Here is a 144,179-nt window from a genome sequence, read left to right on the forward strand (position 1 = left end):
CGAAGAGCATGAGAAGAAGATTAACATTAAACAGGGATGAGAGGTGGGAGGGAAAGGGAGAGAGAAGGGAAAATGCATGGAAATGGAAGGAGACCCTCAGAGTTATACAAAAGTACATACAAGAGGAAGTGAGGGGAAGGGGAAAAATAATACAAGGGGGACAAACGAATGTCAGTAGAGGGGGCAGAGAGAGAAGAGGGGAGGGGAGGGGAGGGGAGGGGGGATAGTAGAGGATAGGAAAGGCAGCAGAATACAACAGACACTAGTATGGCAATATGTAAATCAATGGATGTGTAACTGATGTGATTCTGCAATCTGTATATGGGGTAAAAATGGGAGCTCATAACCCACTTGAATCAAATTGTGAAATATGATATATCAAGAACTATGTAATGTTTTGAACAGCCAACAATAAAAAATTAAAAAAAAAAAAGAAAAAGAAAAAAAAAGTTATAGGTGATGTTTCCAAGAATGTCTCTAGCTGTGTGACCCTGGATGAGTCATTATAATTTTTGGATCTCTATTTATTCTTTGTAAAACAAAGAGGTGATTTTTAACAACTATCAAAGTCTATGATTTCATGTAACAATTTGAAAAGTGACCCCAAATAATTGATTATAATTTCCTTTGAAGGTGTGTCACTCTTGCAAAAAACACCCTTATTATATGACATCCCCTCTGGGATCTTCAATAAAGGCAGGAAACATTACTGCTTTTCTTTGTTTCAGAATAAATTATGAGCTTTGTTATCCATTGGAGCCCCTAAGAATTTTGAGCATTACAAGTTTCTTCACAGTTCTTAGTATTTCTGTCTCACAAGTTTTGTTGCTTTTCTTTGTCAAAAGCCATATGCCTCATCCCCCATCAAAGATAAAGGAAACTCCCCTGCTAAACTGGCCCTAACCTGCTTTTACCTCCAAAGGAAGGGAGCAGCTTGTGTTTCTATCCTTCATATTTGATGACCAGGAAGCCAGGCTCTTGCAACTGATGTATCACAGAGCTTTGAGCAAGGCCTGCTTGAAAAGCAGTATGACCTCTGAGTAGCTTCTTGCTCATATCCTGTCTAGATGATGGCAGCGTTTTCTTGTTTAAATGGGTTTTCCCCTCTTCCTACTATTCTAGAAAAGAAACAAATCAAATTTTCAGAGGACAGGATAGAACAAAGGGGTCAAATAATTAATATTGAAAATCCACCCCTAAATGTGCTTCTATTACCAGTTATTTGAACACTTCCTTTTCTTTTAAGTGGATATAGTCATAGAACCTGCCTGTGTGAGGTTGAAAGGATGATTAAAAGAGAAAAAACAGAACCTGGCAAATAGTAAATGCTGAATAAGTATTACATTATCAGATCATTTTCAAATATAATTAAAAACTTAAGACTACAACAAAAGATTTGTCAGTCTCATACCAGGAAAAGAAAGTTTTATTTAATTTCATCTCTAAAATTGATTATGTTCTATCAGAGAAATTACCTTATTCCCTTGATAATAAATGCATAAATCTTCTGACTCTACTATAGGAGTGAGAAGATTTAGGGAACTGTAAGAAAGGAGCAGTAAGATTTAAAAGCTTAGAATCTGGAAAACTCTAAGAAAGGAGAAGATTAAAGAAAAGGAACTCTTAGCTAAATAACTGGTAACATGATGGAAATATTCATAAAATGAAAAAAGAGAATATTTGAATTTTCAGGATTTAAGATTTTATTAATCTTCAAAGCTTAAGAGATAATGAGTCAAAAAACATGATAAAATGATGCTATGTGCTTCAGAAACTGTTTTCATTTTTCAGTTAACACTCTGATTCCTGTTTCATACCTTTCCTCTAGACTTGTCTGTATTTACCAAAAGGGTCAGAGTCAAGTTTTAATTCCTATTGTATTCCCAGTACCTAGCACTCTCATAGTAAGTGCTCAATAAATACATACGGATTTAAAGCAGAAATATATGAGAGAAGCTAGTAGAGTATTACCTCCCCAGTATTACCATCAAAGGAACTTGTGGATATTGAAGAGTTAACAGAAGGCAGGAATTATAATATAGGAATTAAAATATATTTTAAAACTGAAAAAAAAAATCCTGAAAGCATAGTTACTTATACACTCTATTTTTACATGAGTGTATACTGGGATCCTAATTAGAATAAGATATAATCCATGTTTGTATAAATATGTCTAAATAGACTCTACTGTCATGTACAACTAAAAAGAACAAATTAAAAATATTCATGTGTGATAGCATTCCTAACCAGTATTGAGAAATAAATATTTGCAAATGTAGCCATAGCCCTTTTCTCATGGAGCTTACAATTTTATTTAATTAGGAGAGATAATATTATATATAAATTATATATGTAATTATACATGCACATACATATACATATATGTGCAGATGACAATTCAATGAACTGAGTAAGTATGCTGAAATAGAAGGGCATCGTCTTTGGAATATGTAACCGGGTCAGAAGGGTGGGATAGGGATAATTGGTATCTTTTAAACTGAAAGATGAACGAGGTATTAGTCAGGCAAAACCTGTAGGTGGGGGAATAATTCTAGGCAAAAAAAAAAAAAAGCAGATGTGAAGGTTTTAGGGAAAGAAAGAACTTATCCTGTTCTCAGAAATGAAAGTTTCCAAAGAAGCTGGGACATAGTGGGCAAAAGGAAGCGGTGAACAGTCAGAGGCAATTCATATGGATGTTGGTCAATGGAAAAATACTGAAGGATTTTAAATGGGAAAATCACATAGAGTTACATTTTTAAAAAGCATAATCTAAAAAATGGATAAAAGATGGAGTATATGTAGAGAAACAAAATTTGAGATTATGGTAGTTAATGAAGGTGAATGAACATCATGGCTTGGGTGTAGGTGGAGCCTCTAGAGGGGGAGGCACATGATTCAAGATATATTCAGGAGGTACAATTGATGCCTTGGTGATGGTTTGGATGTTGAAAGGAAAACACAAATAAGTAGAAAGCGATTTTCTGAATTCTGGTTTGAGAAACCAGGGATGTTTTATTGTGAGGGTGAAGGTGGCAAGGAGTACTTGAGGTTGAGATTGGGGTATGGTAAGCTTAGAATCTGAGAGTACGTCCAGCATGGATGTCAAGTGGACAGTTGAACATTTACCTTTGTCTCTGCCAGGAACTTCAATTCTTTCCTACTGAGATGCCTTGTTTCAGTTCAGCCAACTTCACCTCTAAGTGGCCATGGAAAGAGGATGTAGTCTTTCAAGTTAAGAAAGGTGGTACAATATCTTAGAGAGCAACTTTAATACAGAGAATGCTTGCGGCTTTTACTATTATTGATCAATGAGTACAAACCTTGTTATAAGATAAATAAGTACCGAAGACAGCATGAAGACTGTAATTAATAACAATGTTTTGTAGACCTGAAATTTGTGTTGAACAGAGGTCATGTATTCTCACTGTGTTCCCATTTAAAAAAAAAATAGTAATGATGTGAGGCGATGGATATGTTAAATAGTAGGAATATGGTAATCATTTCACAATGTAAAATATAGCAAACATCATGTTTTATGTCCTAAATGTAGACAATTATCGTTATACAATTCTACCTCAAAAAAAAAAAAAAAAAAAAACTGGGAAAAGAAGGTATCACTGAGGAAGATAACAGGGACAGAAGGAGCAATGGAGCCGAAAGGGTAAAAATGGATCATTTGAACATGGAAGAACTTAGCTCATTCACTGTGCTTGTTAACTTTATTATGACTCATTTTGTTTATAGGTGGATTTGGGAAGTACAAATTATTGGGATTAAGAAGGGAAGTGGCTAATACAGGAAGATAGTGCTTTAGACCATTCATTAATTTTACTTTTAGGAATATGGACATGCCTCTAGAAAACTTTCCTCATTCATATCCCTTCCATTTTTTGAAAAATTTTCTTTCTTTTCCTCTACAGTTCTTACTTTTCTTTCTCCTAGTTCAGTACTTTCAAAGGTGGGCCTTTCAAAAGATAATGGAATATTGTGAAGACCATTATGTTAATAAGCTTTTTGTCACACTGATCTCTATAAGAGATCAGTTTGTGTAAAGCTGACCAAACTCATTGAAGTAATACGGAAATGTCCATGGTTAGAGGGTCTATGAGTTTTTTTTTTTTTTTCATTTATGTATTTCACAGCCTTCAAAATTGAGAAGTACTACCTAGTACCTAAACTCTCTGAATGAAATGTCAATCTTATTTTCCTAAAGTCGAACACTCTCAACCAAAAGGACTTGAGCATTTGTTCTCAGAATGATTTTTTGGGCTACTAAAGAAAGATATATAATCATACTCTCTAACTTCCTCTTGTCCAGTCTTAGAGATCTGTAATCATTTATCATTTCATAAAGACAAATTTGTATTTTTTTAAGTCACTCATTATTTTTCTTTAATAGGTTATAAATTCTTTATTTTGGAATAAATCATATATTCTAAACTATCACTGCATTTAGATTATGAATCATCTGAAAAGTCAGAGGTTAGAAAATGTTACCATATCTTTGTAAAACTTTAAGAATGCTTGGAGAAATTTATTTGGAAATCCTGCCATTTATTCACCTAATTTAATCGCTGCAGGTTACCTATGCTGATTTCTCTCAGTTAAGATGATTCATCAAATGAAAATCTTTTACTAATTAACATTGTTGATGTTGTGAAACTTTATAATGCAGAGCAGATGAAAACCTTGCATATAAGTAATGAGTAGACTATTGTTGATTCAGGAGTTTTTGAAATAATTGATGTGATCTTTTTTCCCCTCAATCCTATTACATCAACCCTTCATGGAAAAACCCAGATGAGAATATGTTCACCAACATAATACAAACTGTATTAGTTTGACAAAGTAAACACCTTTATCCATTAGCAAGCTAAAATCTAATTTTCCATTTTTATTATTTAAAGCCACATTTACAAATGTAAATATGTAAACTTTCAAAAAGTAATAATTCTTCTCATTTTGGTGGGAATTCTTCCAAACAATGACACAAACAGAAAGAACATAGGACAGCATCCCTGATGAACATAGATGCAAAAATCTTCAATAAAATAATAGTAAACCAAATCTAGCAGCACATTAAAAAGAGTATTCACCATAATCAAGAGGGATGAAAGACTAGTTCAACATACACAAATCATTAAATGTTAGACACCATGTCAAGAAAATGAAAAACTAAAATCATATGATCATTGTTAGAAGTAGAAAAAAAATAATAAACTTTTAACATCCCTTCATTATAAAAACTCTTAACAAGTTAAATATAGAAAGCATGTACCTCAACATGATAGAAGCCATATATAACAAGCCACCGATGAGCATCAGACTGAATGGGAAAACACTGAAAGCTTTCTAACTACACCAAGACAAGGAAGCCTACATCACCACTTTGACTCAACATAGAGTTAAAAGTCATAGATAGAGGAGTCAGGCAGGAAAAGAAAGAAAGGACATCCAAATTTTAAAGGAGGAAGTCAAATTATCACTGTTTGAAGATGGTGTGATCTCATATATAAAATCAGAAAGACTTTAAAAGATTATTAGAACTGGAGCTTGGAATATAGTTTAGTTGGTAGGGTGCTTGCCTTCCATGCACAAGGTCCTGGGTTCAATCCCTAGCACCACAAAAAAAAAAAAAAAGATTATTAGAACTCAAAGGTATTTGCATTAGTAAAACCTTAGTCCTGTGTATTTTCCCTATTAACTTTTATATAGATGTAAAAGTGAGTTGATTTTATTAACTTCAGAAAACCCGTTGTCATGCTTATTCATAAAACTATGGTGATACTTTGAAAATATTTTTTGTGGTCTCTTTTTTTTTATGACAGCAATAAAATGTTCCTCAGGAAAAAAAAGGAACTAATAAATTTAGTAAAATTTCAGGGTACAATATCAATATACAAAAATCAGTCATACAAACTATTTGAGAAAAGAAAATTCAAAAAGCAACACCATTTATATTAACTACAAATATAGAAAACACCCAGAAATAAATTTAGAAATATGGAAAAATTCCACAATGAAAATACTGATGAGAGAAATTGAAAGGAACACACACATACACACACAAATGGAAAGACATCATGTATTTAAATTAATGTTAAATTGTTAACTAATTGTAAATAAATGTTAAAGTGTCCTTACCACTCAAAGTGATCTATAGATCCCAAGCACTTCCTATCAAAATACCAATGTCATTCTTCACAAAACTAAAACAAATAATGTTAAAATTTATTTAGAACCCCCCCACACCACACACACAACTTTAAATAGGCAAAACCCTCTTAAGCAAAAAGTACAAATCAGGAGGCATCACACTATCTGTCTTGAAGACATATCACAAAGCTATTGCAATTTAAACAGTATGATATTCACATAAAAAAGAAACAGATTTTTGGTATACAATAGAGATCCTAGAAGTAAACCCTCAAATCTAAGGCCAACTGATTTTCAACAAAGGGACTAAGAACGTGCACTGGTGAAAGAAAGATCTCTTCAATAAATGATGCCTGAAAAATTGGATATTCACATGCTAAAGAATAAAACTAGAACTATAGTTCTCTCATGTTACAAAAATAAACTCAAAGTGGATGTAAAACTTAAGCGTAAGACTAGAAACTATGAAATTGCTAGAAGAAAACTTAAAGGAAACACTTCAGGACATTGGGATGGGCATTTTTTTTTTAATTTTGGCTTAGACCTAAATGCATAGTAAACAAGCAAATATAGAAAAATCGGATTGTAACAAACTGAAAAGCTGATTCACAAAGAAAGCAAAAATTGAAGGGAAAAATAATTTACAGAATTGGACAAAATATGTACAAACTATATATCTGACAAAGGGTTAATACCTAAAATATGTAAGGAATTCAAACAACTCTATAGCTAAAAAAAACAAATAACTCAATTTGAAAATGGGCAATAAAAGTAGACATTCCAGAGAAGACATGCAAATGGCCATCATATGTATTTGTGTGTGTATATGTATATAAATATATATATGTGTGTGTGTGTGTGTGTGTGTGTGTGTATAAACATATATATCTAAAGATCAGCATTACTAGTCATCAGGGAAATGTCAAAGTCTCAATGAGTATCATTTTATCCCAATCAGAATGGGTATTATCCCCAACCTCACAAAAATAACAAATGTTGCTGAGGATGTTATAGGCAGGGAACCCTTATACACTGGTGATGGGAATGTGGAATTAGTTCAGTCATTATGGAAGTTTTTCAAATATTAAAAAAAAGAACTATCATATGATTCAGCACTCTCACTACTGAATACATATCCAAAGGAAATGGTATCAGTTATGCCAAAGAGGTATCTGAACTCCCATTTTCATTGTAGCACTTTTCACAGTAACCAAGCAAAACGAAAACAGTGTAAGTCCATCAACTGATGAATGTATAAAGAAAATGTGGTAAACATACACCATAGAATACTATTTAATCAAAAAAAAAAAAAAGAAAGAAAGGAAGGAAGGAAGGAAGGAAGGAAGGAAGGAAGGAAGGAAGAAAGGAAGAAATTATTTGAGACAACATGGAAGGCACTGGACATCACATCATTCTGTTAAGTGAAATTGTCCAGCCACAAAAAGACAAATGCCACATGATTTCACTTAAAAACATTGCCCTCGTAGACACTGAGAGAAGCATGGCGGTTAGCAGGGGGTAGAAGCTTAGATGGAGCGGGATGGAGAACAGTGGTCAGCAGGTACCAAACTGCAGTTAGATGGGAGTAAGAAGTCCTGGTGTGCTGCCTGCACAATAGGGAGACTACAAATAGCGAATATGTACTGTGTATTTCATAAAATTACAGTGTTTTGCCACGAAGAATGCTAAATGTTCAAGGAAGTAGATATGCTTACCTTTATTTTAACATTATAACATATTTGTGAATCAAAACATCATATGGTTTCCATACATGGATGAATTTTATTTATTAATTTAAAATATAGAAAAATAATCTTTTGCCATATATATCCTAATATAGGAGATAAATCATTGAGCCCCAGGTACTAATTCAAGTTAAAATAATGCAGTTAATTATAATCCTCTAAAACTCTCAATCTTGAGAGTTGTACAATTTTTACTCAAAAATTTCTTTTAATAGTAAGCCCTCCAAAATAATTATATAATATTAATTACAAAGTATAGTTGTTACCATTATACCATGAAATACTGTACAAAATAAAAGAATGCACAAATATTAATACCAAGACAATGCTGATATCTCCAAGAAGCACAAACGGAGTGGAATTCACTATACATTAAAAAGTAAAATAAGACAAAACAAACCCAAAGCAGTCACAGGCAGTCTAGTGTGACAAGTGTAAAGGAAGCCCAAGCAAGCACTGCAGAGGCTAATGAAGTGGCGACCTCTGTAGGGATAGAAGGGTGCAGCCTCAGAGGAAATGAAGGGACAGGTAAGGCTTCTAACATGTTGAGGCAATGCTCATGAATACTGGCATGAAGCTTAGATAGGAAGACACACTCAAAACAGTACAAACAAAGTGATGAGCATTGAGGAGTATTGCAGAGTGAAAGGTTCAAAGTTAGTCTGCGCTTAGACTATTTGTCAGATTCATAATTTATGTTGTCTAATTTTTAAAGCATAAACACACATATAGTCCAAAACTTCTTTTGAAATATAGAAAGTAAAAGTGTTTCTTTCTCTTGTCAGTATTTTCTGTCTTGTTAGATGTTCTTTAGGCAATAATATTCTTCATAATACCACAAACTCTGCTCCAATTACTACAATATTCCTTTTATCTTAAGTTAGCTTTAAGTCTCAGCTTTCATAAATAACACATGCAATTGAGACATTTATAAATGTAAAGGACAAAAGGAACTATAGGCAGTTTACGGGAAAACTTCTAATGTTTCTTTTATATGACAGGCTTGTAACTTGGTAAAAGGGATGCAACAATGTCCTGAAGAATTGTGCTAATCAAGAATGGTTCCTACATAGGAGACTGATAAATAGCATGATAATACAACTCCTGGACTCAAACACAAAGGGAATGCAGACCAAGGAATGCACACCAAGGTGACTCAGGACAGTCACAAAGAGTGACTAATTAGAACATTATAATCTAAAACAATAAATAAATGAACTGTATTAGAAAACTAATAGCAATATTTTCCAAGTATTTTTAATCTGATCCCAGATATTTACAAAACTTGCTGTTACACTTCATTAATAACCTGTCCAAATGTCATGTCTTAAAGAGGTTTTCCTGACTATTCTATTTTTTTTGAGTGGGTGGGAGTAACAGAGATTGAACTCAGGGGCACTTAACATTGACCCACACCGCTGACACCCTTTTTTCTATTTTCCTTAAAGAATCTTAGGGCCTCCTTAAGTTGCTGAGGCTGGCTTTGATCTTGGGATCCTCCTACCTCAGCCTCTTGAGGTGCTGGGATTACAGGTGTGCCACCATCACACCTGGCCTGACTATTCTACTTAAAAGAGCAGAATATGTGTTTAGAATGTGATGAAATTCTTCTATAAAAGAATAAAATACAAATTTAGCAAAATCAACAGATACATAGTTTAAATATTCTTACTGATATCACAAACAAGTAAGTATCTTCTGCTTTAGTTACAATCATTTATAGGATCAGATATTTATTATGGGCTATAGAATTAGATACATTAATCATCACTTGAGATCAATATCTATGCCAGAATAATTAGTAGAGCTACCATTTTGGTGGAGAGAAAATATAATTTGGAATAATCAGTTATGGAGCTCTGGTTGGTTAGATCACTGATGATTAATCAATCCAGTTTGTATTAAATGAATCTATTTGATTCATATTTATTCTAAATTTAATAAGCATTTTGAAAGATATCCTCAAATGATTAACTAAATAATTTTAAATCACTTTTTTAATATTGAGTTATATTGGGAATGAAATTAAGTAATCATTCATTATAATATTTTGTATATAGTACCAAAGCACCATTCTAGCAAATATAAAAAATAAAGAATTATATTTTACAATTGGAGAAACCAAAATGCCCCAAGACTGTTTACTGAAGACTATTGATATCACTATGGATAGAGTTGGAATAAAATAGATCTCTTGTCTTAGTTCTATAAACAAGTTATACATTTCTTCCAACAAAGTATATGTAACTATTGTCAAATAAATGTTATTGCTGTTTTCTGCATTAAAGTCTTAGGACAGACACAAATATATATATGCATATAATTATAAAAGAGAAGGGAAGCATTTTGATAAAATATTTTATTATTATTAAGAATAATAATATAATCATGGTTATAAAAATAACGACTTTATTAACTACAGAAACTTTATAATACAAGTCATAACCACAGTGTTCCCTTTTTTGGGTAAGCATCCAGCTATACCACTCAATAGGCAGCTTATCAGTTTCCTATTTACACACAAGACAATCATAATATCCACAGTATTCCATTTTCAGTTTCCTAAAGATAGAAACTTTCTGTGCAAATGGAAATGAACCTACTTAAAAGTTACAATGTCAAGAGTTACAGGGTCCAAAAAATTAAAACGTTTTTTTTAATTAGTAAATTCTTGATTCTAAACTCAGTTGAATATTGAAGATAAATTTTTGGACTTAGTCATGAAAAGTATTTATTCAAAAATTATTTTACAAAGATAAATATGTCTGTTGATACAAATAAATTTTATTTTTCAAATTTGTTTTTCTATGAGACCCAATAATTAAATGCAGTCGTTTTTGAACCTTTGTAAATCAATCTGTTTTTTATTATGAGATCTTATTAAACTCTTTACCTGATAATCTCTATGTTGCAAAAGCTAATATTTCTTTCTAAAGAAAAATATTTGGAAAGAAGAAAATGCCTGACAGCAATTTCCTACTTCTTGACAGTGTTCTTTTCAAGAGAATGCCGTGGCTATAACATTCACTTTGTACAGTACCATTGGTACCAACAAGATATATTCACAGGAATAAGTGAAATACAATTTTGCTATCACATGCCATTATTGTTGTTTTTCTTGCCTTCCAGTGTCTCACCATCCCCATAGTTTGAGACACTAAGATGGCAAGCAAGAGCCTGTTAATACTACAGATTGACTCAATATAAACCATTTTACTGAGGACCTGCCTACAGCAAAGAGGTAAAAGTCATTATATATTTTACAATAAAATTAAAGAAGTATACAAAAGGCTTATCATCCCTTCTGCACGGCAGAGGCATTATGACAAATATTTTAATTTTACATTTCTATTCCTGGTAGACATAAGAAAATGTCTACAAATATAACAGCATATAACCATTACTCAAACAGCCAAAACAAAAATAGCATTGAAAACTTTTAATTTAAAAGGCCCTTTTGTCCATGACACAAAATAAAATGGATTTCTGGATAAGCTGAAATTTATCATTCTCTTTTGTATTTATTCAGAGAAAAACACACAGTAAATAGTATCTTTCACCAGAGAATAATGACATGGTTATCCCCTGTTCTACCACCTAAAATAACATAGATCTTATTCACCTAATTTTCATTGTCAATGCCATCCATTTCCTTCTAGCCAAAGGAAACTTCCAAAGAGAAAATTGCTTTGTATACCATGTTTAATGACTCATTAATGTTATTTTAACCCTTTAATAAAGTGGAAAACACTGAGTACAAAGTCTCTAAAAATGTTAGCTGCATCTTGTATCTAGATAATTTCTACCTCTCTTTCCCTGGAAAATTATAGGAAAGACATTTAAAAAATAGTTTAAAATGTGAGTATTTTAAGTTATAGCAATTGTTTTAAAGTTTTACCAGTATGATTAATATTTGACAATAATTTAGCCAGTTCAGCAAGAAGAAACTATAATAAGTAACTTAATATTTTGACAATATGCCTTGAAATTTCTATGTGTCTTTATTACAGTGGTATATTATATAATGGAAAAAAATACACTCAAGATAATGTGGACTGGTATCTAGTTGGATCTCTCTTTGCTCTTGCTGTTTCTTAATATCAGCACTTATTCTCTCTATATATCCTTAATAGACATAGTTTTCCAATTTTTATAATCATTTTTTGATTTACTGCCCTTATTCTGTGGACTAAGCTCTCCAGTAAATTTAAAATCATTTTACTTCAGATTGAAGAATAAACTCGAAAACTTTTTGGGCATTGTTTCAATCCTTGGCATTAATAAAAATGATTTAACAGAACCAAATTAGAGAAATGGGAATACTGGATTCAAACATCCAAATAATTATTTTTATTATTCTTGTTTAAATAGAGGGAGACTTTGTAAAAATTCAGAGCCTATTCTATTACATTGTTATCCCATTTCTTGACAAATGCAAGATTGTTAGCTAGTCATGGAAACAGAATATTAAATATGATAATTTGGCTTTTATCATACAGAATACAAAATTTAAATGAGTATTTCCCATGGCATTAGGAAAAGGCCATGTAAAATGAAATAAGATAAATTAAATTTATATTAATCAGATAAATTATCTGATTCAGCAGATTCAACTCTAATTGTTAAATATTGTTGAATATAAAAGTTTAGAAAATTAGTTCCTTTCCTTTCTTTTTATATATTGTTTTCCCTTACCTGAATAAAGATTTAGTAGGCTAAAAAGTTACCAGGTTGAGAAAAGTATTTCTCTGCTTTCCTCAAATATGCACTTAATTGCATGATTTAATTAAGAGCTGTAAAGAAAACTTAGGAGACATACGGAAGTTTTTCTCTTAAATAATTTTTAAATATTTAAAGAGAGTGAGTTAGAATCAGTTGGCAGTGGCAATTATTGGAATTAACCTATTTATATACAATTTTAATGACCAAACCACTTTTAAATTTCTTCAATTAGATATGAACTTGAGAAACTAGGAAATGTTTTAGGAAAATAAGCCTGCAAATATCTTACATAAATAAGTGAACCAAAATTTGGAGCAAAGAAATATACAAATATACCTATTACTCTCTCTCCTTTAAGAGTTAGAAACTACATGAAATTACTAGGATAATAAATATATGTAAACATCTAGATTAAGAATTTTGTAACTCTGTGGGTCCTGATCTCATTTTAAATGCCTGTCAGTAGAGGTCATCTGTAGATTATGTACAGAGGATAGTCACTTCTATCTTGTACCTTGCCTTAAAATGTCTACTGATCTTTAGAAATGTTTGCAATATTAGAAATCATGGATACATACTTCCAAAATATTTAGGGATTATACTAGATACACCACTATTTAAACTGTAGTGCATAGCACATGTTTACTCCAACATGTGTAATGGTTATGTGTTTTTATAAAAGTATGTTTTATCCTACCAATATTGTAGGATACACAGTGAGGAGAAATGAATGAACTCTGATATATGGTATATGAAAGGTAATATAATTTTACATAAAGTTACAATTTGACAACACAAGGTATAAATTGTTAGGATGAGGTTAAGATAATTTTTAACTTATGGTTTATTTATCATTAAGAAAATAACCTTGGAAAGCAGCGTAGAGAGATTAATTGATCTTTCCTATTAAATCCTTTATCATCCAGCAATTAAACCTTTGCACTTGTAATCCTTTCAAGTATCTTCAGGAGATATGTTACTGCACTTGCATGTACCTTAATTCACTTCAACATTTACAAAGTAACACTGACAAACAGAACAACAGAAAATACCCATATATATTAATGAGCATCTTAACAAACATGACACTCAAGTAGTTGTTTTAGGATTATTTTAGGGAACATTTTCATTCCACGTTCTCTGAAATCTTCTTGTAAAATCATCACATATTGATGGACGCTTCAGACACACTTCAGCTATAACTGTGTTACCTTATAGGTTAAAATTATTTTGTGTATCCACTTTGCATAATATGCTACGCGGACAAATATACCAGGACGATTTGGGATGGCACATCCACGGCCAGGAACAATGACACCAAGAACCATTCTCATCTTGTGTTGCTCACAAACAAGTGGGCCACCATAATCCCCCTAGAAAGAAGACATGTAACAACAACAAAGTATTATTTTAGAAATTAAATTAATATATATAATTCATTTATATAATCCTTTGCTCATTTGCAATTCTAGGCCACATACACACATAAAAGGAAATAACTGAAACTGGAATGGAATTACATAAAAATTGGCCTGTTATATAACTGATTGTCTTTCTGTTGAATTAAACATGTAAGACTGATTAAGTATAAAGTTCCAATTATTCTGTCATATGCTGTAATCACGTAAGCATGACTTGCTCAGGCTGGGTACAGTTCAGTGACAGAGAGCTTACTTGGCATGTGTGAAGTCCTGAGCACCATCCCCAGCACAGCAACACACACACACACACACACACACACACGAATGACTTGATTTTTTTTTCTAAAATATTCATTCATTTCTTAAAGTTCTCTTTTCCTTTGTTGAATGCCGAAAAACCAAATTCCCATTTATTTAATAAGGTCAATTTTATATTTATTTTGATCTTCTGATAATTCAAATCTTGCAACATAGAAAATTTGGAAAATGTATAAAAATACTAGCACAAGTGAAACCTGTTGTAATCATGTGATTTTAATGCTCAAACTATATTGATATTTTTCTTACTTCTAACGTTTTCTCTCTTCTCTCAACTTGTCTCCAGACAATCATAACAAATTAAATAAAAAGCTCAAAGTTGATAAAATAATTATATTTATTTTTTGGAAGTTGCCTTTCTAGGCAAGTAGTATTCCTTCACTTGTATGGCGATACTAGTGCATCATCAGAGATAGATGAGAGATGAATATAGAAGGATAGATTGATATGGGTGTATGATATATTCATGTATAGGTATGTAATACACAGTCATATGTATATCTATGTTTATATAGCTACATATATTCTTACATATATACATTGCAACTGTGTTCCATCATTTTTCATTTACCATGCAGTCTCCCAAGAATGCATTGACTGAGCATCCTTATATAGAAAAAAGTGTTCAGTACTATCTTAATTTTAAATGTGATATGATGAGATAAAACTAAATCAATGCAAAATGTAACTGTGCAATGAGGGTTAAAAGAAGAGAGCCATCAGTATTCTGTGATGAAGAAAATTGGAGAAATAAAACATCAAATAGAAAAGAAAAGGCTTATTCTAATAGACTTTCTATAAGTTGTGTCTTTGAGGCATTAAAACTGATTTTTAAACAAATGCACCGATGAATCCTAATATGAACTCTTGAAAACAATTCACTTTGAAGACACTGTTGATGCGAGGCTATTGATAACACAAAAATTTAGAGATTCTTTGTTCAAAGTTCTTTTGGTGGTTAAATTACCTTGTTTTAAATTTCAATTATAAATATATTCATTTGTTCATATACATGCATATATACATACACCAACATTCTAGAGGATAAATTTGTTTTTAAGAAGTAACAAAAAACTAAAATCAAGTCTTAGGGATAAAGATAAAAATAGCACATATGAAATAAGGGCTCAATATCAAAATAAGGAAATGAAGACTGTATAGATAACAAATTAGATTTAAGGCTACTTCTGAAGAGCAGATGTCAAGTCATTGTTGGAAATGGCAATAGGCTGTGATAAAATACATGCCTTTCTAGGTGTATCCAAAATTATACCTAGTTGAAAACTTTAGAGCTAATAGGACTATTAAAGCTTTTTAAAAAACAATATTTATTTTTCTCCTACTAGATGTTCCCTTTTACAATTTTTCCTTGTTATTGCAAAATACTCATTTGCTGGAAAGATACCAACTTTGAAATTGTTTATAAGCACATAGTCTGTTTCTACCCATATCACTTCAAAGCAGTTCTAAAAATCTCTTTAACTTAGTAAACATTTCTTCTTAGGAATAAAAATCTTAGAGGAAATCATAAAATACATGAATTTCAATACATGTTTATGTTCCATGCCAAAGTTATACATTTTTAAAATATATCCACCTGCATTTCACTACCACTGAATTCATTCTGTGCTCTAGTACACAGAGTATTCCACAGTGCCACAGCTCTGAGGTTGAAGAACATGCCTCTCACATTCAAAATACATCTAAAATAACAGTTTAACAGCTTGTCTATGTAAAACTGGGATAGGAACCCTGCCAAGTTAAAAGAACAGTTGCCTAACAAATGAAAATGTCCAAGCTCTTAAACTCACAAACTTTGACCTTTAGGTTTTTTTTTTTTTTTAAAGAATTTGTTTACACACACACACACACACACACACACACACACACACACACACCACAGTCTACCCAAAAACATATTTAAAAGTTTAAACCAGGAGTGTATTTCTTAATATTAATGGGGTTCATTTAGGGAGAACTTGGGAGGACCAGCTAAATTGAGAAACATGACAAAAATGTAAGCCATCGTATCAAACAGATTTGGATACTTTTACTTTGCAGTTTTTCCTGAGACTTCTGGCTCTATTCATTTATTTTGAGAGGCAAATGTCATCAATTTGCTATGAATGAAGCATGGGTTGTCTTACTGTTTAATTAACAGAAATGTGTAAAAATAAGACATGGTTATCTTTTGCAGTTTCCTACTCCTGAAACAGGTTGGTATATAATTATTTTGCTTTGTGAAAAGTAAATCATCATAAAACCTGTGAGAAACTATGCTATCAATCATATATTCTCTACTAAAGAACTTCCATTTTACCTCACATGGTCCTGATCCAATCTTTTCAGCCCCAGCACATATTTCGGACTCATTCAGAGTTACCTTCCCTTGGTGATGCTGACTGCATTTCTCATTCCCCATAATATAGAGATGTGCTACCCGTAACAGACCATCAGAGTTGATCACTGGAATGGTGCAAAAATATACAGGTAATGAGCACAGGGTAAAGGAGAAAAGAAGAAGTAAATACAAAATTTTATATGTAAAATAAATATGATATTGCCTCATCTTTTAAAAAGTAGCTTACATCCAGTGTAGCCCCAGCCATAAACACTGCAAGTGGTCTTTTCAGGAATCGTGCATCCATAATTCGGTAAATCAATTGTACTAACGAAATCATCCAAGACAGCAGGCCTGAAGAAAGAAAATATAATGGTAAGTACTATCTTCCTGATTCAACACATTAGCATTTAAAATGTAGTGTTCATATGATGTAATATTTAGGCTGAGGCTTAGGGAATTAAATATTGTTTATTTAAAAACAGAAAAGAAGAATATCTATAAAGAAAAAATTTGTAGTAGATAGATTCATGTTTGAAAATTCTGCAAGTAGTCACACATATACACACGTATCTACATATGGCATATAGGAAATAATAAATGTCTACTAAGAGAGAAAGTACAGCCACACAGCTGGAGGAAAATGTTTCAACAATTCTAGTCTCAGTTAAAAATACAGAATCTTCCAAAGGAACTAACCTAGCAAGCTTCAATAAAACCAGATCTGATCCTTCAGGTCCATATACTAGCTGGGAAACATTTAGAACCTGTTTCCGTTTCTCATCTCCTCTTCCATGGACATCATGAACTCCAAGCCAAGCTTCATAATCCTTCAAGTCTTTATTTCTAAATAAAAATATAAAATATAATTCATATAAAATATAATTCCAAATTGTGAAATATTATATATAATATATAAATCGTGTGTATGTGTACACGTGTGTGTTTGTGTATGTGTGTGTGTGTGCATGAAGCTTATAAGGACAGATAAACAACTTAAATTTAAAATGTGATTCAAAGTATAATAAAAAACAATATTTATTATGGAAGATTCTGAATATTTAAAGCATGTGTAAGTAGAACTTAAATTGCTGAAATTCTAAAAGGCTTTTTGAAAAAAATATTTTATATACTTAATAGAGTAAGTCACTTTTCAAAAATTCTCAGATAAAGTTCTTTACATGAATTATAATTTTACTGAAAATATTTGCTTTATCTGAAGTGTGTATGCATTTGGTTTATTTATAAGGATTGAAGTTTCAAACAAACAAAATCAAATTGACCTTGATATGAATTGGGAAAAATTATAAATGCTATTTCCTTATCTTTTTTTAAATTCCTTACCTTTTCTTTAGGCTAATTTTCACTGAAATTATTCCCAGGGTGATTGTGAGTCTGGCTGTACATATGAGAGGAAGTGAGAACTTAGAAAGGTTGTTGATAATTCAGAAAAATAATTTCTATCTAGAAATTCCAACTATTCTTGGGAGGTTGGAATAGTACTGATTTACATAATTCAGGAAAATATTTTCCCAAGTGAGAATAACGTTAATCATGAAAAGATGTAAACTGAAAGTAGCATGGCATACAAAAATATCAGTGAAGTCAAAGTTTTTTACGCTGAATTAAAAAAGAATGACTATATGTTTACCCCATGTTGTAGCATCTCTGTGAAATAGACTCTAAACTTAAAAGCTAAGCAGAAATCATACATATTTTTAAATTCTCAGAACATATACTAAAGCAAAATAAACTTTACCTAGCAGGGAAACATTGCCGTGCAGTAAGAACCCAACTTTCCTTTATCAATGATCCTCCGCAGATATGTTTATTTCTGTGAGAAAGAGGAAAGAGAAACAAGTAATGTCTGTGCAGAAAGAATGCCTACCAGTTAATGTAAAACCTGTTGCTTTATTTGTTAAAAATAAATGCAAAAATATAGACATTAACCCAACTGAATTAAAATGAGTAGCAGTTCTTTTATCTAAAGGATGATATGTGGGGATTGCAGCATCAACAATTTTATTTTCATAATGTAATTACAATATCATTAAATCAATTTTATGGTTTAAAGAACCAACACATACATCTATGTGTATATATATATATCTATCCTTGTGAGAGAAATTATGTGCTGCATATAGAATGGTTATAATGAAAAAATGTGGAGCTGCTTTAAATTCAGAATTTGATTATGAAAAATGCAAACTGGAGGTTTTCTTGAAACCCTGAAAAAGACATCCAGTGGTAGTAATATTTGTCATTTTTATACTATTTCATTCCCTACCATCATTTAGTTTTGATAGGTTAAAATATTGCAGGGTTTGAATAAATTGTTTACTAAAAGACCATCAATATAATATTTAATTTGTAAGAGGAAGTTAATTTTGCAAACCAAGTACTCTAGGAAACTGCAAAATATTTGTAAAGAAAAAGCATGAGGATGTTTGTTTGCTGATATCCAAAATCTTTAAATCCATTTTTTTTTTTTTTTGGCAGAAACATGGGAAAAGTACAACTTTTCACAATTCACATTTCGAAAGAGTACAGATGTTCAGTGCTTCAGAGGGTAATACTAAAAGATTCCCAGACTAAGACCACAGTAATTTATGGCCTTTACCACACAGGAGGATAAGAGTATATATTGAGTTTGAATTTCTATCTTCTCAGTATATATTTTAGAAGAATAACTTAACAGCTGTAGTTACTAAGAACTTGGACTTTAAGAGAAAGAAATTTTTAAAATTGATGTTACTCTGAATTAAAACAGTTCCACTTGCAGGCTCTAAGAGAAGTATACTAGAAGAGTATCCTTGTATACGCTCCAGTTGATAAAAATAATTCAGAAGTATGTATATTTTTCCTCCTGAGGTTATGAGTTAACAAAGAATCACTAATCTAATTAAGATATTTGGAATCTTAAAACATTTTTTGTGATACAGAAAATTAAATTTGCATTAAATGTTCTATAGAACATTTTTCTATAAAAAAAAAAAAGAAAATTAAACACTTCAAAAATTTTGGTGCTTATAAAATCATCAGAATGCTCAATCACCTTTCTATTCTAGTTAGCTTCATAATTCTATTTCAGTACTGCGTGCCTAGGAGAGCTACATCATGATTACTGCCATTAACATTAAGTCTGATGAGTTAGTCCTTGAGAGGATATACTGAAAAAAGTCTTTAGGCCATCTCCCACAATGTTGTGTTGACATAAAGTCAAAGGGTGTAAACCCCATGCTTGACAAGAATTGATTTTTTCATAGATGGACTTCAGTTTGAGGTAGTGTTTATTCTATATCCCTAGTAGTAGTAAGAGATATAGATATATAGTAGTAGTAAGAGATATAGGTTGTGTTTATTCTAAATCCCTAGTATAGTAAGAGATAGATAGATACTTGCTCTACTCTAGGAGGCTAGGGGTGAAGGCGAGTGTCCATGAAAGAGGAGATATTCAAGTTGGGATCTGAAGAATGAGAAGGAATTTTCAGAAGGAAAAAGGCCACAACATGCAGTAGGAACAAGTGCATGGAAGCTTGGAGGGAGAAACATGGCGGGTCTCAAGCTCCAAGGAAAAGTGTAGCTGGGATTCAGGTTCATTTTGGGTGAGTTGTATGATGAAGTTCTGATGGAGATAGATATCTTAGCATTCTAAGAAACACATAGACTAATGTATATAGGACATAGAAAGTTATAAGATGAGATTTTAAGTTATTTCATGTTTTCAACATTTAATTCTTGTGGCATAATTCCTAAGCTTAATTTTCTATTATGATATAACTTCCAAAATGATTCTATGTAGAACATGTCATTGGCTCTTAAGAGCACTGAGAACTGAGAATATTTAAAATTCTTAGCCACGCCAATTGTTAGAAAATCTAGACTATTCAACTATTTAAAAGAGTTTATCTTTCTCATAATAACATAATCTCAAATTCTAAAAATATCACTTTTCATTTCAATAACAAAATAAAAAATCAAAACAAATATTTCTGATGTTTATATGTAGACATATTAGGAAATAAAATTATAATACCCAAGAGTAGAAAATTAAAGAGATAGATAATTACTATGGTAATATTAAGGTATAAGAAGTTCTTGTGGTTGACTCTTATTAATCAAAACTAAAGTGTTACTTGGAATCAGGAATAATGGCTGCACATATGGAAATTCTGTGAACAAATTTATGAAGGCTATCTATGATTTTAAATAATTAAAATTAAAAGCAAATAAATAAATAAAATGAAATAAAATTGCAAAATCCAGTGCTTATAGTTTGGTAAGAATATGATCAGACCCCTCATTGACCTCCCTGGCTGAGTGCCCTATGGAGGGTACAATCTTTATGACCACATGTGACCATACAGCTGGGAATCTGGCTTTGCAAATAGATTGAATATATATGATTTGTATCTATTAGTAATTACCTGTATTTCAAACTAACCATCCATCCTACATTTGTTCGTGTTGGAATCCCATTTACAACTCTCAATTGTTTTGTTTTGGCACAAGATATTACAGGATCTGAAAACAAGGCAAATATAACATTTTAAGATAATATTTTTCCAATAATCAATGCCTGTTAGTTTTCATAAGTGAAATAATACCTAGACAAATGTAACTACTGTAATTGTATCCAGACATTTTGGGAAAAGAGTATTATAAGACCAAAGTTCAGAATCAAGTCCCTAATATTTGCCATCCTCATCTTTTTTGTTGAGTGACTTAGAAAAACTAATGAACTCAAGGCAGACAGGACTGTCATTATAGTGACAGTGGCCCCAACACAAATGTATTCCCCATACCAATCTTAATATAAAATGAATAAAAAAATGTTATTTGCAATGGTTATTTCTAAATAGCAATCAATAGCCTAATTGAAAACAAAACAAAACCATATTTGGTAATGAATTCGTACAGTAAGAATGTAGAGCTATTTTGAAACATGTTACCAACATTATATTTATTGAAATTATATCCAAATGGTATTCTTATATCCAAATCACTATGTACAAGTGACATAATTCAGAATTCTTTGGAGTAAACGTTTGCCTAACCCTCCTCTATGTTCCTTGTCTTATCCTTTGTACTCTGTCCATGGTCTAGAATAGATTTTCATTGGCTTCCTTTCCTGAAGCACAGAAGGGTGGTCTTTTAAAACAAAACACTTGAGTAACTTGTTTCAGTTCAAAAAATATCTAAAAATCTAAGGCAAGTAGCTTCCACAGATTCTTATTTTGAGGATAAACTGAACTTTTTAGATGGTGTCCCCTATTACCTGATAGACTCTAGGGCCTGCAAAATGAAGTCCCTGACTTCATTCTTTCTGAATTCAGCACCCTGACTTCATTTGGAAGGTGAGGTTTATAAAAGTGTTCCATTAGACACATTGTGCCCCAAATTGAAAGTAGATGTAAGTCTTCTTTTCAAAGTCAAATGGAATATCTTGGAAACTTTCTGAGTTGAATTTCATATTTAGAATGCAGTTGCCTTTGACTATCTTCCACCCACATATAGGAAAATACATATTTAAAAATAAAACAAACAGATTGACTTATTTTTATGATGGAAGTTGTTATAGTAATAAGATTTTTTTCTATAAAGGAAATAATGACATCATTTGTTTCACACAGAGACTCAGATATATAGTTTATATTTTGAAAGAATACTTACGGTCTAAATTGACTATTGTAGGTGTGGTATCCCCTTCACCTGTAGATATAAATATTTAGAAACATATATGATTCATACATATTTCTGTATGTAAAACCAAAGCTATATATTAAAATCAGTTTTGATGAACTGGGGAATTTATCAAAATCCTTGGCATTTTATTAAAAGATAAAATGTAACATTATTTTATTGAGCAATTTTGTATCACTTTTACTAGACAATTTTGTGTGCACGTGACTACTGACACTCATTAATATGAGAAAAGTCTTATTTTATGATTGCAGATACCATCAGGTGTGTAGTTGGATGACCTTTGGCAAACTGAATTATACTGCTAACTTCAAAGAGCTGCTGTCTCATTCTACTAAGATGCTCAATGTTATACACAATGGACTTTCATTAATAGGATTACTTCTCTTTACTGTTCTTGAGCCTTTCAGATAGATAGGACATTTAGTTTTTACTGTAATTTTAAGCTATTTAATTTTTTTCCTCAAAAAGTTGAAGGTTGAGAATAATTAAAACTATACATGTTATCCATATTTCAGAAGTCTCTGCAAAAAAAAATTCTAGAAGAAATCAATGTCACTCTTAGAAAGAGGAGTAAAAACTGTTTTGTTGTTAGCATATTCCAAAGATTGTTTTTCCCAGATGTTATTTTTTTTTTAAGTATGGAAAGAAAGAAAAATAATGGAAACTATACATTATTAATTCTACCTAAATCTTCATAATTTTCTTCTTCGTGATCTCTCCACTGGGTTTTAATTGCTGCAAAAAGAAAAGCTTAGAAGATGCTAGAATTTTGGAAAACTTGTGAATAATGAATGAAACACAAGACATTTCCTAAAGCTTAATGTCTAACTGTTCAGAATTGATGGCTCAGAGTTCAGTCAGGCACCATCTACATCCAGCTGGTTCTTAATTCATGTAAATACCCTGGACTCAAATAAACCTGCAACAAAACAATAATGGAGGAAGAGATGGAAATTGATTATTATGTATTAGGATGCTCACGGGAATTAATTCATGCTAAACAGTTTTTATTTATGTTCATTTTTTTCAAATCTAAGCATTTTAAATGAATAAAGGTAAAGGCAAACATAAATTTCTTTCCTTTCCTTTCCTTTTCCTTATCCTGGGGAAATGTTGTGGTAGAGTCAGCTGAGGTCAGGGTTTCAGGTCACAGTACAAAGTAGGATTGAGGCAGAGTATATTAGAGCATCAAGTATGTTGGCTTTTTCACTCAAGACAATTGGTTGAAATTTTTAAATAACTAGATATTTATTCGTTATAATAATGAAAAAGATTATACTATTCATTCTATCCTTCACTGCCTATGAAGCCTTCTATTTTTAAGGATTGAGGCTATTATGTCAGAAATTGATCAGTTCATTATTTTATCTTCCTAAAATATTTAAAATTTTAAACTTTTGTAGATATTACAAATTTGGTGTTTAACAATTAATAGTTCGATAATAATAATAATAACGAATAAAACTAATAATAATAAAATTATTAATAATCCAATATTTCTCACACTTTAGAATAAACTGAAATGCCATTTAAAACCAGATTTCTGGAGATTCTGGGCTTCTGAGGTTTTAAGGAGCACCACAGGTTCTTCTGGCATACACATGGGACAAAACTTTGTGATGCTGATCTCCAGGCCTTCTTCATTTCACTTCCAAATATTATCCTCACTCCACCTTATTTACTTCCCCCCCTTGTCTCTACCACATTACTCATGCAAGAAAAACACATGTGATATAAATCTTATTTTTATCAGTTCAACTAAAATTTGATTAAAAAACATATGTATGATAAGAGTTTTACCTATGGAAAAGCAGGTGTAGGTGTGTGTGTGTGTGTGTGTATGTGTGTGTGTGTGTATGAATCTTTATGCCTCAGAACTAAATTTACACACTTATGGAAAACATAAAGCTTTCTTTCAGTATATTTTCAAACTTTTAATTCTCATTCAAAACTTGATGAAGATTACATATTTCTCCAGCAGACAACGAAGTTCATTCTTATTTTATATATCAATATATATTTACTACGTGATTATATGGCTTTGCAATTGTTTATATGACTGTTTCTTCTCTATGCTATAAAGCATTTGAGATTAAGAAACTGTGTGTATGTTTTTGTATGCATAACATATTTTATAGGGCTTTGTATACAATAGTAGTTCATTTTAAATTATGAACAAATGAACAAATAAAAACAGAAATTAAGTTTTTAAGTCCTTACTATGCAATAGATGTTATATGCAATAGCCCAATAAGATAGGTGCATTTATTGCACATTTTTACAAATACAGAATGAGTCATAAGTAGGCTAAGTAATTTGCCCAAGACTGGGACTCTTACTCAGGTAATCTGAATTGAAACTCATAACCATTACATTCTCTGCCATAAATGCTTAAGATTTTGCTAAGACATTCTAAAGTGTGTGTGTGTGTGTGTGTGTGTGTGTAAACAAACATAAAGCATTTCTACATTTTATTTTTGCACATTTGATAAGCTTTAAAATATGTTAAACATTATTTTGTAAAATTTTATAAGTATTTTTTAATAAAATGACTAAAAACCTTTACATGTTTTGTGAGAGAAATGTACAGTGTGAAAATGATTAATACAGTCTCTGAAGTTAAATAAATAATAAGAACTCAAATCTTCTAAAGATAAATTTCATTAGCCTTTCACCAGAGAGAAAAATGTAAATAAATCCTAGTTATAAATATTACTTGAATCAATGACAGTGCAAAAATATTTATTGAAATTAATGTTCAGTACACTTTGAAATAAAAATGAGTTATCTGCAATAGCATTTAATCAAATACAACACCCTGAAGTCTTTCAACAGCACATTAGTGCCTTTTATTTTGAAAATGCTGTTTAAAAAGTTTTTTGAACCTTCAAAATTATTAGAATGCTGTTTCCCTTAGTTAAGTTTATAAACTAGTCCCAGGGCTCTGAGATCCTACCAGAGCCTTTTACACCTGACAATAGATATGTGCTGTGATTTTTATAATTAGAAATTCACTTAGGACAGCAATATAACCTGTTTTAGAAGGTGGATCATTTTTTTCATTCTTCCTCAATCACTCTATAGTCTGTGTGACTCCATTGTTCCTAGTCATGGAGACATCACAAAAGGTACAGTAAGGTAAAACTAGAATTTAGCTGAGCTGGGATGTTGCTCAGAAATAGAGTATTTGCCTATCATGCTGATAGGCATTGGATTTGATCCCTAGGACCCTAATAATAATAATAATATTAATAACAATAATAATCCTTTAATCATGCAAAAATATTTGTATATGGTATTCTCTGGAGAGGTAGACTTGTTTTTTTCATTTGTTTTTCTGTTTTAGTGTTAGAACTTGGAAGACATCTTCCCCAGAAGAATATTTTGAATATCTATGCAAACCTTTCATATGGGAACAGAAGCAGAACATTAGGAAAACACTATAATTTGAAGGATTATGGTTTTAGTTGATGAAATAAAATATAACAGGAAATACCATTTATTTGCAAATATATAAGGTGTTTCATTATTTATTATTATGAAGAATACATGTTAATAAATCGGTGTAGTTCAATGGGTAATTTTGCCTGCCCCCTGGAGGGGCGGGAACATTGGCAATGTCTAGAGATATTTTTATTGTTATGATGGGTAGTGGGGTAGGGGGAGGGGAGAATGTTGCTACTGGCATCCAATGGGCAAAAGCTAGGGCACTATTGAACTTCCTATAGTGCACAAAAGAGACTCCTAGGATAAAGAATTATCCTAACCCAGATGTTAGCAGTGCAAAAGTAGAAAATTCCTGGTTCACATCTCTATTATTACTTTTAATACAACCTTCCAAATTACTTCCATACAGGATTTTCAATATTCTCAAAGTAGCATAGTATTGAGAAAGTGTGACTACCCAAGCTTCCACTAATGTTAACAATCATTTTATTATTTGACAATCTGATAAGCAGAAATCATTTCCCATGCTCTTTAAATTTTGTTTTTCCCTTACTAGTTTTAACATCTTTTCATTTGTTCATTAACTATATTTATTCTTAAAGATTCATTTTCTGCATTATTTTCTCTCACATCTTTTTCTTGGTGTTATATAAGAGCTATATATGTGAAATATATGACTTCAAATTTTATATGAAGTAGATCAAACATGTATTAAATATTTTACATCTACCTTTTATTTCATGCACTAATACCCTTTTAACAAAACCATGTCGGACTAAGAGAAGTGGGTAGAAAGTTCTATACTTTTCAATTTTGGGTTAAAAAACTGATTAAGAGATAGAAGTACTACCTCAGGTCTGCTCTTGGGACTTTTACTGGGCTAGGGATTTCCTGAGAGCTCTGCTATATTCAGAGACTAAACTGGTACTATGGCATCTCTGACTGGATGGGTCTTTCCATACTGCCATGTTAGACTCATAACCATTTACTGCTTCTGGATTCCAAGTGGGGATTTTTCTCAAAATAAAGAAAAATTTTACATTTTAGCAAATTTCTTCTTGAATAGAAGAAGTGTGTGTGTGTGTGTGTGTGTGTGTGTGTGTGTCAGTGAGAGAGAGAGAGAGAGAGAGAGAGAGCATCTGTGTGGTGTGTGTGTCTATGTGTGCTTCTCTGTTGCTCTCTGATAAGCTCCCCTCTTGAGTCCTATATTATTTACATCTCTGATTGGGAAATTAGTGGGTGCGCAGTACGTTTAAAGTATTTCAATTGAGAAAAGAACAATAAATGTACTTACAACGGGAAATAGGGCAATAATCCCAAGGGATGAGAGGATTCCCCGTGTAACACCAGGGTCCATGGGCATCATCATCAGGATTCCGGCAATAATTCTTATTCAGCTTACTAGCATCTGGCTCCCAGAAGATGTGACTGGGTAAACAAAAAGCTGAACATCAGTACAGGCTTATTCCATCCAAAAGATACAAGATATATCATCCTAGTATATCACTGATTGTACATAAAATAAGCTTCTACTTGGTGTGAATTTTAGTTGTTTTGTTGGAGATTTCCTTCATTGTTGTTCTTACAGTTAGTAAGCATACATTCTAACTTAAGAATGTGGTGAAGTGCTCCATTATTTGCCTGTATAAAATGATGAGGGGTTTTGTGATTTCACTTCTATCTAATAATCATAGTGTCAAAGTAACAAATACCTCCATGTATAGAAATAGAAAAATATCATCTAAAAGCAAACAGATCCAAAGATCAAAAGTATCAAATACCTAGGAAGTATAAGCTATTCTGAAAGTTTTTCATGTTTCAATTGTATATGAATTACCATTAGCAATATCACAACCCCAAAGAACAGGGAATTATAATAAAAATTAATTAAGTGCCAATGAAATGTTTGAATTATAAAATTTTACTGGCCATATGGTTATAAAATATGATTTTCTAACAGGCAATTAACATATCAACCTTTGAAATTAATGTGTGAAAATTTATTACAAAAGAAAATAAAAAATTCTGTGTTATTTTCTAAGACCATGTCCATATATATTAGTATGTATTTACATTCACTTCAGTAACACTAATGAGGTCAAATCCTACCTGGCCATCTCTGACCAAGTCATGAAAATTATAACTGAATTTGTTTTGTGTTATTAATGACTACTATTCTTGAATATAATTAATGTGGGATTTGAAATTAAATTAGAAAGAGCTTTAATATGGAAACTTGGACTATTTTTCGAGAACCAGTTTCATTTTTTGGCCAATAGCTGTAGCAAATACATATAGGCTTTCCTGTGTGCCACATTATGCTATAAGTTATTTACAGATATAAACTTAGACCAATCTTGCAAAATGTGATTTAAGACTATATCTATTTCATTTGAGGAAATTGACAAGCAGAGAGGACAAGTAATTATTCTAAGGTCACATGGATAGTAAATAACAGAGCTAGGATTTAAACTTATGGCTCTTTCCAGAGTCAATGCTCAAAATCACCATGCTCTACCTACTCCTTGCATAATTTATTCTTAAAACAAAAATGGTACCATAAAGCTTGATCATTCATAAATTTCCTACAAACTGTTTTCAAATAACTTTTAACTACTTCAAATATTAAGCCTAAACTCAGTGATTTAATAGTTATTAGCATTAAGGTCCCAAAATTAATATATCACATATTTCTAGCAGCATGCCATAAACATTTAACAAGTAGTCCCCTAAGATATGTGTATACTGGGAAGGGAGAGACCTTATTTATAGGCCTTGTTGATTTCTGTGGCATAAATACTTCCACCATGAAAAATTCAACCTTCCAATATAAAATCACTGAAGACAGTGTTGGGAAGAGACAGAAACTATTATCTTTCAAAAGTTCATAAAAAATCTGATGTGGTGTTACGTGCCTGAAATCCCAGCAGCTCAGGAGGTTGAGGCAGGAGGATCCCAAGTTCAGAGCCAGCTTTAGCAACCAAGTGAGGCCCTAAGGAACTTGGTGAGACCCTGTCTCAAAATAAAACCTAAAAAGGGCTGGAGATGTGACTAAGTAGTGGTTAAGCACCCCTGTGTTCAATCTCTGGTACAAAAAAAAAAATCCATAAGAGTTAGATCTAATCCACCCACCACTGGCCATTACCATTACTAAAAATGCTTTAAAACTAAAATATATATCTATGAATAAATCTAACCAAGGAGGTAAAACATTTATAATGAAATTTATAGAGCAATGAAGAAAGATTATATGACAGGCAGAATGTATCTTGTTAAAATGGACATATTATCAAAAGCAGTCTAAAGATCCAATACAATCCCCATCAAAATACCAATAACATGCTTCACGGAATTAGAGAAAAAATATGAAAGATAAAAAGACCAAGAATAATCTTAGCAATTCTTAGTAAAAAGAGCAATGTTGGAGGCATCACAATACCTAATTTTAAATTATACTACAGAGCTATTGTAACAAAAACAGCTGGGTGCTGGCATAAAATCAGACACATAGAAAAACAGAATAGAATACAAGGTACAAGACAAATCCACACAGATGCAATCATTTGATCCTTACAAAAGTGCCAAAAACATACATTGGAGAAAAGATAGACTTTTAAACAAAGTGGATATCCATCTGTAGCAGAATGAAACTAGATTCCTATCTCTCACCCTGCATAAAAGTCAAATCAAAGTAGATCAAAGACCTCAGAATTAGGTCAGAAGCTCTGCCACTGCTGAAGAAAACATAGGGTCAACACTCCAAACATATATGCACAGGCATTGACATCCTCAATAAGACTCCTAAAGCTCAGGAAATCAATCAAGTATAAACAAACGGGATAGCATCCAATTTAAAAGCTTCTATACAGCAAAGGAAGCAGACCAGAGTATGAAGTGATATGTCATAGAATGGGAGAAACTCTTTGCTAGCTATTCTTTGGACAGAAGATTTATATCCAGAATACATAAAGAACTCAAAAGACATCACTAGGAAAAATAATAATAATAATACAATCAATAAATAGAAAGATGAACTAAACAGATATTGCTAAACAGAAGAACTACAAATGTCCAAAATGTTCAACATCTTTAACAATCAGGGAGTGCAAATCAAAACTACACTGACATTTCATCTCTCCTCAGTTAGAATATCAATAATCAAGAATATAATAATAATAAATGTTGATGAGGATGCAGAGAGCTCTTTATACATTGTTGATGAGACTGCAAATTAGTATAATTACTATGGAAATGAATATGAAGATTTTTCAAAAAACTAGGAATGGAATGACCATATGACCCAGCTATACTATTGCTTAGTATTTATTCAAAAGCACTAAAGCGGGCATACTATAGTGATACATGTTTATAGCAGTACAATTTGCAATAGCCCAGGCATGAAACCAGTCTAGGTGTTCATCAACAGATGAATAGATAAAGAAAAATGTGTGTGTTTTTTCAATCATAAAGGACAATGTAGTTTTTTGCAGTCTTAAAGAATAAAATTATGCCATTTACTGAAAAATGAATGGAACTGGAGAACATCATGCTTAAGTGGTGGTAATAGGAAAAGAAATCAACCAAATTATGTTCTGCACATGTGCAAATGTATCAGAATAAATCCCATTTTTATGTATAATTATAATGAATCAATAAAAAATAGTAGTGTCAAAATCAGCATTTAATTTAAATCATGTTAATTTTGCTTAAACATCTTTAATGAATTCTTTTAATGTTTAGGATAAAGATCAAACTTCTTCACTCATCTTACTCATGTTTCTTCATATGGTATTGCTGCTGGAAAATTTTTTCTCTGTGGACATTGACCAAATTACACTCTTGGCCTTACCAACATTATTTCCTGTTTTCAAATGCTTTCACCTTTGGGACTTTGCACAAACTATACTTGCTGTGTGATGAGTTCTTCCTACTGCATTTCCCTTGGCCAACTCTTACTCATGATGGATACTCCAGTTAATGTCTTTCTCTTCGGAAGGCTTCCTGACAGTTTTCAGTCTAGATCAGCATTTCCCCCAAATTCCCACAGCATAAAATGTGCTCATTCATATTTTTTTATAATATGGTACCAACAGTTCCTGTTTGCTTGCATCCTCTATTAGAGCATGAAATCTATGGGGACAGAACGCTGATCATCTTTAAAGTCCTAGAACTACAGTGTCCAATATAGCAGCTATTAGTCACATATCACTGAGAAACTGATATATGCTATCTTAAATAGAGGGGTGCTATATGTGTAAGATATATATCAAATTTTGAACATATAGTATGAAAATGAATCTCAAGATCTCATTAATAATTTTCATGTAGGAAACATTGAAATGAACTTCATATATAAATAAAATACATTAATATTAATTTTTGATGATTTTTGCTTCTTTAAAAGTGGCTATCAGGAAATTTACATGTTATTTATGTGACATATTTGTGAGTTGCATTATATTAATATTTGCAATGCTTTAGAACTGTCGATATTTATTTGTGAAGTAAATTAACTAAAATAATGTCACCCACTACTCAATACATTCTGGAAGAGAATAAAATTCTTTAAAATTAAAGTAAAACTGAATTAAAGGTTCTCTAATACTTTGAGTTCTTATTCACATTTAGAAAAATCTTCTGTATAGTAATATGGTAGCCAAATGACATAGCAGCTCACATAAAGCAACAGTGTTCTGGGTACTTGATCAAATGCCCCTAACTTAATTTTTTTTTCTTTTTCTTCTATTCTAGTGCACATATTCTAGGATGTTTACTAAAAAAATGATTTAGGTTTCAACTATGTGTCAGATACTTCTTTTACAATTTAATAAACATTAGCACTATTTCTAGGCATGAGTGAATACTACCCTCTTTGTGAATAATGCCCACAAAAAGTATATGATTCTCTCAAATATATAGATCTTTAAAAATTACATACACATTTCTGTAACTATTGCAAACTTTCATATGTTAAAGCAAGAAATTTTGTTTCTATAAATTTTTAGTACTTAAGTAGTTATTTAAGGTAAATATGTATATGACAATGATCACATGATTTTTGAAAAACTGCTATTGATTTGCACTATTTGAAACACCAAATATGCCTACTAATTATACACTATCTTTTAAGCTGGTTTTTAAATGTGACCATATCCTCCTTGAAGTTTAGAATCAAATGTTTTATTCACTTTTTGTTGGTGTTCCCATAGTACCAATTATACGGCATAAAATATAGTGAATGCTGAATGAATATATCCAGGATTAAACTGCCTATTTAAAAGTTAGCTTCATGCAGAGACAATGTAATGAGTTGTACAGAAAAATCAATCTAATATTTTTATTAACTTACTGTGATAAAAGAATAAAAAGAAATAATACTGTGTATTTCTGAAAATATATTTATATAATGTGTGTGTATATGTGTGTGTATACACACACACACACATATATATATATATGCTATTATCACTGAATGAAGTATACTGAAAGAAAGAAATTTACACACCGATGTAAGTCTTCCATGTTCTTCTCCCACATTGAACACGTGAGTCCAAATCTTGTTTTGGATAAATTGCCCATGTAGTTTTTTCCATTGCCACGATAACAATCTAGACATAAAACATACAAAATGAAAGTTAATGACTATTATGGAGAATAAAACAACAACATTTTACCACCACATAAAATCGTGAAAATCAAAATATTAAGACTATGCAACCTGAAGTCTGCACAAATTGAAGAGACTGAACTACCTTAGATTAAAATGTTTCTATTTTCAGCCCAGTTTCTACTTCCTTCAAATGAGTGCTTCTGTAATTTCAAATTTTCCAAATAATTATAAGCCAAAAAATAGATTAAGTGATCCTTTTAGAACACCAAATAAATTAGAATTTCTAGAATGACATATTTTTTCCCAGAATTTTCTTCTGAAAAAATTAGATTTCATAGAAAATTTGCAAGAATAATGTGGTGAGAATCTTACCAATCACTTCACTTATGTTTTGATTTTTGCTTTTCATGACATGACATTCTCAATCACCCAAGACACCTGTTCCATAAATGCTTTGCAATTTCAATCTTTCTGCTCGTTTTTGTAAGAGTGAAAACAAGTTAATGATATTTGACAGGAAGATTACATAGGCGATGGTTGGTCCTTCTCAGAACATTACAGGCTGTGTGTGACACAGGATGCTGGTTTGGTCCATCACTGGATGCAATGCTCATTTTGATTATTTTGTTATAAAGGAAAATCTTTCTCTTCATATTAAAAACAACAAAAACTCTGTTGAGGCTTTTGCAACTGAATGACATCCTATTACCAAACAGATATTCACAAAAAGGCCGAGGCATATTTGAACATATATTTGTGAATCAGTTGCTACTTTGCTCTTTGTAAAAATGATTTTTTTTCTAATTCTATTTCTTTACATTTTTTAGATTGTCATTCTTTTGAAAATAAGATTCTCTCTTCCCCTTTCCTTTAGAGATTAGTAATATAACTTTAACTATTTTAATGGAAGTAGTAATATAAATGTGGACTTGTGGATTCTCTTTTTATTCAATGTTATAAATAATCCATTCCTGTTATCAATTTTTGATTCTTGAAATGTTCATTTAGCCAGTGGAAGCCACTGAACTAACTTCTGTATCTCTTACCATGTCACAAGAGGTTTTATTTTTATTTTTTTTTCATTGAGCAATTTGTATCCTATAAAACATTGATGGAAGTGTCCATATTCTTAACAACAACAACAAAAATCAAGTTCTTCTGAAAACGTTTTTCTATTTTTTAAAATAACACTATTCCATGTATTATTTTATTTCAATGTTAGGGTTAATTCTCTCTGATTCATCTTCATTTTCAAGGTATTCCTTATTATACTTACGTAATAGTTTGTTGAGAAAGCTAGAATAAATTAATTGAATTATCAGAAAAATTACTAGTATTACATTAAATGTATACTTCAGTTGAGGTAGGAATTATATATTTAAGATGTTGAACTTATATCACGAACAAGGTTTATTTTTCCACATGTTGAACCTTTTAATGGCTTTTTTTCAGAAATGACTTCAAATTTTTATCACATATATTTTGTATATTTTTTTCTAAACTTATGATTAAATTTTCATTATTTTTGTTCCTAGCATAGTTTTCTCCTTAAATCTGCAAGCTCATATATAAATGCTAGTGATATTTACATGTTAACTATATATCTTTTTACCTTAGTGAATTTTTTACTGTTTGAATTCCATTTACCAGTTATAGTAGTATAACATAATTCACAGAGATATTTTACTTTGTCCTTTCTAATCAATATGTTTCTTGTCTAATTGCTCAGAATAACATCTGCAATGCAGTGTTAAAGAGAGAAACAATGTCAAATTATATTTGCTATGTTAAATAGTAATAGATTTTAGAAATACTTCTTTTCTTTTTAATATTGGTAGGAAAACTAATTTCTTATTAAGTGGTGACATTATGACTGATACATATATATATATATAGATTATTATATATATATATTATATATAGATAGATTATTATATATTATATATTATATATATAGATTATATATATATAATATATGTATATATATATAATATATGATATGGAAGTATATATGTGGTGTGTATATCTGTATATGTGTATAATAAAACATGAATATGTATTTTAAGGAAGTCTCTAGGTATAAATAAATACATTCATGGTTATACATATATGTTTGTACATACACACACATATACACACATATGTACATCTTATAAAACCCCAAAATTCTGACTTAATTGTATACTTGTATGAGAAATAGGATAACTTTATCATTGGAATTTTAGAAAATATTGACATTTATGATATGATTGTTTTTCTTCATCTAGATGAATTAATCATTTCTAATATGGAACCACTTTTGTATTCTTGAATTCCATTCAATCATTATGTATTATTATCCTAATTCCTTTACTGGACTACTCATTCAAATTTGACTTTAAAATCTGCAAATAAGATAGGTTTATAATTGTTTTTATTCCATGTTATCTTTATCATGTTTAGATATCAAAATTACACTGCACCATAAAAATAATTTGGAAGTTTTATTACATTTTGCATGATTTGGGGGCATGTATAGCATTGGGATTATCTGAGTATTTCTGGTCATGGTGTATTTCTGACACAATAGCTCTTTTTAAAATTTATTTTTTCTAAAGGTATGAATTTACTTATGCTTTTTTTCTGTACCAGGGTTAAATCATTTGATTTTTCCTAGTAAAGAACCCATTTTAAAAAAGATTTTGCATGAAGTAGTATAAAGTAGACTTTATGCTTTCGAATTTTCTTATTTGTTGTTATTTATCCTTAAATAATTATTATTTTGTATAGTTTGGTTTTTCTCTCTCCCTTTCCCCTCTCCCCCCCACCCCTCTCTCTCTCTCTTTTGGTTCCAGGGATTGAATCCAAAGGCTGAGAGCTAAACTCCCAGCCCTATTTTATTTTATTTTACTTTATTTTGAGACAGGGTCTCACTGAATTGCTTTGGGCCTTGCTAAGTTGTTGAGACTGGCTTTGAACTCATGATACTCCTGCTCAGCCTACCAAACTGCTGGCATTACAGGCATGCAGCCTGACACATGGCTTTCTCTTTCTTGAGTCACTTAGCTATTGGTTGTCTATTTTGTTAATTGTTTTTAAAAAATCATCCTTTTAAATTATTTATTTGTTTTATCCTTTGCCTTTTCTCACCTTTGTTAATGACTTATTTTATGTTTTTCCTTAGATATACATGAAAGTAGGGTGTATTTTGACATATTATACATACATGGGGTGCAACCCATTACAATTTTGATCACGTTCTTGTGGTGGAACATGATGTGGAGTTACACTGGTTGTGTATTCTTATATGAGCATAGTAAAGTTATGTCTGATATTCATTCTACTGTTTTTCCCATTCCCATCCTCCCTCCCTTCCCTTAATTCCATTTGTCTAATCCAATGAACATCTATACTTTCCCTACCTACCTTCCCTTTTTATGGGTTAGCATCCACATGTCAGAGAGAACATTCAACCTTTGTTTATTTGGGATTGGCTTATTTCATTTAGCATGATATTCTCCAGCTCCATCCACTTACCAGCAAATGCCATAATTTCATTCTTCTTCATAGCTGAGTAATATTCTATTCTGTATATATACCATATTTTCTTTATCCATTCATCTGTTGAAGGGCACCTAGTTTCTTTCCAAAGCTTGGCTATTGTGAATTGAGCTTCTATAAATATTGATGTGGCTGCATCATTATAGTATGCTGATTTTAAGTCCTTTGGATATAAGCCAAGGAGTGGGATAACTGGGTCAAATGGTGGTTCCTTTCTAAATTTTCTATGGAATCTCCATATTGCTTTCCAGAGTGGTTCCACCAGCAATGTATGAGTGAACGTTTTACCTCACATCCTCCCCAGCATTTATTGTTACTTGTATTCTTGATAATTACCATTCTGACTGCAGTGAGATGAAATCTGAGTGTAATTTTAATTTATATTTCTCGAATTGCTAGAGATCTTGAACATTTTTTCATGTATTTTTGACCATTTGTTTTTCTTTTTCTGTGCGATTCATGTTCAGTTCCTTTGCCCATTTATTGATTGGGTTGTTCGGTTTTTTAAGATTTTTGAGTTCTTTGTATATCCTAGAGATTAATGCTCTGAGATACAGGTGGTAAAGATTTTCTCCCATTATGTAGACTCTCTGTTTATGTTCTTGATTGTTTCCTTTTCTGTGAAGAAGTTTTTTAGTTTGATGCCATCCCATTTATTGATTCTTGATTTTACTTCTTGTGATTTAGGATTATTGTTGAGGAAGTCTGTTCCTGAGCCAATATGATAGAGAGTTTTTATTCTAGTACACACAGGGTCTCTTGTCTAAAGCCAAAGTCATTGATCCACTTTGAGTTGAGTTTTGTTTAGGGTTAGATATAGGATTTCAATTTCAATCTATTACATATGGATTTCCAGTTTTCCTAGCATTTCTTTTCTCCAATGTATGTTTTTGGTTCCTTTGTCTAGTATGAGATAACTATATTTATATGGGTTCTTCTCTTTGTCTTCTATTCTGTACCTTTGATCTGCATGTCTGCTTTAGTGCTAATACTATGCCATCTTTTTTTTCTAGTGTTTTGAGAATGAATGGATGATGAATTTTGTCAAATGCTTTTTCTGCATCTATTGAGTTAATCATGTGGTTCTTGTCTTTAAATCTGTTGATTATTATGTTGACCCACCTTGTATCCCTGGAATGAACCCCACATTGATCATGGTGCACTATCTTTCAAATATGTTTTTGTATGTGATTTGCCAGGAGTTTATTAAGAATTTTTGCATCTATGTTCATGAGGCATCTTGGTTTTAATTTTTCTTTCATTGATGTTTCTCTGTCTGGTTTTTGGTATGAGATTGATACTAGCTTCATAGAACAAGTTTGGAAGAGTTCCCTGATTTTCTATTTCATGGAATAATTTGAGGAGTTTGGGTGTAAGTTCTTCTTTGAAGATCTGGTAGAACTTGGCTGAGACTCCATCTGGTCCTGAGCCTCTCTTTTTTTGGTAGGCTTTTGATGGCGTCTTCAATTTCATTGCTTGAAACTGTTCTGTTTAAATTTTATTTGTCTTCCTGGTTCAGGTTGGGTAGGTCAAATATCTCTAGAAATTTATTGATGTCATCATGATTCTCTATTTTGTTGGAGTATAGATTTTCAAAATAGTTTCTGATTATTATCTGTATTTCAGTAGTGTCTATGGTGATATTTCCTTTTCCATCGCTATTTCTTGTTTCTCTTAGTTTACTTTTGCCTCAGCTCTTTTAGTTAGAAATCCACTTAATTTAATTATTACATGATATTGATATAAATACTTAAAGCTATGATTTTTATTTTGAAATATTTTTTGAGTTGTAGATAGACACAATGCCTTGATTTTATTTGTTTATTTTTATATGGTCCTGAGGTTAGAACCCAGTGCCTCACATGTGCTAGACAAACACTCTACCACTGAGCCACAAACCCAGCCCCTACAATTTTTCTTTTACTTATTTAAGTGTGTATTATATAATATAACATGTAACAAGTATAGTTTTAACAACATTTTAAAAATTCTACAATTTCAATTTTTTGTTTTCTTTTAATAGTTATCTAATATCCAAATGGAAAGGCAATTTGTATACATTCTAATCCAGATGTTGTAAAATTTGAAAATAGGTTTCCAACTCATTATACTCTATGTGAAATTTATATTTCCTGTTCCTCAGAGAGGTATAAGAGCAATATCATTTTATATATGTATATGCTGGATCAATTCCTGTATACAGAAAGAAGAAAATATATATGATGGATAGATGGATAATAATGCTAACGTTAGCTTGATAGTGTACCATACAATGGTATAACAGTCAGTTAAAATTTCACAGCTGAATGTCTAACAGTTTCCTAAGTCACAGGTGTGTATGTTCTCCACAGAGTGTACCCTACAGAGTCTAGCACATTTGTGTTGATCAGGTATACTGTTAAAAAAATGAATGAAAGGGAGAAAACAGAAAATAATAAGAAGAAGACATTATAAGGAGAGTCAGATTCAATACCAGCTGTGCCAGTGTGAAATCTGGAAAAATTATTTCAATTTCATAAAACTAATTTTAATCTGTTATTGAATAGATTTACTAGATAAACAATAACATCTGCCTAACATCCAAAATTACTATATTCTATTACCTGATCCATTTGTAAGTGACATATATGTATATAAAAACATTTTAATACACACCAGAAGCTTATAAAAATATTCTAATTTTTTCAGTCACTCACAAATTATCGATAATTGCTCATGTGAAAGAGACAAGGAGGCTCAGCTCGTACCAAATGTTCTTTAATTACTGGTTTCCACATTATTTCCAAATGACCTTTAAAGTCTGCCAAAGAATAGTGAAATTGACTGAAAAGGGACTTATCCCCTCTTGTCTCTACAACTCTATTTTCAGAATTGGTCAAGAACAATGGTATTGGAGGATAAGTTAAAGGATAGAAGATACATGCATGAAATGGAGTATATGTTACGCTCAGGTTCTTTTAGGATGATTTAGGACCTGACCAAGACCATAAGCATCATTTTTAAATTTTGTGAAATAGAGTATGATCACTTAAAAATCGTGATTTTCAACTTATATACCAACAAATTTCAAATGTTCAGCATTAGTAATCATTAACAGATTATTTCTTTTTAAACCAATTTCAAAATGACTTTTCAATTGTTCCCTGAAACAGTTATCTTCAGAGCACCTATGTTTTCAATTACAATGGTCATTTATCCCAAATCCCACTACTACACATCATCTCTACTGCTAACACTCAGGACCAAGTCACTTTCATCTATTGAAACACCTAATTCTTTTGTTCTCCTGTTTTAACCCATGTCAAGGATTCTGGCTATTTTATAATAGACAGAGTGATCCAGATAAAACTTAAGTTGGATCACATGACCTTTCAGAGCACTCCAACACAGTCTCCTTCCTTTTGGAATAAAAATGCAAATCCTTCCAAGTTCTACAAGACCAATGGAATTTTAATACAACAGCCTTTACAACTTCATCTCTCCCTGCTCTCTGTCTTTCTCATTCTGTGCCAGCCATAGTGATGTTCTTATTGTATTTCCTTTAACTTTTCAAGCACTCCCTCATCTCATGCCATTTGCAATTATGGTTTCCTTTCCTAGAATGGTCTGTACATATATTTACACATGACATATACTGCTTCCTCACTTCCTTCTGCCCTTCTTAAAGGTTATCTTAATACCTGACATCTTCCTGACCATTAAAATATAAAAATCACCTCCCTTTTCTAGCTCTAGGCTGAAGATCCTTCTATCACTTACCAGACACTTAGGAAAGCAGTACCACATCTTTTTTTTTGCGGGGCGGGGGGCGGGGGGAGGCACATGTTTTCTGTCTGTTAGGAAGTAGTTCTTTGGGGTCAGATAATTTAGTTTATTCACTGCTACATCTCCAGGGTCTAGAATTGTGTCCAGCACTCACATAAATAAGCAAATATAGGGTAAGTCAATGAATATATAAAATAAATCCAACTTCAGACTTGGTGATCCTCCTGGCTAACCAGCAAGAACAGTGCAAAAAGAACAGGATCTTCTGCTATAAAATGTACTCTCCCTTAGGCATGTCCTCTGAATTTAATCATGCCCACACTGCAAATTGTCACTTATTACCTTGTCCACTTGACACGTCACATTTTGGAATTTGGGAGCAGTAGCCAACTCGGATGTTTGGATCAGTGGTAAAACACCAGGGTGACTCAGCCCCATCTGGATTTCGGCAATAATTTTCTCGTAGGTCCCTATTAAGAATAAGCATGGTAATATAAATTGTCTGAGTTCTTACATCAATAACCTTAATGCTGTTAAATTTCTAGAGGCCCAGAACGTATGCATGTTTACAAATAGAATTCTAAGTTTATGGACTTGGGATAATCTTGGCATTTTGAATTCAGCATACACAACTGACAATGCCCAAATTACTGAAATAAGTGCTGTCAGATGTCAGTTGTTCTTTCCCCTACATGCCTGGAGTTCCACAAAAACATTACTGCTTCAAGAAAGAGAAGAGCAGCCCCTCTATATTCCTGTTACTGATCCTCAGGGTTTGTACTCTTTACTGGTACCATTTCAAAACACTGTTCTCTTGTTTATTACATTTCCATGGAGCATATGTAATATAGAAACAAAATGTATCTCTCTCTACTGAAGAAAAGTTATTAATAGTTATTAACTACTCTTCTTTAAAATGGAAGCGCAAACTATAACATTTCACACAAAAAAAAATCTGATAGCTGTTTCCTTTAATTCTGTATTTCTTTGATGTTTTTAATTTGCTGAATAGATACAGTTTAATAACAAAATAGTTCTTTCTTGATTTAGAGATTACCAAAATATTTATAAACATTTTGAGAAAATTAATCTCTAGTTATAGTTCAGAAAACTAACAATACAGCAAGTAATCAGTATAGTACATGTGCATCTTGTATCAGTATTTAGAGTTCCTTGTAAAAAAATTCATGCTAATATTCTCAATACTAAAAAGGATTTTAGTGGCTTTCTCTCTTGATATAAACTTCACATTAAATAAAATGTAGAATTTATTATTTGTTTTCCTGAAATATGCTATTTTTAAACAAGAATATATTTTCTTTTATCAATTCCTGGGAAATTATTTTAATTAAATCAATATTAAAACTATTAGTGTTTGTATTTCATAGGTCCAATTCAAAGTACTACAGTTTAATTAATACCCAAATTGACCAACAGAAACTAAAAAGGTTCTAAGGAAGGAACTTCCATTTGCTAAGAAAATCAATAAATCATATTCTATCTTGTCAAAGTAGGTCTTGACAAAAACTATGTTGTTAAAGGGTTGAAGATAATGTTTGACAATAGTTAAAGCTATTATATAGGAAATGTTTACATGATAATCCATATTCAAATCTTTAGACTTTTTAAGAAACTATTAACTAAGATCAAGAAACCCTTTATTTTCTTCAAACCATTGTGTACTTATATTTTAAAAAATTATGTTCATATGAAATATACACATTAAATTTTACATAAAATTTGTTCTAATTTGCAATATTATATAAAGAATTTCTGAGCTAAATTATTTTATATTTTTAATTTAAGGCAAGATAATTAAGTTAATATTGACATCAAAATTCTTAGTTTGGGACCACTTATAGAATCTATATTTGGAAGTACTTTATTAGCCTAGATTAAAGAAAAATGAAAGTAAAGGTTTGTCCCAATATTTTCCCCAAGATTTTTTATTTCACTTGCAGAAAGAATTATTTACAATAAATAAAGTGAATTCAAATCTATGAGATTCATTACAGGCAGTATTATTTAGCTATGGTTATAAATGTAGTTATAGATCTTCAAAATTATCATTTGTATGGAATTTCAGAATTAGGACAGACAGTGTTTAATAGAAATGGAGACACCTGGTCAGCATTCCCCTTTATGCTAGGTCACAGATAGTAAAATTATTCTGAGCAAAATGTTGAGTTTCATTTTTACAGTAGAATAACACACCTCATACTTTGTTTTTTGATGTTTATGTTTAGTTTTTCTAGCCAAATACCTGAATTAATAAAAAATGATTTAAATTACAGTAAGACATAACAGTTATACTTTTTTGAGAATTAGTTTTTAATTGGGAAGTCTATGAGTTCAGTTCCTAGAATCATTCTTTTTTTCTTAAGACAAAATTCATTGGGTACTTGTACATACACAACTTCTTCTTTGGGTATTGCCAGTGATTAAATGTTAACTAGTGTGAATGGCTCCAACACTGCCGCCTTTTGTGCCTTTTAGCTAATCTTTTATCATTTCCTTTGCTTTCTTTACTTTGATATTTATTTATGAGTGGTAAAACACATGGGTCAGAAATAAAAGATGAATTGCTCTGAAGGAAATGAGAGAAATAAAATCATAATGACAACTATAAATTTTGTTATTATAAAATAATTCAAAAAATTGCAGCACATGGATATTTACTATCTGAACAAATTGCTGAATAAGTTAACACACACACACACAAAAAAAAAAACACGTACACATACATAAATATTTTTCTCTCCAGTGGATGAACCATTAATTCTCAAAGTTCGTCATCCTGCAATGTTTGGCTATCTTATTAAAAGTCAATTACATAAAGTTAATATATGTTATTTATAGGTGCTATTTCAGCAAAGCCATCATGAGTGACATGTGTGTTATAAATTCCAAAAGCAATCATTTTACATTCCTCATAGCAAGGTGGACAATTTAAAAACAGATGGCATGTGGCTGTGTCTGTCCAGCAAAAACTGAGTGGTGAAACCAAATGCACCATAGAGAATGCACTTAACAACTATATAATTGATATCCTAGGCCAGTTTCTTTGCTTAATTCATCTTAACTCTTGTTTCACTTCACTTTTCACAAGTCCAGAAACAATTGATAACCTTCATTTAAGCTATTAAAAATACTTTTCACAGATCTTTATGCTATAAACTTTAACATTTGAAGTGCTGACCTAAATCAAGTATGCCTCTCTTGTAAGAGAAAAACATATGTAATGCCCATCCCTTAAGCTGATATAAAATTTAAGGGCTGAGGATGTGGCTCAAGCGGTAGCGTGCTCGCCTGGCATGCGTGCAGTCCGGGTTCGATCCTCAGCACCACATACAAACAAAGATGTTGTGTCTGCCGAAAACTAAAAAAAATAAATACCAAAATTCTCTCTCTCTCTTAAAAAAAAATTTAAGAAGGCACTAGTTTGAAACATGCATGGTTATCATTACCACTAATTGATTTATTAAATAGAACTTCAAGAGCAAAACTGTGATCTGGAAAAACCTAGAGATGTGTGCGTAAACATAGTCCTTCAACATTCTGAATCAGTATTACCTAGTAGGCTTTTTTAAATGATCATGTGAGGTCAAGTTTCAGACTAAAGAGATTCAAAACTCTGAATAGCAGACTACTCTCCCACTTTACTACTGATTATACTTGGGCACAATATTGTTAGAGGATTGCTGACACAGATATTAGTAAAAAGTAATTATTCTGCCATATTTTCCCTCAGAGTCTGCTAAAATTTATAACATTTGTCTAATTTACTTACTTGCACTTGAAATTTTCAGGAGTTATGTCATGCTGGTGAGGATATTGAGAATCCCAACGTTGACATGGAATTCCATTCCAAATGGTATTGATGGTTCCCCTATAACCTTCTCCTTGCCCTTGAATGCATTCAGTTGTTTCCATAGGGACATCAGTGTCATTCATAGTACTGTGAGCTATTGGTAGTAAGAAATATAAATTTATATAAAATATTTCAAGATGTCATCCACCTCTTAAAGTTCATTTGCATTTGCATTACTAGAATTTTTTGTTCACTTCTGTTTTTATGATAACTGGAATAGAAATTTGACTTAAACTTATTACTCTCTCTATTCCAATTTTCCTCTCATTACAACACCCTTAATTAGTTTATTATTGAATAGTTCTTTAAAACATTTTATTTTAACATAACATTATAACTTATACATACTCAATATTGTGGTATTTATGAAGTGACTGTGTTATCCCTAAAATGCAGTTGCTTAAATACATACAAAGTCAGTAATGCAGTTAACCATGTGTTTTCTCTTATATTATGAATACCTTTGAAGTGAATATATAAAATTTTTCTCTTAAATCAACTTGTTGGTATTAAAAAACAAATCAGTAGTTCCTGGGAAGACCTATTTCCTGCTTTTTTCCCTAGTCTAATTGCAATGATTACCATTCTCCATGAAGATTATGTAACGCTCCTTAATTAAAAAAAAAAAAAAAAAATCAGAAAATAAAATTTTTGGTGCTGTTCTTGATTTATTTTTTTCTATTTTTTTATTCATGCATTATAACTGCAGATATGGTGGGATTCCTTTCATATTTATATATGCATTCTATATAACAATTTAATTTGAATACTATCATTTCCCAGTATATATCTCCTTTCCCTTCCCTCCTCCCTCTCTCTGACCCTTTCATTCACTCTAATGATCTCTCTTCAGTTTTCATGACAGCCTACCCACCTGCCACCGCCAAGTTTCTTCTCCTTTTTTTTTCTCAAGTATCTATATGAGATAAAATATATAATTGTTGATTTTCTGAGTTTGGCTAAAAAGGTTAACATAATGTTCTCAAGTTCCATTCATTTTCCTGCAGATGATAGAAATAATTTCATTCTTCTTTATGGTGAATAAAACCCCATTGTGTATATATATTTTCTTTATCCAGACATTTAATGACAGACACATAGGCTGGTTTATAGTCCAGCTATTGTAAATTATGCTGTGTCAAAATGGGTATGCATATGCTGCTTCAGTATGCTGACTTTAATTCTTTAGGAATTAATACTGAGGCATGGTATAGCTAATAGCTCCATGCCTAGTCTTTTGAGGAACCTTATACTGATTTCTATAGTGATTGTACTAATTTATAATTCCACTGAGAGTAGAAAAATGTTCCTTTTTCTATACATCTGCTCCAGCATTTATTATTGTTGGTATTCTTGATAGTTGCCATTTTAACTGGAGTGATATGAAATCTTCAAGCAGTTTTGATTTAAATTTCCCTAATTACTAACAGGGTTGAACAATTTTTCATGTATTTTTTGGTCATTTTTATTTCTTATATTTTTATTGTTATTGTTTTGGTGTTACATTTTAAAAGTTCTTTATATATTCTGGATATTAAACCTCTGTCAGGAGAGTAGCTAGCAAAGATTTTCTATCATTCTCTAGTTTCTCTGTTCACATTCTTAATTGTTTCCTTTGCTGTCCAGGAACTTTTTAATTTGGTGCCATCCCATTTATCAAGTCCTGACATTATTTCCCGATGTTTTAGATATCCTGTTAAGAACGGTGTTGCCTTTATCTATATGCTGGAGTATTGACCCTATGTTTTCTTCAAGGAGCTGCATAGTTCCTGGCTTAATTCTTAGATCTTTGATCCATTTTGAGTTGACTTCTGTGTGAGGTGAGAGATAGGAATTAGCCTCATCCTTCTACATATACATAACCAGTTTTCCCAGGATACTTTGTTTACAAAGATTTTCTTTTCTCCAATGTCTGTTTTTGGCACCTTTGTCAAGGATCAGATGACTATGTGTGGGTTTGTCTTTGTGTTTTCTATTCTGCACCATTTGTCTATGTATCTGTTTCATGCCAGCATGATATTTTTGTACTACAGCTCTGTAGTATAATTTGAAGTCAGGTATTGTGATATCTCTAGCATTGCTTTTCTGGTTTATAATTACTTTGGTTATTTTGGGTTACTTATACTTTCAAATTAATTTTAAGACTTTTTTTCTAGTTCTGTGAAGACTTTCATTGGTATTTTGAAGAGTACTCCATTAAATCTATATATTGCACAAAATTAAATTGGTCTCTCTCTCTCTCTCTCTCTCTCTCTCTCTCTCTCTCTCTCTCTCTCCCTCCCTCCCTCCCTCTCGACTGGGAATTGAATCCACAGGCACTTTACCACTGAAACACATCCCTAGCCCTTTCACCCTTTTTAATTTTTTATTGTTATTAAGACAGGGTCTTGCTAAGTTGCTTAGGGCCTCACTAAGTTGCTGAGGCTGCCACCGATCTTGTAATCTTCTGGCCTCAGCCTCCAGAGTCACAGGGATTACAGCATGTGCCACCATGCCTGTCTGGATTCTTTCTTTCTGTGTTTCACATTCACTCAATGAAAATGTAACTCACACTATTCTACAGCAACTAAAATACATCAGTTTTCTCAAAGGGAATATGATTTCATAGAGCAAAGTCAATATAAACTTTCTAGCTACTTTATAATCTAAATGAACATAAAAGATGCTTCTAGATAGAATTCAAGTTTTTAATCCATCTAAAACAGTTTAAGATTTAAAATAAATTTCCTTCATTCATTCTATAGTAGAATGAGATGCACCTCCTTTACTAAGAAGAAACCAGAATTAGACATGCCTTCAGAGATTAGAAATTTTTCTATATTTAACAGTACAAATTTATTTAAATGACACTTAAATTTCTTTTAAATTTATTTCTGTCATACAAATAATTACTACATTATGTGGCTGAATCTTTCATTAAGTTTCATGAACTATGCTTAAGCAAACTAAGTAAAACCTTAGTTTAAGATTATTCTATGAAATTTTGTGAGTAAAAAACATGGGAGAAGATTACATTAATAACCACCCAACCACTGTGTACATAATTTTCCACTAATTCCTTCTAAATGACTTTATTTCAACTCATTTTAAAATGTTTAATTTTTTTTACTTCAGAGGATAGAAATAAGGTTAAGAAACATTCTAAGTTAAAAATAAATTCAAGTAGAGATAAAAATATCCAGAAATTGAGCTATACAAGGCTAATTGACAGGTGATAATCTAGAAAATGGAAATATAATGGTATTGTAGTTATTGACTCAGGAAGACCAAATTGTCAGAGTAGGAAAGATTACTTGCATAGAAAAAGTTAGTACTAGTTAACCAGGTCATTCATGGGTTTAATTATCACCTCAAAGTCTTTGATAAAATACAAAATCAGATGGATTTCTTAGATCCTGAGGAATTGTATCACATCAAAATAAATGTTATTCAGTTATGATATTTCTGATGATTTGAGTGATTAATGATTTGAAGAGTCTGAATATATGGGGGAAGTTTTTGAATAGTGACAACTCTAAAATGGGTCAAGATTGCCAATATGTATTTCACCTCTAGTTTTATAACTATGACAGAAGAGAGAATAAAATTATTCACTGGATATTAAAAGAAAAGTTTTGATTCCCCCTGATGCTTTAGTTCAAATATGGATTATTTCCTTTGAAATTCATGTTGAAATTTTTTATTTGTTCTAATTAGTTATACATGACAATAGAATGCAGTTTGGTACATCCTACATAAATGGAGCATAACTTCTCATTCTTCTGGTTGTAAATGATAGAGGATTATATCAGTTGTGAAATCATATATGCACATAGGGTAATAATGTCTTATTCATTCTATTATACTTCCTACCTTCATAACCCCTTTCCTCCCTTCACTCCCCTCTGTCTAATTGATTGCCATCATTCTGGTACTGGGGGGTAGGAGTTTAAGAAGTGATTAGTTCAGTAAGAGGAATCAATGCCTTTTTGGCAGGGGTGGGCTCATTCTCTTAAGAATGAGTGGTTTAAAAGTATGACTTCCCTTATGCTTTGTCTCCTGTCCCTGTGCCCAGTTGCTTTTGAGCTCTTCTGTTGTGTTTTGCTGTAGTGTGAAACTTTGCTATATTCTGGCTCTCAATCTTGGACTTTCAGCCTCTAAAACCATGAGCCAAAATAAACCTCTTATTTTCCATAAACTTCCCAGACTATGATATTCTGTTATAACAACAGAAAAGAGACTAAGACACATACCTCTTGGGCACAAGTTCTTGACCAAAAAACTTATTACCTCTGTCAAGACTTAAAAGTCCTGACAAGGGAAGGAAGTTCATAGCTATGGACAGCTAATATTAAAGACTCCCATGAATCTTTTCACAGACTTCATTGCATGCCTCAAGCAACCCAATTCTCTTATTTCCATATTTAATTGCATATGGTATGTTTTGTGTATTCATTACTGAACCCTTTTCCTTAAGTATTAACCTAGTGTGTGTACCTAGAATCCACAGAACCAAACTCAGTGAGCCCAGATGTCAGTCAAGGCTGCCATCGGCTAGATATGGACACTCACACCTCTGAAAACCTAATTCAAGATCATGCCTATCAGAAATTAACATACTTTGTTCCTTGGACCTTGATATGACTTTCTGGATAACAATCAAGACAATAAAACAAAAAAAGGAATAAAATATTCAGACATGATTGGAGATTTGGTCATTATGTGATGAATTTCTACACAGGGAAACATGTTTAGAGGGCTATTTCTTCTACTATGTGAAGGAGTGGGGGAAAGGAGCAAACAGTCTACCTACAGTGTTAATATCAGGTTAAATATCAAATATCATTTCTGGAATTTCTTATCTGACAAGAGTGACTAGAATTTCAAAGCGATTTTTTCATAGATAACTTTTTAAAGCAATATATAGAGCCTTAAGTTCAAAAACAAATTTAAATACACTTCATAAAAAGGGAGATTATTACAATAAATAAATTATCATAATTCATTAGGAAATCAAGACCTGGCCTATGCAGTGAGTAACTTAAGCAACCACATGAGCAACAGAAAAATATGAAGAGGTCATAAAATTTAAAGACAAACAGAAGATACATATTTTCCTTATTATAAGGTTTTTCTTTTTTAATTTTAGAGGTGTCTGTGATAAGATAGATCTACACTGAAAAGTTCTATCTCAAAGAAAAGACCTCATTTGTTTAAAAAAAATGAGAAATATTTTATGTCTAACATAGCCACTAAAATTTCAATGTCAAGTTCAGAGACCTGTGTTGTTGGTGTTAATTCTGTATCTCAACTGCAGAGGTTTTCAACCAAATTTAATTAGAAATTTTCAATTTTATAAAGAGTAACTATAAAAAATCTTCATCACTTGAGACATTATGTTGACTTTTTTTCTAAGCTTTCATTAACATATTTTAAAGCCTTTAACATACTCACCACATATTCCCTAAAAAAGAACAGAGTATATAAACAAGGTTAAATACAAAGATGCATTTTCTATTCAGATGAAAGAATTCTAATCATTTGACATATTCTAATTTGGAAGTAGAAAATAATTTTTTTTTTTGAATTTCCAAAATTACACAATACAAAGGATTACTGCATATGAATTGCAAGACAATATTATACCAAATAAAGTAAATTTCCATTAACTCTCATCAAGATGTAAGAAAACTTCATCAAGATGTAATAAAGTCTAACAACAGTATTATTTTTCATCTTATTTTAAAAGTATTTAATACCTTTATATGCACATGTAATATATATGTATTATACACATACATGTATTATTATTATTTTTTACACTGGGGATTAAACCTAGGGGCCCCAAACCACTGAGCAACATGCCCAGCCCTTTTTTATTTTTATTTTTGTTTTGAGATAGGGTCTCACTAAGTTGCTTAGGGCCTCACTAATTTGCTGAGGCGGGCTTTGAACTTGCTATTCTCTAGCCTCAGACTCCAAGCCTCTGGGATTACAGGTATGTGCCACCTAGCCCAGCTAACTTTATTTTTTTTTTCTTGTGTTTTAATTCATTGAAAATATTTTCTCATGATTTTGACCACAAACTTGTATTATTCAGTCAGTATTTATAAGAACAAAGTACCTGCTGGAATCAGTGTTTTCTGTATTCATCTCATTTGACATTTAGCTGTTAGAAACAACTTCATAAACAAAAATTCCATAAGTCTAGTGACAATGTGTAGGATAAATAATATAGGTGAATAAAGATATATTAGTATAATTACAAGTACAATATTAGTTTATATAATTTGCTAAATCTTTGATAAATAAAAGTTATGAGACTTCATGAAGCTATTTAATAAATACTATCTAATGAGGACCATGGTGAATGATTTCTCCATAGACCATTTAACCATGATATAAATGTTTGATCTTTGCTGCTCACATACTTACTATCCAAATAAAATGAATTATTCCTTAACTGCAGTAAAATAGATTCCGTCTACTATCCTACTGTATAAATATCAAAACGTGGTGCAAAAGCAAAACAAATATTTCAGGATAATTGATTTGGTGAGGGCTGTTAAATATTGGGAAAGGCATTCCTTTGCACTTAATCTTTTAACATGAGACATGAACAAGGGAGGGTTTTAAAGAGTCTCTAGTGGCCAAACTAAGTGTTAAAGAAGTACAGAAACTTCTCCAAACATCAGATGAAGTTAATCAAGTTGAGATGAAGCAACATGTTTTCAAATGCAGCATCCCCATATTCACAAATATTTTTCCAAGTATTTCTATCAAGTTCACACTGAAAATATCAGGAACTCTTCTGAGAGTTCCTCACAGATAAAATATTTTGCCAGGGGTGTCAGTGGTGGCCATGCTTTGGAAGTAGACATGAAGATATTTATATGATCCTCCATGGCCCATGAGTGAAGGAATGTTTTCCTTTGATGATTGACATGAAGTTTTCTGTCTGGAAATATTTTAAGGAAAACAACATTTGCTATTGAAATTTTTCACTGTCCTGTTAGTAAATGAACAAATATAATGGTTGCCTCTTGAAATATTTTGCTTTGCTGATATGAATGTTATATTATTTGATTACTATCATATTTGAAGGGATTTTTAAAGTTTGAATATGTATATAAAGTAGATAAAGAGCATTAACTATCATCTAATTCTTGGGACATGTGCTACCCTGCAGAGACAGAAATCAGTAGAAAGATCACAAACAATAAATCTAATCAGTTTTCTCTGTGAAGGACTGGCCAAGGCCTTGCAAAGAGGCCATGTTGCCCTGATGGCATCTGTGAATGGCAGCTTGAAAGAACAAGTGCACATGTATGTTACAAAGAGCCACACCCAGGGCTCTATAACTTTTATAAGGGATTTAAGTAAATCCTTACTCTTACAGTCCTTCCCCACATCCCAACCCTGATAAAAGAAAATTCAGATTTCCCAAATGGAGATAAGCTGCTGCTATTCTTTTTTTTTTTTTTTTAATAGCTAAGAACAAGTTACTTCACAGTCCGGTGAACAAATACCTGACTATCTCTTATCTCTTGGAGGTGTTCAATCCAAGTCACTGCTTCTTACTCTCAGCTACTGAAAAGTACAGGATTTGCTTTGTGATAGTCCCTGGAGAGCAAGTAAAGGATATATAAGCCACTCTCCCATCAACAGTTCTTGTGCTCTTTGGGCCACAAAGGGCAGGATCAGGCTAAGAGTAAATTTAAAGAGCTTTTTTGTTTTAAAATTGACATGGGAAAGTAGTAAAGACCTCCAATATACAAACCTCAAATTGCTTGCACGTTTGCTTTCCATGTGAAGCCAGGATTCGTATCTGAAACTTTTCCCTGGACTGTGTCCAAGTCTTTTCTGCTACAAAATGCTCAGGAGACAGACTTTCATGAAAGGTCTTCAATTCTATAATCTTATTCCTTAGAAGATGACTTGGAAAAGACATCCAAGTAAAAGATTTTTCCCTTGAGAAAGGGTGTTGATAGTATTATTTCTTCCTGACTCAGAGGCTATATGATTTTCTACAAATCTCTATTCTGACCTTGGATTAATTAATAAAATTCAATGAAATAATCAGCTTTCTCTAAGAAGAAAAGTAGTTTGTTATAATTATTTAACTAATATACAGAAACACTGAATTTTGAAAAATAACAATATTCTCTTTAAATGAGGCTGAAATTCATTCTTACTAAGAGAAATTTTCTTATTTATTAACAATGGCAACAAACCTAGAGGAATGTGCTCATGCTGCCATGGCAAAGTACCACAGGCTTGGTAGTTCAGGCAACAGTTACCTATTTTCTCACAATTTTGGAGACGGGGAAGTCTAACACCAAGGTGCTAGACAACTGGATCCTCGTTTTCAGCTCTATTTCTGTCTTTCCTTGTCCTTACACGATGAAGAATCAGAGAAATATCTTTTCCTTCAGTTATAAGGCCATATAAATCCTACCAAGTTAGGGCCCATCCTTATAATTACATTTACATTAATTTCCTCTTAACATTCCAATATCAAAATATAATCACATTAGGACTAGGCTTCAATATTTCAACTTCAGAGGAATACAAATCAGCCAATGACTGATACAAATCAGCAATGCCTCCAATAGAAACCTTTGCTATAAAAGTTCTGCCTAGGACATACCTCTAAAATTGCTCTGGATAGCTAAATGACTGGAACTTAAAAAAAAAAAAAAAAGAAAAAGGAAAAGGAAGGAGAAGTAACAAAGAAGAAACAAAGAGAGGTAAAATAAGACTTGTCTTATTTTGGTGGTTAAAAATACAAGTTCATCAAGACAACAAGTAGCAAATGAAATAACTAGCCCAGCAAAGCATAAAACCTAGGATTAGTTAAGGCAAGGGGAGAAAAGTTTGAAGCAAATCTTCCTTTCATTTTTCTGTAAGAAAATCAAGAATTTCAGAAGAAATACCATGAAATTTTTAAAAATGAAAAACCTTCTAGGAAAGTAGCATTCATTCATTCAATCAATATTATTGAACTCCCTTGATGCCTGAGGCAATGTGATACACACCAGAAGACCCCCCCCCAAAAAAAAAAAAAAAAACGGAAAAAAAAATGGACACACTTGTTCTCTGTTGCAGCTTAAAATTTTTGGTGGTGAGATCTGTTAACCAAAAAAAAAAAAAAAAAAAGATAAAATAAAAATAAATTTAAAATCAAGGCTCTGAGCAGTACATGGGAGAGGTTTAAATTACATGAATATGAAATAATGGGATTGACCAAGTCAGGTAGTTGAATAAAAATTCCAATAACGAGGCTGGGATTGTAGCTCAGTGATACAGTGCTTGCCTACTATGTGTGAGGCACTGGGTTCAATTCTTAGCACTGCATATAAATAAGTAAAAATAAAGGTCCATTGACAACTAAAACATAAAATCCAATAATGGAAGAAATGATAGGTAAGTTAAAATTTAAATAATGAGTAGCTGTCTAGTAGGTGAGGAAGGGAGAGAAAATTTTTCAAGGCAGAAGGGATAGCAAGGGTAAAGAAACTGTAATGAGATCATGAAAAATATAAGTTATTGGAATAAAACCATTGTGGCTAGAAACAAAGCAAGAGATCACAGAGAGAAAGGTGGTGGTACATGAGGCCATATGTAGATAAGAGATGTGGGAGAGCAGTCAAAGTTTTGTCTTTTTCCTGGAATCAAAGGAAATCACTGAAGTCTCTTTCATAGTCATGTATGTTTGTGTGGTATGTGCTAAGGATGAGGAATACTAGCATCAGATTTTTAAAATATTACCCTCTTTTCAGTGTGAAGAAGGGATGGAAGGGGAAAACAGAATATATAGAAACAAGTCAACTCAGAAGACCGTTCAAATATTCACAATGAAAACTAATACTCTCTTGCATAAAGGATACAGTGATGACCTGAAATAGCCATTTTTGCAGGGTACTTACATAGAAGAAGAAATTGGCAGCTCTTGGTGATGGACTGAATGAGAAAGAGCTACATCTAGGATTATTCTGGGCTTTTGGTTTTTAAACAAGATAAATGGTGGTACCAATCATGCCAAAGAGAGTTTAAACAGCAGAAAAGACCTACTTTAGGATTATTGAAGAAAATCAGAAAAGAAGGTAATGACAAAGTTTCCAACCTGACAGTTTCTGGTAGGGGGAGATGGGGAAGAATCAAAGCAGTCAACAGGTGTTTCCTGATTTGTGTGCTGTAAGGGGACCATAGCAGCATTACTAGGTCTCACTCCTAGCAAAAAGCTGTTCCTAGAGAGTTTAGGGACACTTGAGCTTCCCAAATCCTTTCAGGGGCCTAAGAGATCAAAACTATCTCTATAATAATGTTAAGAAGTCATTTGTCCTTTATACAGTAGAGTTTCCAGGTATCATGTGATTTGTGCTATCCCAAAAGACTGAAAGACTGAAGGCAAAAGCAAATGTAAGATACCCAGGAGTCTTCAATTAAGATGACAATAAGAGGGGCTGGGGATGTGGCTCAAGCGGTAACACGCTCCCCTGGCATGCGCGGGGCACTGGGTTCGGTCCTGGGCACCACATAAAAAAAAAATAAAGATGCTGTGTCCACCCAAAACTGAAAAATAAATATTAAAAAAATTCTCTCTCTCTCTCTCTCTTCTCTCTCTCTAAAAAAAGGATGACATTAAGAAATTTACAAAGATTCTGGATTTGCAAAAAACTTACAGTGTCACGGTTAATAAATTAATATTTTTTATGCTTCCATTTCAACTTCTAACATATTAAGTATCGAGTCATATAACCAATTTGGGTTCCCAATAATGTTGAACAGTATACAGGTAACTTCAATCCAAGAAGTGTCTGAAATGATTTTTTTTTAAATAAATGAACTTTTCTAAGAGACATCAATCACAAGGGAGCTTTTCAATTGCCAGCGACGCGACCTATTATAGTTCACTTCAGAAAAACGTAATTACTCTCCACAAATACTATTTCTCCCTTAAAAGTTGTGAACAAACAGCTATCTGGAATATGTACTAATTAAAGGGGAAAACCATAAGAAAATCAGTACTCCAAGAACCACGTAGCAGTTTAAATTTGTTGTGTTTGCAATATCTTAAAATTCCATTTTTCTCAGAACCCTGTTAAAAGTTTTATATAGCTGAAATATTTGTGGCCTGCTGAAATTTGGGTCAATATCCCCTTTTCAAGAATCTAGCAAGAAGGAAAACTAAGAAGCCTGTAGCAATGCACCTTGGGACACACATGCAGACAATGAGCAACATTCATCCTTCAGTGGTTGTAAGATAGCAATTTCAGGGGCTGGGGTTGTGGCTCAGCAGTAGAGCGCTTGCCTCACATGTGCGAGACCGTGGGTTGGATCCTCAGCACCATATAAAAAAAAAAATAAACAAGTGAAATAAAGGTGTTGTGTCCAACTACAACTAAAAAATAAATATTTTTAAAAAGATAGAAATTTCAGTGATTGTAAGAAGCTCAGAAGCAAAGTGATGGGAACAAATTTGTTGTTCAGTCTGAAGAAAAGCAATCAAGAGCAGTATTCAAACTTGGACTCTGAAAGGTATGACTATCTCAGTATCAAGAATGTGTCAGCTTTTCTTTACTAGTTCTTTTTAAAGTTCTGAAATTTCAATTTTCTCATAGCCCTTGATCCCTTTTGTACATTTCTATATCCCCAGGATCTAGAAAATTGTTTGATCTGTAATGACTGCTCAGCAAATACTGATTGAATGGGTGCTCTGCAGAAAGGGACAAACCACCCTCTCCATGTTCTTTATGTGCTTGCTGGGCTCTCCTGCACAAGGTTCTTGCTGTCACTGTTTACTTTTCACATTCTACAACTTCACAGAGAAAAGTGAAACCCACATGTTCTATGTACACAGATGCCAAGCACCCCATCTCAACATAAGCACAATTAAACATTATATTTCCCCTCAAAACAATGCCTCTAATATATTCATCTATCCAATAACTTGGAAAATATTTTAAACTTTTCTTCTTCCTTATTCATTTCCCTTTATATGCAATTTTCCATTATATCTTCTAAATTCTACCTGTTTAGTACTGTTCATATCCTTCCTCATCTTGTTTTTCTCACTGCTGACTCCCTTAATTTGTACTCTATTTCTTACTGACCTTTATTTTGTGTATTTTATGTTGGAGAGTCTTTTATTCCTCACTTCATCTTAGTGCTCTGAAAGATTTTCATGTATTGCAATTAAACTTTAGAATTTCCTGTGATCACACATTTCTAAGAGATAAATGCATGCCTTTGCATACATACACACACATACACACACACATACCCCACACAAAAGCACATATGTGCATATTAGTAGATTCACTGGATAGAGTTATACAACTATTAGTGATTCATAATGACAAACAGCACGAATATATATTTAATGTATTTTCAAAGATATCTGTTTTAGTCCCTAATGTTTTTATAACCCAGGGCAATGTACTATAGTAGAATTTGAGAGGAATGAGAAATCTCACTTTATCCAGCAAAGCAGGAAAGCGCAATATGGATGGGAAAACAGGTGTTGAACTTTCCGGACTTCTGAGGAACACGTGCATCTCATGCTGAGGACTTTGGGAAATAATTCATATGTAGATAAAAAAGCTACATCATAAGTCCACACCACAAACCCCTGGAAGAGTCTTTTTGTTCCCTGGGTTTCACATACATCAGTTTGAGGACCACAATTCTACACCATAAGTCAGATGTGTCCACTCCTCCTGCTTATTCTCTGTGTTTCTCATGACAACTGTTTGGCTACTCTTGGATCCTGCTCTATCTGCCTTGTCAGTTTAGATTTTCTAATCATCTTCCAGTTTCTGTTGTTACCCTACAACCTACCCACGTCAACCTAGTTGCCATATCTTAAATACCATGAGGCTATTCTACCTATTCTTTACTATTCATAACCATTTTGTAGAATCAAAATAAGAATTACTAACACTCAAAGGAAAGCACCCCTTTTGTAAATAAAATCACCTTATTTTTAAAAATAAACGATAACAAATTATGAATAAAAAGTTTTAAAGCCCCTCTTCAACTTTCAAGAGAATAAGTGAAACAATTAGCAACTCTATTATTTTCTTCAAACATATTGAAAACCCAGAATGAGTTTAGCTAGTCCAGACTAAATGATAATCTGAATGCTGTTTCAAGAATTTAATAATACAAAATAATCAGTTGCAATCAGATAACCAATTGTCTGTTACAATTGGCCCCCAAGATCCCCACCCACTGGCATGTGTGTTCTGTGTAATCACCTCCCCTTAAGTGTGGATGATATTTGTGAATACCATAAGATCAAATACAAGGAGACTCATCATTAGATTTCTTTACACCAACACAGGTGAATAAATTTTGCATGTATAATTATAGTTGCTATAAATTGATTTTTAAGTTAATCAAAAGGGATACTAAACTATGTGAGCCCAACCTAATCAGGTGAGCTTTTGGGGAAAAAAAAAAAAGTTTATAGAGGTCAGAAGCCCAAGGCACTGGAGATAATATCCTTTTTGCCTTGAAGAAGTAAACTTACATATTGCAGAAAGGGTCATGTGTCAGGAAATGTCGGAAGTGTCTAGAGAGTGCAGGCTTTGTGCATCCTTACATCCACAAGTGGCTGAATTGTGCCAATAATCAGTGAACTTGAAATGAGATGTTGAGTCTTAGATTGGCTCACAAGTCTGGTAAACACCTTGATTATGACCTTGCAAGACCTGAACAGAGAATCCACTTGAGTTGTCACTGAATGCCAGACCCACAAATGCAATATTATAATACAGCTAAGTTGTTTTAAGACTCTTAAGTTTTTGGTAATTTATCACTACATAAATCTAACATATGATTGAAACTACCACCATATTTCTCAGTTTTGCACTAGAGGATTTATTACATATGTAAGCCAAAAAATTTGAAAAACTATTCAAAAATGTTCTCTCTCATATTAAAAAAAAAAAAAAAACAGGAATGGAACCACCATATGACTCATTTATCCCACCCCTCAATAGTCATCCAAAAGAACTAAAATCAGCATGCTATAATGATACAGCCACTACAATATTTATAGTAGCACAATTCACAATAGCAAAATTATGGAATCAATTCAGAGGCCCATCAGTAGATGAGCAGATCAAGTAAATATAGCATGTACACGTACACACACACACACACACACACACACAATGGAGTTTTACGCAGGCATAAAGAAGAATGAAATATTTGCATTTGCTGATAAATGGATGGATGGAAATGGAGAAAATCATACTAAGTAAAATAAGCCAAACTCAGAAAATCAAGTGTCAAATGTTTTCATGCTTTTGTGGAAGCCAGAGCACAACAGGGAAAGAGCAAAAAGGGAGGAAATTGAACATCCTAAAGTTAGAGGGAAGATCAGTGGAACAGAAGTGGGAGAACAAGAGGGAGGGAGGATGGATGGGAAAGGGAAAGAAACAATGGAACAAATTTAACAAAATCATGTTATACATATATATAAATGTATCAAAGAGAATTTCACCTTTATGTATATGTAGAAATTATGAAGCAAAATAAATCAATAAAGGAGTGAAAGGAAGATCAGGAGAAGAAAGCAAATAATGGGAAGGAGGAGAAGCAGAAATGGGAAGAATGAGTATTATGATCAAATGTATAATTTAGCAAAATTAACCCCCAAACTATGTGTAATTATAATACTTTTAAAAAACTTATCTCTCAGAATTTCTAGAATGTCAAGTTTATTTTAATATTTTAATAATAGCCTTTTCCAATCTCTAAATGAGCAATCAAATAATTCTTAAACTAAAACTTGTCCTTCAATAAATACATCTTTAAACGTTTTCAAAGCTCAGAAGATTATTTTAATCTGAAAGACATAGGTTTGGCTCACAAATTCTAATATTATTTTATTAGAAGTAACATCCTAAAAGCACCACACTCTACTTAACACAGCCATCAGAATTATCGCATGTTACTTACATAACTCGCCAATTCCCCTTTAGACAGAAAAGAAACTTATTTAATATTTAGGAGTGTCACATTCATTTTATTTTTTTATCTCCCAATTTCTTTTAAAAATATCTGAAATATTCATTGAGAACCAAAGAGAAGGGCAGTATGGACATCTTTGTGAGTATAATCATGCTATAGGATGAACATGCATGTGAACATGTGTGCTTATTCTTATATTATTATATACAAGAGTTATAAGAGTACCAAACACACACACACACACACACACACACAGAGAGAATGGAAACAGTTGGTTTATTGAACCTAACTGATTCAGAATGACAGAGAGATTAATATGATTAAACAAGTCAATGAGTGGAAGGAACCCGATCTATACAGAGCAACACTGTCACCAAGTCATCTTTTTTTAAAAAAAGGATAAAGCAGATGATTCAGTTTCCCTGGAACATTTTGTTTCATTCTGAGAGGTTTTCAGATTCTGAAGCTATTTCACATATGCTATGCACATCGCCTTTCTGTGGTCTTTATGAGTTGCCCAAAACATTTCCATTTATTAGTAGTGCTTTTAAAGAGAGAGAGATTCACCTTGACAGCACAATAGCGAGAATAATACTGAGTTAGGTTTCTTCAGAATACTAACCACATCAGGCTGCTATAGGAAAATATGCAAATATCTGTCCATGTTCTCATAATTGTGTTACTTCAGCTTCTGGTCCCTGACCTCGTGTTGCTGATATTTATCTCTCTATGATGCCTACATGCAAAGTTATCATGCCATCTTATGCATTATCACATCTTAATACGTTTATACAGCTCTATTGATCTTAAAGCTTTTAGTTTCTAGTTGAAAAGATAAGAGCTCTATTCGTAAAAACAAATAAAAAATAACTCTATATCTAATTAGTCTCCAGTATAATTTCAAAGAGCAAAAACATGGGAGTTACCCATGAAAGAGAGGACTACATATCTAAGGTTAAAGGGACACGAAGAGTAGGAAAACTAACTTTTGGGCATAAATTCAGGAGAGCTGGATAAATTTCTGCTGTTAAACTCAGCTTTCCTCATTGCCGCCTTTGTCATTCATCAAAAGGATCACAGCCAGTGCACAACTAATGTTCCTGTCTCTGGGGAGAACAGGGAGAGAAAGGATCCAGGATCCAGGACTAGAAGGTAAGAATCAAAGTTCCAATTTTTAGTATCCCAATGACTTTACAATGTTCTGCATATTCCCTGGTCGTTTTCTCTGCTATTTTTTTTTTGTTGTTGTTGTTTTCTTGATAACATTAAAATGTTTACATTTTTACCATATGTATAAATACTTTTTAAATATATGTGTGCATTAATGTATTAACCTTTTCCAAAATAACAACTCTTTGAAAATTCAAAAGATTGGGTAGGAGTATATAACACATTCTTAAAATATTAAAACCTGCACGCATTAAAGCATCAAGTCTTATACTTGTTAACCTGTCTCACTAATAATCGCCTGCTTAGATCCAGTCTGTGAGAGGAAAAGGAAGCAATAAATTTGACCCTAACTTACCACACATTTTAATTGCACAGTACTCCCAAGGGGTGTCAGGGTCAAGAGTATAGCACCACGGCCTCGGCTTGCCATCAGGGTTGCGGCAATAATTATCATCAAAGCCCTTGTCGGGGTATCTGCAAACCACACCGAGAGAAGTGTCACGTAAATCTGCCTGGGAACACACCTAGCCTTCAGCTCACAAGATAACTTTCTACTTAGTTTGGATAATACTAGCTAGGGAAAGTGCCAGTTTCTCATCTTTTGTTTTATAGGGACTGCTGATCATTAACTATTGAATCTACCTGCATATTCCACTAAGAAGAGAGTATCATCCTCTGTGCTAATAAGTTAGATCCATTTGGTATACCTGTCCACCAATTCGGATTCCAAATGAATCCCTTTCTCATACAGCCCAATTAAGAAACAGACTGCAAAAAACATGACCGCATATAGAACGCTCATTAAGAAAACAGGTCCTCCTCTAGGGCTTAAAGTTCAATTGGAAGTTTGGTTTCAATTGCTCTGTTACTAATGATAGCTCAGTTTTAAAATGGAGCTGTTCTAGGTCATGCCCTCAACTCCACCAGGGCAAGAGACAAACTCCATCACACCACTTTCTCCACATCCCACCTCCCTTTAAATTAACAGAGTCCTGAATTGGTAACCTGATTTTAATTGCTACCACATCCCTTCTGCTCTCACTTAAAAGAAAAGACATGCATTTAAAAAAATAAATCAAGAGTTTTAATTTCATTTAAAAGAACAACAAGAGGCAAAAACTAACAACAATCACTACAAAAAAAAAAAATAGAAGAAAAGAGTAAAAATACCTTGTAGCAATTTCCAAAGGAAGGTAGGGATGGCTTTTTCTTTGCAATATTTATATATTTATTCTTTCTAGTAAAAATAAAGAATTTATTTTTCTTTTCTTTTTTTTCCACTTCATTTCATGTGAAATGAACTAGCAAAAGACATAATCTGTTGTTGTTTTCAACTATTTAAGTTCAAAACCTTCTCCTGGAAAAAGCTAGCCCTGTCCGCCATTTTTAAATACATCAGGATAAAACAGCTAATGCATTATTGGCACTAGTTTTCATTCACTTTTTAGAGACATCTCCTAAGTTCAGGTGTCACTCATATGACCCATGGAATGTGAATCTTTGAAGATGCAGCTCTGGAAGGAGATTTGCTTGCATTTAGGAGTAATTAGTCCTTTCGTGGTTTGGGCCTATAAAAGTGGTCATCACTGAACTGACTCTGTTTTTCTTTCTTTCTTTTTTTTTTTTTTTTTTGCTAAAGAAAGCTCTGTTATTGCTTCTACTTTGTACCTGACTATAGTCTTGGTCCAAAACCTTCCTGATTTTAGAGACTCAACTAGTCAGTCAAGACCAATAAAAAGTATACCTAATATTCTCATATACCTCATCATAAATCCTTTTTCCCCAAAAGACACCTCTCCCAAATATTCAGCTTCAACAACACTTTCAGAAAAAGGCCGTATATTCAGGGGAGTTCTGAACTATGTTCAAGCCCCATCATTAAAACATCATACAAAGAGTTTTCAAGGAAGCTTATAATGGAACAAATAACAGTTTATACAGAGATTCGTGGGAAGCAAGGTTCATTGGTATTTTACCTTTCGGGCAAGAATTTGTGTCGATGTGGTGTCTGATGATCCCAGCGCTGACAAATCTTGCCTGATTCTGTATGATCCATGGGACCTCGATAGCTTTCCCCATTGCAGGTCATGCATTCAACTAATAAAATTAAAGTATGGTATGTTAATTGTTTCTGACAGCAAACTCAAGAACACCACTGTTTCATTTAAAGAACAGCAAATCAATTTCTCAGCAAACAAATTTTTAGACAACCCTACAAACCACCCTAATTTTAAATTGGGGACTAATGTCCATAAATAGTGGCATAAAATACATGCTATGGAACTCATTATATAGTTTAAGTATGTTAGTCTCATACAGATTCACCTGACGGCCAGGATGCTAACTGTAAAATTTTTCAGTAACTGTGCAACTGTATGTCAATACAAAGAGACCAAAAATATAAGATGGACAATTGGAAATTTTTCTCTTTTTGGTCTAAAATGCAAGGATCTTGGTGTCTCTATTTTTAGCACAATAGTGTTCCTCTCTCAACTCACCCTCCAAATACACATATAGTAATTGCACCATTCAAAATGAGCACATGGTATTTTCTTATGGTTAATTCAATAATCAGGAACCAATGTATTTAAGGAACCAGTTGCAGACAGAAATTGGGTGCAATTCAAAGGACACAGATTAGAAAGAACAAAGAAAGAGAAAGTAAGAAAGAAGTCACAGATCTTTTCTGTTAGTGAACATCCATGTTGTGTTGGCTGGGCAAGCTCACATTCTTATCCAGCACAGGATAGAAAATGACCTGCTATTGAACTCCTTGTACCCACTCTTTTTAAAATGTATAAGCTGATCTAATTATGCAGGATCTTACTGATGATTTTGTGAGGTTAATTAATTGTTCTCTTCTGGCTGGTCTCTTAGGTCACAATGAAAACTCTGAATCACGTCAACTAGCTGAAAATGAGACTTCACAAACAGAAGGTTGATTTGTAGCAAGGCATGCATCCTGCAAAATAAATCATTGCTTGGCTCTCCTACGAATCCGGCAAATTTCCCCAGACACATCATTTGTATCTTGTGATTACTGATCATCTAACTTTAGCTGAAGTAGGGAAAGATATCAATGTTTAGTTTTATCCACTGGAATCTAGCCTAATGTATATTGGTAGTAATTTGGAATATAATATTAGAATCATCACTTTTGAACCTCTCATTTTTACAACATAGCAGGACATTAACTATTAACTTTCTGAAACACATGATCTATCTATTGACTTGATCCATCTACTTCTTTTCATGCAGGTTAATTCACAACTAAGACAAGGGATCTATTCAGCTTCCCCTCATTTGATACTGTGATTCCCCAGAATACATTCAATAAGTAAATCAGAGGGGTTCAAGAACATATTGATAAGGATGCTCAGGTTAGCCAAAGTCAATTCCTCATTGAAATGCTCAGAAGAGGTTATACATCATCACATTTCAGCTTTTCATTTGAATGGAGTGTAGATTTATTTGGTGCCCCTTTAAAAAAAAGAATTCATGATTTGATATCTTCAATGAAAAGGATGCAGCATTTATCATTGTTGTTTGCTCCTTTGTACTGAATTTAAAAAGTAGGATAGCTATGGTCATTCATAAAAGTAAGCATCCAAATGTCTAATTTCTACTCTTCAATAATACTCAGGAGTCAGAATATATCTATTATATTTCCTTCAGCAAATGCATTTTGTAATAGTATATATCCTTCTAATGAGAGACAATAGAGTTATTTTCTGGGAAGCAATACTATGAACATTATTATAAAACATCTTCTCAGACTTGTTGAATTTTATTGGTCTTAGGAAACGATAGCTACACAAATTAAACAGATGATTCCATAAGATGACTATTTTCTAGAATGAGTGTGGTAGGTCAATTCTTCTCCAAACATTAATGTGCATAAAAATCTCCTTCAAATCTTGTTAAAAAGCAAACTCTAACTCAGTGATTCTGGATTGGGCATTAATAATAAGCTATCAGGGGATGCTATTGCTGCTGGTACTTGGACTCTCATTTTAAGTAGCAATTTTGTAGATACTGTGATCTCTTCTAAAGTTCTAAGTGTTTGGTGGCATTGGATTTTTAGGAGAGACTGAATTTTACTTGGATCTTGAAAGATAGATGAGGCTGGATAAGGAATAAAGGAAAAATTGCAATAAAATGGTATGAAAACATGAACTAGTATGTTCTGTTTGTAATAAAGTGAACAGAGAGTTATGGCTGTGGTTATTGGCCCAATGAGATAAAAAATAATAAATACAAGTTAGCAAAAATAATTAGATTTTGGAAGGCAATGAAAGTTGTAAGAATAGCAATTAAATGTGTCCTATGATAGAACTGAGATGCTAAAATATGCATCATTTTGATTACTTATTATATACTGCTAACATGTAAGATATCCTTTGATTGCTACAATGAAGAAAATACAACTCACACAAATTTTAAGAGACTTACCTAAAATAGAAAATGACAACCCTGTGTCTGGAACACAGGTCTTCTGACCCACACAGTCTACAGTTCTTTCCATTGTCCCAATTTTCGTTTTGTTCTATATACTTTTACACGTTTCTGAAAAAGTCTAACTGGCCATATTTTAAGATAAACTGATAATTTTAGGAAGTCAATATTCTTCCCTTATTCAAAATTATCTCCATTAGCTTCTGCCTTATTCTTTAGAAGAGTAGGTTACCCTCCTGTTGAATTCTCACCTATTGGAGGATAGAGAAAAAAAGGCCATGGGAGAGCAAGTAGATTGGTCAACTTATACTAGGTAAGTAACCAGAAAGTTTGCCTTTTTTACTATTGAATTAAACTCTCAGGTTAATAAAAAAAAATTACCTCAAGAAGGCCAAAATTCTGAACTTAGTTTTCAACCTTTGCAAATTCTAAGAATCTTATAAGTTTTCACAGCTCACAATCAAAACAGTATAGGTGGAAACCAAGTCCACATACCCAAGGAAACAGGTGAAAGTATGAATTATGCAGTGGTGCAAGGGGTTTGAGGATTGTCCTTGGACACTGTCTGTCACTGCCAGTTCATTATTTAATCATTCCAGAAAGTTCTTCCCTTTAAAAATAAAGATAAAAGCAAAGTACTATCCTATGTCACATAAACTATTCTTCAGTTCAATAGTCTAAGAATTGTTCTGACCTAAATAATAGTAGAAAACTATAAAAACTACACATAAATTGTAATATAATCAGGATTAATTTAACATCTTTATCATCATACCAACCCAATAAAAAATTGTGTACTGTTTTTCTCAATCATAAAACCTCATGTGTTGTGAGTTTGTAGAGTAAAACAATTATTCAAAGTATCTGAATCTATTTTGAGTCACTGTTTATTTTATTCCAGTAATTGTACTCCCTCAGAAAAATCCATACATGCAATTTCTTCAGCAAAACTGAATGATTAAAATATGAATAGTTTCACAAATTCACACTTACAGAAAATTGTTTTATTTAAGTCTATTTCTTAAGATTTTTTCCACATGGAATATGAAATTATACACATAAAGTTATGTTAGTGTTGTTTGGGATTTTAAGGTATTTTAAAAATAATGATTATGATTTATTTAAAATATACTTAATTGAGTACATGACAATCACTAAACATGACATTTGTTCCAGTGACTGATGAGCATTTTAAATCCCAAGTACTAAAACAATAAATGGAATTTTATGTACCTCAACCTTCTATACTTTTAAATTATGCATTTATTGGTAGTATTTTCTTTACATAATTGTGTAATGTTTTCTTTTTCTTATGTTGGCATATAAAATTATATATATATATATGTATATATGTATATATTTTATCACTTATGATGTTTTAAAGCATATATACATTGTAGATGGACTAAAAGCAATTAATTAACATATGTTTTAGCTCAGTTATTGCTTTTGTGCTAAGAACATTTAACACTCAATCTCTGTTTTTCAAGAATATAACACATTATTATTAACCCTAGTAACCGTGTTATACAATAGATCCTTTGAACTTACTCCTTCTTTCTGAGAGATGCTAAATGTGAAAAAAGAAGTTATTTTTGAGTGATTAATATATTTCAAAGTTTTAAATTGTATGAAAATAATATCAAACAAGATATCATATAATTATTTTATGAACCAAAATTCTGGCCAAATTTCAGACAATCACTCAATCAAGAGTTTAATATAATTACAAAAAAATCTAAATATACATACTCTTCTATATATTTTAATAGTCCAAAAGTTTAACTACCATTTTTTTCCTCTGTAATTTTAAATATAGAAAATGAGGATTACTACCTAATTCATAACCTTTAATACTTGCCAGTTAATAAGTTAATATCCATAGATAGAAATGGACCACCCATTATACTATTTAAGCATTTCAGATTGTGAGATTTCTCCATCATATATGTATTTAGTAGACGTTTACATCACATCTGCATTCTTTTTTGTATTTTTTTAAATCATTTTATAAATAGCTCTTTTTCTCTTGGTATTGACAATGCTGCTTATTTTGAATCCTCTTCATTAAAATACTACTAACACATTGCTTAATTTAAACTTGAATTTTATATCTGATTCAGTTCACATTCCCTGAAATATGTTTAGCCTACAGGGCAGGTGAATAGCCTTCATTTCCCCTGAAAGAAGGCTATTCCATTGTCAGACCTCTAATGGTTTCCAGAAAGAGCATATCTGCAACCGTTAGTGCGGGGGTGACTGAAAACGTCATGGACCTTTAATACAGACGAGCAATGCCCTTTCTGGGGAGGTTGGATGACCTCAAATTATTAAAGGATATTATAGAATTACATTCTAATAAGGATAACTGAAAATAGGAGTTTAAAAATTACTTATTTTATAACACTTTTATTCTCCATCGCCTATTCATCAAGATCTATATCAGTGTATTCTGATAAAGGTTTTTCTTATCAACCAGGGGTTGAAAATATCATTCCCACAGGACTAGGCAGGTAACATACATGCTAAACTGTATAAAATTTGATCAAATGACCTACCTTTGAAAACACTTTAACAGGTCAAAAAAAATTTTAGATAAATAAACAAAACTCCTTGCCAATGATTTTTCAATCTCTGTGATAGTGGAGATTCCCCTAAAACAGGATTTTTTTTTCTTCCATGTGCAAATTTAAGACAAATATTAATTACAACTTATTCATACAAAACAGACTTGTTCATAATGTTATCACAGATAAGTTTATTATTTTTAAAAGAAAAGAAAACAATGAAGAAGTTATATAGAACAGAATATGACATGGAATAAAAAGTAAGAATTTACAAACAGATGAAACTGGCTCCACCACATGAAGTCAAGGATTATAAATTAACTAATAACAAAAAACACATTTGCCTTCTCTGTGACAATTAGCTAACAATGTCCTTTACTTGTTATTTGATATATATAAACCTAATATAAAAGGATACTCATGGAGGATATATTTTCAAAAAAAAATATTTGGTTAATAAACAGGTAAAATATCTTATTATAAAAATTGGTCAGTATTCCAGCAGTCCCTTCCCCTCCCCTAGGACTGCAAAATCCTAATGAACTTTTAAAATAATTTATCCATATCTCATTTGGATTTGGAGAATTATAGATTTTTGACAGAGTTGAAAAACCCAGATATTCGGTAGCCAAATGACTAAGAAAACTGAAACCACATACAATGCTGAAATGGTTATTATTCCATCTTGTCAGTCACTCAATTTTCCACTGAAATTGTAAAAATAGTACTCTTTATGCTGTGAGAATTTGGTTAAAAAATATATATAGACATGGGTTTAGGGTACCTGACTTCAAGAAAATTTGGGGCCCACTGCTTCCATCTCTTCAGATACTATTCTGAGTGGCACTCAGTCCCAGTCTGTGTCCAGTTTGGTTCTAGTCACATTTTCATTAAATGAAATGTACACAAGGGTTTCAAACTTCCATTCCACTGAGCCCCTGTTATATTCTCTTCTGGGTACACAGACCTTGGACATACCACATCAGAGCAGCTTTGACCAAATCTAGACAGAAGCACGTGCTGGATGAACAGACCTACCATTACTGCTAAAGAGCTAATTTCATTCAGCTCCTTTCAGGTGATCCATGAAAGCAGAGTTGGAGGTAGGTGAGCTTAAGACAGCAGGTAAGTAAGCCCACTTTTAACTTTTCCCCAAAGGGATATCTCAGGCTGACATTTAAATTCAAGTGGATAGCTTGCTCCATTATTGTGCAGTAATCTGGTAATCATCAGATTGTAAAACATTGTGTAAGAATGCTCAAATAATTATCTATGGTTGCATTTGAATGAACAAGATGTTTATTTGTAATTGATTTGCTCCTATTAAGCTTTAATGTGAGTTACAGTTCTACACAGGGGAATAGAGTCCCCACACGGCATTCAGGTTCATTTACCTTCTGAACACTGAGGAATGTCACAGACTTCGTAGCGTACCTCTGGATTGCTTGTGAAACACCATGGTCCCCCTTCTTCCCCTCGAGGATTTCGACAGTAGTTTTCCTGTAGGTCTTTACCCCGATAGCTCGAAGGCAAAAAGCTAGTTTTAAAATGATAATCATTACAGTATAAGAGCATGCAACTTTATGTTTGGCCTATTAATTTTATGAATTAATAGTAAGATTTTTCTGAAAGTAAAGAAACCCTTAAGTCTCTTATGTATACTTTCATATATCTTAAATTCTGTCATTTCCATATATTCATAAAATACTTGAATTTTATTAAAGTTTACCTTACCGAACTTCCATATTCAACATCAAGAATTATTAGTATCTGGATTTTCTAAACTGCAAATACTCAAGCATGTAATTGGTGTATCATAAAAATACAATTCCAAAGCTCTAATGGAAGACAGCAAGTGCTTGGGCAAGGCCACTAAAGAGAGAACTGGGAAATCACTGCAATCAACTTCGACATCTCACCATTACCCTGCTTATGCAAGGTCCTTAGCTGTCTGATCACTGCTTTTCTTTTGAGGACTAGCGCCCCCTTCTATACAATTGAGAAACAGATTGATGAAATAACATGAACAAAGAATACAAAACTGAATCCAATCTGGGCTCTCATGTCAGCTCTTTCTCTTACTAACTGTGACACCCAGCAAGAAAGGCAACCTCTCCCAGCCTGTTAGTTTTACTATATACACACTGAGTACAAACATATCCTATAACTTTATGTGGTTGTTTTAAGATGTTCAAAGGATGATGGAGTAATTGATAGTTGAGAAATGCAGCCTATGATTAAGCACATTCAACCTTGTAGTCACTATGATGTCATAATAAAGAACACAATTGCTTATTCTCTTCAAAAAATTTTATAGTATTGATTATAACTGGGACTTGTTGTTCCCAGATATAACTTCTAATAGTAAGCCATTGGGTGCTGTAACTTCAGTACATTACCTTCACCTAAAATTTCTAGTGCCTTTGTGATAGTTTTGTTACCAGCATAAAGTATTCCAACACATCAGAACAGGCCAAAGCCTATATATTATTTTTGTATTACTCATGAAATTGGACTCAATGATGATACATTTGTCTGCTAGGCTGCACAGAAAAATCATTAATAAAGGAATATACATCTGTAGATTATACCAGTAAAAAGCTTTTTTTGAAAATCATCTCTCATTTTCACCTTTCTATTGTGTATTTGCTACAAAAAAATATTTCTGCTTTGCTGATCTCAGAATCTCAGAATTCTACATGTACTTAAAGTCCAAGGATATGCTAATTACCTTTGGCTGGTCATTAGCCAATATATACATGCATCATCATGTTTCATCTCATAAACACACAGACATTATATGTCAATCAAAAAGAAAAAAAGCATTTTTTAATGTTATGACACAGAATGTATGCAGGCCTAGGTCAGGTACCAAGCGATGTTTTGCAATAAAATTCTTTTATTTAGACATGAATGTACATAAACCAGAGTCAAGTCCTCTGAAAATATAAATTAGTGCTCAAAAAGAAATAGCCTATTCTAAGAGACTTATCATTGAGTCAATATTTTCAATGAACCAAATTAAATATTATAAACACTATGCAACTCCAAAGTGTCTTTAGATAGTTTATAGCCTTACTTCACTAACATTGTAAGTGTGCAAAAATAAAAATAAAACATTAGGACATAATTAAAGCTCATCATAATTTCACAGTGGTTTCTAACAGTTATTAATTTAAAAAAAAACTTTTATTGTCTTAGCTCCATCATTCCAGAATATTTTTTAGTCTATCTTTTCTTGTTTGTGACACCCTGAAATTATTTTCTTTCATTTTTTGGCCTATCCTCAAATTGTCATAGAAAATTTATATAATACTCATTTTTTTGACAATCAAAACTGACTTTTGCTTTCTTATATTCATGAAGTCAAACTTACTTACGAAAATTCTACCAAAACTCTATAATATATAAAAAGTAGAGTGGTAAGAATAAGTAGTTATATCACAAAACCATATTGTTGCCTCATATATTTCACCTGACTAGTGTATGACATGGTCCTTAAACAATTTATCTATTGTTTTAATTTCTTCATTTAAAGGATAAATGGGACGAGCAAAATTACTATATGTTGCATTTTTCTGTCCTTTTAAAATTAAGTTTAGTGGCTTTACCACACATTCAATAAACACGTATTCAATATCCACAGTCTTAAAGAGAATTTTTAAATCCATGCATGCACGCACACACACACACACACAGAGAGAGAGAGAGAGAGAGAGAGAGAGAGAGAGAAATACATATACATCTTTCTAGTGGATTTGCAAAGCCAAAGAGAAGTTATTAAGTAGTGAATGTGTCAATCAATAATTTAATGGAGGAAAAAAAACAAGAAGAAAGGAAGAGAGAGAGATAAAGTAGAAATTAAAACAAGATATGGTCAAAATTTGAATAAAGTTTTCCCAAAAGACTTCATAAAGTGAAAAGTTGGGCTTCTTGCCACAATTCTGAATCAATCCATATCAGATGCCTCTTTAGAACATTGAGGTTAAAAAACAGTGTGGGGCATCTCTTTTCTTCATTCTTTGGTATATTTGACCTTTTACCCAAACTGGTTTTCTTTTGTGTCCCAAGACGGTTAGCCTGACTTTCCTCAGCATCCCATAAATGGTCAAGGGATGAAGGCTGGCCCTGCCTTTTCACCTGTGAGTGTTCTTGTGACAAATATTTACAAAAGCCTATTTCACACAAGGTCTGTGCCGGTCTGTAGGCTCTGTAATAAGCTTTTGGTCACACACGTACTATTTTTAGTACTCTGTCCTTGCTGTTAGCAAGGCTTTAGGAGAGAAGAAATATTTGAAATTGGGTTATATCCAAATATATTTTGAAATATATACTAGGTCTTCTGGGTGCTAGCCTCCCTTTCTTTTCTTTAATATAAACTATGCTCCGAGGAAACTTTATCTATTCCATCATCTGCTTCCTTAATGAATGCTGGATGGTTAATGAAGGATATAGATGTAGATATCAGGTCACCTGATTTTCTGGTTAAGCTTCTATACTAATTTCATCATCTATCATCATCTTTTCATTAAGCCACTTGTAAAATATTTCAATTTAGGGAGTCAACAGTAAATCACTCCTTCAGACACAAACATAGTTCTTTTTCTATTTCCCGTAAAATTGGTGTTTAGTTAACACTTAAAAGCATTAAGCTATCAAGCAGATATTCCATAAGCTGCTAATTGATTAAAATTAAATGTTGTTCCAATTGGATACAAAAATAATTTGATTAATAATACAATATCCCCTCAGCCATAAACTTCTATACCACAGGTAATGTTCTTTGGTAAATAGCTGATTAGACTTGAAGCCAGTTCCCAGAGAGATACATTTCGCATTTACTCCTCTAGCAAAGAATCACAATCATAGAGAATTTGGATTGAAATAAGACCTCTGCTATGTCAGTTCAATGCACTCTCTTGGACTAAGGTAGGATTGATTTCAAATGCTATTTCTGTGTTTGTGAAACACTTTGATCTACCTATTTAAATAAAATGTCTTCTTCATTATGCAGATCCTTAAGAAAAAGTCAATTATACTGCTCATTTTGTAACATAAAGATAGTTTCCAAGATATTTCCATGTAACTGTTACAAACTAACTTGAAAAAAATAGTTTTCTATTATTAAAATGGGGCTGGGGATATAGCTCAGTTGGTAGAGTGCTTGCCTTGCCTGCCCAAGGCCCTGGGTTCAATCACCAGCACCAAAAAATAAAATAAAATAAAATTGTATTTGGATGTTCTATTATTAAAATACTGTCAACTGGTTCAGCTTGGACACTGAACTAGGTGGTGTAAACTAGGCAAGATCAGGGTTTTGTCCTATTGAGAAAGAACTCTTTCTTTATATGTGGGACAAATAACTAATCTCTGTTTACTAAAGCAATATCAACCATATCATAAACGTATGCTAATAAAAAGCAGAATAAAATCAAAAGTGTATCCATCAAGGCCAAGTCATCATTAGTATTGCAACAATGTGTCACAGACTGTGTCCTACTGATAAGCCAAGTATTTTGTGCCCTAGAGTTGTTACAAGCACAGGTTACATAGTGATACTGATTGGGCTTATCACTATACTATTTACTATTTACAGAAATACACTAAGGTTCTTTATGCTACAGTGTCACCATGTATATTAAATAGAACTAAAACCCACTACAATGTTTGCATGACTGTGTGAGATACACCAGTAAACTGCTCAGCAAGGCACTTGCCACTGGAAACTGAATCATCCAATGTATTTACTAACCAGAGGAGAGTTGTTTCAAAACAACTTCATTTCCAGTTAAAATTATTTGTGAAATAAATTTGTAAAACCATGTCTATATTTAGTTCTCTGGTAGGTACTAAATACATATATTTTTCCTCCACAATGATTAAATCTAATGAGCCTATGAATATTATGTTTACCAGTCTTTAAATAGTACTCATCAATTATAATAAACACAATTCTCTTCAGTGTAGACATTTAATTTCCAATTTTCTTTATCCTTTTTTAGACAATAGTGAAGGGAGTAATTCTGAGGCATGAGTTATTAGCTGTGCTTCTCAGCTTCGGTTGTGCTTTGGAATCATCTGGGGAGCTGCCAAAAACACACTGGTATCCCATTCCCCCCAGGGATTGATTTAACTGCTATGTTTCTCCACATGGTAAGATTCTTCAAGGGCTTGCAATAGGTGATTTTAATGTGCAAAGTTGGAATCCACCAACGTTAAAGTACCCTTAGCCTACATAAGGTCCGAGTCTGATACACTTTGATTTATCACTATCAACCCTTTACCTACATAGTGTTTTCTCAAAGGCAAAAAGAGGAAAAATCTTTTTTCCTCATAACGTATATTTTCACTATTTGTTCACAAACATCAAGATTAATAAATTTAAGCATTAAAGTAAGAAAATGCAGGCCACATTTTAATATAACTTTGTTATTCTTTTGGTAAATATCAGTCATAAGCCTTGATTTCTTACAATTCAGCAATGTTGACCAAGTTTTCATAGAACTGTAAAATCATTCACATGGACTAATGTGAGATTGTTAATAGGCAAAAGACAGAGGCCACATCCTCTTTTCTTCATGCTGTTCTTACCTGTGTTCATGGGGTATCATGGAATTCCAGGGCTGGCACTTGATGCCACTCTTGGTGATAGACACTGTTCCCTTGTAGCTGCCTCCTTTACCAATGATGCAGTTCCTAATGTAGTCTATTGAAGAAGCAAAAGAAAATGTTGTAAAAATGTGTCTTTTTTTTAACCTTATTAATATTGTGTGGGTTTTTGTATGCTGTATTTATTAAAGAAAAAAATAAAATTCCATTTAAATCTGTAAGAAATTAACACTGTTCAACTATTTCAAATAACACAGACATGTCTTTCCTAAAGCTTCTACTATTTTCAAAATAACAGATTTCAGAATAATCTAAAACAAACAGGAAGACTATTGAGAAGCTTTAATTTTGTGAGTATATTAAACATAGATAACCACAGAGATCAATCTTTATACTTAACACAGAATAATAGTCTATATTCTCAAGTAGCCAGGCCATTGTGATTTGCTCATGTGCATAGTCTAAAGAAAATATTAAAAATAAAAATTGATTCTTAAACTCTGTTTTGAATTCAGAAGTTTAAGATAACAAAATTAATTTCTTTTTTTAACTAGGTAAAATTGTGTGATATATATATATGATAATTATATTAGTTTGATTACTATTTTTCATATTTTCTCCAATATTTAAGCTGCTAAATTACAAGAAAGCTGAATTTTAAGAAGCTGCATATTTCTATCAAATAATAGTACTATAGCTGTTAACAAACTAAAAGAAAAAATGAATTAGAATGCTCTTAGGTTAGATTATGAGTTGTTTGTGGATTTGCAGAATTATTACAATATGTAGAAAGATTACCTTATTTTCTACCATCAATTTCCTTTTAATTTTAGTTAAACATTAACCCATCAACACAAAAAATCTATATATAGTAACAAATAACCAAATTTAATAGGACACATCATGTTTTTTGAAAACACTAATTTTAAAATAAAAGTTATTTTCATGTGTATAATCCATAATTATTGTTTTCTATTATGGGAGATTTGATTTGTAAATTGATATTTATTTAATATTTTATGATTTAATTTACATAATTCTGCTTTTGAACAATGTAAATATATTGTGAGTTCAATATCAGACCACCAGAAGAGAGAAATTAACAAATAATACAGTCTAAATCCCTTTTTAAAAATGTTTTAAACCTGGCTGGGATTGTGGCTCATTGGCAGAGCCCTTGCCTTGGAATTATGAGGCACTGGGTTCAATCCTCAGCACCATATCTAAATAAATAAAATAAAGATATTGTATCCATCTACAACTTAAAAAAATAGAAAAATACTTTAAACCATTTTTTTATTGGTACATATTAATTATACCCTATTTAAAAATTTTTTTAAACTATATGATTAGGTATAGATCCAATTTATTTGTCCAGAATCTCCATATTTTATTTCTTATCAATTCACTATAATAGATTAGATATCCAAAGTTCTTAAAATTAAAAGTCTATAAGCTAAAAATTCAACACAATACAGGGTACTTAATCTAATAAGATAAGGAGATACTTTCTAAAATAGGAGAATAGGAAGAATACCAGTTCTAAGAGATGCCCCTTCAAAAACGCCAAAGAGGAAGGAGGACATCTAGTTTATAGAAAATTGGGGAAATATTCTAAAAATAGGGTACTCCTTTCATCAGGCTTAATGGATGAATTAACTGCAATAACATATTATCATATAATGGAAACATCAGTGGGGAAAAGCAGGGAGGCAGGAAGTGACAGATGTGTTATTTCATATTTTATTTCATTATGAAATATTTAGGAAAATGTCAGTTACCTTTGTTTTCATAGAGGTCAAACTCATGGCCGAACTCTTTTTTTACTCCACTTGACATGCTATTGAAAGGCAACCAGAGGCATCGTTTCCTTGTTTTATCAAAAACAAAAGCCCTGAAAAAAAATATCTGAATGAAAAGAAGGAATACTACTATTTATATAATTTTGAAAGAACAGCATATGGTTTACCAAGGAGGACAATATATAAAAACAGAGGCATTACTGTATACTCATAATAAAATCATAAGTAATTTCAAACTGACCATTTTGATGCCAGATGAGGAAAAAAAAATGTTTTGTAGGTATGGATTTTATATCAATTCAAATGCTATTTGCAATGTTCTCATGTTATTCCAAATTACTTGTAGAAAAATAAGAGCTTCAACCAGCAATGTCAATATGTAACACAACTACCTGGTTATCTGTGAAGACTTTTTATTAAATACCCACCAGGTTAGATTTTATTTGCAGTTACATACAAATTATTTGAGATATCGGAATGAGGTTCCAAAGTTTGTAATTGTACTAAATAGATTTTTAAATGTATTTCCTAAGGTGCATTAGACAAATGACCACTTCTGGAGATTCTCCTAGGAAAGAATGTTCTGAAATCAAATGTTTAAAATTTTTCACATATAATATCCCTTCTTGGTGAGTCATGATATACTAGAGATTATTGAAGGCTATAAAAATCTTGCTATGAGGATAATTTTGTTTGCTCAAATCACTATTTCCTAAATAAGTTTTCTTGCATAGGCATTTTAATAAAAAAAATGTAAGTGTTAGAGAATATGCTTTTGATGTATCATCTTAAGGAAAATTGCTAAAACGTGTCACTCCTACATAACCATAGCTAAGAATCATACTAGATTTTGCTGTTCTGGTTCATAAAATTTTTATCTAAAACAAAATGATAAATACCCCCAAAATTGCTAAAAAAAAAAAAAAAAAAAAAAAAGTATTTTTTATTAGGAAAGTGGGTAAATGCTGGGATCCTAATTAGAATAAGTTATACTCTATGTATGTATAATATGTCAAAATACACTCTACAGTAATGTATATTTAAAAGGAACCAAAAAGAAAAAGAAAGGAAGGAAGGAAGGAAGGAAGGAAGGAAGGAAGGAAGGAAGGAAGGAGGAATTAATGAATGAAAAGTATTGGTACAGAGTTCAGAGTTTTCAGTTGCTAATCTCATTAAACCTTTCTCTCATTCCGTTATAACAATATATTCTCTAAGAATAGCATTTTAAAACGTTGTTTTACACATCCATATGGAGTGTTTGAGACTGTCAATTACATGGTTGTATTTTCTTTCAAATATGACTTTAAGAGTTTTTAATCTGAGCTTTATTTAGATTACCATATTGTTTTAAAAAATGACTTTTTTCTATTTTCTAGTCGTTTTATGTCTGGAGGGCAACTTCATTACCAGGCAGTCATGGCTAGAAGAAAAAAGACTCCTGTTTTCTTAAGTCAGTTCATGAATTTGGAGAGCCATTTTCTGGAGAGCTTAGAACCAGGCTTTCTGTCATCTTTCTACCTAGCAAAGAGGAACGCAGTTCCTATAACATCAACACTGTTGATTCCTGCTCAAGAGGTAATAGTGTTTGAGAATGTTCTATACCTCTGCCTCACTTTACACAACTTTCTTGATGTTTTCCAAGTAGTGTGGTTTTCATCACTTTTTAGTCCTATGACAACTCTGGAAACAGGATTTTTTTGATTCATTAAGAACCAATGGCAGTGTCCAATCCCAGAGCTCTGAAGTAGCGCGTCTGCATTCTGAAAATAGGGTTCTTTACGACCGAAGTCTTTTTTTTTTTTCTTTCTTTCTTTTTTTCTTTTTTTAAATTCCTTTTTAAAATTTTTATTTTAAAGTCTGAAGGAGAAAAAAAGGTCGTCCCCCTTCGGCCGTCGTCGTGGACTCTGTCGACTGTCCTCGCCCCTTCGTCGAGGTGACGAGGCGCTGTGGTCACTGTCTTGCACATGCCGGACGCGCTCTCAGGAAAGCCAGGGCTCCCGAGGGCAGCTCCACACCATTTCATGTATTTTTAAACCCAACTCCTAGCACTGAAGATGTTATTAAAAAAAATGATAAAAATTTAAAAAAAGAAAAAAAAACCACAAAGATGAAAAATACCTAATCTCTAATGTGTAGCAGTTACATATTTACCAAATAATGGACTCAAAAGAAATAGATGTTTGAAGAGTGCTTTATATATTAAAAATTGCTTTATGTTTTAAAAATGATCAATGTTTTGATTGTTTTGCAAGGAAGAAAGACAATGGAATAACATACCCTCCAGTATGTTTTTAAAAAGTCTGTGGACATTGTGCTCCCTGCCTGCTCTATCAGGAAACCTGTGCATTACATTTTTTTTAATTAGCTTTTTAATGGTTTTATCAAAACAAAAAAACAAAATTAAAAAAAAAAATAGAAAAAAAAAAAGTCCTGCAAGATTGCAGATCAACAAAAGCTGGTTTTACAGAGGATCATGAACTATGCACAACCTAGGTTCAGAACTTCCCTCAAGCTTAGTAGTGCATCTAGCTGACGACCCCTCCTCAGAGTGAGCATCGCATTGCCAGTACATGCATCCTACATATTTGATATGCATATCAAATATACGTGCGCGTGTGTGTGCGCGCGTGTGCGTGCGTGAGCACTCAGTCATACAGCTCCCGTGCTGCCATTTAGCCCTGAGTCGTAGAGAAAACTCCCAATGTTTTAAATTTGGGGAATGGAAGAAAGAATCTGTTTATTTGGGGGTTTTGTTGGGGATTTATTTTTTCTTTTTGTTTTTTTTTTTTTTTTTTGTTGACCTTTTATTTTGAATTTAAGATGTCTGTAACTCTGAGATTAAAAAACAAGTTTGTGGCTCTTAATGTTTTTCCTCATAGAATGTGATTGTTGAAGAACATGCACCGAAAGTTGCTTTCAACAGTACAACGCTTTGTTGAATTTTAATAAATTGCAATTTTTTTCTTGGCAAAAAAAAAAAAAAAAAAAACCAATGGGCTGGGGTTGTGGCTCAGCAGTAGAGTGCTCGCCTAGCATGTGTGAGACCCTAGGTTAGATCCTCAGCACCACATAAAAATAAATAAATATATTGTGTCCAACTAAAGAATAAATTTTAAAAAGAACCAAATTTCAATATGTCCTTTCAATTCTAAATAACTGCTGTATTTAGGGACATGTGAAAATTTTACCATTAATGGGCAGAAGAACCTTGTCTGTACGTACGCAATATTACATGTGGTTTTCTGCATAGGTCAACATATATTTGAATATAAAATATAACTCAACAAGAATTTGATAAGAAAATCTCAAACTTTATATAAATGAGATATTAGAGTATTTATTAATAAGGCCAACGTGACATTTTCAAAGCAGCAAAATCATCTTAGCCTCTACTAAATAAAACAAAGTAAGAATGATGAATGTGAATATTCAGTGTTAGCGATACTTTTGTTACTTTTAGACCAAGGAGAATATGTTTTCAGATTTATAGTTAAAAATCAACCATGAAATACAGTTATCCTTTTCGAACCCTGAGGAAGAAAATACAATGCCAACCTATTCAATTGCCAAAAGAACATCTAGATAAATCTACAGAGCTGAGATGTTGACTGAAAGTAATTTTTCCTAATTTATTTCTAACAGTCTCAAGGCTTTATATAAAAGACGGGGAATGAAACAGAATTAAATAATTGTGTTAATTGTAGCAAAATAATCATACAAGCAAAGTCAATTCTCATTCCCTTTGCCAGGAAATATTTCCCTGAAAGTAATAGCTTGGCTATAGAAAAAGAAAAGAGATAGTCCTTCTTCTGTCTAAATCTGTTGAAGACATTCTTTGGCCATGTTTTGGTTTAGATATGAGGCCTTCCCCTGAAGATCATGTGTGAGACAATGCAAGAAGGGAGATTAATCCACTGATCTGGATTAACTGGGCTATAACTCTAGGCAAGTAATGTATGGCTGGAAGAGATAGGTCATTTAGATTATGCCCTTGGGGTTTATATTTTGCCCCTGGTAAGCAGTGAGCTCCCTCCCCCATCCTCCCCCACTCTGTTTCCTTCCTTGTTGCCATGTCTTGAACTGCTTTCCTCCACCATGCTCTTCCCCCAATATGTTTTGCCTCACCTCGGGTCCAGAGTTATGGAGTTGGCCAACCATGGACTGATCAACTCTGAAACCATGAGCCAAAATAAACTTTCCCTCCTCTCTGTTGTTCTTGACACATTTTTTTGGTCACAGTATGGAAAAAGCTGATTGAAACAATGCCCTATGCCTGCAGGTCTATAATGTTCATTCCTCGAAGACTGATGAGATAAAAGTAGTACTTCTTGTCATGACATATTGCTAAACCCTGTGTTAACACATTCGGTGTCACTATTCAAATGTAATAAGCTAGGGTTAAAAATTTCAGAATTTTACACACAATCCTGTTTTTAAAAGGAGATAAAATTGGGAATGAAAGAAGAGAAATAAATGAAAAGAGAGAATTTTTACAAAGAAGAATAAGGAAATACACCTCCTCCTGGCAGTTTGGAAGACTATTGAGATGAAATCATCACCATTCTGGCCCCAAGCTATGTCTTATCCACTGGGATCACTGGCAAAACAGTAAGGAATTCTTCCCTATGAGGTCACATGGAGACTGGTAAAAGATAAGAAACTGTCTAGTTCAGTCCCCTCCAGCCTCCTTGAAATGCTCAATCATTTTTCATGTGAGACTTCATCATCACTATCCCCTAACTTCTTTTAAACAGGCTCTGCTGCTGACACCAATCCCTCTAGTTTTTTATCTAACTCACTCAACACCTTTTATTTAAATCCCTGAAGACAACTGTATAAGTTGCAGTAAATTTTGGCTGTTGCCCAATTTTCTTCACTTCTTTTGCAAGGGAAAAGAAATGGTTTATTCTTAATAGAATATTTTTTAAATGTTGGAGAGATAAAAGTCAATTTAATTTGATTTTAGTTAGATTGTGCATAAGATGAGAAAACAAAAGAAAAAAAAATCAAAAATCAAGGACACTGGATTTTACAAGGTGGTTTTTGTACTCTTTCACTCAAGACATACCTCCCTCAACTGAAAGATACGTCTTCTATTATAATGAGGTAAATCTAGAATTCAATTTAGTTTAATGGGCAAAGTACATATTTTGAATACAAAAGAGAGAGAGAGAGAGAGAAAAAAGTAAAACACAGTTACAATGTATATAAATTTATGTGTACACAATATTTGGGGAAGTATCTTAAGAAGGAAATTCAAAAACTTACTTGCAAGTGAATGGAAGTCCTTTATTCCTAATACATCTATTGGCACATTGGTCTGGAGTATTCATTTTTTTGGTTTTAATCTTCAGTAATGGGTCTTCTTTGATTAGAGTTGTCTTAGCTGACTTTTTGAATTCATGGAGTGTATTTCTTCTTTTCTTCTGTCCCTCTATTAATGCAAAAAATAAAAAATAAATATAGGAGAAATCCTTGTAAGGCTTATATAGAAAAACAAGTGCTTAAAGATTACCTACAGCAATTTTATTCAGTAATATACTAGATCTCCAGGACTGGGGGGTGGAGTGAGTTAGGGAATAGTTAAGAGCAAGAGAAGACTACTTGTCATATGGAGTCACGGATCTACATTTCTTTCAAGTGAAGGATGCATTTCAAAATAAGAATACAGTTCATGCTAAAAAAAAATAAATAAATAACCCTATGGAAACAGTTGTTAAGTAATTAGGATGGAGTTCACCCTAAAGAAGTTATATTCTCCCACCAGCATGCAAGCAAGCATCTGTGCAAAGACCATACCATGCCATGCTTCATAATTAAATTTTCCATTTTCTTTCTAAAATTGGTTCTTCTGTGAGTTGAGTGTTAATCAGTAAGACAATTCAAAGTGAGAAACTTTTCACTAAAAAACACAGTGGACAAATTCTTCTGATCTGCTTTTGAAATTGTTTCATACTTTTCATATTTTAGCCCTCTCTTCTCATTTACAACATAAATGTTTTCTGTGCTTTAGGGCATTATCTCTTACTATCACTGAACTGTTTGTCTTGAGATCAAGCCAAATGCTGTAAATCAAATGTATGTAAAACTTCATCCTTTAATGTAGCAATATCATTTTTCTTCATGAAAATATAAAACCCTAAGATAACATGAACCCTCCTACTAAAAACCTGAAAAACAGAACCAAAACATCCTCTAGTCTTAATCTTATGGATAACTTAATAGTTCAAAAACGTATTGCTTTATTCTTGGTTTTCCCAAGTCTAATAATGATCATCATCTTTATAATATGGATCAAAATATTTTATAGATTACAGCTGTCATATAACAGGTATGAACATGATTGGGCCCCTTTGCCTGTCAATCTCTTGAACATCCTTATAACAAAGGCAGTAATGATGCCTTCATTTTCAAAGCAAAGAAACCAACAACCAGGGAAAAATTAATTGACGCACTTAGAAGATCTCAGATTGAAAAGCCAGCTGCCCGCCTTCAGAATTACAACTCTGAACTACTCGCCATGCCATCTTTATCTAAGAATTGTCAAGAATGTCTGCGGAAATATGATTTGTAAACACTGAAGATTCGGTTCACAGCTATCAATTCAGAAGAAACTTGGATGGTAGAACAGGACATGTATTCCTGATCTTTATGTGGTACAAATGTGTCAAAAAAAAAAAAAATGGTGAAATACTCTGTGTAGAAAATTTGGAAATCTGGCTAGCAGAGTGAGGTACCAAGAATGGCATCACATCCTGAGTTTGCCAGAAACAACTGGCTCTAGTTGGTTTACTAAACATGCAGATGCTATTTATTAAAGTCTCTCTTAACCTGAAGCCCACAATAAATAGAGAAAGCATAAAGTATTTTAAATTTTTGGTTCTCTGTAAAACTTTAAAACAATCTCCTAAACACTGGTGTAATTCCTATAAGGATACTTTCATTTTTCTTTTTCTTCTTTATATTTTTATTTTTTGCTTTTCTTTGCCCTTTAAGATAGAATGGCTATTGGGCTATGGTACAATAGATATAGGTTAAAAGATATTTTAACATAAAAATTCAATCAACCAAATGATCTATCAATGCTATTTAATGAAAATGGGGCCAAATGCCTTGTATAACATTGGCAGAGAGATGATAATTCTGGCCAAATGATTTAACTACCTGAACCATTAATGTACCAATTAATTTACAAAATGAAAAATATATTAATAGTGAATGAAAATGAATTATTTAAGCTATACTCATTAAATAAATATTTGGAAATAAATTTATAAATTTGATAAAACCATGTGCATATGCAAATTTTTAGTTTTGTTTTTGAAGTTGCATCTCCTAGCATCAAAAAAGGAAAAAAATAAAGAAATTTTATCCTTTAATTTCTGACATCAGAGAATAAAAGGCTATTCTGTTAAACAAAGAAGACATAATTCTTTTTCAAAGTTTGGTTTCTGTCACAGACCATGTTAATCGGAGATAAGTTTTTCCATTTAGACTTTTCACTTCCTTTGATCTTACATCACTATTTCTTTGGTGATCTGAAATAGTTCATAGCATAATAACTTGATTTCCTTTGCAAGGTTGAATATTTCCCAGAAATAAATACTAGATGGTTGATGGAGAAAAATCTACTAAAAACACTGTTCACCAAGATGGAAAATCGATATATATTTCTCAAATGAATTCCATTGACTAAAAATATAAAACTAATTTTTTCCTGATGTATAATGTATTTATAATGTATTTATTAAACATGTCAAAGTGTAAGAGAAGAGCTTAAAAATACATTTAAAAAGTCTAAGACAAAATGAAATTCCTAATATAGTTTAGTAATTATCATTTAAAATAGAACTCCTGATCAAGGGTCTGGTTTGCTTTCTTAATACCATGCAATATGAACATAAGAAATGAGGACTATTTTGAAGAAAGGGGGTCACTGTGAATTTCTTGGTTTTATTTAATTCTACAGATCCTCAGCTGCCCTATTGAAAGGTCTTACTGCTGTATCACATAAAATACTCTATTCTTGATTACTGGTCAGTTTTCCATGGCTAAAGATCAAAAAGTATTCTGAAAAACAAACCAATCTATAATTTTCATTTATTAGATCATAAATAGAAGTAAAAAGCTGATCTGGGGCTATAAAGCTCAGCAGGGACAGTCAGAACCAGATACCAAGCCTCCCTCCTCACTACTGACTCCTCCTGGCATATAAACTTTGCCTTATAAGTCATTTACTCTAGGTCAGTAACTAAGTACAAAAAATATAAAGTTCAAGCTAGTTGTATATCAGACAACCCACGTATCTATAAAATCAATCACTTATTCAATAAGAGAAAATTCAAAACATAAGTCATTGGAAAACAGCATCTGAAAATTTCTTTGCTGAAAATAGTTGCAACTTTGCCTTCCATATGTATTAACAACTGATGCTTGTTTTACCAAAAACAGTTAAAAGCCAAGCTTCATTTGGGAAGAAACTCAAAAATATCTTTGGATCAGATTTTTTCCTATTATTTTTGTGTGTGACTGTTAGTTGAAGTTTATAAACAAAATATTGAATTGAAATCAAAGGGTAAGAGATCACTGCAAATTTGTCATGCTTTCCTGTATTTTAAATCATAACTCTTTTTTTTTAAAACTTCTCCCAGTATGGGAAAATATTCTGTAAGCTATATTTCCTGAAGAACCTAAAGTCCCTATTTTAGATCTGAAATCATTAGGATGATATTGAAAACCTACAAACAGAAAGCGGGGTCAAAAGTATCAAGGTGCTTGAAGAAAGACACATTTCTCCCTCTGGTCCCAGGGTTTCACACTCATTTCTCTCAGTACCTCATATATTTTCCTCTATATGGACTAACCATTGACTTCAAAGGAAAATAGTGCAAGGAAAGGATTTGCAGGGTGTGAAGAGAAGAAGGAATTTGGCTCCACATATTCTGAGAAACCTACCTCCATGATTAGTGATTAACAGTTTGAAGTGGCAAGATGTTAAGATGAAAGTATAATGAGAATTAATGGAAAGAAAGGATTGTGGCTGGAGATGAGAATCACAAATAAAAGTTCCCATCTCCACTGTTAGAATCAGGGTTCAGCAGTCACGAATCAACAATCATCTCCCCTTCTTTAGGAAAGGTAACCAAATCACAAATAAGGATGACAAAAGGAGATTGGTCAGATTTAAACCAAATGTAGCTTTTTGAGAAGCAATATTATAATCTCTTCCATGGAGATTTATAAAATGAAGTGATCAATGGGGCTTGACACGCCTCCTTAATATTTCTCTCCATCTCCTTCCTTGTTCAGGGTTTCATTGATATAGAAACCCCATCCTAGTCTCTGATGTCACTGTCCACTTCTGCCTACAACTCTGTCCACATAGCAACTGAAGTAACCACACTGAAGTAGGACTTCAGTCAAGCATCTTGTCAATGCAAAACTTTCACCTGCTGCCCACAATATTCACTATAGAGACCACATGTTGTAGCCTGTAGGCTTTTCATTCTATCTCATCTCACTGTTCCAGTCACAGGCCAGACTCCCCCTCAGATTCCCAAATGCCTACTGTGACTTTCCATGTGGAGGTCTTTCTGGGGCAGTGGTGATACTTTCTCACCTCTACACTTTTAGCCACTTTTGTCCTCCTAGCATAGGTTCTCACCAGGGTACCACTCATTTTTCATATTTTTGGATACCATATACCTCCTAACCCTGCTTTGATTCACTAAGCTAGGAATGAACTCTCAATGATAGTATAATAGCATTTCTAAACAGAGGGTTTTTTTTTTAACCTATCTTAGCCAAACGATATTTTAGAAGTACATTTCATTTGATTTTACTGCTTCTGGCTTCAATATAAGTAAAAGAAAAATAATTACACATTTCATTCACATAGACTTGGTGGAATCTGATCTCTGTCTCTTAACTAATGAAGATATTAAGACAATTAAGGTATTTAAACTTCAATTTTTCATGTAAAATAAATCCAATAATGCCAATCTTATTAGAACTAAACAAAATATACTTTAGAACTTGTTCTATAACAGTTGCTTAAAAAATATAGATCCCTTCCCCATTTGTTTATCTTTATGTTACCCAAAGACTCTTGGACATTAGGTACACATTTAATGCTTCTTTTGTTACAGAAGATTGGATGTTTGTTTCCAGTGTAAGTAGAAATGAAGAGAAGGTAATTCAATCTCCAATGACTCCAATAAGGATCACTTGGATCAACCATATTGAACCTAAGAAACTTTTCAAGAAAGCATCTCCATGATGCATTCTGTTCATCATTGCTGTGAACTTACAGTACCCACTTCTTTTCTAACAGTGTGCTAATTTGATATAATACATGAAAAAGTACAATGAAAACAAAAATAAGTAACAACAACTCTACATATTCAATTTTAAAATACATTAAAAAAGAACAAGCTTTATACGCTGTAAGAAGACTACCCAGTTTTCATTGTGGAAGCCATTTTTTATTTTTTTTTTAACTATCAAATTAAATTTGCCACCCAAAAATGGCGGGCCCTCTTTTGAGTATAATTTTAGCATTATCCACTTCAGGAATTATTCATAACATATATCTGTAATTCTCAACTGGCCTCTCCTTGCCTGCCAGCATACACTTGGGCTGCTTTCTCCCTATAGTCAGGAAACACAGTCATTTCAACATTAGCCAAAGTGAAATATAATTACAAATGTATATCTCCTGCCAAAACTTCATAATGCATGCCAAAAACAAATAGACATTGTCTATGGTTAATCTACTGTTTGGGTTTTCCACACTGTGCTCTCCTTGCATTAACACAGATGATTTCAGGTAAATTTTATTCTACTTCAGCACAACAAATTATAATCTTTTAAAGGGAAAACCATCAAAAACACTAGCCATGATTTCAACTTTTGCTCAACATCCCCTAAACTAGTAATGACTTATATGAATGTATTTTAACATGACACATCTCAAGAATGATAAACTGCTTGATGTGCATGAATTTCTTTCTCACCTCCTCACAGATCTTACCTACATGACTATAAATTGACCTGCTCCAAACAGTTTCATTTTCCAAAAGGGCCACTTCCCCAAATAGAAGAAAGCCAGGTAGGCTAAATAATTTTTCTTATCACTTAGCAAATTCTTGAAGTTTTCAACCATTGTATTATCTCAGAAACGAGATCAGAAGTCTGATAAATTCCATACTTTACTTATCTCAAGAGATTCAGCCAGTTCTGTTTTGCATTGTACAAAGCCATGTCTGCCATCTGGGCATGCGTTCCAGTCTTTTATTCCCCTGTGCCTACCCTGGACGTTCACTGCCTTCTACTGTTGGCACCCCAGTCACCACAATGATAATACACCAAATACAGATGTTTCCTCTTGTTCTGATAACAAGAGAAAACTTCCCACACCATAAAATGAGATCTCTAAACTTCCAGGCACTCTGAATGCCCAAGCAACTCCTGAGCAACCTGCAAATCCAAGGAAGAAAGTAGGAGCCTGAAAGGAGCAATACTGCATCTTTGATCTAAGTTACACACAGTTTTTGCCTCCCAGGCACTGCAGTTTCAGGGGGAAGGCATTCCATGCCCAGAAAGAATGAGAACTTAGAAGAGAGGCTTTCTCTTTCATTTTTATAACATGCATATAATCTGAGTTTAATTTGTCTGCTCTAAAGGAAAACCTGTATAACGTCATAATTTGGCTCTGCATCTTGACTAGATGATGTGGGGTAGTGAATTGTCTTGGAAAATTGTCCTCTGGAAAAAGCTGAGTCTCTGTTGGACTGACCAGTCCTCTCCCCTCTTAGGACCAGACTCTTCAGCTTTTTTAATTTGTCCAAACCAACAAAGTTTCAGCCAGTCTTAGTACTTCGTTCTTATCCCATAATTCACAACTGTCAGGCTAAATGAGATGAAGCTGGGTTGGTGGGGGTAGGGGGAAGAAGGGGTGCTCTGGGGATGTTAATTATCATTTTAAATGCTTTTCAAACAGAAAAAGAATGTCAAAAGAAAGCATAATGAGAGGTTTGGAAAACCCATACCACACACTGAGTTAAGCCAGGATGCTGGGAATAGAGAGAGTGTGTGTTAGAAGAAAAGGGGAAGGCTAGCAAGACAAGAGTTAAAATAATAATTATAATAAGAAAAAAAAAAAAAAACTAACCTGCATAGGGGATGGCGATGGGAAGCAGAAGGAGATGTAGGAGGACGTGCTGCAGCAGCAGGACTGGCAGAAGTTTGGTCACCCACATGGTGCTGCGGGACGCGCTGGTGGGTCCCACTGGAGGAGATGCCCCGGTGAAAGAATCCTGTTCGCAGTCAGTGCCTAAAAGAGCCAGTCGGCTCTGAGCTGCTTTTTATTGCGATGAGCTAAGTTTGTTGTGTGATTAACTGGAAAGATCTAGGTCTGAACTCCCTCTTACGGTAAGAAACTGTTTAACAACAGCCCTTTACTCTCTTCCAGCCCCTCCCTTCCTCACTCCCCCCACCACAACACCCAACAGATCCCACCCCCCACCACTCCCCCCGTTAAGAAAGAAACTTACAAAGAAAAGGTCACCTGGCCTGAGGCCAGCTCCAATTTGGAAGCTCCGGCTCCAGATCCTAGTGGCTCCTATCCGAGTAGGGAAGGGAGGAGCAAGACTCAGCCCAATAGTTAAATCAAGGCACAGGCAGAGGACCAATTCGCTCAATTTAAACAGGAAAATACATGTGTTTACATATCTATTTGGGAAAAGAGGAAGGGGAAGCAGCATAAGAAGAAAGCAAAGAGCTGCTTTTCTGCCAAATGTGCCCCAGCTCCTAATCTGTCTAGTTTCACTGCTGGAGCAACCTAGGGATTCAAATCACAGACTGGTTCAAATCACACCGGTTCCCTGGGGTTTTAAAGACTGGGAGAGAGGTGGGAGGGAGGGGAAGGAGCAGAACCCTGGCACTTTCAGCCTAGGTAGAGAGGGGTTAGGTAAGAAAAGGGTGTGGTTTTGTGAGACAAAAATAAATAAAAAAGAACAACTGAAGCTCTCAGATTGTCTAGTGTGAGAATCACCTTGTCTGATGGGCTCAGGGCAGGCAATCTTTTTCAGACATTGTGCCAAACTCCCAAATCACCACAAATATACCCAAAATAACTTGTCTGATTTACTTGTGATGGTTCCTATTAAAATGTCTAAGAGAGAGTCATTGTCAATTGCTTATCTCTGACAGGTAAATATTCCTTTGGCAATATGTCCTTGTATATATGTACATCCATATAATTTATATATATATATATATATATATATATATATATATATATATATATACACACACACACACACACACACACACACACACACACATATCAATATGCATGCACTTTCTAAAAATAACTTTAACTGGAAATTTCTCAATCTATTTTAATTCCTGAATAATAAATGTATTTTATATTTCTTTTCTCTAGCTCTGTTCTGCACACACCCACCAGCTTCCTAAAGTTGAGGTACAAGCTTGCATGGGGGTGGAGGGGATTCATAAGTATCACATTTTGATGAGATCATTGTCTGGACTTCTCATTTTATTCAGAAGATTTTTTTTTCTTTACAATTTGAGGGGGGATGCTCTGATTACAGTAGGCAACAACTTCTTTATCTCTAATGTATTTTGAGGAGTCGTTGCCTCTGTGTATCTCCGAGATGGATACCCATAAGCTAACCACTGTAAGACAGGAAGGGAAAGTGAAGAAAAATGTGGGAATGACTCCAGAGCCCAGCACAGCTGTACAGAAGTCATAGTTGGCAAAATCAATGTCAGTCACAGAATAGCCTTTTCTCCCCTCCACATGCAGCCTCCCCACCCCCAACTTCCAGAGAAAGCAAAAGAGTAAGAAGCAGGAAGGAAGGAAGAGAGGGAAGAAGAAAGAGAGGAAAGAAAGAAATAGAGTAAAAAGCAAAGTAAAAATAAAGAATGAAAAAATGAAAGAAAAAGAAAGAAAGGGAAAGAAAAAGAAAAAGACCTGCCTGATACTTGCATACATTTCTGAGATGGGATATTTAGGGAAGGGAAGGAATAAGAGAATTCCTTTTGAGGAGTCCATTTTATACTACCTTTTCCTAGTGCTCACCTATTTCTTTTTCATTTTTGCCTTTATCCGAATACATGTATGTACCATTTTGTAAAAAAATGAACCCAACTACTATGTATGACTATAATACTCTAATAAAATGGTTTTTAAAAAGACTCTTTCAAATTGTTTCATGGCTGGATGCCTGCCAGGCTAACCACCTAGTCCTTGGGTAATGGTTCTTGTGACTCTACTGAAAAGAATTCAAACAAAACACAGAGTTGTAAGCAAAAGTTTAAAAGAATGAGAAGTGAAGGTAACATACAGCATGGGGTATGCACAGACCACCTCCAAGAAAGGACGGTGTGCACACAGGTTTGGAGATTTTAAGGAACCTGAGTCCCTTGTTCTTGCTTCAATTTCTCTTTTCCCCTTAATGGGTTTATTACCCTTTGAATGGCCCTCAGCAAACTTGCCTTTTGAGGGTCTCAATATGCTGATCGTCGGGGTGATTGGGTAGTTGTGACATAGTTTTACCATAAGGGAAGTTTCCAGGTACTTGGTCACAAGAGAGGATGGGAACATTTTTCTGGAAACAGGTTGTGAGGGAGATCTTGACATACCAGACCCTACTTCTCTGATGCTTATGTGTTTCAGTTAAGAGTCCCTGGGATTTAATTAATACTTTCTTCAAGGGGTTATAATTCTCCACATCTTGGGGAAGGTTGGGCATTCCCAAATGCTTTCCTGTTTAGATAATGATCCCTGCTGTTTCAGTTTTATGGCTCTTGGATTTTTCTTGATGCATGGGCTTAATATCTCCCTCTACCTAACTGTTCATGGCTAACTAATCTACTTAACATTTCCCTCTTGAGGACAAGAACCCCTAAACTCTTTAAGATTAATTGACTGTGACTAATTATGGCTGATTCCTGATGAAAGTTGCAGCATTTAGGGGAAGGAAACCCAAAGTCCTTGCTTTCTGCCAGGTGAGTGAGGATGGTCCAAGGGTCCATAGTAGAAGGAGGAGTCATCTATTGATCAGTGTACTATATTCCTTATAGGAGCTGGGGAATAACAATTGTCAAGTAGTACTGGGGGACAACGGGCAAGGCAACATATGAAATACTAGCTAGGATGATTTAAAAACAAGTCATGAGAAGGTCCTTCCACCAATAAGAGACGCCAAACAAATTATTCCAATAGTCTAGAAAAGACAGGGTTGAGTCCTCCATCGGTGATAATTGAGTTTTACTAACCTGGACAATACCAGAAATATTGCCAGGATTGCCGGAAATGTATACACAACACAATAGCACGTTCCTCCTTGAGCTGCAGTTAAAACATCAAGAGTCATCTGATTTTGGAATACAGCCTATCTCATCTTTGTGATTTCTGAGTTTAATAATTCTATTCCTTGAGCTGTGTAATTGAGAGTCCTTGTGTGTACTTAGGATTCTACAGGCCAAATTACCTCTTTGACTCTTAATGAAAGAATAAATATAGAAGCCAGGTGATCATACCAATGGAAGGCTCGTCTTGTCCATTGGTGTTTTAAATTTGCAGTGTTAGCAGGATTGGTTAGAGAGGCTGCCCATTGCCCCTGCAGCTCCCAGAAGTATTTCATTTGTCTGTTCAAAAGTAGCTCCCTCAGTGAAGCATCAGCCACAGCCTGGAGTGGAAACATCCTCAATGTCATTGAGATATAATCCACCAAGTCCTGAATTTATAGCATCCATCTGTAGCCCAATATTCCTCTAGGATATATCTTTGTAGGGCTAGCCACTCTTGTCCTTACAAAGAGGAATCCCACCAGGACAGCCCTGAGGTGATACAAGGAGGCATTAATTCACAGATCTGGCAATTAGTCTAATTAACTTCTTGGGCATGATGTTGGGCTCAACTTATAAAAGAGTTAGCACATTTAGTTTAACTAAAGTTTGACAGGAGGAGGAAAAAGTTCAGACTATTCATGTTATAGTTCAATGATATGCAGTATAATACCTACTGTGAATCCTAATACATTCAAAATTCTAATAGGAGGCCACTGATGTTGAGGAAGAGGGTAAAAGGAAATGTGTGGATCCCAAGTAGAACTCATATATTTCGGTTAAGTTTTAGTAAAAAGGTGTCATAGATCTTTTATCAGGGTACAGGTTAGTTGGTGTGTGTGTGTGTGGGGGGTCTCTAGATACTTGTTGGGATCATCTTTTTTAGTCCACAGCTTGACTCAGTAGTGATGGATCCACTTGGAGATTCCTGGAACCTTGATAGTTATTGGAGTAGATAATACTACAGGGAAAGGCCCCCTCCAGATAGAGTTTAATTGGGGCTTGGATTGATGATCTTTGGAACACTTAATTAGAATCTGGATCCTAGGAGGGAATAAAGGTTGAGAAGCTGCAGTAGAGGAAAGAAGTTGTTCCCTAAATTCCTTTAGTGTCTGCTGAAATTGTCCTAACTCTGTCACAAATTTTATTGATTGAGTTTGTTCTTCCTTTATGGCAATGTCATTTATTATCCATGGTAGATGTCACTGGATGGGCTGATTACTTCAGTGACCCTCTCAGTTCTTTTTAGGAGAAAACTTCAACCCATCCAGTGAAGTTATCTATCATGACTAACACATACTTAAATCCCTGACAGGGAGGCATTTGGGAAGAATCTAATTGCCAATCTTCTCCTGGTAATGATTATTTCTTTGAGCTGGTGAGACTAAACCTGGAGTTCTCATGCTTGTGATTATTGAGGGCACATATCTCACATGCCTGAATTACTTATTCTGTGGTCTTAGTCTCTGCTCACTAAATAATTATTTGCACAGAGTTATCATATTGGCTTTGCCAGAATTTCAGGAATCATGTAACTAACTCTCTAAGGACCTTCCACTGAATATGGGAAAGGTGTATACTTTACCTAGATATAGCCATCTTTCTGTGTCTTGAGTGTTGCTATAACTTATGGCCCATTCTTTTTCCTCTAATGTATAAATGGGAGTATAAGATTCTATTGCTGAGGTGGAAATTAGTGCAGCTACTGTCTCTGTGTTGAAAGCAGCTGCTTTAGCTGCTTTATCAGCTAAGTTACTGCCTTGGGCAACCTCCCTATCTCCTTTCTGGGGTCCCTCACAATGAATGACAGCTACCTTTTTGGAAAAGTAGAAAACTTCTAATGATTCCAAAATCTGTAGTCCATATTTTATAATACTATTTTTACAATTTACAATATGCATGTAGAACTAAGAATGCATATTTGGAGTCAGTTATATTGTAGCATATTTATCTTTACTAAGAATTAGTGCTCATGTTAAAGATATTAACTCAGCCAATTGAGCCAAGGTTTCTGCTGTCAAAGATTTTGCCTCTATAAACTCTGTTAAGGATACTACAGAGTAACCTGCTTTGCAGATTCACTACTGAACAAGGGAACTTCCACCTATAAATTAGATGTCATCTGCTGTTATGGTTTAGACATTCAATGTCTCCCAAAAGCTCATGTGTGAGAAAATGCAAGAAAGTTCAAAGGTGAAATGATTGAGTATTGAGAGCCTTAAACTAATCAGGAAATTAATTTTCTGTTAGGGACTAACTGGGCAGAAGGTAGGTAGAGTGTGGCTGGAGGATGTAGGTTACTGTGGGTGTGCATTTGGGATCTGTGTTTTGTCTCTGGGGAGTAAGAGCTCTTTCTGCTTCCCGATTGTCATGTCCTTAGCTGCTTTCTTCCACCACACCCTCCCACAATGGTGTTCTACATCACATGGGGCCCAGAGCAATGAAGTTGGTGATCTATGAACTGAGAACTCTGAACCTGTGAACCCAAATAAACTTTTATTCCTCTAAAATTGTTCTTGTCAGGCCTTTTTGTCACAACAGTGAAACAACTAACACATCTGCATTGAGTTGGCAGTGTGGAGATTACTTTTTGAATTGATTCTACTTGCATAACAGAGATTTATAACATGCATCTGAAGATTTCTTAGGTGTAGGGAGAAGAGTAGATAAGTTAAAAACATTACATCTCTGTAAGGAGATTCCTGGATTTCCAAAAAGCAGTACTTGATATTTGAGCAATCAGCTATTGGTGAGCCAAAAAGCTCCTTCAGTCTCCAGTAAAGAACTATTTGGTGATGGGTATAGATTGTGAAAAGGGCCCCTAAAGTTATTTTGAAGGTCTCTACCACTATGGTATTTGCTGCAATTGCCCATAAGCAACTTGGCCCCCCTGAGCAAGATGTTTTAGATTCTTTTTTAAATTTTGTTCTTTTTAGGTATACATTTCAGTATATTTTGACATATTTATATAAAGATGGTGTATATCTTATTCTAAATAGGATCCCAGTCTTGTGGTTGTACATTATGTGGAGATTCATTGTGTATATGAGATTCATATATGTACATAGAAAAGCTGTGTCAGATTCATTCCACTGTCTTTCTTATCCCCATCCCCCCTTCCTTCTCTTCTTTTCCCTTTGTTAATCTACTGCAGTTCTATTCTTCCCTCTCCTCTTGTTGTATATTAACATCGCATATCAGAGAGAATATTTGACCTTTGGTTTTTTGGGACTGGCTTATTTCACATAGCATGATAGTCTCCAGATCCATCCATTTACTGGCAAATGCCATAATTCCATTCTTATTTATGGCTGAGAAATATTCCATTGTGTATATATACACCACATTTTCTTTACCCACTTATCTGTTGAAGGGCACCTAGGTTGGTTCCATAGTTTCTGGTGAATTGAACTGCTACAAATACTGTGTCACTGTACTATGCTGATTTTAAGTTCTTTGAATATAAATCAAGGAGTGAGATAACTAGGTCAAATGGTGGTTCCATTCCTAATTTTTTAAGGTATCTCCATACTGCTTTCCAGAGCAGTTGCACCAATTTGCAGTCCCACCAGCAATGTATGAGTGTACCCTTTTCCCCATATCCTCTCGAGCATTTATTATTACTTGAATTCTTGATTGTTGCCATGCTGACAAAAAGTGCCTGTTCAGTTGCTTTGCACATTTATTGATTGGGTTATTTGGTTATTCAGTGTTGAAGTTCTTTATGTATCCTGGAGATTAATGCTCTACCTGAGGTGCAGGTTGCAAAGATTTTCTCCCATTCTATAGGCTGTCTCTTCACATTTTGATTGTTTCCTTTGCTGTCAAGAAGAATTTTAGTTTGATGCCCTCACATTTATTGTTTTATTGATTTTACTTCTGGAGTTTTAGGAGTCTTGTTGAGGAGTTCAGTTCCTAAGCTGACATGATGGAGTATTGGGTCTACGTTTTCTTCTAGTAGGTGCAGGGTTTCTGATCTAATGCTTAGGTTTTTGATCCACTTTCAGTAGAGTTTTGTGCAAGGTGAGAGATAGGGGTTAAATTTCATTCTCCTAACAGATATCCCACAGGCCTAGAAACCAGTCCTATCTTTTGAGTAAGAATGCCTAAGGCTGTTGCCTTTGTTTTAATTACAGAGTTGAAAAGGCTTGTCTGCCTTGGACAGTTCTAGAACAGGGGCAGACAAGACAGCCTTTTGAAGTATTTAAAGGCAGTTTCTGAGTTTCTGTTGCTATTATTTTGTTCATTGCTCCCCCTTTTAATGACTTGCAAAGGGGTTGTACTATATCTCCATAACCTAAAATCCATATTCCATAATATTTAGTGAAGCCTAGAAAAGCGTACCATTTTCTTCAGAGTGTGGGGATAAGTAGCTGTTAAATAACCTGAATTCGTTCTGGAGAAAGAATCTTGGTCCCCTTAACAAAATAACTTCTAAATATGTTACTTCTCATTTGATTAACTGGGCCTTTTTTTGATACCCGGTGTCCTCAATCTACCAAAAATTTTAGCTTCTTGTGTGTGATTTTTTGCAGCCTCATGGATGAGGGAACAATATAGAAGATTATCTATATTTTGTAAAACTGTCCCACTAAATTAATGTCTCTTAAATTCTTAGCTAATGCTTTCCCAAATAGATAGGGGCTGTCCCTGAATCCCTGAGTCAGTAGTGTCCAAGTTATTTGTTGGGCTTCTCTGTCAGGTTCTATTCAATCAAATACAAACAGATATTGAGAGTCTGGATGTGTGGGGATGCAGAAAAGGTATCTTTTATATGTAATACTGAGAACTAACCTGTATCTGGAGGGATCCTACTTCAGCATATACAGAGGTTAGGCACTTTAGGGTGAATGGGAATGACTGCTTCATTAACCATTCTTAAGTCCTAAACCAGAAGATAGCCCCTTTTACTCTCTTTAACAGCTAGAATTGGGGTGTTACAAGGAGCGTTACATGCATTAGGAGTCCATGTTTTAAGAACTTAGTAATTTATGGCTGAATGCTGACAAAAGCCTCAGGTTTTAGAGGATACTATCTACTTTTAGGTAAATTGGTAGGATTTTTAATTTTAATCTTCACTGCTAAGGCTCTTGGTGCTCTCCCTGGGATCCCAGTGCCCCATACTTCAGGATTTACATTTAAATATACAGGCATTGTGGGAACACCATCTAGGGTTTATGCTAAAGCATGAAATTCCATAGGTGGTTCCTGAAGATTTTCAAAAACAATTTGGGCTGTCCTCTTTTATAATATATCTTATCCTAACAGAGAGGGTTGGATAGTCAGGCATTACTAGGAAAGAATGAGTAAACGTCCTCTTGCCCCATATGCAAAATACCAGTTTGGTGAAGCATTGGGTCTGAGCCTTTCCAGCAATTTCTGTTACCAAGCAAGAGCCAGTAATGAGAGCAAAGAGCACCTGTATCAAGTAGAAAATTTTATGTGCAATACTCAGCATTATCCTCAGTTCCGCCCTATGAATGGCAATATAATTGCCATAGGCCAATCCTCACTGTGCAGGTACCAGGATATCAGCAGAGTTGGTTGTCCAGAAGTCCCTTCATTCGGCAGGGCAATCAGGATTCCAGTGTCCCCTTTGTCCATCATGGACGTGACTTGGAAGGAATACCCTTGTTGGGGAAGTTATAACTCAGTGGCCAGGTTCTTGGCAAAAATGGCACACCCAGGCTGAAAGGTCTTTTGAGGCTATTGAAAAATGGATTGTCTTGCACTGGGATCAAGAAACCAGCTTCCCGTTTAACTGCCTTAGGATTTCTTCAGGATACTATTTCCTCCTGTTCCTGGTTATAAAATAGAGAGGTGGTGATATTTACAACTTTTCACTGGGAGTCCCAGGACGCAAGGCTAATGTCAACTGAATGATAAACTTTCTTTTTAAAATCAACTGTTGTTCTAGAGAGTCTGGATTTAGAGGAGTATATTTAATAAGTGTTGACTTAAGTCATTCCATAAATACAGCAGGACTTTATTTTCCTGCTCTATTGTTAGCAATTTTGCATAGTTTTAGCTAAATCTGCACTTCATTTAAGCAGACAAGGTAATGGTTCGACATTTTTCTGTCCTCCTCCTCATCATAATTTCATTTAGGGTCAGTGGTAGGAACTGCAATAATTCCTTCAAGATAACTCTGATCCACAATATGTAGCTGATCTCCAAATGTTTGGGCTACCTCTGTCACTGTCTTTGTAATGGTTAAAGTCTGCCCAAATATTACATTTGTATCCTACCAAGGTAAGTCAAAAACTTGAACTAAGTATTGAAAGTTCTCAATGTATTGGTCTGGGTCATCCACAAATTTGCTTAAATCTTTCTTAATCTGTTTTAGATTCTTAACTGAAAATGGGACATGTACCCACGTAATGCCATATTCTCCAACTGCCTCTTGTAACAAAAGGGCATCATTTTTAATTAGCAGTTGGACCAGGGTATGCTTTGATAGACACTAAAGTAAGAAGGTCTGGGTATAGAGAAACTTTGAGCTTTTATCATTTTGATCCTCCTTATATTTAGGAGAAGGGAGTCCTCTTCTAACTCTTTTAATTTGGGGGTGAGGGATTTTTTAAGGATTGGGTACTCTGGAAGGATTCCTTTCAACATTGAAGTCCTGGATGATCCCTAAGAAAAAAAACAGCTTACATATACAAAAATTTTCCCTGGTTCCTGCAGAATGAATCTAACTGAAAAAGAGCATTATAGTTTAGAATGCCATTTTGTGGCCAAATTTCTCCATCACTTAGTGTGTATTTAAGCCATGCAGTAAGTATTTCATAAGACATTCTACATTTTAGAAGCCTGCAGTTGAATTTGTCCCAGTTATTCAAAAGCATCTAATCGACATCCAATTTCCCATCTGTATAAAGAAAAATCTGTAGGAAGTGGGTATTCCCTGTCATTCCTGAGTCCTAAGTCTCCTTTCTTATGGAGCTGACTATCTGCATTTGGGGATAATGTGTGCCCTGTGTTGTCCCCAAGGCAGAATAGAGACTTTTTAAAGCATCCATTAAAAAAATCTAGAAATATAGCATACTAGACCTTTCCTGATCACTTCCCTCTGTTTCTCCTCCTTTCTCTGCAACATAGCGTCTTGAACAGTTTAGGGACCATGGAAGGAATGTGGAGAGAGAGAGAGAGAGAGCAAGAACCTATCTATGCAATGGTAGGGAATGGCAGAGAAGCAAGGAAAGCGGCCTGGTGAACACCAGTGCCAAAGCTTAAATTGCATCTAAACCCAAAGAGATGGGGAGTACTTTTTTATCTTAGGTGTGAGTTCCCACCAATTTGGAGCCTTGAATGTAGTTCCACTATGAAGTTCTGCTGATCCTTAGAAAAGATGAAAGAGGTCTCTTTACAGGTGCTGTGTTCCAAACGTCCCATGTTCACTGGCCTTCTTTTTCTAGAAGGGAGTTGCCCTTGCTGAGAGCCTTTCAAAAGTTGCCAGTGGGCAAGCTTTGTCTCCACAAAACAGTGGGGTTGAAAGCCTCAACTCTTACCCTTAACGGCTGCATTGTCCAAGTTCCAATCAAGAGATCTTCAGATTTTTACTAGAGTGTGATCTAGCCCAAAAAGAACGAACAAAACAAAACAAAACCCTGTTAATTATCTCAAGATTTTTTTTTCTCCAGTCATCAAGAATCTGAGGTACAGAAAAGGGAGAATTCAGAACAAGCAAGTAGAAACAGGCAGAAACACCAAATATTATATGGCTGGGGGCCTGCTAGGCTGAACCAGGGTCATCACCATAGTCCTTGAGTAATGGTTCTTGTGACTCTACTGAAAAGAATTCAAGCAAAAGTTTGATAGAATGAGAAGTGAAGGTAACATACAGCATAGGGTCTGCACAGACCACCTCCAAGAAAGGACGGTGTGCACACAGGGTTGGAGTTTTTCAGGAACCTGAGTCCCTTGTTCTTGCCTCAGTTTCCCTGTTCCCCTTAATCGGTTTATTACCCTTTGGATGGCCCTCAGCAAACTTGCTTCATGAGGGTATCAATATGTTGATTGTTGGGGTGATTGGGTAGTTGTGACATAGTTTTATCATAAGGGAGGTTTCCAGGAACTTGGTTGCAAGAGAGGATGGTGACATTTTTCTGGAAACAGGTTGTGAGGGAGATCTTGAATACCAAACCCCACTTCTCTGATGCTTATGTGTTTCAGTTAGGATCCCCAGAATTTCAAGTAATACTTTCTTCAAGAGGTTATAATTCTCCACATCTTGGGGAAGGTTGGGCATTCACCTCTCATTCCCAAATGCTTTCCTGTTTAGATAATGTTCCTTGCTGTTTCAGTTTTATGGCTCTTAGATTTTTCTTGATGCTTAGGCTTAATATCTGTCCTATACTGTCTTTTCCCTCTACTCACCTGTTCATGTCTAATTAACCTACCTTAAAATCATAGCTTTAATCATCATGTGATCTAAAATAAGATAGACCAATAAAATTGCACATTATATGATTATTTAAAATTATCTCACATTAAATAATTCAAAAAACCAAAAGAAAACTTAAAATTCATTTGCCAGCCTCTTTCCAATATTCTAATTGTCCACTTCCCTTTCTTTTTACTCTGTTACATATTAAAGAAAATCTCAATTGCAGTGTATTATTGACCATGACCCTGAATTATACCACAGCATCTCTTGTGCACTGTTAGGTATTAAAAGAGCTTCTTAAAAAGCTAGATTTTTCTGTACATAAAATCTTTTTGATAAAGAATGAAGGAAAACAGATTTTCTGTTTACTTTTTTTGCCTGAGAGAAAAGTAGTTAGAGTTGAAAGCATAGTAGCAATTATTATTATAAGTTTAGGGCAAAATGAATCTGGGTAGAGGACACAGAAAAACATAAAAGAATATTATATCAATTTATGTATTCATTCACATATTTTCAAAGTTTCAATGACATTAAACATAGTAAACACAAATTAAACCTATTTCAAATTACATGTTCACATTTCTTTTTGACAGAATATATTTGGCTTCTCTTCAGTTAAATCAGCGCTAGTATGTACCGAGCTTTTAAACTAAGTGCTCTCAGAATTGCCTTTAATTTTTATAATAAACTTAAGAAAGAGTTACTATAATTCTCATTTTATAGTTAGGAAACTTAAGTAAATTATTTTATTTCTTAAAAAATTGCCTAATATCCCAAAAGATAAATATTCAGATGTGACTTTCAAATAGATTGGTCGTACCCCATAGGATGGGATAAATTTCTTTAAGTCCCAGGAAGAGAAAGACTAATGTGTTTAAGATTCTAAATGCCACAATTAGTCTAAGATTGAACATATAAGATACTCAATAATATTTTTTTCAAAATAAAAATGATATGTTGGCATGTTCTTGTAACTCCATGCTTAGGAGGTTGAGGCAGGAAGATTGTGAATTTAAGGCCAGGCTGGGAAATGTAGCATGACCTCATCAGAAAAAAAAAAAAAACACAAATAAACCAATATATAAATAATTTCAAATCTTGCAAAACTATAATGGAATATATAAGAACAAAAATAAAATAAATTACTTATTATGATCTTTCTTAGGCTACTATTTTACTGTTGATAACACATTCTCTTTGCTCTTTCTAAATTATAACAATGACATCTTCATCCCCTTATAATTATACTCCTTAACTGTTAAAATCTTTATATAAATCTCTGAAGTACATGTCTGCAAAGTTTTTGACAAAAATGGAAAATTTGTAAAGAGAATATTTAAGATGCCACAATTTGTGTTATTCCTTACACACAAGATAGACTCTCTTTGCCATATACTATCATTTGAAAATTGTCCTTAGATCTAGATTTGTCATATTTTTAAAGACTGTAGTTGGTTAAATACACACACACACACACACACACACACAATCTTCAAAAGTCTATTTTTTTTTCTCATCCACAGTGATTTTTTTAAAGAGGTACACTACAAAAAAACCTGATCTAATGCTGTGGTCTGCAGACCACTGATAAGTTCTGTGCTCTTGTACTAATCATTTAATTTCTTAAGTGCCTGGCACATGCCAGGTTCTATTCTGTTTGCTGTTACTTCTCCCTGAGATTCGGTTGAATTGTGTCTGCTTTCAAATCCCATGTGAATCATTATCAGGTAAAGATAATTTGTCTCATACTTCAGTTTGCCTACCACCCAAATGAGACACTGTGATCCCGGTAGTATACTGAACACTTCCTAAGTATTATTTCTCTTATGCATCCCTTTTCCCATGGGGGAATTAAAAAATAAAAAAGATTGTATGCATATCTAAAAGGCATAAATTATTATTGTCATTGACTTATAGATAAAGAATTAGAGATTTAGTTATGGCAATGAATTTCATTTAGGTTAAACTGTTAATAAACTGATTCTAAGCAACCAGACCATTGCTCCCACCTTTACAATTTGATTATTCTACTTATCTGAATTCTTATGTGATTACCCTACATCTATATACTTTTTACTTTCTACATCAAAAAAAGAACATCAGTGTAATCTTTGGTGTTGCTTAGTTTTCCCAGGTAACCCTAGATTCTCATTATTTCCCCGTTTGATTTTGCCCTCTAAGTTGTCTTTTTACTTCTGTCTCCCCACTAAATAATTTATGTCAACTACACTTAATGTGGAAAATAATTGCAAAATTCATTACAATTTGGAATCAGGAAGAAAATATTTTTAAACCAGTGAAACAGGAGCAAAGCATAATAAATACAAAAAGTCATGATGACATATTTATTTTCAAAATTATTGAAGAGTGAATGCCACTCTCTATGGTATCCACAAGCCATTTGTGGCTATGTAAATTCAAAGTTAGATAACTAAAATTAAGTAAAACTAAACTTTCTCTATTGTGTCAGTGGTCACATGTGTTGTTGGTAGCTCTTCACAATGGACAATGTTAGGTATATAATCACCATAGAAAGTTCTATTAGAGGATGCAAATCTACTCTAAGATGATGGGTTTCATTGTCATATAAATGTGAATATGGACCCAACCAAAGAGGCAAAGCAGGACTATGACAATTAATGATATAAAAAGATACAGATACTAAAAGTTATTTGTATGTTGGTATCATTTTAATTTGAAACCTTCTTTTTATGCAGAATATTAAGGACAACTTTGTGTCTTACTGATCATGTGATAACAATGACAGAAGACAGCTCATTTTTTGGAGGGTATGTTGAGTTCACAATTCAGGTCCAAGCAAAATGACAAAGGGAAAATGGTCATGAGAAAACAGTTTTTGTTTTTTTGTTTTTTGTTTTTTTGCCTTTAAATAGTTTTTCTTTTTGAAGAGAACACTTATTTACTATGTGGAATGTGATGTGATCTCTTCTGTCAAATCTCTGAGTATGTGGCAAGTCTTTGTCTTTTACCTAGAAAACATGTCCTAACTGAAAGCAAGTAGAAAGACTTTAGGACACATTACAGACAAGGCAAAGTTGTTTTTCTAATTAATTCATTATTGATTAACCACTGAAAGGACCCTTAGTGGTTACTTCATCAAATCATAGGCAAGGCCACTCACCCATGACTTTTGCCACACTCCCAGGAAATCTGTTGCAGAACTTGTGGTGAGACCACAAGACAACATCCAGGAACATGACAGTAAGAGTTAAAGTATATCACCACAGAGTCGGAATTGGCATGTACATAAAAATAGCAGGATTATTATTTTTTCTCTAGAAGTATGCCAGATTTACTTAGGCAGAAATAGCTTTTTCACTAGTGTCTATAAAACAATACCATAGTATATACTAGAAGAAATTCTTCTCACACTAAAAGGACCATCATGACTGGAGCTGAGCTTTGCCTTTGGGAATTAAAAGAAGATAGGCGTTGAGATCACCAGGAAATCTGAGCAGAAACTAAACTCTGATGCTGCATTTCCAGTTTTATTTTCTGAGCCCAGAGGGAACACTCTTTGAATCCAGGGGGCCTAGTCAGCTGACACTCATCACCTTGTGCTTAGAGGACAGCTTTTATGTGTTTCCAGGTGTTGGCTGCTTTGTTAAATCTGGGGTGCCCTGCGCTTATAAAGCTTGAGCACTCCACACCTGGCATGTGGGACACCAGCACATTCGTGAAATGCATGAACTTGGGGAATCTACTCCTTTTCTCTGAGTTTAGACTCCAATGATGATAAAATCATTAGTGTAAGAAAACTGAAATCTTCACAATGAGGTACTTACCGAAGCAACTGTTGAATCCATTCATTTTGGATCTTAAAAGCCACATAATAAAATAGAAGTTTCCTTTTTACTATATGTACATGTTGCATATTTATTGTGGTCTTGGGGATATCTGAGGGCAACTCCATTTACCAGATGGCACTCAGCTCCAGGAATTACATTTCAAACTAGGGAGAAAAAAGGCTTTGCCTGGTAGAGCACTGCTGAGGGTGGGGGCAGGGGTTGTTTTTTTTGTTTGTTTTTTTTGTAACTCAGGCCATCCAGTGTATTGGCTCTGATCATGAGTTACTTAGAAACCTATTTAACTAATACTAAGTGGTCCCATATAACACATTAATCCTGATAAATTTTCAAATGACCTTATTTGTATCCAGTTTATGATTAATAAAGCAGTACTGTTGAGGTATTTTAAGAAGATTATACTTAGGCTCATTATCTATGAGCCTAGGAATCCTCTTTCTATGTAGCAGGTCCTAGGCAGACTTCTTACCTCTCAAGTTTAGGGGTGTTTGTACTCACTGGACTCCCAGGGACCTCATAGTAGAACCAAAGAACTACCAAATGCCTTGCTTTCCTCTAGCCATGGAGTCGTGTATGTGAAGAGGAAAATTCTCTTTCTTTTTTTTTTGTTGGCGCTGGGGATTGAACCCAGGGCCTTGTGCATGCGAGGCAAGCTCTCTACTAAAAGGAAATCAAGGAACTGGGAGATGGGCAAGTGAGAAAGGAAAGATAAAGACCAGGCAGAAATACAAACAAGAGTTTATCTGTCATCGCTGACAAATAAAGGCACGTATCTCCATAGACAGAGAGAGGCAAAACAGGCTTGGGGTTTAGGACTTTTATAGGATAGGCTCAGGGATTAGAGCTGGGCAGGTCCAAATACAGGTGGTTAAGAGTGGGGTTGGTATGAAGGAGTGGTGATATGACCTTGGGCGGGAAAGAATGAGGTAATGAAGAGTTGGGTTGGTATGAGGGAGTGGTGAGCCTTTCTCAGAAATGTCCTTGGGTGGGAAAGTGAAATTTTTCGTAAAATGGGGGCTGTCACTTAAGATGGCCGTCCAGATGCTAAGCAAGGACCTTACAACTACCAACTGAGATGTATCTCCAATCCTGAAGAGAAAAATTCTGATTCCTGAAACTGCCCACAGTCTTTGATTACTTAATTTTGCTATATTCATATGGTTTTACAATTCATAATGATGTTAGCGGAAATGCAACAAATTACAGAAAATGCCAAGTATAAAGGATAAATGAAGTATGTTGCTCAATGCTTTAATCTAATCCAGAAAGAAGGGAGAATAATAACTCTAGAATGAACCAAATGTTCTCAAGCTGCAACTCTAAAACTGAATTATGCCTCGTATATTGAATAGGTGATGACACTAAGCAGAACACCCACTATGGAGAACAACAGATTATAGTTTCTTTTTTACAAAAATTTTTGGGGGCATGCAATTCAGTGATAGAGTGCCTGCCAGACATGTGATCCCCAGCACCACAAAAACAATAAACTAAAATAATTTTTCTTTTAAAAAAGCTTTTTTATGCTTTGCCTGGATTTAAAAAAATGTTTTATAGTATGCTAAATCTCTTTTGCATGTTTGATTAATTATTTTGTTATTTTTTTATATAACTAAGAGTAGTTACAGTCTTCTCTTTTAAGAGTAAAGTAAGTAAAATATCTTTTTCAACTATCTCTGTCAAGCTCCCAAACCATTTATTTATCCTAGCATTTCTTACATTTAAAGATGTGCTAATATTTTTTCCATGGGTCCTTCCTTCCCCAACTTTCTTCTTGGAGACATCTTAACTCTTCAAATTACTGTTATATTTTACAATAAAGCATTTTTCTAAGTGTTACTTACTAGAATAAAACTTTGTATTTTGCTTAAGTTTTAATTCAGAATACCTATATAATATGTAGATTTAATACCTGATTATTATTTATTTTTTTTCCTAATGTACAAAATAAGACAGTGAAAAGTCAAAACCAGCTTGTTCAAGTCTTAATTATACCTCTTAGTACTTGGGAAAGCCTGTACAAATGTAGTCACTGTATTCATCTGAAAAATGATTATGATAAGGATTGTGACATTGTACTTATTATACAATCTTTAATTATAGTAATGATTGGAGAAATAGGCATATAAAATACAAGGGGCATATGGAGAAATGATGCAATTTTAGTTATTCTTCTTCATAATGAAGCACTGAAGATATTCTTTTGGTCATTTGACATCTCAAACAGAAAACACAAATTAAAATGTGGAGTGAAGACATGATCTGGGCATAGTCAGTTTAGGAAACCACTTAGTGTTTAACAGTTATTTAATCCAAACTTTCTCTCTATATCTTATAGTGAACTTTAAGTGAAACCAAATATGAATTTCACTTTTCTACATGTATCTGTGTATTAACTAATGCAGAGAAGCAGAAAAAGCCACAGAAGAATCTCATTTTACAAAATATTGCTAGTGAAAAAATTGTGCATGACTAGAATAATTAAAAAATATAAAACTTGAGAGCATGTTCAACTTTGCATTGGCATCTTTCCTGAATAAATGTAATCAATGGTCTTGAAGTTACTTAAGAAAAATATAGCATTCAAAACCTAATAGCATTTATTCTGTTCCATTCAATAAGCAAAAAAAAATAGAATAGATACCAATGTCATTTGTCAAAAACATTCCTACTGACTCAATTTATCAATGTTAAAAATTATAACTCTATTTTTCTATCAAGTCAGCCACTCATTGCAGTCAAGTCTATAGAGAATAGGCTCTGAATAGATATTGGTAACCTAGTAAGTTGAAGTATATAGTTGGCATAACTTAATAACTACCAATAGCTATTTAGATGCAGAGTAGATTTTCTTCATTTTCACCTAATATGTTAAAAACATTTGATATTTGTCTTCAAACAATATTATTCACCATTTAGTTTTAGTCACACAGATACATATATAGTTGCATATGTATATACATGCATACAAATGCACACACTTACCTATGTAAAACCTATTCATCAAAACCACCATAAACTACTTGAAGGAAAGCCAGCTTAACATATAGAAGTCTCGGGCTGGGAATGTGGCTCAAGCGGTAGCGTGCTCGCCTAGCATGCGTGCGGCCCAGGTTCGATCCTCAGCACCACATACAAACAAAGATGTTGTGTCCGCCGAAAACTAAACACTAAATATTAAAAAATTCTCTCTCTCTCTCTCTCTTAAAAAAAACATATAGAAGTCTTCTAGCTCTTTAAGTAATCCAAGACCTGTCAATTTATAAAAGAAGAAATTGAAACTGAGCAGGGTTCTGCTTTTCCAAAACTCTTGGGGAATCCTCATTCTCTGATACACAGATCTTTACTTATTGATTTAAGACAAACCCAAGATCCATATCCACTGATGCTATATTGAGATTGAGTTTGTCTCTAATAAATACCATTGTAAACACTGTATGACTTATAATAGCAAAATGTATGAGTCATTAACATACATTAAAGTTAGAATTCATTTTTCTAATTTTAACATTTAATAATATATTTATAAGCATATACTTTTAAATTCCAATTGAAATCTTTGATTTTTTTTTTTCTTGTACTGGGATTGAACCCAGGAGTATTTAATCCCTGAACTACACTTCAAGGCTCTTTTATTTTTTTATTTTGAGACAAGGCCTCATTAAGTAGCTAGGGTTTCAATAAGTTGCTGAGGCTAGTCTTGAACTTGCAAACTTCCTGCCTCAGCCTCCTGAGTTGCTGGGATTACAAGTGTTGCACCACCACTCCTGGATGTATCTTTTGATGTGAATTTTTTTATATATATCAAAAGCCATAGCCAAAACATACAGGTTTGTGTATAGGTGATATCTATTTTCATAAACCTAAATATACTTTCCCTGTAACTTCATTGTTTTTATATCTTTTTATTCCTTCAGTGACTAAAAATATTTATGGAGCACTCAGATAAGTACTCCAGATACCACAGTCATTTTATATGCTGTGGGAGGTAGACAATGGATCCAAAAACTATATATTCCCTAATTTCTGGAATTAGTGATTATGATACTATATATATATATATATATATATATATGAGATTTGGATATATGTTTTGTATGGAATATCATCCTGATGTATTAGTATGTATTAATCAGTTTTCTAATCCTATAACAAAAACACCTCAGATGATTAAATTAGAAAAATAAAATGTTTATTTTCACTAATAGTTTTGGAGGTTCCAGTTCATAAATGGGTTTGGCCCCATTTCTTTGGGCCTGTGGTAAGGTAGCACATCATTGTGGGAGCAAGTGGCAGAACAAAAAGCTAACCTCACAGCCAGGAAGCTAAAGAGAGTGAAGAAGCATTCAGGGACTCACAATCCCCCTCAAGGGCACACCCCCAATGACCAAAAGAATTTCCACTAGGCCCCACCTCTTGAAGATTCCACCATCTATCCATCATGCCACTCTGGGCACCATGCCTTTAACCCATAGGTCATTGGGGGAACATTCACAATCCATACCAAAGCTTCTTGGTTACCCAGGTAGGCCCATCCCACGAGTCCTCCAAATCAGAAATCTGTAGTTACTAAAGAAGCCTTAGAGGAATACAAAATTGCTAGTTTTGAAGATGGAGGAAGGAGGGCACAAGCTAAGAAACATGGGCCTTTGGATGCTGAAAAGGGAAGGAAACATTCTCCTTTAGAGCATCAGAAATGAATACTGCCATTTTGATTTTATCCCAGTTAGACCAATGTCAGATTTCAGACCTATAACAAAGATAATACAGTTATGTTGCATTAAGTCACCAAGTTTATGGTAATTTGTTATAACATCAATGAAAGCCTGATACATATTTTGTAAACTCTTTTTTTTTTTTTTTTTTGAGTTTGGGTCTGTCTCATCCTGAGCTTGTGAATTATTTTATTGTTATGAAATATATAAAGTTCATCTTTTAAATTTAAAATTCAGTGATATGGTCTGTATTCAGAATGATGTGTTACCACCACCAGTGCATATTTCCAAAATCCTTTTTCTTATGCCAAGTAGAAATTCTGTGTCCTTTTAACAGTAATATCCCATTCTGATCTCCCTGTAGACCCTAGGAAATTCTGATTTAATTTCTATCTTTATGAATTTTCTTATATTTTTCAAATGTATTAGCATATAGCTATTTATTTATTTATTTATTTTTATTTTTAATTTTTTATTGTGGGTTGTTCAAAACATTACAAATTTCTTGACATATCATATTCCACACTTTGATTCAAGTGGGTTATGAACTCCCACCTTCACCCCATACACAGATTGCAGAATCACATCAGTTACACATCCATTGATTTACATATTGCCATACTAGTGTCTGTTGTGCTCCGCTGCCTTTCCCATCCTCCACCCTCACCCCTCCCCACCACTCCCCTCCCCTCCCCTCCTCTCTCTCTACCCCCTCCACTGTATAACCCTGAGGGTCTCCTTCCATTACCATGCAATTTCCCTTCTCTCTCCCTTTCCCTCCCACCTCTCATCCCTGTTAAATGTTAATCTTCTTCTCCTGCTCTTCGTCCCTACTCTGATCTTAGTTACTCTCCTTATATCAAAGAAGACATTTGGCATTTGTTTTTTAGGGATTGGCTAGCTTCACTTAGCATAATCTGCTCTAATGCCATCCATTTCCCTGTAAATTCTATGATTTTGTCATTTTTTAATGCAGAGTAATACTCCATTGTGTATAAATGCCACATTTTTTTTATCCATTCGTCTATTGAAGGGCATCTAGGTTGGTTCCACAGTCTTGCTATTGTGAGCTGTGCTGCTATGAATATCGATGTAGCAGTGTCCCTGTAGCATGCTCTTTTTAGGTCTTTAGGGAATAGACCTAGAAGGGGAATAGCTGGGTCAAATGGTGGCTCCATTCCCAGCTTTCCAAGAAATCTCCATACTGCTTTCCAAATTGGCTGCACCAATCTGCAGTCCCACCAGCAATGTACAAGTGTACCCTTTTCCCCACATCCTCGCCAGCACTTGTTGTTGTTTGACTTCCTAATGGCTGCCAATCTTACTGGAGTGAGATGGTATCTTAGGGTGGTTTTGATTTGCATTTCTCTGACAGCTAGAGATGTTGAGCATTTTTTCATGTACTTGTTGATTGACTGTACGTCCTCCTCTGAGAAGTGTCTGTTTAGGTCCTTGGCCCATTTGTTGATTGGGTTGTTTGTTCTCTTATTGTCTAATATTTTGAGTTCTTTGTATACTCTGGATATTAGGGCTCTATCTGAAGTGTGAGGAGTAAAGATTTGTTCCCAGGATGTAGGCTCCCTATTTACCTCTCTTATTGTTTCTTTTGCTGAGAAAAAACTTTTTAGTTTGAGTAAGTCCCATTTGTTGATTCTAGTTATTAACTTTTGTGCTATGGGTGTCCTATTGAGGAATTTGGAGCCCGACCCCACCGACTGTAGATCGTAGCCAACTTTTTCTTCTATCAGACAGCGTGTCTCTGATTTGATATCAAGCTCCTTGATCCATTTTGAATTCACTTTTGTGCATGGCGAGAGAAAGGGATTCAGTTTCATTTTGTTGCATATGGATTTCCAGTTTTCCCAGCACCATTTGTTGAAGATGCTATCCTTCCTCCATTGCATACTTTTAGCCCCTTTATCAAATATAAGATAGTTGTAGTTTTGTGGATTGGTTTCTGTGTCCTCTATTCTGTACCATTGGTCCACCCGCCTGTTTTGGTACCAGTACCATGCTGTTTTTCTTACTATTGCTCTGTAGTATAGTTTGAAGTCTGGTATCGCTATACCGCCTGATTCACACTTCCTGCTTAGCATTGTTTTTGCTATTCTGGGTCTTTTATTTTTCCATATGAATTTCATGATTGCTTTCTCTATTTCTACAAGAAATGCCGTTGGGATTTTGATTGGCATTGCATTAAACCTATAGAGAACTTTTGGTAATATCGCCATTTTGATGATGTTAGTTTTGCCTATCCATGAACAGGGTATATTTTTCCATCTTCTAAGATCTTCTTCTATTTCTCTCTTTAGGGTTCTGTAGTTTTCATTGTATAAGTCTTTCACCTCTTTTGTTAGGTTGATTCCCAAGTATTTTATTTTTTTGAAGATATTTTGAATGGAGTGGTTGTCCTCATTTCCATTTCAGAGGATTTGTCGCTGATATACAGGAAAGCCTTTGATTTATGTGTGTTGATTTTATATCCTGCCACTTTGCTGAATTCATTTATTAGCTCTAATAGTTTCTTTGTAGAGCCTTTTGGGTCTGCTAGGTATAGAATCATATCATCTGCAAATAGTGATAATTTAAGTTCTTCTTTTCCTATTTTTATGCCTTTAATTTATTTCGTCTGTCTAATTGCTCTGGCCAGTGTTTCGAGAACTATGTTGAACAGAAGTGGAGAGAGAGGGCATCCCTGTCTTGTTCCAGATTTTAGAGGGAATGCCTTCAGTTTTTCTCCATTCAGAATGATGCTAGCCTGAGGCTTAGCATAGATTGCTTTTACAATATTGAGGTATGTTCCTGTTATCCCTAGTTTTTCTAGAGTTTTGAACATAAAGCGATGCTGTACTTTGTCGAATGCTTTTTCCGCATCTATCGAGATGATCATATGGTTCTTATTTTTAAGTCTATTGATGTGGTGAATAACATTTATTGATTTCCGTATGTTGAACCAGCCTTGCATCCCAGGGATGAATCCTACTTGATCATGGTGTACAATTTTTTTGATATGTTTTTGTATCCGATTCGCCAGAATTTTATTGAGGATTTTTGCATCTATGTTCATTAGAGATATTGGTCTGTAGTTTTCTTTCTTTGAAGTGTCTTTGTCTGGTTTAGGTATCAGGGTGATGTTGGCCTCATAGAATGAATTTGGAAGTTCTCCCTCTTTTTCTATTTCCTGAAGTAGCTTGAAAAGTATTGGTATTAGTTCTTCTTTAAAGGTTTTGTAAAATTCTGCTGTATACCCATCCGGTCCTGGGCTTTTCTTAGTTGGTAGTCTTTTTATGGTTTCTTCTATTTCCTCAATTGATATTGGTCTGTTTAGGTTTTCTATATCCTCCTGATTCAATCTGGGCAGATCATATGACTTAAGAAATTTATCTATGCCTTCACTATCTTCTAATTTATTGGAGTATAAGGATTCAAAATAGTTTTTTATTATCTTCTGTATTTCTGAAGTGTCTGTTGTGATATTGCCTTTTTCATCCCGTATGCTAGTAATTTGAGTTCTCTCTCTTCTTCTCTTTGCTAGCATCGCTAAGGGTCTGTCGATTTTGTTTATTTTTTCAAAGAACCAACTTTTAGTTTTGTCAATTTTTTCAATTGTTTCTTTTGTTTCAATTTCATTAATTTCAGCTCTGATTTTAATTATTTCTTGCCTTCTACTTCTTTTGCTGTTGTTTTGCTCTTCCTTTTCAAGGATTTTGAGATGAAGTATGAGATCATTTATTTGTTGTTTTTTTTCTTTTTTTAAGGAATGAACTCCAAGCAATGAATTTTCCTCTTAGAACTGCTTTCAATGTGTCCCATAGATTCCGATATATTGTGTCTGTGTTTTCATTTATCTCTAAGAATTTTTTAATTTCCTCCTGATGTCTTCTATAACCCATTGATCATTCAGTAACCTATTGTTCATTCTCCAAGTTATGTATGCTTTTTCCTTCCTTCTTTTATCGTTGATTTTCAGTTTCATTCCATTATGATCAGATAAGATGCATGGTATTATTTCTACTCCTTTATATTGTCTAAGAGTTGCCCTGTGACATAATATATGATCTATTTTTGAGAAGGATCCATGTGCTGCTGAGAAAAAAGTGTAACTGCTTGATGTTGGGTGGTATACTCTATATATGTCAATTAGGTCTAGGTTATTAATAGTGTTATTGAGTTCTATAGTTTCCTTATTCAACTTTTGTTTGGAAGATCTGTCCAGTGGCGAGAGAGGTGTGTTGAAGTCTCCCATGATTATGGTATGGTGGTCTATTAGACTCTTGAACTTGAGAAGAGTTTGTTTGACGAACATAGCTGCACCATTGTTTGGGGCATAAATATTTATGACACACAGGAATTAAGTCATGTATTTCATGGTATCTTTCCAAATTATGCATTTATATCCTTCACACTTAGTATTAAAGGAGGTCATGACTGAATGATTGATACCTAAGAAAGCTTTTTTGTTTTTGTTTTTAAAGAAACTTTGTGCTGATTGTGTTATGTTGATGACTTTAAACTCATAGTAGTTTCTGCTTTGCCCTGTGCAATGGTGTGTTAACTGCTCTCCTAGAGAAACATTTTGAAATGTGCTGTTTATTCAAGTAATCAGGAGAAAGCTCAAAAATTACAATTGACATTGCAGGAAGATTAGCAAACAATAGTGCTATTTTGAAAGACAGAGATCTGTATCTTTGAAAAGGGAAGTTGCAAAACTAACTTTTCCTTTATCTATTCATATTCCTTAGAAAGGAGGATCTTAAAACTAGTATTATCCTTGCTGGAGATGCTTTTATATGCTTGGCACTGCTCCAGTCCAAGCTGATCTGATACCCTAAGGCTTCCCAGAGCTTCCTCTGGGATGTAGATCCAAAGTTCCTGTGCAAAATGTAACTGAAAAATTGATGTAGCAGAGAGGGAAAAGGTAAATAATTTATTTTAAAGGAATAGAAAAATGGACAAAGTCTGTCAAACACAAATGGGTCTTGCTAAAAATCCTTGCCACATCCTCTAGACCTGTAGGTGTAAAGTGGGTAATTGAAAGTATTTTTATTCTCCTCTGTACCTTATTGGCCCATTTACTATGGCTTGGATGACTGTTGTATTTACACATCTTATTGCAAACATAAATCATAGTTAGAACCTACTCCAATTTTTGCACCTGCCAGGAAATGACATTAATAATCATTGAGTACCCAATGTACTAATAGATATGAGGTCATTCAAAGAAATAGGAGACATATTCCCTATTGAAAGAAGGAATTATCTTCTACTATAAGCCCAATAACTGGAGTAGAACCACTAGAGATTACATTATCACATATAAATACATGTTAAATTTTAAATATATATTTAAAGTTTAAAGTATTTTTATGTTTAATTTTGTGATTAAAAAACTGTTGAGTAAGTAGAGCTCAGTTTATTTCTTTTCTTTTCTTTCTCAATTACCCTGCTATTTATGTATTACCATGTCTAGTCACTATACCATTTTTTTTTCTTTCTCCTCCTCCTCCTTCTCTTCCCACCCTTTCTCCTCCTCCTTCTCCCTCTTCTTCTTTTTCAGTTGTGAGGATTGAATACAGGGACACTCTATCATTGACCTATATCCTCAGCCTTTTTTGTTTCTTTTTAAAATTTTGAGACAAGGTTTTACTAGGTTGCTCATGCTGGTCTCAAACTTGTAATCCTCCTGCCTCAGCCTCCTGGAAGGCTTAGATTACAAGCACATGCCAACACACTCAGAAATACTGTTTTTATTAATTTAAGAAATGTGCAAGGGAATTCCTTAGGTGAGCTCCCATATTGATTTTCTGCAAACAATTTAATAAATTAGCTCTAGACCAAAAATAATGATAGATATTTATTGAAATTACTATTCAAGAACATTTTATATCTTGCACTTTTAAAGTGTTTTAAATTTTTTTTCATGACAAACAAATGAATAGGTGCTATTTTTATCTCCATTTAACAGACAAGGTGCTAAGCTTAAGTACAAACAGACAGTATAAGATTGGAACCCAAGCCTTCTGCTTCTGAAGTCTCTGGTATTAATCTTTAGAAGAAAGGGAATAAACATTTGCATAACAATGTAGGAATGGAAGATTAAAGTTTTCTTCTAATTTGAATTGGAGTAACTGTGGAAAATGGGTCAGAATCCCTCCATTAATAATGAAATGGATTTTTCTCTATCTGGTAGGTGGCAGCCAGATAGTCAATTGGTAGATATGTCAACTGTCTCAATCTCTACTCAAGCCTATTCTATCCCCAAATACTTGTAGACTTCTTTCCATTTTTTTTCTGAATCCTAACAGTAGCTAAAAATTTCTTAGACATTAAAATAAATCATTGATTCTAGAATCCTAGTTTACCCATTGCTGTGAACATGTTGCTGCTAGCAACATGTTCACCCTATAGTCTTTCACTTTATCTATTTTTCAAAGACAGGAATTCTACCATCACTTTAAGCAGTTCTTTCTGTTGTTGAGCAGTCATACATTAGAAAATTTTTCTTCATTTTGATCTGCAGTCCATTTCCCTATAACTCTAATGCTTTTGGTTGTGATTCTGCTTCCCAGAGCCAAAAAAATAAAAATAAACCTACTACCTTCTAGATGCATCATGATGTGTACTGCTTCATATGATGCACCCCACTCCAGTCCATTCAACTAAAGTTTCTCAACTTTTGCTAAGGTTCAAATGCCCTCTTAAACCACCAGATCCAGAGGATAGCAGCATACCATAAACATGAGCCAATTCACCAAGAATGAAACTCTGACTATATTTGTGAACTGAAAAATGAATAGATGTCAAAGAGATTCTATGCTTATCATGCAGAACCTGCCATCTATTGACAGGTTATTAAATATCCAGGACTGGGAAAGAACTTTATATAACACCATATCATTTAATCCTATAACAAGCCCCTGAGGTGGGTATTGTGGAGAGCAAAGCATACTATTTCTATCCAGATGCAAATTTTCTTTCTCCACATTCTGTTCACTGTGGTCTCTCAGTGCCCACTCAGTATCACTTCTTCAGGCAGTCCCATGAATTTTTTTTTACATACTTTGTGGTTATTTAAGAGCAATAAAATATAAAATGTACATAAATATATTTTATAGCAGTATTAAAATGATGTAGTAAAACCATTCCCACATAATAAATCCTCATAAATGCAATAATTTTAAAGTGTTGTTTTCCCATGTAATCTTTTCTTTAACTCATGCTTATAAGGTGATGCCAACTCATATATTTACATATAATTTTATTATTTAGTATTAACAGATAAACATTTAGTGATAGAACTTTTAGCTGTTTTTCCAAACTTAAATCTATAATAATTTAGAAAAAAATATCATTAAGAGCAAGTTGTTTGAAACATAAAAGACACAAAGTTGTTAGGAAAATAAAGACAACTACATAAAAGCACCCACAAATCACAAAGGAAAAGCTTTGAAGCATTTACCTAAATTTAAAACCAGAGATCCATGTTTTTCAACTGGAATAAAATTTAATTATAATACCATTAAGGTCAAGAATAACTGTCCAATAATGTGTTTTAAATTAGCAAAATTACACCTTACACTCTTTTCATATCTACTCCAGGAACTCTGATCTTTACAGTTCACAAAAATATAAATAGACTTGTCAGCCCTTACTAAATTTATTAAGATTTGGCAAAATGCCTGTGCAAAAATTTTATACATATATATAAATATATATAAAATATTGAATATATATTGTAATATATAAATTATTTATATATATAAATTATATATATATAAAGATTTACTATAGTTTTTTAACTCGTAATTTATTTTTGAATAAGAATAAAAGTCTAAAAAATATATATTTTAGAAATATATATATTAGAAGGAAGTTTAAAATGAGTAAGAAAAATAACCTCTTGAAGTCAACCAGCAGAGCAAGCCAGTTTATAGTCACCAATGAAAGTAAGTTTCTTTATTATCTATCTGTTATACACGTAATCATTCCCTTCTTTAAAAAGCAAAGTTCTAAAATGGATTTGCTGCAACATGAGTTCTATTCACTGGGGCAGACAAAATCAAAACCTCAGTGGGATAAATCTCTGCCATTAAAATGATGCAGAAAGATAAAAGGCATATTATAAGAGAATACTGCCACCTACACAGATGCCTTAAGTTTGTTTTCACCTGCACCTTGAATGTACATAGTACTTAGGAAATCCTCCTTGTTTTAACTTGATTAAGCTAACTTTAGATATAAAATATTGGACCAATGCTACTTCAAAAAAAATAACAAAATGATAGTTAAAAATTCTTTCATAATATTTATAGAGATAAATTATCTTAAATTACCATTCTTAAATTTCCAAATTTTGTGTAAAGTGATTTGCATTTTGTTTACCCATAGAAAATTAAAAAATATTGATGACAAATTAATATATATATATATACACACATACATGTACTTTCACATATTTGAGATAAGTGCAAAGCAATTACACATAAAAATTGAGAAACATTCTTTAAATAATTGACAATTTAGTGTTTTTAGTCTTAAGGGTTTACCTCCCCTTTGTTTGCTTTTATTTACAGAGATTTTTGTCAGGGTAATATTTTTCAAAGACAAATTCCTTAAAACTTAATGATACACTATATTTAAGGATGAAAAAAATATTATTTTTCAATAAAACACAAATTACTCCAAAGTTTTATTAATATGGTTCATTAGCTATGTTTATGATTAACCTGATCTTCTGTGTTTAAAAATGTCTGTAGCATCTAGCCCTGAAAATAGAGGATATGAATTTTCTAGATGTGTATATTGTTTAAATAGACTGTTGCTAGTGACAGAAGTGAAAATTACTTCTGAAAACAACAGTGACCCTTTATAAATTCTTAATTTTATTATAATTCTTGCAACCAAAATAAAAAGAAGCCATTTTGCCTTCCAACAAATGGATCATAATATTCTTGATACAAGTCAAAATGCAAAGTAATTTAGACTAAGCTATTAAATACATAATTACACATTGCTCTACTAAATTCAAATTGAAGTGGTAATAATTAAAATGTAATTTTTTTCCTGCCAAGAGAAATGTTTTCATTCTTGCTAATCTTTTCTAGGGGTTAAACAACTATTAATGTTACCTTAATTTCTAAACAGTGCCAGTGAATTCAGAGAAAAATTAATATACATAGTGGTCCAAATATTGTGCTCTAAGATAGGAAAGAATAAGCCTACTTACTTGTTCATATGTAGCTCATATTATGATACTTTTTCCATAATTTTTTAATTTTTTAATTTCCATTCTGTATTTATTATGCTACATAAATATGCATTTGAAACCCTCACAATGGAAACATTTCAAGGATAGGACCAAAACCAAGAAAGCTTTACTGTAGTTTTTTAACTTGTAATTTATTTTTGAATAAGAATAAAAGACTAAAAACAGATTTAATAAGTTATCATCTAAGTAGAACCCACATATTTTTATTTTGTCTGAACTTAATCAATAAATGGTATTTTTAAATTCTACACCACTAATGTTCAACATGGTTCAGTTGATTCCCATAATATTATACCATCATATTTTCACCATGTGCTTTTATTTTTAGTATTCTTTGAATCAGTTTCATTCCATTCACCCTATCTTGGATCATTCTCTAGAAATTAGTCTTTTATTTTATTCTTATGCCTAAACACATTTCCTCAGAAGACTGTTTCATTGTCAAGGCATAGCTTCTGAATGACTAGTCACATATTTCATTAAATTGTGAATAATCCTCCGCATTTAATTAGAGGTCCATATGTATTTCAGCTGTGTTATATACATTCATTCCTCCTTCCTTTTCCTTTTTTTCTTCAAGAATCGAATGAGTGCATATCATAGTATAAGGCTCTGAAGATACACTGGTGAACAGAAGGAAAAAGGCCCCTTGTTACCTGAAAATGCTATTTTAGTGTGATGAGACAACAAAGAAGTAAATAAATAATAACTAAGATTATTTCAGATAATAATAAGTGCTATAGCACATATAAAATAGTTATATTCAGAGCAGTAGAGTCCAACACATTACATGCTAATGTGCTAACACTGATAGGATGGAAAATTTAGATTGAACTAGGGAAGATTAAGAGAGAAAGGTAACAGAAAGTTATAACCAGAATGTCAGAAAGAAGTGATTTTGGAAAATCTGAAATCAGGAATTCCAGGCAAAGGGACCAGCAAGTACATCTGAAAAGCTATACTTCCAGAATGAGCCTGTTACCTGACCTGCCCTCTCAATTATCTTCAGTCTCTTCTGATCATTTCAATAAATAGTTGATGTTCATACTGAGTCAGTTCAACAGGTACTAATTTCCTTTTAACTTGCTAACCTTTTCAACTTCGTAACATTTTTGGTGACATTATCATAATTTCAAATAAGCCGGTGCAGAATCTTGAATTAACTAAGATGCACATCATTCTTGTGTGTGCTGCTCGCGTGCACACACACACACACACACATACACACAAACACAATTAGTGAATATTCTTTTGAAATGCTATCCTATCTCATTCTTTTTAGTTTTCTATATATATCAACCTATGCCAATTACAAGATTTCCTTAAAAGTATGCCATCTGAAAAAACACAAGCAATTCTCCTGAAAACATACTTCTAGAGGAAATAATATGGGTTTTGGAACAGGCAAACAGGTTTAAAATCGGCCTCACCTCTTATTTACTAAGGCCTTGGGAATGTGGCAAGTTATTTCAATCACAGTTTCTTTGACTTGTAAGAAGGGAATCCATAATATAAAGATGATGTACTTGTTTCATAAGACTTTGGGAAAATAAGGAAGATATCATACAAAAATAATCTAACATTAAGTATTTAATGACTGTAATAACTCCCCTGTCCCTTTTGATTAGAGAACTAAAGGACTTAATACAAAGAAAGGCACTTTACAGATGATATAAAATATTTTTCCAGCATTTTTTTTTCTATTTTTCTTCTCCTTATGTTCTTAATATCACCAACTAATTCAAATCCTCATCTCTTCTTGGTTGAATTTCTCTATGATTCTTGAAGGAAGCCATATGCTGGTCTGATTTTGTGTTCTCAAAATTTGCACATCAAAACTGTAACCCCAAATCAATTCTATGAGGAGGAAATGCTTTGCGAAGTTGATTAAATCATGAGGGTGACACCTGCATGAGTAGGTAGTGCCCTATAAAATAGACCCCAGAAAGATTCCTCTCCCTTTCACCCATGGACACATAGCAGGAAGACATCCTCCCTCTGTGAACCACGCAGCTAGCTGGCTTCAATGGACACCAAAGGCCCAATTTTGCTCTTGGAGTTGCCAGTGTCCTGAGCTGTGAGAACTAAATTTCTGTTGTTTGTAAGCCACTCTATTTAAGGTGTTTTTACGATAGCCGTACAAATGGACAAAGATCCTAAATGTAGACTTCAGAGTCCTCTGGCCTTTAGTTCTCTCATATTAAGCACAATGGAACTAAAAACTCAGAAATGGAGCCTGGAGCTTTTGCCTAGGATAAATTTAAAAAGACAAATCTGTCATTGAGAACACTGTTTTGAGTGTTCAAATCTTTATTCTTACCCTAACATAAATAATTCCTTGGGAATGGATGCCTAAATCCAATGTTAGATAGAAGGAGTATTGCAGTCACCCTATATTGGATGGAGAACCCCCTCCTGGAAACTGAGATCTCCTGGAAGTGAAAGCCAGGTCTCATTCAACTCAGTGTCTAGCACAGTCCCTGGAACATGGTAGGTGCTTAATGAATGCCTGTGCTCATTTCCACCTGATACTGATGTAGTCTTGAGTAAATTCCCAAATTAAAGAGGACTATCACTGGATTTGAAACCATTAAAACCTCATTACATTGCCCACGATAGAGTTTCTAGGAGCTCGCAAGTCCACACAGAATAATCTGTGACCCTTGGCATCGTGTTGCTTCAAGGACTGGCTACTCTGAAAGAACTGCCATGGCTGAGCCAATTGGGAGAAGAATCCTCAGTCCTGTAAACCCCACACCACCCATGATTGTGAACCTGGCAGCTTCTCTTGCAGACTTTGCCAACTGAGTGCCCAAAATATCATAGAGGTCAGAGTTCTCAGAGACCAAGAGATGATCTTTTTTTGAAGTTATTATTCCCTGCACTGGAAACTCCATCAAAGAGGGGATTTTGATGTGGTTGCTTTATTTGCTTTGGGGCATTTTCTCATTTTTGTTTTGTTTTGTCTTGTTGTTTTTGCTTTTTGTGTTGTTTTGTTTTTAACTAAGTTCAAGGCCAAAGAAGTGTATCACCCATAAAGTAACCCCAGGACTTCATGCCAGAGGAATTTCTGACAAAATGAATGGTTTCAAATGCAGCAGCTTGCTGACAAAGTTCCCAGCTTGCAATCTCCCTGGAATCCACAGTCATGGATTAAACCTTTACATAAAAAGCTTCTTATTCTGATGCCTCTGTCTTCTCTATTGTCTACTCCAACCCTAAGAACCCTCTAGGCAGGGTAAGCTAATTTGGACAATTGGATGTGGGGTCACACTTAAAAAACTATTCTGTTTTATTCTTTCCAAATACATACTTAAAGAATATAAGGAGAAAGTAGCAAAGTCTTTCTGAAAACTCAAATTCAAAACACAGCGGAAGGAACACAGGAAGTTTTACTGAGTAATTGAAGTGATTACATGCACAGCGCTTTCCCATAATCAGTGATTTTCAAAGGAGGGTAAAGGGTGATTGACAGTGTTGGCCACCCTTGAAACTACCTCCTGATTGGAGGGAATAATTACAAGCAGGGAGAAAGAGACCCAGTGCTCTACATCCCTTTTGTTTTCAGATTTAATCTGGGAGAAGAAAGATCATAGTAGAAAATAAAGTTTGGAAGGCTTGGAAATCTCCTTGGGGAGTGAGAGGACAGCAGTCCTTGCTGAACTGACCACCCCAGGTTTTCCTGTTTTTTCTATTATTAATTTACTGAGCACCTTGTTTTTGCTCCAGATCATGGGAAGAATCAAAGGATGTGATGTTATGAAAACCCAATTATGTGAACCATAAATCTATACACAGATATAAGCTGTATTTAGTAATACTGTGGATACTAACTTTTCCAGAAAAGTAATTAAGGCAAAATGTCAAGCTATGACTTCAGATCTAGCTTGTTGTCTGTTGACTGAAATGCACATCTATTTCCACATATATATGAGATGGAACACCGCTGAGGTCAGATGATTTTGAGAACACCAAACTCCAGGAAATCACTGGAAAGCTGATGGCCTGGGAGAAAATGTCCATGCATCTCTGTCAGTTGTTGGTGCTATGGCCCTTCAGAAGAAGAAGCTGGGCTATTTTCTCATTGTCCTTGAGATGCTTACTCTTTTATCCTCTGTCTTGTTCATTTACTGTAGTGCTCCTACCTCTTGATATTTTTCTCTATTTTCCCCAAAACTAAACAAAACAAAAAAAGACCCAAAACCTGCCAACTTTCCCCAAGATTTCCAGATTCACATATTTTTTTAAATCTCCCCCAGCTGCCTATAACAACTATCGAAAATTACTATTTAAGTTGCATAATATTTTGTTATCACTAGCTCCATGTGTGAATTTCTTGTATGTCCCAAGAAGCTCATTAGGTAAGTATGGATGTTTTTTGGAGTGCTGATTATAAGAACCCAGCCTCTGGAATCAGCTTCAGGAGACTTGAATTCTGACTCTTCTGCTTAATTGCCATGATTTGTAAGGAAGGTACTTACCATCTCTACCCTTTATTTTCTTCATCCAATAAAGTGGCAGTACTATTAGTTGGGATGCTACTATAACAATAATAATATAATTATATATGGTTATTAAAGTATTGAATAAAATAGCAAATGCTCAGTGTTTAGCACAGAGCCCTGCTCAGTATTGAATGCTCAGTAAATCTCAGCTACTGTTACTACACCAGTGTTAAAACTATGTTCTCAGGAAAGTCTTACAAAATGGAATTCTGGTGAATAAAAATTAGAATAGGTCTGTGTTCCACATTCTTTCCCAATAAGAAAAATAGAAACTTTTCAGAATGTCACCCATTCACAAAAATGCATTGCCAAAGCCAAATGTGAGGGAAGGAGAAAATTTTGAATGGAACTGGCTAAGCAGAAAGTATATTAGACTAAACAACAAGCTGGGTGATGCAGGCAAATAAGGCATTAAGATGAAAGCATTGGCTTTGGAATTCCTGGTCACCCATGGTCAAGTTGGATGAGCAGAAAGTGATGCAGCCCAGCTGCCTCTCACCCTCTCTTCCATGTTGCAAGCATTTTTTTTTTTTTTTTTTTCCGATAGGCTTCATATCAACAGCATTTAGTCTGACCTTTATGGACAGTAGTGGGCTACATAAGTTAATTACAGGTGGCAGAATTTAATTGGTCTAGAAACAAGTGCAGAATTTCAATGTTTTTATAGACACAGATGCCCATTTACTCTCAGTGTAGGGACTGTCCCTTAGCTATGCTGTGTGCATTATTATGGTAACAAAGTGATGAACTGTGACGCACTCAGCAAAATTTTTGGTTGCTACCAAACAAAAAATATCATATCATTTACAAAATGAAGGAATTTCACAGAGAGTATGTACCATGAAGCACCTTAATACGATTCCCCCTTTTGATTATATTAAAGCTTTTTAATCTTGATTATATTAATATCATATCACATTTATTGTGATCATATTAAGTTTTTTTATTCTTGAACATTTTTCTGATTCAGTTGACTTCATAATGTAAAAAATTATTGGCCATTGGCCTGACACCATCTTATGTGTAAAAATTGCTACTTTAAAAATAATTGTTTTATCTTACATGTGATATATAAGAGCAAAAATACAGAATCCCACTTAAAAAATAATAAGTTATGTAAACTGTATATATAGCTGAAGACTTAGTGATCAAAAGGAAGCACATTTTCCTGGGTTCAGTATATACTGGATATTATTGGGTATACAACAGAGAACTCGAAGAGAGAAAATTGTTCTCCAGTTATTCTTAGTATTTTTAGAAGCCAAAGAATTGTAGGATAGGATTAACATCATAAATTTGTTGAACTCCTTCTATGGCCCAGAACAGTTATAATCCTCTGGTATGTTAAAAATACACATATTGGCCAACAGCTAATGAGCTGCTTTTTGTGCTAGAAATTATTCAAAGAACTTCACACATTTAACAATTCAAATAATACAATTAATTGTATATTATATCCCATGATACATATGAGCAAAATAAGGCACAGCTATTCTAAACTCACACAGCTATTAAGTGGCTATAATCCTAGATAATCTATATCAGCAGCCCCATTTTTTACCACAAAAAGAGAAATAGAACAGTACATTTATTTTTGTTAAGGTCTTGGCTGTTTGCTTACAAAAAAAGAAAATTGCTTTCTTCTGAAACAATTCCTGTTTATGTTTAAAAGAAAAAATTTAATCATTACTGATAAAGCTGATTTTTCTCCGGCTCTTAAATCACTCTTGCATTAGTAGTATATCAGGAAGTCTTGAACTCAACACTTGGCCTTTATATGTGGTCTATTAAAAATTATTTTTTTAACTCAATACTCTAGGGAAGAAAATTTTGAAAAAAGATTCTTCAAATTTTTTCTCAATTTTTTTCACTACACCAGATGATTTCCCAGACAAATGTTTTTTTGTCCACTGAACCAATTGAAAACTGCAGCATGAAAAGGTTAAGAAACATGCCATGTTCTATTTCATTGGACCTAGAAAAGGTTTAAAAGTCAGGTCTCTTTATTCCTACCCCCAAATTTTACCTACTACCTTTGCTCATTAAATAGTACCATTTGTTTTGTTTTGTTTTTAAATCACAATATAACTTCTGGGTTTTGGCAGTAGTGGGTAACATTTGTGTTCTGTCCCATCCAGTCTCCATCGCCCCCTCCCCCCTCCATGTGATTTCACTTTCAGGTCCAAGATCAGTGAATCTTCTCCTGAGGGTGAGTTGGAGGGTCTGGGAAATTTTGTCCCTCTGGGAATACCCTGAGGCACTATAACAAGACTGCTTCTCCCTTTTCTGGGGAAACAGCCTTGAGGTACAACTGAACATTTGACATTCCCCTTGCAGAATCTGTTGAGGCTCTAGCTCTGCAGGCAATTCCTGGAATAGAGACTTTGTTTTCCTCATTCTCCTTCCCTACCTCCTCACCACTGTCCCCTGCGGTGCTTCTCTAAGAAATCACTGTTACCTGAATCTTTGTCACAAGGTCTGGTTCTGTGGGAGTTAATCTAAGACAGATGGCATTTATTATTATAAATATTGTTGTTATTATTGTTATAATTATCAAAACTTCGCTTCCTCTACAATCCTATTGGCTACTGCAATAATACTGTCCTCATGTATCACATTCCTGCCTTCTCTAGAGACCTGCATTTGGGTTGGCAATTGTTGAGCTCCATCCACATGGACATTTTGAAAGACCCTCCAATGTCCAAAAGAGAAAGCATTATCTTTTCCGTATACATTCAGTGCCTTTCTGTATCTCTGTTATTACAAATTGTTTACAAAACATCAGTCATTATAACTTTTTCCTACTTTCTACCTCTTATATTAAATCAGTCACCAATACTTGTTTATAGATTTTGTTTTGCAAATTATTACTACTTTTTTTCATTACTATAGTACTATACTAGTTGACATTTTTGTTACCTATTTCTTATGCTACTCTAATAATGCTTTATATTTCTTCATAGTCTCCATTATCTATGATCAATTTTATCCTATTTCAGGGTGATTTTGAAACATGGCCATGATATTTCATTACCTGAGGAACTCTTAGGGTCTAAGGCACAAGCCTCTTACCAATCCAGCTCTAATCAAAACTTCCAGTCTCATCTCATGTCAAATTCCTCCACTCAAGACAATGTTAGGACTCTTCAAGACTGCACATTACACCTTACAGCAAAGAGTTCCTGGGTGGTCCCTGCTTCTGGAGTATACTTCTCCCAGTTCATCTGCTTCCTACACACTCTTATAATAAATCAACCCCACGAAATTATCTTCTCTTTCTTCCTCAAAGTAGTTCTTCCCTTCTCTCTGGAAACCAGGACTTGTGCAATAGACAGTCACTTGATTTATCTAGTGTGCTTTGTCTGTCTGGGCTGTTAGCTCCTTGAGGGTAAGGGCTTTATTAATCAGCCATGTATTTTCAGTTTGAAGCACATACTAGATAAACAAAATTTGGAAAAATGCTAAATATTTTCTGAATAAAAAGGTGTATATTTTTAAAATTTTCTACTAATTCTGAGGACCAGGTTTACAGAATTCTGCTAACTTACTTTGCTGAATTTAGAAGATTCCATGCCAATTTCAGGAGCTTCTTGACAATTTCCCTAATATGGTTCACCCATAGTCTGTTGGCACTTGATATTCTAAGATTTCATTGTCTACAAGCAGACAATTATATCTATTTCCCAGATAATGTGTTGAAAAAAACAACAAAAAGAAGACAAAACTCTAGGGCGCCACTCCTACCCTCACAACTACAACCACAACCACAACAACAACAAAACAAAAACAAAACACCTCAAGGGACTAATAAGCTCTTATAAATGCAGGTGTTACTTTTGGGCACCAAGGAGTAAGAGCAAGAGAAGAAACAACCTTTGACAGTATGTTTATTGCAAGACAATTTCTTGGAGAACAGATTGTCAACTCTATTTAAATAAACCTATTCTTTCATTTTCTGTAAAGCTCTAAGTCAGTGAAAAAAACTTATCTAACTTAAAATGTTAATGTAGATACCATATAGTAGCCTTGCAAAGGACAAAAGGGAAATCTTCAGTGGAAAATAATTACAACAAATTTGTTTCATTCACTGTTTCCTCATAGGTGACCAACAGGTTACTCTAGACTTGGCAGTTTGTAGATTTATTGTAAGCAATTTTTACCTTCTAAAATAATATTCTTTCATTTAAAAATAGATTAAACATTGTAGATTCTGTGTTTTTAAATGCAGTTATGTCTGATAGAACATTATTTTCTTAAAAATATTCTTTGGTTTCATATAAAGTAGAGATAGATGTATAAATTGCTTTCTCTAATGTGTGTATATATTATTATTATTAATATCATTAATATTATTATTATTATTAATTTGCATTTGCAGTGCTTGGAAATGAACCCAGGGCTGGGCCTTCTGCATGCTAGGCAAGCACATTACCACTGAGCTATACCCCAATGCTATAAATATCTACATACACACTTTCTTAAGTCTAAATGCATGAAAGCATTTAAAACTTTCATATTTAAATATTAATATACTTAACCATTAAAACATGCACATTAACACACTTTTCCTTTATAAAATTCCATGATAAATTTTGATCTCCCTAAGTAATACTTTGAAGAATTTCATTTCTTTGTTACATGAAAAGCAAAAGTATTTGGCTATAATACAGATTGTTCAGTTAAATTCATGAGATGATTCAAAGAATTAGAAATTTTATTTAAATTGTACTTAATGAAAATGTACATGTAGCTTAGAAAATAGTGAAAGCACATATGTTTACCTTAGAAAAGTGTTTAATTTTAATGTATGAGAAAAATGAGTGGAAGACATTTGCTTCATTGTGTATAGCCTTGTACTGAAAGGGTTAATAACAGATTTCCATTAATTAGTCAATGGCTAAATAGAATCATTGTACAAAATTTTAAATCCACTAAACCAAGGTGGGTTAGGAACTCTCAAGCTCCAAAATGTGAAACCAAAATGTAAATAAAAGATCAAAGACTTTACACAGCTGGCCATGGTGGCCCCTCAATTCACACCAGGCCTCATTGAGCAGTTAGCAAAATCATGTTTAATGGCTATGCTGAGTGTCAATGTCACCCTGAAAGCAGTGTAGGCTGGAGATAAGGGAGGGAGAATGGAAACTGGGTTATGAAGAAGAGAAGCTGAAAATATCAGCAAAAGTTCTAGAAACATTTGCTCACTAAAGAAAAGTGATTTTGGTTTTAAAATTTATCCTGTGGTTAATGAGCACATTCATTTTGTAGACAAAAGCTCTAAACTACTTTTTTTAAATTAGTACACATTTTGATTTTTAAACCAAATACAAGACACTATCAAGTAACCTTAAACAAGATTTGACATACTAACTACATTATTCATTACTCTCTATCAGGCATGCAAATCCCAAGTCAGTTGCTGGGATGAAGATTAAATATGTCATGCTTACATAAAATTCCTTTTTTTTGTAGAGAATCTTCATTCATGGAACCATTTCAAACAACGTGGTGATAAATATGAATTGAATTCTTCCAGAATAAGATTATTACATAGAGCAATAATGGGTGGGTCTGACGGTTTGAGAAATAGACCATCCCCCACCCCTTCTCTTTATTATGCCCTTTAAAGTCTGTCTATAATACATCTGGTGTTCGTTCTCCTAGACTGAAAATAACTAGTAGACCACCAGTAATTTAAATTGTACCCTGTTCCAAGGATATTTGACATGTGGTCCCTTTGGAAGAACTAATGCAAAAAACTGGCTCTAACCCTGGAAATAAGGTTACTATGGACTAACAGAAGGTTGCAATTAACTAATATCAAGAAGGTTAACCTGCAAATTTCTCTCTCAAATACATACTAATCTCATTTGTAAGCCATTTTATGCAGTTACAGAGAATGAAATAATAAGGGTTATAATGTTTAATTTTAAATTTGGTTTCTTTTCTCCAAAAAGAAAAATCAGAAGGAAATGTCACATTAAGTTAATAGTTACCAGTCTACCAAAGAACACACACATAGTGGATTTATTCAATGCTTATAGATAAATAATAGAGAAAGAAGGACACACACAATATGCACAATAAAACATGGAGCTTTCTTCAGAAGACCATATTTAAAGGAAATAAAAATTTATGTTTTAAGATCTTCCTCCCTCATTCCCCATCACTGTAATTTCCTGGTAGAGAAGGGAAAAAGGATGGATTAATTGGAATAATAGAAGATGAAGGATTAGAAACTGTATGATTTAAGCAACTGAACACTTCCTAGATAGATCACCAAGGTGACTTGCTGTGCTGTGTGCAGCCAGTTCCTGGCAAATGTGAACTAGAAATCTGTTTTCCTGATTCAAAGTCCAGAACACTTTTTTACAATACCATAGTGTCTCTCAAAAACTATTCTGCATGTAGCTCCATAACTGATAAAATGTGGGCATACTTAAATAGAAGGTTAAAATAGTAGAATATAAAACTCTCTGTGACAATTATTTTAAATTCTTGTGTGAAAGGTTCCATTTTAGAATATACATTTTAAATGGAGAAAAGGGACAAAGAGTGATTTATCTAAATAGAGAAAGTAATCTCTTTATTTGCCTTGTAGAACAATAACATAACTAGATCATGTGCCATTTAACACTTTCCCATAGTTCTAAAGAATTATTTCAATTTCATATTCACTATTCCTCTATTCAAATATTAAATAGTAATACATAGTTCATAATATCCTTAAATCCTAAAATAGTAAACACTACTGCATTTAAATCATTCTGAATATTCAAAATAAACAAAATTGAACAAAAATTTGACACTAAAAATGTGACAAATGCAATTTTTGACATGGAGAAGGGGATGAGCATTTGAGGACCATAATGTCACTAATAATAAAGTTAATAACTCACATAAATAAACTCAGCACTATCCATAATTGATATTCTTAAAAAGTAAAGTATTTGAAAAATTTATCTTGCTTTCATAAAATTTTGACATACTTTTGACAAAATTTCTCTACCTGGAGAATTGATCTTGAGAGATATCAAAAATCAGGAAAGATAATAAATATGAATAAAAACAATATTCAGCAACTTTTCCATATATCACAAAATTCATTTCCAAAGTAGATGGAAGCTGCATTTATTTTTGATACAAAGTCACTTTAAGTTGTATATATCATATGTTGATATCAAGTTTCTCCTCAAGGCCTGAAGAGAAGGTGTTCTAGAAAGAGAAGTGATAAAGTAGCAACAAAACCAGAGAGATTATTGGTGTGACTCACTCCTTCAATTTGTTGAGCCACACTTTTCTCATCTCAAAAATATGGAAACTAATAAATATTTTGCAGAGTTGTGTTGAGTTTCATGGGTAATATATTTAAAATGTCTGGGGCAGAAGTAGAGTTTAATAAATGATAGCTAATGTTATTAATGTGAATGGAGAACAGAGGCTCAACATAGCATGGAAGAAACTCCTCAGAATCAAGAAATAGAAGACGTCACGTTTTTGCTAGGTTTGGCTCTATTAAACATCAACTTGGCAAGAAGAAATCCTTTGTACAATGTAGCGCTTTTTTCATGCAGGTGCAAATGCATGATTTATGTACTTATAAATAAATCTGGCTTTACACATGGTGGACTGTGTAAAATGGGAGTTTCCCTCCGACCCCCAGAGGATTGTGATCACAGTATATGTACATAAAGGAAATAGAAATGACGTCATCAAGAAAAGTTTGAAACATTTGAAAATAGTGGTTAAAAAATAAGATCAAGCCCTTACTCATGGTTTACTTTTAAATAGTAATACCGCTGTTTAATATGCAATGATTACCATCAATGTGCAATAAATAATATTCATCAAGCTATTTATAAGTTAAAAATGAGTTTAAAATATAAATCCCAGGCAGTGGATTATCTCATATAAATACCTATTCTGAGCAGATTAGTGAACATAAGGTGTTATTTTAGTTATTCACCTACTATCTGTGGTGACATACATAAAACACTAACTAATCCTGGGCCTCACTAATGGTTATCTAGGTTAGCATGTCTTTAAATTTCCACCATTTTATTTTGTTTCTATTTTATCTATCTCATAAGTTAAGACATAATATCCTTATTCAAGTGATAGCTTCCTCACATGCTGGCTATTTGAGATAGATAAAACTATCTCTTCTCTGGTTGAAGCCGAGATGGTGGCCTAGTCATCTTCCAGCTTCCATATTGGTCTGCACATCTCTTTCCAGTGATTTTGGTATGTCAGGGGACCCAGTTTGAAACTATCTCTTCAGGTGTCTTTTGACAGTAAAATATATTATGGTCAAATATTTCATTTAGTACAAGAGTTCCACTTTCCTTAAGAATATATCTCATTTTTTCACTATTCAAAAAAGAATAATTATTCTCTCCAATTTGCTTACAAAATAACAATTTGACATGAGTAATCTATAGTACTCCTGAGAAAAGGGTATGGTATAAAGTAAGGTTCATTTGTACATACCTGTATTCCCAGTGGCTTGGAAGGCTGAGGCAGGAGGATCACAAGTTCAAAGCCAGCCTCAGCAACAGCAAGGTGGTAAGCAACTAAATGAATCCTTGTTTCTAAATAAAAAAATACAAAATAGGATTGAGGAATATGACTCAGAAATTGAGTGCTCTGAGTTCAATCCCCACTACCAAAAAAAGAAGTAAATGATAGCAAATTTTGAGCCATAAAAATCTGATTCCATTTCACTTACAATATAGCTGATCTTGACTAAGTCATTTAACTTCTCTGCATCTCAGTATTCATAATTATCTAATAAATAAGATAATTTCTACATATCTCAATGAATTTTGTGAAGTTCCAACAAAATAAATATGTAAGAGTGTTTATTATAGTTGTAACATTAACATTATGTGCTGTAGCCCTAATTCCTACAGAACCAGGATATGGATTTTTGCTTGGTACTGAAATTAATTGCTGAATTATTTTAATTTTTTTTAAAATATCTTTGAAATAAAATAGCAACATACAGAGTCCTCATTGAACGTGTAGAATTTACACTTGCTATTATGTATACATATGTATATATGTGTATATATACATATATACACACTTTTCTGATTAGAATCCCAACAAATCATGCACAGAGATTCTTTCAGTTGAAGGCAAGTAAATATTCAGATCTGAAAATAAATCTGACATGCTAATTCCTTTTACTGGCATCAATAAGGCAACTAGACTTAATGAGAACCCAATCACCTTTTAGGTACATGCTCAGGAATACTAAAAGTGAAATGGAAGTAGGACCTTTTGTGCTTTCCAAAGGCCGAGGCTGAAGACAAAGCCAGTTATCAGATTTTGCGCAAATGTAATGGCTAAAGGAGAATTATTGCATATCCTTAAATACATTTCACTTTTAAGAGTTCTTTTTAGGGGCTGGGGCTGTGTGGCTCAGAGGCAGAGCACTTGTCTCATGTGAGGCACTGGGTTCGATCCTCAGGACCTCATGAAAATGAATAAACAAAATAAGTATATTGTGTCCATGTAGAATTAAAAAAGTATTTAGTCATATTTATTTAAATAACTTAAACACTTTTTTAAAAAAAGAGTTCATTTAGGTTTCAGTTTGTTCTTCTAGTTATTTTGTCTTTTGCTTGTTTTGTGGACATGACTATCATTTCAAGTCTTTTTGAGAACATTTAATAAAGATTTACTCATATCATTCCCATGTTCTAATCAGGATCTGTATTGTGTGTATGCAACCTGCACAGTTTCCAGAGGTCTCCTGTCTGGAAGCCTTTTCTTGGAATAATGTTCTACTGTAGCCATCTTAATATTTTAAAAAAATTTTGAACAAGTGGATCTGTATTATTTTTCACTGGGCCCACACATTGTGCGACTGTTCCCAGTCCTAAATGTCTTCCTTCTTGGGTCAATTTCATCTTATTCTTGTTTTTACTTTGTTCTCTGATTCTATTACTTCTTTCTTGCAACTCTGTAGTAATCACTGATAGCCTATCCAGTTTTTGAGTAATTTAATTGTGAAAATTCAAAAATTTTCTCTTATCTTATTTGAGTACCTGTGTACTGGTGGGATTTTTCCTCAAAGTATTCAAAGAGCCTCCCCCTTCTTGTGGGGACTTAAAGTTTGTTTTTGGAAAATAAAATTTCTCCAAAGAATACATTTCTAAATAAGCCTTATACTGATACAGTCACCTTTCAAGTTAGGGTCATTCCAAAGTACAAATGAAAATAGGCCATTATTTATACTCTTCACATGCAGAATACAGCTGCAAATATTTTTCCTGAAAATCAATTTTCTGTGAGTATCTGCCCAGTATTTTCTCATTAAACACCTTAACACAGAATTTATTTCAAGTGTTAGGTAATATATATGTTAAGATTGACATGGAGAAATGCTTTTTGAATAGTCAAACAAACCCCACTTTATAAGTTAGGAGGATCAGGCATAGAAAATACTGTGAAGATTTCGAGATAAGATATTTTAGTATTTACTGTGGGCATGAGATAATGTTGGCTTCTCTGTGTACCCACACATACATATGGGGACACCTTCTTCTGCATATGTTTAATGATAGAGCAGATGCATTGAAGAGAGTTGGAGATACACAGAAAGGCTAGGGATGCTGAGAAAAGCTATCCAAATCAAATCTCACTTTATCTGTCTTATTTTTATACATTTTATACTCAAAGTATTATTATTTTAAGATTTAAAAAATATTTTAATGAATGTAGTTTTCCAGAATTCACTAATTCTTCTCTGAAAAGGGGCTCAAAATATTAAATATTTGTAATAACACATCAATCTATGTGAAACAGATACAACTTACAATTGTAGCAAAACAATACATGAGTTTTTATAGATATAATTTCACATAAAGAAAAGACTTTCACATAAAGAAAGGTCATATTTCCTAGTTTTATCTTTGGTACATATTTCCAAAAGTATATTTTCTAATTTAAAAAAAAAAAAGAAAACTCTTACCCAAGAACCATGTTCCTTTGAAAGGCTTTAATGGTCAACGAATATCCAAAATCATTTATAAACTTGTATATGGACATATGTATGTACAGATAAGACACATGTATATAGATACACACATCTATATAAATCTCACAGTTATATATTTATGTATCTCAAAATTTTATATGTCTATATTGTGTCCCTCTCACAATTGCATATCCATACATATATTTGTATTTTTTTTCCTGAGAAGAGAGAAAGAAGACTCAGCGCTATATCAAATTCTAATTCTCCTATGGATCTGAATTAAAAAAAAAAAAGTTTTAAAAAATGTTCCTGCTCAAGAAACTAAGAAAACAATGTGCTGAGAGAAACTGAGATATAGTAGGAGGATGTATTTCGGTTTCTTACCCTCACCAATTTTAGAATTTTGTTATCATTGTGTTGAAGAAAAATGGTAAGACTTTAAGTTACGAAAATTCAGTCAATTGATACCTTTTTCTATTATCTGGCTATTATAATGCTGGACTGGAAATATACCATAGATATCAATTGGTTCATTCTTTCAAAATAAGATTCTTTTGAAAAGTTTCTAAGTAAGATTATTTAGAAAAGATGATTTCTACATGTACAGAGAGGGTCTAACAGAGGATTTGGGCATTAGTAACAAGACACTTGCTTTTAAGGTCTCAATATCTAAATTTTTGTAAATTTATTGGCCAGAAATTTCTTATAGCTTTTGTTTTTAAAATATATACAAATGGATAAAAAGTTAAATTGTCCTATGTAGATCAGAAATATACATTTACCAAAACTTTCAGAGAAAGTAACTGAACTCTAAAACATTTTATTTTTCTTAAAATGATATTGTCATCTACAACTTCATTTATTCAGTTCTTTTTCACAGAAACTTGATAATAGTGATCAATTTTCTAACATGTATTTTCCAAATATATTTGATCTTATACCATTATATACAGGGAGCTCTGATTTGCATTTATTTTTATGACAAGTACCTATATGAACAGAGTTTCTACATGTATTTTAAAAAGCTACTGAAGTTCTCCACAGGAACTGAGACCAAGACCCCTGAAGTCAGATTTGCATCTTGATTGTATCACTGACCATCTGGATGATCTTGCCAACTTTTTAAATAAAATCATAATACAAATTCTCCCCATTGTCATAGGGAGTTTGTGAGAACTCATCAGTGTGAAACTGGCCACATCACAAACCCTCAGTAAATGTCAAATAAGGCACTGCCATTGTTGGGGCTGCTGGGACCAGGTGTCAGACAGAGATTCTGTCTGGACAGATTACCTGGCAATCCATCACCCTTCTTTTGAATTCCCTTTGGTGAATTATCATTCTCCACTTTTCCTGGCACTGGGGGATTGGAAATTCACATGCCTGCTCTCCTACTAGGAAAGCCAGCGAGGTACCAGGAGGTAGCCTATACCAGAGCCCTCCTCCCATGGCAGAGGCTCCCAGTGTCTGTTCTAAGCTCAGACCTTCAATCCTTTTGGACTTTAAATCCAGAGCATTATGCAGATATGGAAACATTTTAAAACATATCTCTTATAAAAATATCTTATTATTATTTTGCTTATTTAGAGTAGCTTTTTTAGATCTCTCTCTCCCTTATAGTGATGGTTTTATTTCCTCCTCTTTTCCCTTCCTCCTATCCTCTGGACTGGGGATGGGAATGAGGAAGACCAAAGACTGATCCCCAAAGTGTTTCATTTTATTCTTATAAATTCTATCTGGTGCAATCATATTTAGGGCTTTCAGATTATTAAATTTCACTCTCATTTCAGTTCAGTATTCCCTCTCCCCTCCGCGTAGTTAATTTGCTTAGACATATTTATCTTGCACTTAATGGTGTCTACATGGACCCAGCAATTGACATTGTGGGAGAGGAGGGGTAGATGATGACAAGAGAAGGAAAGCAATTTTATGTCTTAAGTAACCACCAAAGTAAATAGTTATTGCAGAAAAAAAGGACAATAGAAAAATCGAATTTGCGCATCAGAGTGCTAGTACCTGACAGAACCATCAAAGTCTGTGCTTTGCAAGTCACCTAGCAACATTTATAGTCAGGGGAGAGCAGAAAAGGGACACTTACTGATGTGCTCTTACATGGGAGAGGCTCAGAATGGCCCAGCTACTAAGACTCTTTAAATGATCTGGTTCCCTTGGGGGTCCACACAGTTTCTTCAGCCAATCCTTGGGTACTGAATTTCCTCCCATCTTTTTAATACTTTGACTCAAGTTACCCGGAGGTGGCTTCTGTCACTTTACATGGTAACTTATGAAAAGGAACAACTCCTGAATACTATGCTAGAAGTAGAAGATTTGTTTCCCTGGCATTCTTTTTGTTCATTGCATAAGAAAATGTAGACAATTTCTCCTTTTGCCTTATCTGGTTGGATATTCAGACTAGAATTCATTGGTGACTGCAGTAGCTTCCTTTCAACAAGGATTTGGAGGGAAAAACAACACCCTCTAATTCTTCTATTACTACTTCTTTACTTTTATTTAAATTTTGATTACATATTTGCCTTTTATCACAATTTGCTTATTTTATGTTGAAATGGATGAATAAAAATCCAAAACTTTAAAAATATAACTGAAATCAAAGACAAAGATGATGCATTTTCTTTTCAGAACATCAAATTATTCCCCATTTCCATTTATTCTGCTATTCTCTCTGCAGACACAAATGAATTAACTGTAAAAAAAATATAAATTTTTATTCAACTTAATAAATTGGTTTTGAAAAATTTCTTGTATTGGTTTTCTTTTAAGCCTGATATATATCATAGGTATGAAAGTTTAATGTCAGTAAGTCAGATTATCGTGAAAATTTGCACAATTATTTTTTCCCTCTGATATTTAGTGTCATTGGATCCTTTTCTTTATATTTAAACTCTTCAGTGACACTCACTAATGATTAATGACCCACTGACTTGTGCTGCCTTATAACATGAAAGTCACCGAAATGCCTTTTCCCTGGAGAGCAATTATTCTATGGAACAATATCCCCTACCTGGTGCATTGAAGTCCCAAAGGTTGGCTGTTAAACTTGCAGTTGTAATTCGTGAAAAAGTCCAGAATGCCAAGTTTTGAACTGCTGGGGATTTTATGCACAGTTTCATTTTACTATAAAGGACTTGTTTCTTTTCTGTCTTTGCTTGCAAAGATTTTGAATAAGTAGCAGAAAAGGTACAAACTTCAATGAAATGTTTTCCTGTTTAAATCTAAAGAAGTCTAATGAGCAGCTAAGTATCTTCCAGCATACAGTTGACAAGAAATACAGCAATTTAAGTATGTGTATATATTCTGATGTTCATATATTTTGATATTTCAAGGCAGATAAGACAATTAGAAGATGCAGCATAAGCTTGTGAGATACATTTTGAAAAAGGAAAGAATTTTGAAATGTCATTCTGCATGTAAAACCTCTGGTTCTTGAAGGGTTTTCTATTAACTGGAATCCCTTGTCTATAGAATATTCAGAAGAATAAGTATATAAATAAAGATAATATCATTAAATATGCAAATTCTAAAGAATTCAGCAAACTTCTTGAGATATTTGATATTGAGGTAGACCTTGCCAACTTTCCCTATATGCTTGTGAAAGATAATGCCTCTTTTGTTGATCAATTAGTAAAAATAATACTTTTATATGTCTTTAACTTTCTTGATGCTATAAAAGGTGAAAGTAATATTAATCTTCTACAAAACGTCTTTACAGTCTTTTTGTGAACAATGAAGGAACAAAGTAACTGATGAAAATCATATGACTACAGAAAATATAGAAACCTTTAGGAACATGCTTACTCATTGAACATGGGGGACAAGGATTTTAAGCTGAGTTGTCAATATGGTTATAGATTGAATACAGAGAAATGAGGTAAAAAGGAAGAGAGAAAAAAATTCAAGGCATGGCTTTGAAGCAGAAATACTGTTGGTGACTTGTATAGTACAGTGCATAGAAAATGGCCTCCCTTGAGTTTCTACTATCTTAGAAAGTAGACTTCTATTAGAAAGACCCAGACATCCCAGAAGTGTTTGGACTAGCCAGTGGCTGTGAAATTGACGGCCACTGGTCTGAGGCCAGAGTGGAGGATGATGGAGTGGAGTCAAGGGAGCCATCCTGAAGACTCTTTCAGTAATTTACGTCTAAGGCGATGAAAGCCTGGAGTAGTGAGATAGCTGGGGAAACAGAGCAGGGAGGGCAAAGAGGAAGGAATGATAAGTTTGGAGACAGATCGTAGTTAGAGGTTGTAGGAGTGGAAAGAGTAAAAGATGGCTCCAAATTTTCTAATCTCATTCAGATGACCAGAAGAATAATAGCATCTGTGAGAGACAGGATGCAGTTAGGTCTTGATAAATTGAATGTGATGGAAAGACAGGATAGTGGCAACACCCCAGCAAGCATTTTCAAACACAGTGCAAGAGAATTGCTGAAAGTCGAAGCTATATACAGATACAGATACAGAGAATATATACATATATGCACTGTCATCAAAAAATTTGATGAATAACTGTCATCAAAAAATTTCATATACATATACACAGAGTATATGTATAGAGAGACAGTGAGAGATGTTGTGTGTGTGTGTGTGTGTGTGTGTGTGTATATATATATATATGCATATATATATATATGTATATATATGCATATATATATACACAAAATTTATGGATGAATATTATAAAAATAAATAAATAGGAAAACAGGAGAGAGACCTAAACTAATTCAATTTTGAAATAAGTAAAATTAAACTGCCAAATTTAGAAATCTCATTTATTCAAATCAAATATATGAGAGACCCCAGAGACATATCTCAGCCACCTTGCACATCAATTTCCTTAAATCTAAGCCAGAGAGAATTACTTTGGCACTTTTCAACTCCAAGGGAAATATCTAAACTTTTTACCCTAATTATGAACTATACTTGTAAAAATAGTGAGTAGGTAGAAAATCAATAAATAAAAATTTTTTTGTGTGTGTGTGTGTGTGTGTGTTTGCATGGTATAATGTTTCTTAATGTTATAAAGATGTACATGTAATATGTCAACTATATATGGCAGTTTCTTGACAATTTTTCCTGTTGCCAGTGACCTCAACTAGCCAGCTATGGGGAATTCCTTCTGGGTTACCCTATTTTTATCCTTCTGATATCTAACTTGTCTAATGAAACCCACTATCATCTTATCCAGCTTCTCCCATTCTGGAGCATGGTGGCACTGACAGCTATGTGAGGAGGGACAGGACTGAGAAAAGTGTTCACTAGTCCCTGGATACCATCAGGCCATTAGCAGCTACAATATCCCTCAATTCTCCTCCTGCAATAGAAAGCAAGTGGAATGAGAAGAGGAGAAGGAGGAGGCAAAGAGGAGTTAGGAAGAATTAATCAGGGGGAAGGAGAGATCAAGGACATGTCCTTTTCAATCTTGCAGGAGTGTTCTGAAGTCCCTCTTCATCACTTGAACACTTCACTCCTATTTCACAACCTTAATCTCACATAGGTGAATTCTGCCTTATCTCCTCTGTCCTCCATGCGGAGTGCTTGTTTTGCACAATTTTCAGGTCTAGGATATTGAAGGCAGCCTAGAGAAGAAGACAGTCTTTTTGAAATCATCACTTTTCATTATCTGGCAGGACAAAAGGGAAGGAACAATTAAAAATGGGGAAGGGGGAGTTCTGCCCTTCACACTATAGTATGATATTCCTGGACCACAAAGTGCACTATTATAAAAGAAATTAACATCTCTGAAAATTTGAAGATTTTATTATCCATTATTTCTCCTTTCACTATATATGACATATTTCAGAGATGTTTTTAGTACTTAAGTTTGGAAATTCTATTTTGCATTGCTCTGTTCCTAATTGTGCTGCTTATAAATCTTTAATCTCTAGATTAAATACTGTCATTTATATTTTCTGTTTCTTTGATTTTTTAATTTAATATTTAAACCTTTTCTATTATTCTTTGTGGAAAATAACTGCTGAACTGAAATGGAAATATAAAAATTTACTCTTTCCCCAATTCTTCCACAGTGGCCTTGGACAAATCATATTTATTTTAAATGTGATCTTTCAAAGTGTGGTCTTTTAAAGTGAATGCCCTCTCTGAAATTTGGTTGCCTCAATATAAACTGAGGATAATAATATTTATCTTACTAGGCTCTTGTGAACATTAAATAGTGTAATATACTTAGAGCACTAACTATTATTGTTAGATGATAGCTTTAAAATCGTATTTTATACCACATTTAATGAGAAAAATCACAAATGTTTTTGGATATGGTGTGTTTTCTAAATTAGATGGGATAATGAAATGAGGACATTAAGCCACATTATGAATTACATATTATTCTTAAATTCAGAAAGTTTTTAATTTATAAAGATTTTTTAAAAGTTTCTGAATAGAGAAAAAGACATTTTAAAATAAAATGTAGATGGATAAAATTGGAGTGAACAGATGTCTAGAATCTCCTACAGTGAACAGATACTCTCATGTTCTTGGAAGAAAAGGTAATAAAATGGTCACTACTCTTGACCACTGTCAACCTCCAAAGGCAGAACTTGTCATTTCCCTGTGGCTACCAGCTGTGTATTGATGTAGGGTTTAGTCTTATCATGAAGGAACAGATACTTAGAGAACAGATGCATACACCTACTTTTGTGGGCATAACAGAAAACAAGTAGATGGTTTTCATGTCACAAATAAACTATATTCTAAAAATATTTCCAAATATGATTTTAAAAAAGCAATAGAATTGAGTTGATTTTTCTCTTTGGACCTCCCATAGCTTACTCTACCACTCACAACTCAAACTGCAAGGCAAAGACCAGGTTGGCTCTGTACGCTTGGCCACAGAGTGAGGTAGAGACATGGGCTCACATTCCTATCAGCTGGTTTCTAACAGTCTCCACTCAGGTCTCATTAGAAAAGAACATGGATCCAAGGGAAAGTCATTCTGTTTGGGATACTTCCCAAAACATTAAACTGAACATTAGAGAAAGTTTTAGAGAGAAAAAAAATAGAGAGAGAGAAGCCCAGCTTGAATGCTTCTTTGCTATCCTGTTCTGGGATTATTGGAAGCCTGCAGGAGGGAACCTTTATGCTCATGAGACAGGCCTTCTTAGACTTAAAAAAAAAATAATTTCATCTAGAACTGGAATGAAACAAGACAGGACTGAGATTTGACTCGCTCAGAAGTAAGCATAATTGAGGGAAGTGTAGCTTCATATGTTGTCACACCAGAAATACTGAAGTTAATTTAGGGAACTTAGCATATATTTACAATGTCATAATCTTTACATTTTTTTTTTCTGAAATTGGCTTTGTAGAGAAAAAAATAATATGTGGTTTTAACTAAAACCAGAGGACTGGTTCATTCCAGATGAAAAGAAAAGCAAGTGAAAGTATTCTCAGAATATCCTTAGTTTCTCAGGGATTCAGGAGTGAAGGTACTGTATGGCACAATTCAATAGGTCAGGGCAAGAAACTGAATGAACTTACCCGGCAGTTTCTATAGATCATGTGGTCCACTCAAAGCCTTGTGCCGACACATGGATTGCTTGCTGACACAGCAGGATTATTTTTAAGGATTATCTAATAGTCTTGAGTCCTTTGTCGTGGGGGAAGAGCAAGTAAGATGAAGAATTCCTCTTTTTATCATAAGTAAAGCCATACATAACTGGAGGCCCTGGTCAGATCACCAAGACCTGATTCAGTAAAGCTAACACTCTGGAACTGAGTTCCATGTTGCAGAATGCTGTGAATTATATAAGACAAGTTTAGATGCAAAGTGGCAGCAAATCCCATGATATCCATCCACGAACATACTTTTCTGAAATTTTGTGAAGGAAATTAGTTGCTGAAAGAGAGGTCAATCCTGTTCACTCTAATACTCAATGATTACTAACGACAACTAAAAGTACAATGTGCATATATAAACAAAGAGCATAGAGTTATTCTAGCCAGTACTGTTGGTCTTTAAAAAGAAAAACACTATGGTGAGACTAGGTTCTGGCAGTTAGTGACTTCAGCGTCTTCAGGTCACTTTGGGAGTTATCTGATCTTCATAATAGAGAAATGCAGAAAACTTATTTGATCCACACAACAGAGGTGATATATACCACCTAGGTTAAGGTAAACTCTTCATAAGCCAAAATGACAGTTATCATGTGCAGCAAGAACGGCACTTACACTGGAAACCGAAAACATTGTGCCATGTGATCAGCTCGTTTTCTCTCTGTTCGAAATTGTCATGGAGATCCAAACCATAATTTAAACTCATAAGTTAGAATGGAGAGAGTTGCCCAAATCATCTCACCAAGGTGCACATCTGGATCACTATGGAGTTTACTAACACTATGAATTATCCAGCTGTACCTGCAGATTCTGAAGCATGGGAATAGTATTTTAAAAGCACCCACATAAACTGTTGGCATCAGTTTGTGGTTGGGAATAACTGAAAAATCATCCAGTGTATACTGGTATCACTCAAGGACAATCAAATGCACTTTAGAAACATAGTAGCCTCTTAACTAAGCACTTCATGTCTCTATATCCTGTCCCTAGATGAATGAGTACTACCAATGAAACACTTTCTCAAAATATCTTTGGTTAACTATTAGTTATAGTTTGGGTAAGTGTTCCCCCAAAGATCCACAAGTTAAAGGCTTGGTTACCAGCCTGTAGCACTCTTGAGAGGTGGTGGAAACTTCAGGAAGTGGGACTTGGTGAAGGTCAGGTAATTGGGTTGTGCACTTGAAGGAGATACTGGGAACCTGGTTTCTCCCCTTTTTCTCTTTATATCCTGGCTGCTATGAGGTGAGCAGGTGCAGTGATGGATTGCCTCATCATAGGCCCAAAGCAATGAGGTCCATTGATCATGGACAGATGCCTCTGAAACAGTGAGCCAAAATAAATCCTTACAAGGGTAAGTTGATTATCTCACTTTTTTAAAATAATGGCAGAAAAATAACATTTTTTTTTCTAACCAACTCTTTGTTTGTAATTTATTACCTTTATTTGATATTGTTGCATCTTGGTATCTGTTCTGCTTCCTACAATGAAAATTTCTCAAACAATAGTACAACTGATAGAGTGTCAACTTATGATGTATAAGCTCTAATGCATGTATTTGGCATCTCATTTAATCCTCACGATTACCCAGAAAAATTATTCTTATTTTGCTGATAAAGGAAATGAATTTCAGCGAAGTTAATTGATTTGCCCAAAATGAAACTGGTTAAAAAATGGCAAAACTTGAAATTGAATATATTTTGGGTGAATTTAAAACCCAATGCTATCACCTCTAGGCATATTGCCTTGTATATTTGTTTTATACTTCAACTACAATAATTCATTGGTATTATTTAACAGTCTCTAACTTTGTTAGCATTTCTTATTTTTTCCACTAGAACAAAACATTTATTACTTTATTACTTAGTATAAAAGTAGTAAAAGCAATTTTGTACACAAAAAGTTAAATAAAATTATTATATTTTATTTATAAATCATCTGATTTTGCCAAATAGTAACAGAAAATAACTGTTAATTCTAAACACTTATGTAGCATCTTAGCATCTCTTTATCTTATGTATAAGCTGCCTAGAAACTTGAAATATCAGATTATCTAATAATGCATTTTCCTTGTCCAAGTTAAGGATTCTCAAATTATATTAATTAATTAATCTACTTATTTAAAAAATACTTGGTAATTTTTATTAGGATAGTACACATATATCTATAGTGGATTAGGAAATGACTGACATATATTAAAGAAAATATGCTCTTATTTCACCATAAAGTTCAGGGGAAAACATGTAAACCTCATATGTTTCAAATGCAAGATGTCAACATCACCGTTTCCTCTAATTGCTCTAGTTGAAAATTTATCAAACATTACAATCTCTTTCAGCAGTGAGAAGCAATGCATAAGTACCTGCCTACAAGGAGCATTGCCTAGACTCTCCATTATTGCAAGAACACTTTCCTAAAAACCAAGTCACAAACCAGAGGAAAACTGGAATTAAAAAAAAGTTAAGGATATCATGGAGAAAAGAAGGAAGACAATAGAAGACTATGGTCAAAAGACTTTGCAACTTTGGAAAGGAACTCTAATAGCACTTTTCCCAGTAAGAAAGGAAAATAATTCTTTGGTATTATTTAACAGTCTCCAACTTTGTTAGCATTCCTTATTTTTTCCACTAGAACAACACATTTAGTACTTTATTACTTAGTATAAAAGTAGTAAAAGCAATTCTGTATACAAAAAGTTAAATAAAATTATTATATTTTATTTATAAATCATCTGGTTTTGCCAAATAGTAACAGAAAATAACTGCTAATGTCTGACCTGGGAATCACCCAACTCAATAACCTTGGGAAGAAAATGAAGTGAGTTACTCAGAAAAGATGTACCAGCTGTCAGATTTCATTTTCCAGATAGAGAGAGCTGGATGAAAGTGCATCATTACCAGTTGACATGTTCCTAAGTGATTGGCCCACATGTTAGAATGGAGTTCAGCTGATTGAAATATTATTTGATCCTCCTGCAACATCATTATTAAATTTCATCTTGGGGTGTGCCATTTGAGGGGGGAGATCCAGCCCCCTTGTGTGCATAGGAAAACTTTTTGAAAATTAGAAGATAATAGGAGAGATTATAACCAATGCAGACAAGCTGTGGTCCCTCTGCATAAGCAAAGGGTTAAACAGAGATCAGATAATGTGGAGGGCAGCTGACTGAAAGTGATGAATGGTTGTCTAAGGAAACATGGATAAATTCTACTTCTGTTTTGTTGTTGTTGTTGTTGTTCTTTTAAGATATACATGACAGTAGAGTGTATTTTGACATATTATACATATATGGAGTACAACCCATTCTAATTAAGATCCTGTTTTTACAGTTGTACATAACATGGAGTTAAACTGGTTGTGTATTCATATATGAGCAAAGAAAATTTATGTCTGATTCATTCTACTCTCTTTTCTATTCCCATCCTCCCCTCCCTTTCCTTTATTCCCCTTTGTCTAATCCAGTGAAATTCTATTCTTCTCCTACCTAGCCTCCATTGTTGTGGATCAGCTTCCACATATAAGAGAGGCCATTCAAGCTCTGTATTTTGGGGTGGGTGGGGTGGGGACTGGCTTATTTCACTTAGCATGATAGTTTCCAGTTCTATCCATTTACTGGCAAATACCATAATTTCATTAATTTTTTATGGCTGAGTAATATACCATTGTGTGTGTGTGTGTGTGTGTGTGTGTGTGTGTGTATCTCACATATTCTTAATTCATTCATCTGTTGAAGGGTACCTTCATTGGTTCCATAGCTTAGCTATTGTGAATTGAGCTGCTGTAAACACTGATGTGGCCATGTCACTATAGTATGCTAATTTTAAATCCTTTGGGTATATGCCAAGAAGTGGGATAACTGAATCATATGGTGGTTCCATTCCAACTTTTCTGATTTTACTATTTGCCATAATGGTTGCATCAATTTGTATTCCCACCAGCAATGTATGAGTGTATCTTTTCCCCCACATCCTCCCAAACATTTATTTTTACTTGTATTCTTAATAATTGCCATTCTGATGGAGTGAATAGAATGTCTGTGTAACTTTAATTTGCATTTCTCTAATTGCTAGAAATGTTGAACAATTTTTATACATTTGTTGACCGTTCATATTTCTTCTTCTGTGAAGTGCCTGTTTAGTTCCTTTGCCCAATTATTGATTGGGTTATTTATTTTCAACAATATGCTATCTCCAAGAGACTAACCTCATAGACAAAGGCATCCACAGACTGAAGGTAAAAGGTTGGGAAAAAAATTATCATGCATGTGGGTCTTGTAAACAAGCAGGGGTTTCTATCCTCATATCAGATAGAGTGAACT

General features: G+C 33.5%; 1 protein-coding gene across 2 annotated transcripts; it reads right to left on the reverse strand.

Moving 5' to 3' along the window:
- Positions 1-12,509: 12,509 nt before the first annotated feature.
- On the reverse strand, positions 12,510-87,932 carry Hgf (hepatocyte growth factor). 2 transcript variants are annotated; one of them, XM_071607875.1, is made up of 19 exons: positions 87,764-87,932; positions 87,382-87,543; positions 80,478-80,643; positions 75,189-75,301; positions 73,390-73,504; positions 68,193-68,335; positions 61,753-61,873; positions 60,132-60,250; positions 43,562-43,736; positions 40,114-40,241; positions 32,362-32,464; positions 27,151-27,284; positions 22,377-22,415; positions 21,131-21,227; positions 18,463-18,537; positions 17,403-17,549; positions 16,951-17,057; positions 16,683-16,828; positions 12,510-13,996 (listed from the first exon to the last, which is right to left on the reverse strand). In XM_071607875.1, the coding sequence occupies exons 2-19, from the start codon at positions 87,467-87,469 to the stop codon at positions 13,820-13,822; spliced, it is 2,193 nt and encodes a 730-aa protein (XP_071463976.1). In that variant the 5' UTR covers positions 87,470-87,543; positions 87,764-87,932; the 3' UTR covers positions 12,510-13,819. The 2 variants fall into 2 exon arrangements, with proteins under 2 accessions (XP_071463976.1, XP_027782137.1); XM_027926336.3 differs by lacking the exon at positions 87,764-87,932 and having other exon boundaries at positions 68,193-68,320; positions 87,382-87,579.
- Positions 87,933-144,179: the final 56,247 nt, after the last annotated feature.

Source organism: Marmota flaviventris, chromosome 1, assembly GCF_047511675.1.
Source record: "Marmota flaviventris isolate mMarFla1 chromosome 1, mMarFla1.hap1, whole genome shotgun sequence".
Taxonomy (NCBI): Eukaryota; Metazoa; Chordata; class Mammalia; order Rodentia; family Sciuridae; genus Marmota; species Marmota flaviventris.

What these genes read in the sequence shown, in the direction of transcription:
- Hgf (XM_071607875.1), bottom strand. Translation starts at nt 87,469, where the DNA reads ATGTGGGTGACCAAACTTCTGCCAGTCCTGCTGCTGCAGCACGTCCTC. An exon ending in CACAAATTCTTGCCCGAAAG is followed by an intron (nt 60,251 to 61,752) that starts GTAAAATACCAA and finishes TGTGGTTTGCAG; the next exon opens with ATACCCCGACAAGGGCTTTG. An exon ending in TGACGTGTCAAGTGGACAAG is followed by an intron (nt 32,465 to 40,113) that starts GTAATAAGTGAC and finishes TTTTATGTCTAG; the next exon opens with ATTGTTATCGTGGCAATGGA.